Source organism: Colossoma macropomum, unplaced genomic scaffold, assembly GCF_904425465.1.
Source record: "Colossoma macropomum unplaced genomic scaffold, Colossoma_macropomum, whole genome shotgun sequence".
Lineage (NCBI taxonomy): Eukaryota > Metazoa > Chordata > Actinopteri > Characiformes > Serrasalmidae > Colossoma > Colossoma macropomum.
In genome coordinates this window covers 13,265,294-13,385,942 of record NW_023494788.1, presented here as the reverse complement: position 1 = coordinate 13,385,942, position 120,649 = coordinate 13,265,294, and the positions used below count along the sequence as shown (strand labels likewise).

Here is a 120,649-nt window from a genome sequence, read left to right as displayed (position 1 = left end):
CTGTATTAGACTATGCAAGCTCACAGAGCAAGGCTGCCGAGTGCCGAAGCATATAGTGCATAAAAATCACCTGTTTTTATTTACACCAAAGAGAACCATGAATCATGTCTACAAAAACCTAAAGCTAAACTTAATGCATAGATTACTATAGCAACTAATGGTTGTTTAATGATCTTATCATGAAATAATACTGAGAAGATCTCTTTTTTATTCAATGATTGTAGATGGTAATTGTAAATGGTGAATTTGGCTGGGCACATAATTTGATTGGAATTCAAAAGCTGAGCTTCCACTTTCAACTCACAAAGAGCTCTTTATGCTGCCGCTGTGGAGAAGACTGAGGAGGAGGTTACAGAAGTTATGGATCTGCTCAAGTAATCTAAGATCTCAGCTGGTAACATAAAAAAGAATAATAAAAGACATTCTGTGCTTTGAAAATGGGGCCGAATGTTTCTCAAATACCTGTGTCTAAATGTATGCACATATCTGCACAAAACCTGATACTAGATAACTATTTTATTGTAACAGAAAGTGAGGGTGTGGATGTTCTGTATTTTCACAGAAAGAGGCCTAAAGGGATTCTGGTATTCTAAGACAATGACAGGTCTGAATAAGGACATTTTTTCCAAGGTTAATCAGAGAACACTACTTTTTTATTTGTCTTACAACAAATTAAGCCAGTGTAAAGTACAACAGCCTGACCTCTGACAGTTTTCTGTACACTGTACATTCCTGATTTATTCAAAGGCAACTGTTTCCTCTGCACAGACCTTGCAAGTAATGAAGAAGTAACACATCTGTGGCAACTATGACGTTTACCTCTTGACACTGACCTTACCATATGACAGCATTTACCAGATATCGTGGGCAACTTTCTCTGCTGAGAATTAACAGCTGAGAAAAACTCCCCTCATAGCTTTAATGCGTAATCCGACATCTGCTTCCTCTCTTCAAAACGGAACAATTATGACTAGGGCACTCTGGATATAAGTTTACTGTATGAAGAGTTTTTAAAATCAGTGGCAGTTTGATGCTGGATTAATATACAATATGTGAAACTATACATATCATTTTAATCTATACATTTATTACATGGTTCAACATTTAGGATACCTGTATTCTCATTGCACCTGGAAACCTACATCTGGATTTTAGCTCAATAATCAGGTTATCCAGTGCAATCCAGTGTCTGTGCATTCACAGAAACATGACTATAAGAATTATCAGTAAAGCAGTAGATATAGATACTTAATTCAACATATAACTATGAAATGGCAAAAAAAAGCATTATCTACAATTTGAAATCATAAACCTCAGCCATGTGAGAGGCTGTATGCAACTGTGATTTCATAATACATAGGAAGTGTTCTTAGGCACCACATGAAGCAGAGTTTCACAATTTTACAAAATAATTTAAGTTCTAATTAATAATAATCGCTATAAACAATTCTTCCACTAAGTAATGTAGTTAATTTAGAGTATGCCATGCATCCAATGCCAGCTGAACTAGGACAAAAACTTTCAGTCGCTCATTATATATTGCAGTCGTTTCAATAACGTTTACATTTTTTGACATATAATTAAAATATCACAATACTGCAGCAATTAATCCAGAAGCCTTCACCTTATAAGTACTTCTTAATACCAAAATACTACCAGAACAATATTGCTAATGTGTGCTAGCACCTATTTTTTTCCTGAGCTGTGTTAGCATCAAGCTAACGGAGCCATAGGTCCGTTTCTCACACACTACTAAAGACAGATGAGAATTAACAGCTGAGAAAAATTTGGTAACTCCCCTCATAGCTTTAATGCGTAATCCGACATCTGCTTCCTCTCTTCAAAACGGAAGAATTATGACTAGGGCACTCTGGATATAAGTTTACTGTATGAAGAGTTTTTAAAATCAGTGGCAGTTTGCAGCTGTATTAATATACAATATGTGAAACTATACATATCATTTTAATCTATACATTTATTACATGGTTCAACATTTAGGATACCTGTATTCTCATTGCACCTGGAAACCTACTATTTTACTGCACTCAGTTCAGCTGGGCAAGACTGAATTAAATGAGTCAAACTTCTTATTGCAATTTACCTCTCCTTGTGTAGCTGTCCACAGTTGATGCGTGACCCTGTCACCCACGTCATTTGAGCCTCTTCACTGCTATTTTCTCATTAGAGGCATCAAGACCTGCAGCAAGAGGTTACATTCTTGTCTTATTTGCCCACTAATGCAAAGATCATTTTAAAAGCATTCCACAGCAGGCCTTTATTCTCACTTTCTCAGACTTGTCAGAACTTCAGAACTTCTATTAAGCCATTTTTGTAAAGTTAAAATTCCAGTAATAGTAACTGATGTGCCAAGACAGTGATTTAACATCATTTACTCTCTTTTATCTTTCAAAGCCTAAATCACTTGTCAACACGACAGAAATAACAAACTTGTTTTTCAGCAGATTGAGTTGTTGAAGTAGACCTACTGCCTAGGCCACCACAATTACACATAGCTTATACACTGACACAAACCGATCTTTAGTGATCACAAGCTACACATTTCTTGTCAAATGGCCTCAAAAGACAGTTATTCAGGCATGACAAACAGGCAACAGGTGTGCCTCTGAGAAACATGTGCTTAACATCATGACAGCATACAACCAGCCATTTATCAACCACATGTTTGATGCTGGATTCTTCAGCTAAGTGAGGTACAACAACTAAATAATACATTCATCCTGTCTTTCATAATAGAAAACAACCTAGTCTGCTTCAAAACACTAGTTGGGTGTCTTTTTTTCATAATAAAAAATAAAGCATTTTAACTCATTCATTTTTAAGTCATTCATACCTAAATTGAGCTTAACCGATTAGCTGGATAGCTGGCATTCAAATGAGAACAGAATAGAACAGAAAAATAGTCCCATACTAGCTATGCATGCTGTTCTTTATCACATCTTGCAATAAATGTAAATAATAACACAATCTGCAGAATATGCCATCACATTAGCCTTATATTAGTTTTTATAAAAAATGTGTGTGTTTACATGCACACTAATAATAAGACCATTTTCTGATTTCAACAGTTACCCAATTATACAAATGATCACAGTTTATCATGTTGGATCTATCATCAGATTTCAAGAAATTCAATTAAGACATCTGGATTTTAGCTCAATAATCAGGTTATCCAGTGCAATCCAGTGAAAAAAAAAGCATTATCTACAATTTGAAATCATAAACCTCAGCCATGTGAGAGGCTGTATGCAACTGTGATTTCATAATACATAGGAAGTGTTCTTAGGCACCACATGAAGCAGAGTTTCACAATTTTACAAAATAATTTAAGTTCTAATTAATAATAATCGCTATAAACAATTCTTCCACTAAGTAATGTAGTTAATTTAGAGTATGCCATGCATCCAATGCCAGCTGAACTAGGACAAAAACTTTCAGTCGCTCATTATATATTGCAGTCGTTTCAATAACGTTTACATTTTTTGACATATAATTAAAATATCACAATATTGCAGCAATTAATCCAGAAGCCTTCACCTTATAAGTACTTCTTAATACCAAAATACTACCAGAACGATATTGCTAATGTGTGCTAGCACCTATTTTTTTTCCTGAGCTGTGTTAGCATCAAGCTAACGGAGCCATAGGTCCGTTTCCCACACACTACTAAAGACAGATCTCCCAGAAACACTCATTACTTTTTATTTTTATTAGTCATACAGTAAATACATCAGTAAATACTTTAAATCAAAGCCTAACAATAAATAATGGAGGAGCAGTTTAGCCTGTTAAGATTGCTATGTTTTAGCCAAGTTGTTAAAAAAAATAGGTTGGCAGCCCCTCATTTTAAACAAAACTGCTTACCAGTATGCTTAGTGGTCCACATCAGTCAGTTCACAGCACTATATACAAAATGCATTTATTGTGAGACAGCCATAGATGTGCCTATATGGAGTCTTTTACAACGCAGTTCAGCCAATCAGGTTTTAGGATCGGACACTGCCAGTAAACAATTTCATGCCAAAAGAAAACTGCAGCAAGAAGTTTGAATTTCACATCACATACTTCTTTTTCAGTGAGTTTTTGGTACGATGCAAAGCTACAGTCGATTTTTATACATTTGTTATTTAGTTTCTCCATTATTAGATTCCTTAAGTGCTTAAAAACGTTTTGAATTATTGCCAGAATCAGATATTCCACAGTTAGCAGATTACTCTGCACATGTAAATGTAGACCTACAATAATTTTGCTTTTCACACACGTAAACATATTCAAATATGCCTTTTTATTCTGTGCACAGTAGAAGAATCGTTTTTATATCTTATCTGTTAATTCAAACAAGTATATTAAAATATATATTAATAAAAAAAACTCTAAAAAACGGGAAACACTCATAACGTCTCAAATGACCGTTGATCCAGGCCCCGCCCACCTCGCAGGGGTTTTGGCGGTATTTATCGCCGCTCCAGCAGCGCGAGCTCCCGGAGCAGTGGAGGAGCGCTGAGGGAAGCGGAGAAATGAAGCCTCTGACTCTACAGGCGTTAGCGGTCACTCTGATCGCCACAGTGATTGCGGCGAAGTCCCCTTATCAGTCAGTCCTTCAGCACAGCAGGATAAGAGGAAGACAACATGGGTAAGGACGCCGCCGTAGACGGTGTTAAGCTGGAAATATCGTTATGTGTACTTTATTTTTGGGTCTGTGTTGCACAGATAACTGCAGTGTAAGTCTTTGTTTGTCGCGGTTACAGACTGGACTGTCAGGGTTTTTGTGCTCGCGAAATCAAAGTTTTAGATTTACCAGACGTCGTCCAGATGTTAAGGTCATTCAGAGGCTCATGTGTCTGGTTCTGCAGGGACACTGCTAAAAGTTTTATTTTCCTTTTTATGCTGGTGTGAACAGGTTCAAAGCAAACCCAGTGTACTGACCACTTTTAACGCTTTGTCGATTACAGCCCCAACGTTTGTGCTATGCAGAAGATCCAGGGAACAGATAAGAAGTACTTCACTAACTGCAAGCAGTGGTACCACCGCAAAATCTGCGGAAAACCAACGTGAGTCAACACAAACATCACTTTGTGCGAAGTCAGTATCCGTTTGAAGAGACCTACATCGTTTTACACTGCTAAAGAAGAATTTGGATTGCACTGTTAACCACTTAATGTCCATATCTGAAGCTAAAAGAAAACTTAGTTTGGTCCATAGGGTCTTGCCTGAGCACAAATATAAAGGGTTTTTATGCTGAACTGATCAAACCATATAGCAAAAATAAGTTTTTATCACTTAATTGATCATTACATTAAATCTTTTGGTTGCACAGGACAGTAGCCAATCAGTAGAAACAGTAGAAAATCCAAATATGATTGTAAAAAAGTAAGAAAGTTACAAATTGGCACTGTTAGATGTTTATCCACTGTTAGATGTTATTACTTTACCAGTTATAACAAGTTCTATAGTATTTGTCTTTTTTCAGAATGAGTGGGTTAAACAATCACAGCTAAACCTGTCTGGCCTTTCATTATGCTTAGGACTTGCTCCATTAGAACCCACCAATATTCAGTCTATTCAATTTATTGGTTGTCTACAGACGTGTGTCTCATATAGGAGATATTATGTCATTGACTGGAATAAGTGTGGAATTTCGTAGTTCAGTAAAATGTACTTTACAAGTGTTCAGGCAAAAAAGTCTCCTGTTTGTCTATTTGGAAAATTTTTGGTCTTTCTGCCACATATTTTACTGTACTGGAAAGAAGTATTGTTGGTCAAATTAAAGGCTGTGAGTCTGAACTGCAAGACATGAAGTTTAAAAAGTGCATTAGTTTTTACCAAAGTCTGCCCCAAGTAGTTTAGTGGCTGAAGAGGTCTTAACTTAAATTTGCTCACCTTGGAAAAAAACAAAAGGGGTCTGTCCCAGTAGGTCTGTTCTCTTTTAGGTGACTTTTTACTTCAGTCGTAATCAGTAGTTTAGTAAACTGCAGAGGAGGAAAGGTCATTAAAGTGAGTTATCATTACGCGATGGGAGACACATTCCTTGGTCATGCAGGAGCACCATGTACATCACTGCTTAGCTATTTACCCTTGATCACAACAGCGCAATTATACTGTAAAAGTGTTTTTATATAGACTAATGCTAGACTGCTTGAAAGAAGCCCTGCTTACTTGCATTATTTGCAAAGTGAGTATTAATTCATGAACACTTGCAAACAAATGCAAGCATTGCACATTTAACTTGTGAAATTTATTACATAGTCACTGTAATTACAGACCCTTTGTACACTTTTTAAAGACTATTTAAAAAATCTCTCTTCATCTCAAAAATACAGCACATCTTATTGAAATTCCCTGCTGCAGTTTGAAACAGGTCACCACATGCTATGCTGATTTCCCACATCAGTTAGTTACCGCCCACAGAACAATAGTGATAATAGTTAGCAGATGAGCTGTTTGAAAGCCATAGCCTCAGGAGGAGAAAGTTTCTATCACCGCTTAAGTCCAAGCATTATGTGTTCCTGGAGGACAGAGACTTCTTTAGGGAACCATAAGTAAATGTAAATAAGTCTTTGCTTCAGTTTAATATTTCGTTGACTGCCTTTTTGGGCGGTACTCAATCATATTCCTTGGAGATATCCGCACTATATTTTTATGTTTTTAAGCTACCTTACTGCACCTAATTTAACACATGATAATTGAGCTAGCATCATTTTCAGCACCCCTACTTAACACTGCAGACTGAGACACACTTAAAGTGCATGAAAAAGTTATTTTTCATACTTTTGACTTTGTTTGACTAACCCATTAGACACATAATGAGGTGCACTTTTGTGAAAATTCAGTAAAATGTAAATGTAAACCATCTTAGATAAGCTGTTGAATCAATATTAATTATGCAGCTTCAGTATCTGTGATGGATATGAGAAGTAGGCATAGGTTTGTTATTTTTTTAAGTGTTACCCAACTTGTTCAGCCACTGGACTCTTCTCATTTAAAGGTTTTAATTTTTATTACTTAAAGCCACCAGTTTAATGGAAGCTGACTGAATTTGTGACGGCGAGTTGAGCTTAACCTATGCCCGTAATGGCTTCCATGTGTGTCCTAACGGTGACTTTCAGTCTTAGTGGGGTTAAATCGTTGACAAATCTGATTGCTCCTCTGTGTCTACACTGCGCCGCAGGCCTAGAGACAGGCTGAGTGCCCCTACAGAAGCTCTCTTTGATTGACGTCCATTTTAATGTCCCCACAGGGGGAAAGGTGTTATTGGTTACTGGCCTGAACATTCCATGGACATGTATATCGGGGCAGAAGGGGAACCACATGTGCAGAGTGTTACATGCGCACAGCAGTTTTATAACGGCACTGCATCTTTCTTGAAGTGTAAGTCTACTGCTTGCAACTAGGAGTTAAAGACCGTTTGATGGCAGAGCAAGACTTGTTTTATTCATCTTCTCCGATCTAAACAGTGTTTCTTTCATAGCAAATCTCATGAAAGCAAGAGAGGAAGTGAGACTTGCTGTGGGCTCTAGGATGTTTTTAGGAAATGACTGCTTTAGCAAGTTATGTCGAGGGTCTAATATCCCCCAAACACACACAAATCATTCACAAGTAACTGAGGAGTTTTCCACCTCTAGTCTCACGACTATGTGAAGTCTGTAGAGAGTGGCTGTGAAAGGACACAACCTGGCTTGTGAAAACAGGAATTTAGGCTATCAGCTTGAATGCAACTTGATTTACAGAAACCCCTTTTGGGGTTTAGAAGTTTGGGGGGTTGTGGGCATTTTGTAGGAACAATCACTGCCTTTGTATGGGCGGGTGTTTCCAGGTCACTTGAGGAGAGACCATAAGGTTTCTCTACATAGGAGCCTCCTAATACCCTCTGCTGATCCACACTTTGGCTTTGGACTTTGTTCTTAAGAAAACCATTGCTGTTATTCTGCATCAGGGCATTGTTTAGGACTACAGATGCAGATCTACTGGATCTCTGTGTATATGTCCTGGAAGCATAAATCTTTGAAGCTTTTGAATATTTTCTTTCCTATTAGAGTCCTTAATATTATTTATTAGGCTTTTAAACCAAACACTGAGTAAACACAGTCCTTTATTTAGTCTTGTTTAAGGAACTGTTGAATCACTGCAAAATGTTGCCATGGGAAGTGCTACTGGTTTTCACAACAATTCCATTATAGGAACTGATACTTTTTATTAAGAACTAGACACAATGTGCTGAATACAGTAAAGATTTCAACATCACCCTACATCTCCGGAACCCTTTGCAATTTTGCACTTCTGGTGGACAGCTTGCCACACAACTTGGAAATTCAATGTATACAGTGCTTGAATTATGCTGCCTTGCTGTTTATTTTGTCAGAAATCCATGGCTACCATCTTTGTTTATGCTGGCGGAGAACAAATAAGAGTTGAGTTACCATCTGTTTTGATAATCAGTTCAGTCTGCTTTTCAGTTCTCTGTGTTTTACAAGTGTAACCCATTCCTGAATATCAGGATTATCCTCTTTGTTTGACTTGGCTCTTTTCACTTTCTATACTGGGGATTACTTACATCAATATTGGGGTTTTTCTTTGAAAATGTTGCATTATGTAAGAATTGGAATTAAAATAAAAATGTTCAATAAAGAAAAAAATGAAAACGTGTCTAACAATATACATAATAAATGAGAATTATTCACATAAATATTGTGATTGAAATAATAGATTTTAGGTTTATCTTAGCTGTGGAGACTTCCAAATGCATTTAGTGTTTGAAATAGCCACTCCAAGCTAAGGAATCACACAAAAATTATCAATAAATTGGAACACGTAAGTCTTACACATGATTTTCCATTCTGCTCCTTTAATACTAGATTTATGTATTGAACACCAGGACAGTTTCCCTAAAGAAGATATCAAACTGCTGAGTAACTTCAGTGAGTTTAATTCATGGTTTAGGTCCATCCAGTGTACGTGCTACAGCATCATAAAATGTTCTTTACGTTTTGACATCACATCATATTTCACAGTTTTATCACACAGTGTACACATTAACTATTCGTCCATAGCCTGTCTTTATCATACCTGTGATGTGTTGTTGTTCATAATAGAAAGACCTAATCAGATGAAATGTCATGACAAAAAGTCATTCTTCTATTTTCTCTTTTTATTGGCATTCAATTATATTTATCATGCTTATAAACCTACTGTATTGCAGGGTTATAATGATATTTTTCTGTAAAAATAAGCAAACCCAATGGTCCATAACAATATCCAGTAGCCCTGTGCTTGCACCTTTGCTTGGTCGTTTCTAAGAATGTCTCTTTTGTTTGTACTGGCCGGAGTTGTTATTTCAGTATAGGTCCCTAAGCACCTTCTCTGGAGTTTCCTCTGGCCAGTGATGTGTCTCTGGATTCTTTTTAAGGAAATGAGATTTTATAACCTTCAAAGGCCAACTCAAGCCCAGAGCAGATTTATTATGGAAATGCATGTATCTAGAAGGAAACAAAATGCAGTGGTATGCTTTGCCTTGAGTTGCAGCTGGTCTGGCACTGTGGCTTCAAATAGGCCTAATTGTGATAGGCCTATGTCCAAAGAACCCTTCCTTTATTAATAAAAGAATATAGTCCAATTTCCTTCAGAACCAAAAAACCACAGCAGAAACCTTAGAAGAGTTATTAATTCATTCATTTTTTAATTCACCTTCTTAAACAGCATTCACTATGTGGAATTGAATACTAGGGCTACATTGCTTTGATCAATTTGTTTTAAGGAAATTATTCATTAGCTAGCCAGCATGTGATGCGCTCCAGTCTGTGAGAAAAGTATGATTCCTCAGGATATAAAATGTATATAATACTTCAAATTTATCAGTGCAATTTGAATTGATTCATTAGTTTGTTCAGTTGATGAGTATTTACAACTAAATGCTTGGTTGTGTTGATGTACTTAATGATCTCATTGAAGAATCCAAAAGTCACAAATGCACTTAATATATGATTAGTCCCAAATTAAAATTTGTTTTGCAATTTGTTTTGCTTTACAGCGTGATCACCTACGAATGCTGTCCAGGTTATGAAAAGGTGGTTGGAGAGAAGGGCTGTCCTGCAGGTATGAATAACACATTCACCAATGTTTTGCTTGAGGTTGCTTGCCATACTCGTATTAAATTTTCTCTTGGTCTCTTTTAGCTCTTCCTTTAGTGAACATCTACAACACCCTTGGTGTGGTTGGAGCCACTACTACTAAGATGTACTCTGAGAGAGCTAGTCTGCAGGGGGAGATCGAGGGCCCTGGCAGTTTCACATTTTTTTCCCCCAGCAATCAAGCCTGGGCTGCCCTTCCAACTGTAAGCACTACACACACCTAAAACACTTTATATTGTTTATGAATGGGCAGTACTATAAACGCACAATCAGTTCCATTCTGATTTTATACATTATATACATTTTAGATTTCTGTTTCTGGTATCATTGTCCATTAAAATGTTTACTGTAATTTAGAAAAACATGATAAAATGCTGTCATGTCATTCATTTAGGAAATTCTGGATGCCTTGGTGAGCAACGTTAACATTGAGCTCCTCAATGTATTGCACTACCACATGGTCAATAAACGTTTGACTTCAGAAGACCTCAAGCATGGTTCCTCGTTCCCCTCCATGTACCAGGACTTTGACGTTCATATCCAACATTATCCCAATGGAGTAAGTGATTTCTGGTTTTGGACATCCCACAGCTATGAATAACAACAGAGAGCCCCAGCAGACATGTTTATAGTGGCTTCTCTGGAGCTATGCTGTTTATTTTATCTCTGTTCAGCCTGAACTAATTCACATTGTCCTGTCGAGTCTGTCTGTGTCAAGCTACCAAGCCTTAAACTGTTTTCTCCCTTAGTATTTATGCGTCAATGCTTTTGAAAAGTGAAATCTCAGTACAAATCTCAGCAAATTCTCAGAAACATCGCTGGTATTCATTTAACACTTGTTGTGAAACTTTTTTGCAGATTGTGACAGTGAACTGTGCAAGACTGGTGAAGACAGACCAGCATGCCACTAATGGAATCGTGCACATTGTTGACAGAGTGATCACAGCTATCACTAATAATGTTAACTCTTTCCTCGATACTGATGAAGAGTTGGAATCACTACAGGTCGGGCAAGAACTTTTCAAGTTTCATTTCACAGATAACTGAGCTAGCAAAAATAAGTCCAAATAAGTAACATTTAGTTCATCAACTTATGAAAAAAGTCAGCAGTGTGAAACATATTCATTAAAAATATGCCATATTTATTTATTTTCCTTGTTTGTGTTTACTGCCTTTCTTTCCTTATCTTTTGTTTTAGACTGCTATTGCAGCTGCTGGTCTTTCTACTATGTTGGAGAGTGAGGGTTCCTATACAATCTTTGCTCCAACCAATGAGGCCTTTAAGAAGATTCCCCAAGAAATGCTAGACAGAATCTTGGGAGACCCTGTAGCTCTTAAAGGTAACTCTAAATATAATTTAAAAAATGCTCATAAAGAAAAGGGGAAAAAAAAGTAATTTAGTACAACACTTAACACATCATTTGGAAACGTTTTTTTTTGTATTAAATTAAAATATCCACTTTAAAAAGCAGTGCTAAAGTGCTCTTTGCTAATCAGGTCATGGCCTTATTACATCTGTCCTCCACAGATTTGCTGAATTACCACATACTCAAGAACTTGCACTGCTCTGAGTCCATTGTGTCAGGAACACCTCTGGAAACTCTCCAGGGCACAGTGCTGGAAGTGGGCTGTGATGGAGAAGGGTTGACCCTCAATGGCAAAACCATTGTTACAGAAAAGGACAAGCTTGGCACAAATGGTGTTGTCCATTACATTAATGAACTTCTCATCCCTGACTCAGGTGACTCACCACTTCAAGGACACATTTTCATTCTCATGCTCTCAGTTATGTTGTAATAAGTAAAATGTTTTTTTTTCTTATAGTTAAGACCCTTAAGGAACTTGCTGAGGGAACTCCTCAGGTTTCCACAGCTACAAAGCTTTTCCAAGATGCTGGTCTAGGTCCTCATCTTACTGGTTCAGAGGCAGTGACTCTGATAGCACCACAAAATGATGCTTTCAAAGGTTGGAGAACAGAATTGTCTTTGCTTTCCTTTCTCAGATACACTGATAATATCTCAAAAAGGCTCAGTTTTGCTCATTATGAAACTTCTACACAGGCAGTTTGACTATAACTCCTGAGTTGAGAAAAGTGATGAGGAACCACATTTTGAAGAGCAAGTTCTCCTCAAAGAGTCTGTACCATGGACAGGAGCTGGAAACACTTGGGGGAAATAAACTCAGAGTGTTTGTGTTCAGAAACGTAAGTTATCTTCTTACTACCTAGAGAAACAGAGGATGGATTATACAGAAGAGATAAGTCAAATCAATACTGGTCAAAGGTCAAAAAAGAAATCTGTATTTAAGATAATTCTTATATTTTATAGTTAAAATATAGTTTTAAGAGTTAAAAGCAAGTGAAAGACTTGAAAAACAGCTGTCCCCACCTACATTTAATGTTTATCCTCTCGGTACTATATTTCATAATGAAAAATTATTATGAGACATTATTGAATGCATTAGAAAAAAGTCTCTGGCATTGTGGCTAGACTTCTTATTTTTAGAGGTATGTAGTTTTTGATCATTTTTTATTTTTTACGACAGGTCTACAGTACGTAAGGGAATTTTCCTCTATCGCTCTAGGTCTGAGGATGAGAGGAGAAGCAGCCCAGACTACCTATAATTATTGTGCTGGTTATGTGTCTTTAATTTCCACTCATGTTCATGATAGTGGTGATGTATCTAATGCTTTTGAACTCTCACATTTCTACTGCGTAATGGAATTCACAGACCACCGGAAACCTCTCCTTTGGATCACCCTAACGTTTTCCACAGCCCACTTGCTCACAATCCATCTTCCAAGAAACACACAGTCCTGAATCAGCATCCCTGATGGCAATAGCAAACCACCCTGAACTTATCACTGCCATGTGCTTTGCAGAACCTTTGCATCGAGAATGCTTGCATCGCTGCCCATGACAAAAACGGCCGTTATGCCACCATGTTCATCGTGGATCAGGTCCTAGCTCCTCCCATGGGCACCATCATGGATGTTCTGAAGGCAGATAGTCGTTTCAGGTGAATAGCTGATAATCTATTGCTAATGAATATCCTCACAGTCAACACATGAACGCGGCCTGAGATACCATGTCCATTTATATACTGAAGGTATGATACTAGAAATGAACTCCATCACCTCATAGGTGCTGCCAGAATTTGAGTTGATAATTTGCATTCAGCAACTGTCTTTGAAGCCTAAAAACTCCATAAATACCCACGGGGGAAAATTCCCTGAAAAGGGTGTAATGGTTTTACCAGCTTAGTAAGGCTGAAAGAGAATATGCAGCTGTTCTCCTTCCCACCCACATTCAAAGCCCTAAGTGTCAGTCCTCTTAACACTGTTTCATAGTGATCACTAACAAGCTCCAACATGAAGCTGAGAGTTCCATACAAATATGATGAAATAGGTGGAGACTGGCCTGTCAATGTAGCTGACTCTTTAATATGTTCACTTCTTAATGCAGGCATGTTTTTTCTCGTCTAATGCTTTGAATTCAATTCCTGAAAGCCTTACTTATTAGCTCATGTGTTGAATCAGGTGTGTTTAATGAGGCAGAACACTGTAGTCTGCAGATGCCTTTGCCTGCATGTACAGGAGTCTGACACGTGTCTTAATGTCTTTTAACCATTCTTCTTCCTCACAGCACATTAGTTGACAATATTCAGAAAGCAGGCTTGACTGAGCTGTTGAACAAAAAAGGGACCTACACCATCTTTGCTCCTACCAACGACGCATTCCGTGCCATGCCCCCAGCTGACCTCAACAAACTTACAAGTATGATTTTTCCCTCAGTCTTCAGTGTTGCATACAAAAAAGTATTGTATTGTAAACATTGTAACGTATTTGATATGTTCTGCCATAGGTTTGTTCTGTAATACTTGTTGTAATGCCTGCCCTTGCCATGCTTTATCCAGGAGACCCCAAGGAACTGACCAAACTTCTGAAGTACCACATAGGCGATGAGTTTCTCATTAGTGGTGCAGTGACATCTCATACTAGAGTGAAGCCCCTCTCAGGAGATAAACTGGAGCTAGGCATGGTGAGAACCCACAGTTAATAACACTACATGTTGTCACAGCTATCATTAGAGAGCCAGAATGTCCTTTTTATATTTCTGTAAAAATAATTATGCATCCCATATTACATTAAAACAAAATATGCTTATGCATGCTTTCATGAAAAGAAGATTTAATGTGTATGTAAAAGTTTACATGCAAAAAAGGTAAAATGAATCAGTTGGTTGTTGTTGTGTGTAATTCTGTAGTTATCTGTACAGTGTAGTTATCAACATGCTCTCTTGAGAGCAGGCCTGACATGTTACTATATTTACTATAGTATAAGAGATTTATTTATATGTATTTATTTTAGGTCATGCCATCAAGTAACTTGTTTTCTCTTTTTAGCGAAACTCCACTATGTACGTCAACAGGGTGCCAGTTGTTGATGGTGACATGATGGCAACTAATGGAGTTGTGCATGCTGTTGGTTCAATCATAAAGCCACTGCGTAAGATCACACCTTTCTTACAGTTTACTTCCTCTCTAAAAATCTTAAAAGGCAATGCCTATTTCAGCAGTTTGCTACAACCTGTGTGACTTTTTTTCTTTAGCTCCTAAAACTGTGAGTGACCAGGCAGGTGGCTCTTCAACAAGGCGTACCTCTGCTGTCAGGGTGAGTTTTATTAGTAGTAAATTTTACTTATAATATTTATAATATTTTGGGAATTTAGTATATTGTCGGAGGCATGAGCTTGAACTGTTAAAATGAATTTTATATTCCTAAAAAACAACTGGTGTTCTGTTTTTTTTCATAGGCTGGCCCACAAGTCATGAAAAATGGTAAAAACATGTTTTAATCTCCTCTAAGGTTATTGTGGGATGCATGCATTATTAATAAAATATTGTTAAAAAATCTGCACTTATTAATTACTTGTTTTGCATATTTATATTTGATACATGACATTTTTAAGTTGAAATTTGAAAGTTGAAAGGGCATTTTGGTAATGCCTTGATCTCTTATCATATTTCAGATGATCTCTTCCAGAAGGTCGTGAACAGTCGGTCCAGCAGAACAATGTCTCCAGTTCAGTAAACTCAGGGGTTTTGTGAAAAACTGAATTAATTCCAATCTCCACCTCTTTAGGAAGACTGAAGTGCACAATAAATCATCTTCTTATAAGCAGTGAGGAGGTAACTAACTGATTTGTAGGAAACCCAAGTCAAGTTCAACAAACCAGGTAAACTTGGAGAGGTTATACGTTTCAGCATTTCTTTCTTTTTTGAATGGCCAAGACCTTCACTGGGGTAAAAGCAATCTTTTAAAGAACTGCAAACTGAAGACGGTAATTAGCCATGTAGCTTAATGAGTTTTGAATATTTGTTAATTTGACTTTTTTGTTCATTTGAATATTTGTTAGTTTAAGTCTGAATAGTACTCCAAGTCAGATTTTGCAGAATGTTATTTGTTTTTGTTTGTTTTCCACTTTTTTGTTTGATTTGTTGTTTGATATAAATGTAGCATGTTTGCATGGTTTAAGCTGGAACAAAAATGCTATTTGGGCACCTACCAGTGCAGGTCAGGTTTACATCTTCAAAGTTTCTATTTTCTCATGGTGTAGAAGCTCAACATATGCAAAACACACAATTTGTTTGTAACTTACTGTACTGATGTTCGTTTGTACTTTGAGTTTGACGGAAGTCTCATTTCCCTCATGGAGGCTCCTGCTCATCCACCCAGCAGACATTTCAGCCATGTTTAGTCACACTGAACAAAATAAAACGAGGAAGGAAATTTCTGACAATACAGTCTTCTTGAGGCAGTGTGGAAAATATGTTCACCATACTTTGTAATACAAAACTGGTATTTTTGCACAAGTTCAAAGTTATAAACATAAGGGAAGGTTACAGCTAAATGTCATTATTATGGTTAGGCATTTTTCCTGCTATAATGTGTGGATGAATGGGGGCTTTCTGGGTGGTTAGAAGACATCCGCTAAACTTAAGGAGCAGATGCTGAGCACTGTACTGAAGATATTTTGCGTGGAACCAAAGAACAATATTTACACATTTCACAATAAAAATGATGATTTTTAACCACAGAGAAATGGTTTAGATCACTACTTATTAAAGCCGATGATTACAATCAGCTGCTATAATACAGAAAGCTTGTTTGAAGACAAGAATTTTATGAAATAAACTCGCCTGGAATGTATTGTTAATAGCAGGCATTCTTTAAAGGAATGGATTGGTGGTCCCAGCAGTGGCCTTTTAGTACGTGTGCTGAAGTAGTTTTTTTTAACGGAGCTAAGTTTTTACTCTAATAAGCACCTCCTAACATTAAAGAACAAACTACATAAAGCCTGCATGACGTTTGGTACTTCACTTAAATATGTTTTAGCACCATAATTCTGGGTCTGGGTCTTACAGTAGCCCAAGGGTTGGTGTGTCTAATGAAGACAGGGAGGAAAACATATGTGCACGGTAGCTCGCTCTCAGCTGGCAGCCTAGCCACAGGTCTGACTGAAACATTCCAGCAGGATTTTACTCTCAGGGCCAGACACTGGCAGGCTGTTGAAGCTGTAGGAGACCAGCGGGCTAACACAGCCAGCTGCGAGGCTGCCGAGAGCCTGCCAGACACACTTACTGAAAACCTAAACAGTATAAGATACATTGCACAGCAACTAAAGGTCACTGTGTGGAAAGGAGTGCAAGGGACATCTTGTTTCATGTGGTTTCCTTGCTTCTAATTTAGGCAGTTTGAATAAAGAGAATGTCTTTTTCTGGGTCATTTCCATATTGCTATTAAAATCCACTTCACTCTAGCTAAACGTCATGTGGAGCTTTGCAAAAAATCTGAATCTTAGTTATTTTGATTAACAAACTTGGATCCGTTAGGAATACTATATGGCCAAAAGTATGTGGACAACTATACATCACATCCATGTGAGCTTCTTGGATATTTAATTCCAAAACCATTGGGATTAATTTGGAGTTGAGCCCCCCTCCTTTGCGGCTATAAGACCCTCCACTATTCTGGGAAGGCTTTCCGCAACATTTTGGAGTGTGTCTGTGGGAGTTTATGCCCATTTAGTCAAAAGAACATTTGTGAAGTCAGGCACTGATGTTGGTCGAGAAGGCCTGACTCACTCACAATCGATGTTCCAATTCATCCCAAAGTTGTTCAGTGGCGTTGAGGTCAGGGCTCTGTGAAGGTCACTGGCGTTCCTCCACGCCAAACCCATGAAACCATGTCTTTGTGGAGTTACTTCGTGCACAGGGACATAGTCATGCTGGAAACTGTTGCCACAAAGTTGGAAGCATATAATTGTCTAAAATGCCTTTGCATGCTGTGGCATTAACTTTACCCTTCACTGGAACTTAAGGGCTGAGCCCAAACTCTGAAAATCAGCCCCAGACCATTATCCCTCCTCCACCAAACTTTACTCTTGGCACTATGCATTCTGATAGGTAGCATTTTCTTGGCATGTCTGGCTTGTCTGTAGCTGCACGGCTATGGTAACCCATTCCCTTAAGCACCCGATGTGCAGTTCTTTTGCTGATGTGGCTTCAAGAGTCAGTTTGGAACTCTGAGGTGAGTGATTCAACAGAGGATAGGAGCTGTGCTCTTCGTACTCAGCAGCCCCGCTCTGTGAGTTTGTGTGGTCTACTGCTTTGTGGCTAATATTGCTCCTAAACATTTCCATTTCACAATAATAGCACTTACAGTTACCCAGGGCAGACCTAACAGCACAGAAATTTCACAAACTGTCTTGTGGCATCCTATGACAGTGGCATGTTTGAAGTCACTGAGCTCTTCAATATGACACATTCTAGAGCCAATGCTTGTCTATCAAGATTGCATGGCTATGTGCTTAATTGTATCCAGCTGTTAGCAATGGGTGTGGCTGAAACACCTGAACTCAATAATTAGGAGGGGTGTCCACATACGTTTGGCTATATAGCGTACAATACATTTTTAAGTTTAATTTTTTAATTTAAAAAATACACTCTGTTGAAAGATAGCACTGGACAAGAGTCAGAGACCACCTTTCCTTTAGTCAAAATTACCATTAACTAGAAGTTATTTCTTTAGGAGATATTTTTGAGTATATATATATATATATATATATATATATATATATATATATATATATATATATATATATATATATAAAAATTATTATTATTATTATTATTATTATTATTATGAAATGATATAGAAAATGGCTCCTGAGTGACACAACTGTCTAAGCCAGTGGTTCCCAAAACTGTTTTACAGTTCATTAAAACTCCTGTTGCCCCCCCACCATTCCTTTCCCCCTCTCACTCCTTGCACTACTGCACATATTGTCATGAACATCAAACATGTTTATGACACGATGACACTTTACACCAGATATACTGAATAAATACTGTTGTTTACAAGTGCACAGTGGTCTACATGAGGGCACATTCTTCCAACACAGCCTTTTACAAAAATAAGAGGAAAATATACACAGATTTGTCATGTGCTGAATGGTTTTAGATTAAACTCAGTGTTCAAAGATTGACTCGTAGCTGTTTCAGTGAGGTTCTGTTGTTCAGCTGTTGGTGAGTGGAGTGCAGAGCTGTTTATGTCTGTATCTGGGAAGGGCCTGTGTAATTGTGTGGCCAGCTGATGGAATGAAATCACATTATGTTACGTGTAAACGTCAACATTTTTTGGCATACCCCCTGGGGTACACGTACCACAGTTTGGGAACCACTGATCTAAGTGTTGGTCATATCATCAGGAGACCACAAGTTTGATCCATGGTGATGCTACAATCATCCGTGGCCAGGAGTCCAAGAGAGCCCAATTGGCCTTGCTCTCTCTGGGTGGGTAAGACGGCCCTTCCTCTCCCCTCATTGCTCAGCACAATGCTAGCCAGCACAGTAGTCCATTAGCTGATGTAACAGAACTCACGATTTTTCTTCTCCAAGTGCATTCAGCTGTCCAATGACATTGCGTTAGTGACAGGCTTCACATGACTGGAAGGAAGCTTGTGTTTGCTTTTGCTCTCCTAGCTACTGGGTGAGACTGGATAAGACTAAATTGGGGAGAAAAATGGTGAAAAATGCAGAGAAAACAGGACTCGTAATAACCATGCAAGACCTGGTAGATCAAAACTGTCACCATCAGTCTAACAGCACTTAAAGCTTTCATAGGAGAAAATCAAGCTTCACTCCTGCTTCAGATTGGAAAAAATTCTGTCCATTCTTCCACTGTGAGAAGACAACTCAACGCTATGGGTCTCAAAGGACATGTATCAAGAAGATGTTACTGGGAAAAGGAAATAGACAACAAAAAAGAAAATTTACAAATCAAATAAGGACTGCTGGTGTTCTTAGAACAATGGACTGGCCACCCCAGAGCCCAGACCTCAACATCATTAAATGTTTTTGGGATTAGTTGCAATGTGAGAAACAGACACTGCAACCAACTTCTAAGACTGAACTTTGGTGGAAAAATATCTCTTTGGATTTCTTTGAAAAACTCTCTCAAAAACAGAAGCCATAATAAAGGAAAAAGGTGGACACACTAAATATCAAAAAAAAAAGTTGACTTTTGCTCAGTTCTGTATGCTTGAACCTCCGTCTTCAAGTCTAAGAAAATAGAGGGCTGCTAACTCACAGTGTTAGCTGTATTTGTGTGTTGGAGGGAGTGTCTTCTTTTGGACCTTGTTGACATAGAGATGACTTATGGAATCTAGCTCAGTGTGTGAAGCTGTCTGTAATGTGAAACATATGCGGAGTTATTAACACTCGCTATAATGTGGTGTTGGACTCTCCATATGCCAACTCCACAGTGCTGTTCAAGGAGGATAAAGGAACAAAAAGCCATAAGAAACATTAGTTACAGTCTCAGCAGAATGGAGGTTACAGTAGAAATGTAAGAAATGTTTCCTAAATAAAAGACAGTAAGAGGCAAGACCACAAAAAGCTTGAAACTGAACCCAACCAATGCTTCATTAGAAGCAGAATTTCATAACAATTTCATGCACGTCATAGATTTCCTATTAACTCTCCTTTTCAAATGCTGTTGAGCTGTTCTTCTTAGCCAATCGTGACCTCACTGAAGAAAGAAACAGTTTACAATAACAACACCAGGCTGTGTTTGGTTTTCCTGCTAGGAAACCTACATAAAAAAGGTGATAAACTGATGAGAACCGCCGAGCATCAAAGAATAGGCCTCTCCTTTGTGATTACAATACAGGGGCACCCCTGTTACATGCAGAGGCAGATGTTTTGGTTAAGGACTCAAATTTTCTTCAACATACGTGACCTGTGCTACAGCTGCTGCCCTCTGCCCTGGCCTTTTACTGTGTGGGCTTCACTCACAATAGCTCCCTTATGCTGCAGGCTGGACACCCAGTGAGAGCAGACTGGAGTTTCAGGGCACCAGGGACTGCAAAACTCACGGGATGAAACTATCATCACAGTCTATATGCTTTTATGGAATGAAGAAAGATGCTATAATGATAATAGTCCCACAGTGATGACTTCAATTAAGTGGCATCTGTTTGAGTGAATGAAAATTTCTTTAATGAAAAATAACTTTACCAAAATGGGATTGCTGAACCCAGTTTGTTCACATAATACATAAACACATTATAATAGTCCTTTAAGTTCACTTTTATTTCTTTTTTTTATTAGTGAATGCTTATATTGTGTATATTATACAGTGCAGGAGGTAAAACATCCATGGGCATGTAAATCTTCTCTCAGTCTATCCAAAAAGTCTGAGAAGCAGACCAGATGCAAGGTTTTCCCATCTCTATCTTGCTGTGTTGCTCCCTATGGAGATAAATTCAGTGCTTTTTGATGCTCAAACCACTCTTCCATGAAAGCAGAATAAAGGTAATGGCTCATTTACAGAGGCCTGACAGATCCACATGTAATAAGTGTGTAAGACTATAATACTTGAATAAGACACAGTTGTAGTCTGCATTGATTCATGGTGAGAATAGTAGTAATATAAAAATACAACACAGCAAACAATTTAAGAGTTCAGAAGCATCTGTGCTCCAGTAGGCCCTAAACTACGAGGCCCAGGTCCTCCTTCAGGAATGACTTTACTAGACAAAGACTGCCACCTGCTGGACACTCGTGGAACATTAAAACATTCACAATTACCTTTTATCATCACAGATTTTGAATTTATATTGTAAATTGCTCTATCGTACAATTTTTTACTGATTTGATTCAACAAATTACATTCTGTACCAAATGGGCTATATGTGCCCATGTTGTGTAACCACCAGCTTTGGTCTCACTGTATAACACTATAGATCTACAGCTGAATGTAGATGCTGTAAAAATGATGCAGGTCTGAATGTGACTGATGTAAAAGTCATTGTGTTACAATGCCATGCCAGCAAACGTTGCTTTTTTATATACAAACAGGCCTTAAAAGGGGAAATCCACCACTTTTTCAAACTGTCTGCATAATTGAATCATTAAGATGTAAATTAAGTCATTCAGAGTGGTTTGATGTGGAATTCTCTGTTCTAGAGAAACTTGCCGAATCAGAATTCTTCACAGTGGTTGTGATAGGATCCAGACGTCTGATGTGTTTAATGCCTCTGAAAGATATATATATATATATATATATATATATATATATATATATATATATATATATATATTACAAGATATATTTAGGTTCACTGGTGGTTTTGGTAGTAAAAAAGGCCTGTATTTGTATTGTAGACATCAAGAACACTGGCTCCTATCATCACCACTGTAAAGAAATCCAAGTCGGTACGTTTCTTCACAATGCATCACTTTAAAGTGGTCATCTCAGTGATTAAATTATGCAGAATGTGATAGATGTGATAGAAGCGGATTTAATTGTACTGCTGTGACATTTTGCACCAAATGTCAGTCCATGTTGTGCAACCCCCAGGTTTCACTATTATATGCCTAAATTAAGCAGATGTTAATATAACAACCTATAACGAGGTTGTATTTTTTTCTTTACCTGCAAACTGGGTAAATTCCACATATAAAACATCGGAAATCACTGGAAATCTGACGGACAGATACGTAGACAGGAAAACGCGTAAAATAATCTCCAAATTGGTCAAATAAATCAATTAAAAAGAATAATGACCTTGTGCGTCTGCGCAGCCTCGCGCCTCCTGATTGGTCGCCCATCTTGTGAAGTTTTCAAAGCCAGACAGAGTGGAGCCAAAGTACGTGACGTCACGCAGCTGCAGAACAGCCAGGACAGTCCATTGGAAAGAAGTGCAGACTGAAGGTGTCCTTCCGCCAAAACGCCGCTACTCACACACGATTGCTGTAACTTGGCACTGTGGAGTAATAAGAGCAATCAATCAAATACACTTATTCTCAAATATTTATAAATGACCACAACTGATATACGTGGACTGCTTATTCAGAAATAGAATGACATTTTACACTCAAGACACTGTATATACAGTGACGAATCAACAATGCCAGCGCAGACAGGCCTCTGTGCATCCTTAATTTAGAAATATCACACAATCACAGTGAGGAAGAGTAACCAATTAAATTAATAATACCTTTTAAAAATCTAAAATCTAAACCATAGCAGCATCTGCATTAAAGCAAAAGTGTTTGACCACCTACTTAATTCAATGTACTCATCTCTTCCATTCCTTTAATTAGGCCCCTCCGTAATTCACTCTTTGAAGACTAAAACGTACAGGTTAATTAATTAGTTTACATAGCTAGTTTACAAAAATGTCTTCTAAGTTTTGCTTTCATCACTGTGTACCAGCAGGTGGGGTAAAATAGTATTGACCAATGATATCACATTTTGCCTCCCTCTCCCACCACCTCCAGCTGTCATCAAGAGCGAACACTCAGGGACCCTCCACGATGGCATGTTGCACTCAGAAATACATCATGGTTTGGAAGAAGAATGCATTATGATTTCAGATTCATGTTCAATTGACTGAACTGTTCTTTTCTGTAAGCCAAGCTAGGTTGGCTTGACAGGCCAATCTTTCAATATCATCCATTTGCATTCAAGCAAGACTTGTTTTACAAACAGATTCAGAGCAGTAAGTCATGATATTTGTCTGTGAAGTTCATCTAGATGGGAATGGGCGGATTGATACTTGCAATCCTGTGTTTCTTTTTGAGGATCGATCCTCACATGGAAATATTGATATGAAGGGTTTCTTTGAGCAGTAAACTGACTGGGATAAAACACTAAGAATCTGTCTTTTTATTAAACTTAATGTGTCTTTGAAAATATAAATGTGCAGGATAGGAACTACTTTTCCTACCACCTTCTGCTTCACATAAACACACATGGGCACAGAGATATTCCACTCAATGGTCAATTTATTTGGTAGTTTATTTAATACTAATGTAAAGGCATATATATATATATATACATATATATATATACATATATTGATGAACGCTATTTTTTTTGCTGGATAAACAGAAATATTTATACACAGGTCTTTGGATCATAAAGATAGTTTGTGGTATTGCTCATCCCTATCAGTGGTGAGTAGAGTAGCCTAAACCTATACTCAAGTAAAAGTTTTGTTACTTTGGTGAAATACAACTCGAGTAAAAGTATCTTTCAGCTTTCAACTTAGAGATTGTAGATGTACAACAGGATCAGGTCAAAAAACTACTGAGCAACCTTTAGAACTGCAGTGGAATGTCGTAGTGCATCTCTCATTTCTCAGCATGAGAACTGAAGGTGCTATTCTTCTCTTTTGGATCCTTGTGATCTAAAAGAAAATGGTAGTACTCCAAAATCAGAGGTGTGACCAATCGAAAAGCAGTAAAGATGCTAAAATCCAACAGTGTAAAAGAGTAGATTCCTTTCTTCATAAACATACATGATTACAAGCAAAGGTATTTGCAGTTTAAAAAACTCAGAAAAGCCAAATCCACCAAATTCTTACTTGATTACATGCAGCTAGTTTCTACCCACCTCTGATCTCTACCTACACCAACTAGCAAATAAGACTGAGAACCAGCAGAGAGAGTGACTGTCAAATGGGCGGATGGATATGGGCTGAAGTTCTCCGGCTCCAGTCTCTTTGACGCCAGGGCAGGAGAGACGAGGAGCGGGGGAAAGACGGATAGAAAAAAAGGAAAAAAAAATCCTCCTTCATGTTGGTGTTAGTAAAACAGAGGAAAGGTCGAGGAGCGGTACGACATTTATCAAAGGTATGCAATCTTTTGATAATCCACCAGCAGACAAACAAGTTTCGATGGCTCTTAAACCACTTTATTTGACTCGGGATAGTTAGTTAGCTGGGCTGTTTTCCGCAGGGGGGGTGGGGTGTCGAGAAGTGATTGAAAAAGTTTTCCCTGGCTAGCTTGCTAATTCTTTTTGTGCTAATGTAACGCTGGGCTGATGTGAAATAAGATATGCGACCCAGAAAGCTCTTTTTTACGGAACAGGTTGTGTAGATGTTTTTATCATACTTTAGCTTGTTGTTTATTTGACTCTGTAAACTGTGGCCCGCAAAGTTTTCACGTTCACTGAGGAGCTAACCTATCTTGCTAGCTAACAGCTAGCCAGCACTAACTTTCTGAACAACGAACTCTGTTAGTTAGCTTACTAGCCAGCTTGTTCGTAGCTAGCCTGGCTATGCTAACTATAGAACACCGTCTTGTCCGGTTAGAGAGTGAGTTTGGAGCGGAAGGATAAAACGCTGAACTCCGTTTAACAGCCTCGTCGGCTTCGGCTGTTTGTGTGAAGTAACGTTACAGTGCCGATGATGTGAGGCGGCAGCCCGAGTACAAGCTGAGCTGCAGATGCGTGTCGTGGCGTGTCTTCTTGGCCGCTACTGTTTGATAGCCAGTAAACTTAGTCATAGATGGTTTTATTAAGTTGGAAGAGTTATATCTACCTCCTGTTATCAATACTCAAACCGGTTTGGCACATCTAACTTAAACCCGAGCGCTACAAGCACATCTGTGCTGTGCACATACAGTCGTGTTTACGCTTGAGCATCATGAGGAAAATAAAGATGCCTTTTATAACAACAAACCGCAGCGATATCAGCCTCACTGCTGAAATGGGTGATATGGATATTATTTAATAAAACCTCTGACCAGTACCCAACTTAAAAATAACGTCCTTAGAAGCGTTTGTGTTAGGGTTATGTGCTCTTTTGTCCGTATTAAACTCTACAGTCTGTGATTCATTTGTGTTTTTGGGCGAGTGTCGTTGGTCGTTTTATATTTGGCAAGTACTTTTTTTCTTCATTACCCTGAAAAGAATAACCATCGTTTTAAAAATGGTTCACATCTGTAGCATCAGTGGTTTCCTCTGATACTGATAAAATGTGTGTAGATGCACTATTAATGGCAATAGCTTGCTTTCCTGACCTTACCACTTTCCAGATAGCTTATCTCTGTGCTGTACACATACAGCCCCAGCTAGGAGTTCATCAGTTTAAATATTGCCTAATCTTACTACTTGCTGTCTGATGCGTGTTACACTTACAGACCCAGGCTTCTCCAACACACACAGGCTGTTTTGCATTAAAAGGCTCAGAAGGGATACTGACAGGCCAAATGAGAGAGTGATCCAAAATCAGACTGGTTATGGCACACCCAGCCAGTGTTTGGGTTTGTTGGTCTTGGTTGGAAAGTGTTGGGATGGGGTGAGCTCAGTACATCCCAAGGCATGGTCAACATATTCAGGATTTAAAGACAGTTATAGGTAGTAGTGGGCGATATGAAAAAAATTTTATCGTTATTGTGATAAGTTATGAGCTCATTGTGGATCCTGTCACTACTTAAAGAACAGTTTCCAACTGCAATGAGAGCATAATTTGTTTTTTTACTGGACAGTTAACTGGTGCAGTTTTATTTTTTTTTAAAAATGGCATTACTCAGGGTTTTTTTTCTGGTCCAACTTATCAAACCTCAGATTTTGCCATATCACCCTCCCTAGTTGTAGGGGTGGGTTTTGTAACAATATTTTATAAGTATTGTGGTAATTTACATTACAATATGGGTTTTTTTTAAAAAAATGGGTCATGGGTATCACTATTTAAAGAACCCTGTCCAACTGGCTGTTTCTGTGTAATCAGTCATGTCTTATTGAATTTAGTGCAGCGCAATATGTGAAACATCAAATAACAATCACTGTGCTCATGGCTTTTGATAGTTTTTGACTATCAAGCCACTGCTGCGAACATCATTTCAGTGCAGTGTTTCCTGCCATGTCTTCAGTGCAGATGCACTAAAGAGCAGGTGTGTGGGGATCTTTTGGAGAAATAATTCATCAGGGTTGTTTTAAGCATGCTGAACTGTTGTGTGAAATAGATTTGCTGTTTAAAGGTTTAAAGAAGACAAGACAAAGTTCTGTTGTAAGAAATAAAGGGAGAAACCTAAACACATTAATTTATAATGTGCTGTCAGTGCTTTAAGCTGAAGTACATTGTGGTGGTTTAGTTACTGATTTGAGCTGATCCTACTCTTTAACCTGGCACAAGCAGTCTGGGTTTCAAGGGATGTATGCATATAGCAATGCACTTGAAGTTTAGCTCTGAATAATAAAGAACCTAAACGAATATCAATTTCAGTGTCAAGGTCAATGTTACACGCTTTGTGAGTAGAACTGGGGTTTCATGATGGATATAGTTGCTGAAGCATATGCCGTGTATAAGGACTGTACTAATCGACAGTTTTTGGGCTCTGAGGATAAATGTTTGACTTTTGGTGTGTTATATAATACAATGTCTTTATTCTATAGAGCACTAGTTATATTGTACACAGATTAACACAAATTTTATTTCCTAACAAATCATAGCATGTCATTTCACGAATGAACTGTAAACGAAACAGAATCTGAACTGGCTCATCTATTTTCAACTTCCTCTCACCCCCTCCATAATTAAATTTCAACAAAACAGAAATATCAGTGTCAGAAAAGCACAATTAAAATGTGCATCTGATACTTAACATAAACTGCATCAGTAACTTTGTTTTTTTAATGTATTATGGATTTTACAAAAATCTTCAAAGATGCTCAAAGAAGCGTTTGGCAGAACTGTAGTATAAATTTCAGTGCACTGTTTCGAATATTCAGTTGTTGTTATAGTTTTTGTTTGTTTATTTCAATGTATTTTAATTTTTGTCCATTTCTTGTTACTCTACTGAACTGATACTTTAACTAGACATTGCAAATGACAAGGTGTTTACAGCAGATGTGATCATTTTCTGCTGTTGAAATTGTTTTAGATGATAGTTAGACAGGACAGTTCACTCACTTTGTGTTTTAATGAATGCGTTAATATAATGTCTTAATTTAAGGCATAAACGAAACATAATGACTTTTTTTCTCCAAACCATCGGTGGGTTAATGTGCTGTTATTGCTTTCCTTACGTAATCAACTGATTTTTTTTTCTCCAGTGAACGCCTCTGGGTACCTGAAATAACATCTGATTTTTAGTAAAGTGTGTTTAATAAATGTCCTTTTCACATTTCTTTTATTAATTTAGACTTTCATCATCCCTGTTGCATGGATGTAGAAAGGTGTATGTTAAAGGGCTTGGGTCCTGATGCAGAAAATTCATGAGTAAACTTATAAGGTGATCATCCAGAATAGGCTCTTTTGGAAGATACTGTTCTGCATTCAGTCCCAAAAGAGTAGTAGAACAGTAAACATTGCTGTATTGCGAAAAAAGGGGCTGTCCCATTTGTGTGGATGATGTAAGTCTCCAGAGACAGGGGGCTGTATGGTGTCAAGACAAATAAAACAAAGCCCAGTAAAGCCCACTGCACCTCAGCTGTATATGGGTGTGACATCTCCCCACTATTTTTATTTTTTGGGAAACCAATTACGAAGATCTTTTTGTTCAGGGATAGATCCCATAGCACAAATGTTTGCTCGTGCCAGGGCTTTATATGTGTTTTGTCTGGGCCATGCTTGGCCTACACTGAGTCAGTTATGTTCATTTTTTATGTAGTGATGGTAGGGCTGCATTTACAGCTGCGAGCCATATTTTTTCCAACATCATTAAGGTTTCTGTAAGGCCTGCTCCGGTAGATGAGCTTTAGTGCAGTGGGAGGCTGTCCATGAAGACTGGAAAGATCAATAGAGGTAAATGCCTTTGATTGGTTTTCAATTAGGCGATGTAAGAAGCAGACAACTATTGTAGGCTGGATCTAGTGTGTTTGTTCTAGACTATAGGGAATGGATTTGTGTGTAGGGCTTTGGTATTTGTATATCTAGAAACCATGTCCTCTGCTTCCTGTAGTAAAGGTTATTGTATTGTCATCAGACACACACGATTAAAGCTTCGGTGTGGTTGGAACAAGCATCTAGATCAGTGAAGTGTTCACTGTTGCTGATAGGGAAGGCTTTGTTTATGAAGTGCCTTGAATTCTTCAAAAACTTTAGGTGACTAAGACTTCCACTATTGCATAGTTAAATTTTCAAAACAAAAATCAATCTTTGAACAACAAACATGTCTTATCCAATTTACTATATTTGAGGTAAAAGGAAAATTGTGTAAATTCACATTTTCGCTGAACCATTGCTTTAATGATTTTAATGCCTGACCTCTCTGATTGCTTCTGCTACCCCTGCAGTGGTCTGCTTGCCAGTGCCCATGCAGGGGCTGGACAACAGAGGGACAGCCCTGGGTTCTGAGGGGGCTGAGGCAGAAGTGAGAAGAGATGACCTACTTTAGGCAGCTAGAGTACAGAGAGGAGCTGTATCATCCCTGGCTGGACTCTGCCGTCTACTGTCCAATCACTCAAAAATGTTCCCAAATGATTAATAGTGTTGTTCGTAAATGTTAGCTACTGCTACCATGTCTTCATGGACCTGGGTGTCCTCTGAATAGTAACCGTTTCTCCTGATGGGTTGGGGCTGATGTTTGGCAGCTGAAGAAGAGGTCAAGGGGAAGGGATGTGGCTACAGGAAGTGGCTCACAGTGGCCTGATATCCTTTTTGTCCTGCTTTGCTCACAACGTTTCCAGCAGCTGGGCTCTGCTCTGCCGTGCTGTTCTCTGTCTGTCCTGCTGACTCGCTCTGAGAGTTCCCTGGGTGGGGCATGGAGAGCCTTTTGCTTACAGATGCAACACAATAGTGCTCTGTTATAGCGCACCACAACACATGGTAAACGGGTACTTCCCAGGCAGCACTTGTCAAAATGAGTGCTTTTTTTCCTTTTGAAAGACTGAAAAGGACAATCTCTTGTACACAGCCTAACCAAGATTATTCTGCGAATCTTTTTAGGTGAAGGTATTGCAAGGAATGGCATAGATTTTGTAGTCTGTCATAGATTAAGTAAATTAATGGCTCCAGAATCTCTGGCATCTTTTTTTGTGTCACAATTTCTTAGTAAAGTACTTTTGTGTAAATGAGTGAAATTTTTGGGCAGTTACGTTGTACATGTTACATTGTTGTATCCTTGCTTAACAATGGCTGGCTAGTGGTTGTAGTTTGAGCAAATAGACCCCAAAATGGAAAAGAAGAATAGTAAATGTTGATGAAGGATCTATTGACTCAAATGTGCCATTGATTTGAGTGCTTGCACTTTTGATTCAATCAAAATGTGATTTATGACACTCAGTTTAATGAGCATGCAGTATCTTATTGTAAATTACTATATATCTGGGGCTGAATGTTTTGTATTTCTCAACTTGCAGTAGCATAATGGTGGAGTTCTGTGTTCAATGTGGTCCTGTGATTTAGTACATCTGTGTGAAAATTGCAGATGATTGTGCTTATAATCAAGAGCAGTGTTTTGGGCAAGTGTTTTAAGAGTTGAATTCAAAAACTGTTATGGTGTACGGAAAAGTTCTGAGCAGAAGATTGTGTTTGTGGTTTTAATGCATCTTTTCACTGTTTTGCAGGTGCTGTTCCATAAATTTGCCCTTTCCCTGTGCATATCCTGTGTTTAGCATGGATTAGCCCAGCTGCTCGCCCCGCGATCTGCAGTTAACCATCAGTTTAAGAGCAGTTGCAAGCATCAGTTCATTCCCTGCTTTGCCCCTTACACCAGTTCTCGAGTGGTTGTGACCCGGTAACACCCCCATCCCCCATCCCGCCCCCCTTCACCGCAGGCCTTCCTGAGCACCAGCAGCTGCGTCCTGCCTCCGTTTCCTGTCCTTGGCTGCGCAAGGCTAAAGCCCCTCCACTCCCTAAATACCCCCTATCACATACACACAAACACAGCCATCCTCCTGGCCCAGTGCAGCCTGTCTAGCGGTTCAGCTCCCTCTTCCTGGTGCGATGACCTCTATGTCCAGCCTGTTCTCCTTCACCAGCCCAGCGGTGAAACGCCTGCTGGGCTGGAAACAGGGTGATGAAGAAGAGAAATGGGCTGAGAAGGCTGTGGATGCGCTGGTAAAGAAACTAAAGAAGAAGAAGGGTGCCATGGAGGACCTGGAGAAGGCCTTGAGCAGCCCTGGGCAGCCCAGCAAGTGTGTGACCATCCCACGCTCTCTGGATGGTCGGCTGCAGGTGTCCCACAGGAAGGGCCTCCCCCACGTCATCTACTGCCGTGTGTGGCGCTGGCCTGACCTGCAGTCCCACCACGAACTTAAGCCCCTGGAGGTGTGTGAATACCCGTTTGGCTCTAAACAGAAAGAAGTATGCATCAACCCCTACCACTACAAGAGGGTGGAAAGTCCTGGTAAGCCCTGACAACGTAGTATCACACAGAGTAAAGCATTTCATGAACAGGTGTTATCGACAGAATAAAAGTGTTTCTCATGATGAATTTCCATTTGCAGAGTGTTGGGACTATCAAATTCCTCATGCCTCTGAAAGGCCTCCTGATTAGTGTAACCTGTGCTGCACTCTGAAAAAGCTGTGGATAGGGAGTACTGTATTAAACTTTTCAAGGACAGATATCACATGACACGTAGGAGAGAGAAAACACAGAAACGAAGCTGTTTTGCTTTCACTATTACCTTGAAACCAGAGCTTGCTCGTTGCAATGTATCAGTTTTCATACATACATGTAGTTGTGTAGAAAAGTTGAGATGCGCCTTGCTAAAATTACGTTTTGTTGATTTTCTAAGTGAAAGTAAGTTAACAAGCCCTCAGCAGTAAACAAAAGCCAATTTTCTGCACTTTTTAGAGCATATATTTGGACATATTGGGACACATGCTGTTTATAAAGAGTACATGTGTTAGTTTAATACATTTAAATATTAATATTTAATAAACCTTTAATATATTAATGAGTATATAGTGCATTTCTTACTAAAACGGTTCTCCAACTCTAGTCAAAAATGTAGTATATATTAATTTGTAGGGAGAGGAGGCTTAAAATGAACAGCTGACATATTACGCACTTTATCAACAAAGGCACATTTTTATTTCTTTAATAAAGGTGGAATTACAATGTAGCATTAAAATTTCCTGTATGTGTAAAGCCCTCTCCCAGCAATGTGTATCATGGAAAAATGAAATCCATGAAATGCATTTTGGGATGAAACCCTTCACATTTTTTTCCTCTCCTCCATCAGTACTTCCTCCTGTGTTGGTGCCCAGACACAGCGAGTTCAACCCCCAGCACAGCCTTCTGGTGCAGTTCCGCAACTTGAGTCACAATGAGCCACATATGCCTCTGAACGCCACCTTCCCAGAGTCCTTCCAGCAGCACAGTGGAGGGGGCTCCTTCCCCATCTCTCCAAATTCACCTTACCCACCTTCTCCTGCCAGTAGCGGCACATACCCAAACTCCCCTGCCAGCTCAGGGCCATCCAGCCCCTTCCAGCTCCCAGGTATTCACATTTGCAATTCTGCATGCTCTTAGCTATACTACTCTGTACAGCTGGATGTGAACTGTGTTAAAGCAAAACTTTACATCTTCACAAGGAATTTGTCATCAAAGTTCCTTTTAGTAGTATTGCAGGCATTGCAGTGGTATGTAAATATTAACTGAAGCTAAAATGGCATGTATAGAGTGCAATAGGGTTTTTGGTTTGTAAATATAACACTGGCAAACAGAACTGATGAGATGGGTAAGTTTAATGATTTTGATTTCTGTGGTACAAAAAGCTGATGAGTTATGATGGTCAGCTGTACAGTGCAGGGCCCTGTCATGAACAATTGAAATGCCAGCTAAGCAGCACAGTAAAGCCCAATGAGATGAATGTGGTGTTGGTGAGTGCCCATCGCTGGGCACAAGCCTGTCCGCTCCCCATTCTGGATCTGTGGGATTTGCTGATGCCTGCATCCGCAGGCTGGGTGCTGTCAGGCGTAAGGAACGCTAATGTTTTATAACGGTCGGAGAGAGAGACTAAAGCTGCTTTTTATTCATCTCAGTTCATCATTGTATCAGCTTTGCCCTTGCAACCTCATTGCTTGTGTGAGACAAGTTTCCTGAGCTTCATGGAGAGTGATGCCAGGGGGTGTGATGAGGGATTATGTAGAACTAGTGGCTATTTGTGTTTGACTGTATTGATTGTATCATTATGCAGTGCAATCATTTAGCATAGTGATACAACACAGACTTACTTTCAAATAAAGGTAATCTATCTGTTTGTTTGTATGTTTGTACACATACCTCATCACGTCCAGTGATTTATAATTAACTTTGCGTGGATGAAAATGGTGATAAGTTGAAAGGATGGATGACTTTTTGTAGGCCCTATATGAGTTATAGTTATAGCATCTGTTTGTCATGATAAATCGTTCCTCCTTCCTCGATCAAACTACTTTTTTTTCATTTTGCTCTACATGAACTCTTGATGGAACCAGATCTCCTTGTGGGAAGTGCGATGGGTGATGGGGTGGTTTAGAATGGCCGTTTGATGTCAGAGACTTGTGAAATGAGACACTAAAAGCTTTCCATAATATGTGGGAGGGTTTCCGGTAAAGATCCATTGAAACATTCACTCCAGGGTATTGATGTGGATGAGCCATTTGTTGGCAGTGGTGTCTACTTCTAACTGCTTTCTTTGTGGTGTCCTTTTTCCAGCTGATACCCCTCCCCCTGCCTATATGCCTCCGGAAGAGCAGATGGGGCAGGATGGCTCTCAGTCCATGGACACTGGCAGTAGCATGGTGCCTCAGAACATGCCCAGAGGAGGTAAGGGTGGCACAGCCTCCACTTTGGATGTGCTGTGATCAACAAACTAGCATCCTATTTCTCACAAAACTGTGTGATATGGGCTGGATTATAATGGTTGTTTGGGTGCTTTTATGATGATGCTTTGTAGTCAATGTAAAGTTGCTTTTGTTTGTTTAGATAGTTTGCTTTGTCTGGTATGTCAACAATAACAGTACACAATACATCACAGTGTGCAAAAGTGTGAAGCAGTGTGTGGCAGCGTGCATTGTGGAGTTGGGCATCATCAGCTTCATTCTATTAATTATGCCATCTAAAGTCAGTTGAACATCAAAGGTCGCAACCCACCAGCAACATTTGTCACTTGTCACACTCACTCCTGCATCCCAGCTCTAGTCTTACTAGTATGATGTTGAAGACGTGTGTATATATTCATTACTGATCTTTTTTGGCTTTCAAATTGTGGTCAAAATATTGTGAGCATATCAAATTGTAAATCAGCATCATGAATTAAATTGAATTGGGAGCTGAGTGTACACTAATGGTGGGCAGTATGAAGATATTTATTGCTAGTGTGATAATGTCACAATAAGCTATTTTGACCATCTGATGGATATCACTGACTAACTGTGTTTTATTACAAGGAGAGAATAACTGGTCCAGTTTATTTGGATTAAGTGCAGTATATTGCTGCTGTCAGAACAAAACATTTTTCAGTTTTTTGAAAACACCTGTTGCCCTAGATTGTATTTAAATCTTAGATGAATGGACCAAAAGAAATGGCCCAAAATTACTTGGAAAATGTCTAGTTACGTTGATTTACTTTACTTTTAAAGTATGTGTTTTCTATCTCCTGTAAAGTTGTCTTTTTGGAGATTTAAGGTTTTGTTCTGACAGCAGCGATATGAAACATTGAATACAATGTATTGTACTCAGTTTTTTTTAATGTGGCACCACTGGTACAGTTTTTTTTTTTTGTCTGTTTCAACTTATCAAGCTCCAGAAAAACTAAATATCATGATGCATATTGTACACAGAGAGAATTTCTTCAAGGATCATGGTTTATATTTTTGCCATATCACCTACTCCTGTTTTGCACCCTTGTTAGTTTATGTTGCAAATCATTAATATATACAATATACAAAATTTCACACTGTCCTAAACCGCACTTTCTGTCCTCCCATCAGATGTGCAGCCTGTCGAGTACGAGGAGCCCAGTCACTGGTGCTCCATTGTGTACTATGAGCTGAATAATCGCGTGGGTGAGGCTTACCATGCCTCCTCTACCAGCGTGCTGGTGGATGGCTTCACTGACCCATCCAATAACAAGAACCGCTTCTGCCTGGGCCTGCTCTCCAACGTCAACCGCAACTCCACCATTGAAAACACCCGCCGCCATATTGGCAAAGGTATGCGCAAAGTTCAGGATATTCTCCAGCAAGGGCGTTGTTCTTTTTTCGTTTTCTACGCTAAGGCAGAGTTGAAAAACTTACTGGTTCTATGTTTTTTTTGTTTTTTGTTTTTTTTCATTCAAGTGTCTATATATATATATATATATATATATATATATATATATATATATATATATATATATTAGTATGTGGTGATTCTACTCTCAGCTACTCATTGTAAATTAACTCATTTCATAATCACTGCAGATTAAAACATTTTCTTGGTTCCTATTTGATGTCTAAAAAATTGAGGTTGTGTTTCCTTTTTACCTTTGTCAATTTGTAGGAGTCCATCTGTATTATGTTGGAGGGGAGGTGTATGCTGAGTGTTTGAGCGATACCAGCATTTTCGTTCAGAGCAGGAACTGCAACTACCACCATGGTTTCCACCCCACCACTGTCTGCAAGATCCCCAGTGGCTGCAGCCTCAAGATCTTCAACAACCAGGAGTTTGCCCAGCTCCTCGCCCAGTCTGTTAATCATGGCTTTGAGGCTGTCTATGAACTAACCAAGATGTGCACCATTCGCATGAGCTTTGTAAAGGTATTTTTCCAGTTAATATAGCACTTAAGGAATGTAAACAATTCTTAATTTTTAAACCCCTATTTTTTCCCCACAAGTTTACGGCTTGTCATCTATATTTGGTATTCTCTCTCATCAGGGTTGGGGGGCTGAGTACCACCGACAAGATGTGACCAGCACTCCCTGCTGGATAGAAGTTCATCTGCATGGTCCCCTCCAATGGCTGGACAAAGTACTGACTCAAATGGGCTCTCCTGTGAACCCCATCTCTTCAGTTTCCTAATGATGGGCCCTTCGTGGGATGGGAGGATCTTATGTGGATTTTTTTTAATTGCTTTTTTTTTTTTCTCCAGTTTTGAAAGAAAAGGAGGTCTTAAGGGCTGAACTGTTTACACTACCTGCAGAAGGGCCGTGGAACCCTGAAGCAGTCAGAACGATGAGAAAAAAACTGAGGCTACAAGCACATTTAGCAGAAGAAATTTCTAGGCGGTGACATACAATGGACTAACTACTGCTTTAGCAATTGCCTTCATGTTTGTTTTATAATTATGCTTGTATGAGTGATTTTTTTCTCTATCTGTAGGTAATCTTGTAGTTGAATGAATCTGAAATAATTTCATGTATCTTTACTTCACCTTACATCAGTCAAAATGGCAATCTTCTGATTCTATAAGAATCTTTTTACTTGCTATGTTGTCTAATCCCATTTATTCTCAAGTAAGACATAGTCTCTCTTATGTTTACTATTAGACTCGGCTCACTACAGTTGTTTCCTTTTTATAGCTTTTATTGCCTTTAGGCAAAACACAAAGTTACTGCTTTTAAATAAAGTCTCTTTATCTGATAAAATTCAGGTGCATTTTTTAGCTGAGTTGCTACTTTTTTGCTGAGGAGTTTGTAGCTTATGTATTAATCAGCTGAGAAACAAGAATTTACCTTTCACTTTATACTGTAATCTTCATGGGTAACTAGAAGATAAATAGTACTATTTTTATTCTACTTCACTGAATATTGTATTCATTGAATTTGAGTTCAGTTCAGATTAAACCAGCTGTAAAATGAAGCCATGACTCTCCTGTGTGCTTGTTACAAGTATAAACCTGGAGACTCACACCAAAGTGGACACCCTTGACTGTCATTTGGTGCCCTCCACTGGTCAAAAGCAGCAGTGGAGAGGTTGGTGATCATTATAGGGTCCTGCTGTGTAAGTTGATATCTGCACTCATTAGCCACTTTATTAGGTACACATACATTGTATTGGCGCTCATTGTCTATTTTTTGTGGTCTGTTTACCATATGTACACATACAATTACGGATTGTAGCCCATCTGTTTGTCTGCATAATTTGCTAACTATCCATTTACCCTGTTCACCAATGGCCAGGACCACTAAGCAGGTATTATTTGGGTGGCGGGTCATTCTCAGTACTGCCCTGGATCACAAGCCAACAGCATCCTCTGGCCTACTGATGAAGGACTAGAGGCTGACTAGCACAAACTGCAGCAACAGATGAGCTGTTGTCTTTGACTACATCTACAAGGTGTGCCAACTAGGTAGGTGTGTTTAATAGAGTGGACAGTGAGTGGACACAGTGTTTAAACTCCAATAACACTGCTGTGTCTGATCTACTCATCATAACACATGCTAACACTCCACTACGTCCATGTCACTGCAGTGCTGAGAATGATCCACCACGCAAAAAACACCTGCTCTGTGGTCTTGTGTATCCATTTTTTCTGTTTTTTTCTTTTGACCATTTAAAGAACAGGGCAAAGGTGGGTAAACAAATGATGCAGAGAAACAGATGGACTACAATCTGTAATTGTAGAACTACAAGGTTCTTTTATATGGTACATGGACCTGATGAAACACAATGAGTGCAGATACAAGTGGCCAGTGAGTGTATATGTACTTGCATACAAACAAAAGTCCACGTTAAGTGGCATTGAAGCAGACCATATTGCTTCAACTTGACACTTTGTCTTGGGAAAATATACCTCATACACTATTTTTGTGACTGCTGTCAATTCTTGCAGATCATCGCTGTTAAAATAAATGTATCCATTTTTTCTGTTTTTTCGTTTTCAGGTATCATTTGAACACCGCAGCTGTTCTTTACATGGTACCAAAATTTTATGATGAATGGACTGGCGGAATTGGCCCAAAATTGCTCTCCTCTAAAACAAATGACGTAAATAACATTAAATAAGTAAATAACATTTTTGCCTTCTCCTGTAAACTTAACATGTTGGAGATACTTGTGGTGGTGTTTTTTTTTTTTTTTTCCCAGAACAGCAAGCAGGTAAAATACTGGATTTTGTAGCGTCGGCCAGCTAAAGACAACAATATCAAATCAAGATTATTTTTTACAATTCTTTACTAGCCATGGTTTCTAACAATGCCAGTGTAGCGACAAAACTAAAGAAAAAGCTGCAAGAAAGCTACTTGGCTTTTAAAGTGGTTTGCATGGACACCTATAGCAATCTTGGATATGAAGAGTTTTTGAAAAGAATAACAAGAATAACATCTGGTGTACAATGGAAAACATTTTTATTTCCCTAATAAAAGTGGTATTAATCAGAATACAGCACTGATATGTCTCATGTTTAAAGCCCCTGCCCAACAACGTATATCATAAAAAATGTTAGGAAGGAATTCGCATCACATCTTACACATCCCATTATTGAAGAGATAGGTGCTAAAACTATTATTACCCGTAACTACAGCAACTTGGCAATAGTCAATTCAAAACTGCCACCAAAAACATAAAACTGTCCTTACAAGTAACAAAATGCATTGCATGCAGTATTGAATGAGATGGCTCTAACTCCTCTACTTTTTTTGTGCAATAAGGTTGTATGTGCAAGAGATAAAGAGAAAGAGCACTCCTATATAACATCACTATCAGACCAAAACCTTGCATCTCCATTTTTGTATTTTTTCTTTTACTAGCTGTCTTTTACATTGTTTGAAATTTCATGATGAATGGGCAAATAGAAACTGTCCAAAATTACTTGGAATACATTAACTTCCATTAAAAGTTAAGAATTTCAAAAACTACATGCTACACGGTCAAATAATTTTGTCAGAACAAATTGTAGGTCATATATAACTCACATATACAGTATGTAATACATTTAAAATGTAATAAACATTTTTGTCAAAAAATCAACATTTACTTGTAAATAAAATTAAGAACATTACAAGTAATCAATGAATAAATAAAAAATAAATAAATTAGACTGTTATTGAAGGTGTAACTATACAAAATGTCAACACTAAGCAGAAGAAAATTATGTGACATTTTCCATCATAAATTCTGCATTTTTGACTTCATAGCCACAGTTTAATTTTAAATACTATATGCTGGAGAACTGAGACAAAACAACACAGATCTGCATAGCTATAGTTTTTCAAACACAATCAGATTGTACTTTGAGAATTGAAAAAAATACTATATTATTGTTCATTTAGTCAATTAAGTGAAAAACCCATGGAAATGTTGGAGACATGTTTATTGTCAAGAATAAAGGACATTCATAATTGTGGTAAAAGTGTTGGTACATGTCTGTAAGTTAATAACTAAATATCCTACTTTTATTTTTACTTGGGGGGCCGCTCTCTTTTATGCCTTAGAATTTGACAGGCTGTTTTTGTTACTGTGACTTTAAGGCTGAGATATGCAAATAACCTTTCTTCTGATTGGTTTTCCCTGTAGTGTGCCTCATTCAAAAAGCAGTTCTGCTCCTTTCCTGTAACTTCAGCATTAATGGGCAGGGCTAAACCACTGTAAACTAAAAAGGTGGAGGTATGTAAATATGTTGGTTTTCATGATATCTCTAAAACAACTCGGGCTGTTTTAGCAGCTTAGTTTGCACTGTCTGGGGAGAAATAGGATATTTTTAAATTTTAACAATATAGAGTTATTATGAGTAATTTATTATGGATGTACTTACAAAGTTTGGATAACGCATATTATTGAGTCTCTTTAAACCATGTGGTTCAATTCCTGCTCAATAATCAATGATAGGTAGGCCCTATTACAACTACTGGAAAACTGGTATTTGGATTTTTTATTATTTATTTTAAAAACAGAACACGATACCAAACAGCACAGTGGTTACACTGAAGAGATACATTTAAACGTCACCACTTTAACATCCCAGTTTTACACCTGAATGTTTGACGAATGATAAAATGTGTCCAATTTTTTGTGCAAGCTTACCGGCCATGTCCAAATGACTGAGACCAGAGGGAGTAAAATTCAAGCCATCACCAACAAGTAAGGTGGAAGCAAGGCCTAGAGCACTGCAGAGTACTTTGGGTGGATCATGGATAAAAACAATCCAAAATATATATGTATTTTAGTTTGCGAGTGTAAAAAAAGGGCTGGGGCTGCTCCAACTTGGTCTTTACTGGCCCAAAAAGACACAAATGCCGAGAACAAAAGTACCTAGACTAAGATAAGTTCAAGACCACTGAAATTAAATACATTAAAATTTAGGCCAAGATTGGTCTTAAAGGGGAATTCCACCGGTTTTTCAAAATGTCAAGATTTGTCAAATTATTCACTGTAGAGAAAAGTGCCAACTTTGATTTCTTTACCGTGGTGGTGGGGATCGGAACCAGGGGTCACGTTGTCTACAGTGCAAAAACTGCTGTTTTATTTACTATCTAAAACGACCAGTGGACGTACATGGGTCTTCTCATTTTCTTATATGTGATGTTGACCATGGCAAAATAGTGGTAAAACTGAAAATAAAAAAAATATTCTTTGGAGACTAATTTGCCTTACAATGCCCATGTACCTCTTCACCGTGAATGGCTTTTAAAAATATATGTTTTTAGGCCAAATCCTTACCTCAAAACTTCAGTAAAACAATGTCTCAGACATCAGGCGGCATATTTATAACCATATAATGTAGTAACTTTCTGTGAGGGAGCTTTTAGGTGTTTTAAATTCTGACTTGGTAAGTTTCTCTAGAACAGATCATTTCAAATCACACTAAATGACTTTATTTACCATTTAATTATGTACTCATTGAAAAAAAACAAAAACAAACAAAAAAAAAAAACAGTGGAATTTCCCTTTAAACAGCCTGAAACTCAAACTTAGCTCAAGGCTCTTTTTCAGGATTATCTAGTGGATATGGCTTATATAGTGGAACAAACTATGTGTATTTATTCACAGATTTACAAGCCTTTGTAATGAATTTATTAATACAAAGGCCAAATTCCAACTGGATAATCAGCCTCTGAAAAAGTGGCCCATGGCTCACAAACATGGTTGTGAGCAGCCTAGTTTCTTACTATATGTGTTACAAAATTGATAATAATACTGAACTCTTGGTAGAAGCAAATTTAGAACCAGTTCGGTATACAAATGAATGTCTGAGCGGCTTTATACCGAACTGTAAAACAAAAGGTGGGCCGTTAAATCGAATGTATTTATATTCATTTATTAAAATTTTTACACTAAATTATTGACACCAAGTGTTTTCTTTAAGCAATTTTATTAAACTGAATGTGTCTTTGATGGGGAATGGAAGAAGAAGACGAGTGGTATCGCCCACCCCTCTCTAAAACCATCCCGTGACCTTGTCCTTCTTAAGCTTAACTAAATAAAATTGTGGCTGAATCCCAAATCAGTCCTAGTGGATTTTTAGAGGACTTTTAATTTGGCTGTAGAAGTCACTATTTCATGACTATGTATAGCACTATGTAGGGAGTGAGGAGCTGTTTGAGATTCGGTCTGAGAAAGCTTTTAATTTGAAAGAAAGGGAAACACGTCGTCTCTGCTGTGGAGATGTTGATTGGTCAGACCACCAGCTGTCGACACCCAGGAGTGGCAACGCCGGAAATGAGGTGGCCTTTTGTAGAACAAGCGAAAAATAAACACGTAATCGAGAAGTAGCTGCGCCGAGCCTTTAGTTTTACATATTTGGGGGTCGAAAAATCATTTTGTTGGATGGAAGGACAGACGCAGGTGTGATTCTGCCTTGTTACAGGTGCAGCTCGTCGCTGTTCGCCCTTCATCTTCGGTCGGTTCGGTTACAGAGCGCTCAGCGGCGGCTGCGTTACATTGGCTGCCCTGTGGTGGAGAAGCGGTCGGGTAAGCTGTCTGAGTCTGTCTGACTGCAATGCAAGAGCTAAAGCCAGCAAGAAATGTCGCTGCAGGGCATTGCGTTTGGTAGCAGGCTAGCTAGCTGCTTGGCTAATTCAGTCTGAAGTTAAAATACCACTGCATGCAGGTTGGAGTTTAGAAAGAGTGACATTAATGTCAGTGCGAGGCTTTATCATATTGCCTAACGTTAGCTAAGTTATTTATTAGCATTTAAACAGCACTCTAACAGACCAATCCTACAGCAGCAGCTCTGCCTCACAGCATTCAGCTCGTTAGCCTTAGCTAACATGTTCAGACACCAGCTGGAACTTAGCAGTCTGAAGCTAGCGGGCTGTCATTTTAGGCAGTGTAACTGTTTATCGTTGTTTTTGCGGTCCGTACAAAAAGCATTAAAGTAACACGTAACCGTAGGCTTAGTTTTAATGGCGAATTACAGATTCACCACTTACTTGGGCAAAGTGGGCGTGGAAAGTTCTTCAGGCAGGCCTCTAAACTCTGAACAGCTGTTAAGTAAATGACTAACGGTATTTTGTGTTTGATCCAGTGCTGAAAGACGAGTCGTTTTGATATCAAAATCGCAAGAGCTGCGTTTTTTACAGTTATAGGCTACATTGTCAACAAAGTTGTTGTCTTAGGTTTAACCTAGTTAATTAAACAGAGCCTCTGAACTTGCTGGCTGTCTGGCAAACTACACTGAGGGGTCAAGCCTCAAGCTAGAAAAGGGTGGATATTCTAGTCTTCCTGGCAAAAAAAAAATAAATAATAATAATAAATAAAAATACAGGTCTGAACCTGTATTTATAGAAAACACAAGTCACAATGTTAGTCAGAAAAATTGTAATTAATATTTTTCCTGTATTGTTCAAACCTAGCTTGATCTTTATTGAGTCTTGATCAAAATTGACTATTTACAGTTCACATCTTTTGAAACAAGAAGTCAGGATATGCTGCTCTAAGCTTGCCACTGAGTTACACGTTCAGCATGCACACCATTCTAAACCCTGCAAATAATTTATAAATAAATATATAATAATGATCAGCAAATCAACCCATTTCATAGTTCTACACATCATTGCCCCCGTGACTGTTTGTGCGTTGATGGATTCACTGTGATAATACTTACTTGTATGTGTGCTGTTTATCTTGTATTTCTTCTTTAACGCAGTGCAGAAATGGTGCGAGCAGCTCTGGTAACGGCTACCAGCCTGGCACTGACCGGTGCGGTGGTCGCCCATGCCTATTTCCTTAAGCACCAGTTTTACCCTACAGTGGTATACCTTACCAAAAGCAGCCCTAGTATGGCAGTAAGTCCATTTTATTGTTCATTAGCCTGTATTTTATGACATACTTTATAGTAGAAATGCAGGGATTTTTGCTTGCTTGGAATGTCAAGACTGATACAGCACCAAAACTGAAAGCATGAAAGAACCAGCCTCTCCTTGGCATGTATAATTTTACTTTTGCTTTTAGCCTGACAGGTTAGTGAGTATTACTTAGCAGCTTTGTGAATCTAGTTAAAGCTGGAGAATAGCTTAAAATAATGTATTTCATTTGAATCTACTTTTAAGTGAGCAGTAATTAGAATCAGTGGAACTCCTAAATACCAAGAGGATGTATGGGTTTGACTGAAGAACAGCAATTTACTTCTGTTGGTGGCTGTTTATGTATCTCAATTTTGATGTCAGAAAAACAGACAAGTAAAGCGAAATGGTGTAAAAATGGTCTGTAATTTTGTGTATTACCTACATTGCTCTGCATGTATTGGTAACGTACACTGTTTGGTCTTTTTGTCAGGTTTTATATATCCAGGCATTTGTGTTGGTTTTTCTGCTGGGAAAGTTTATGCGAAAGGTCTTTTTTGGACAGTTGAGAGCTGCAGAGATGGAGGTATGTGTGTTGTGTAAAGTGGGTTCTGTCTGGAGGTTTAAGGATGTTCTAAACATCTGTGCTCTGGGCTTTTTTTTCTGTAAAGCTGCTTTGTGACCATGCCTGTTGTAAAAAGTGCTATATAAATAAACTTTGATTTGACTAGCTTTGTATTTCTCATTGCTCCTATATTGCATGTCTTTATATCCCTTAGCACCTGATTGAGCGTTCTTGGTACGCAGTGACGGAGACCTGCTTAGCCTTTACAGTGTTCAGGGATGACTTTTCCCCTCGTTTTGTGGCCCTCTTCACTTTGCTGCTCTTCCTTAAGTGCTTCCATTGGCTGGCTGAAGACAGAGTGGACTTTGTGAGTAAATACAATGTTGTCACTTTTTAAAACACTGATTTAAAATTGCTTGTATCTTGATATGGTCTTTTTATTTTTTTAAGATGGAAAGGAGTCCAGATATCTCATGGGTCTTTCATTTTAGAGTTGTCTGTAAGTATAGATTGTGTCTGTAACAGTTTAAATCATATAGTTTGCTCTTTCTGATGACTTTGAACAGTAGTCTGCTTACAGATGCTTGTATTGATCCATCAGATGCAGTTGTAACTGTTTCAGATGACAGTAACTTTCGTACTTACACAACATGAAACAACAATGAACTGTGCCCCAAGAGCACGGGCTTTGCATTATCTATTTTGAACATATGCAAATTTTGAGGCTGCACCTGCTCTTAGAGTTGTAGGCAATGCTTTACGACCTTATATGGAAAGCATGTCTTAATATTGCATCATGTTTTGCAGTTTTTTTTTGTGCTGACATTACCTCTTTCCCCCCCCGTACAGCCTTAATGGTTTTGCTGGGAGTACTAGATTTCTTATTTGTCAATCACGCCTGCCATAGCATTATTACAAGAGGAGCCTCAGTGCAGCTGGTCTTTGGATTCGAGGTGATCATTGCTTGTGTTTACCAAGGGCTGCGTCTTGACTTGAGTCTTTGATAAGCGTATTGTGTACATCTGAAGATAAACAGTAATATTTCATAGATCTATGCAACAACAATTTAGAGAATTAAAAATGTTTTAGAATATTGTCAGAACATCACTGACAATCCTAATATATCACTGTAAAATCTATACCAGAAAGTTATTATTCACTCATTATTTCACACTTGCTTTTTCTTGCTTTTTTTTTTCTCACTTTCTCGTACTCTCTGACACCTTTCTCTTTCAGTATGCAATTCTTATGACCATGGTTCTCACCACCTTCATTAAGTACACCTTGCATACAATCGACCTACAGAGTGAGAACCCATGGGAAAATAAAGCCGTCTATATGCTCTATACGGAGCTCTTCACAGGTAGGATTAATTCTCCCTTGAATATAATTGCATGTAAAAACAGCACTTCTCTCACACATTGGTCTCATTTCTAAACTTCAGGTTTCATCAAAGTGCTGTTGTACATGGCGTTCATGACAATAATGATCAAAGTGCACACCTTCCCCCTGTTTGCCATTCGGCCTATGTATCTTGCAATGAGGTGAGAGAATAAGGCTTTACTGTTATGCTGATATACTGTTGGACATCTTTTTCCTGATTCATTCAGAAAATTCTTTTTTTCCCCCTCCTTCAGGCAATTTAAGAAGGCTGTGACGGATGCAATAATGTCTCGACGAGCCATTCGCAACATGAACACTCTGTGAGTGATTATCTTAAAATGCTTCATGAGTCTGTGTTAATTACACACAACATCTGTTTGTGTCTGAAATCAACTTACTCAGCCACTCATAGCTTGGTAATTTTTGCAGCTATCCAGATGCCACTCCTGAGGACTTGCAAGCCTCTGACAATGTATGCATCATCTGTCGAGAGGAGATGGTTACTGGAGCCAAGAAACTGCCCTGCAACCACATCTTTCACTCAAGGTTCCAGTCTGTTTTTTTTTTTTATTTAATTTTTGTACCTACAGCATATGGTTCTTACATACATTACCTCATTTGGCCAGATATGAACATCTATGGATAACCAGGAGTAATTTTGGGCTAATTTGGGTGGGAACTTAGAGTTATTTGGAATGGAAATAAATAAATAGAATTCTAAACCAAGCCAATGCCTTGTAAAAGTGGAGCCCAATGTACTGGGTGACAGTGTGCACATAAACACTGTCTGACAGACAACAAGCCTGTTGTTAGTCTATGGACATAAGATAGCATGAATGAAAATAAAGTCCCCAAAAAAAACTGTTGCAAGGGGGAGAAAAAACAGTTCCGTAAAGCCAGACTATACTTTATACTTGAGCATCTTGCACACCTCTTACAAAACTAAATCAGCGTTCTTGAAACATTCATTTTGAAGAATAAACGTTGTTTTGCTTTTGTTATCGCTTGTATTCCATACGATAAAAGATCACGGAATAGAAAATTTTGGGGTGGGTTTCAGAGGTGGTGTACTCTTGTTAACAAGTTGTCCCCAGACCTGTATTTATTTCTATTCTGAGATCACATTTGGCTCTCTGAGACTAGTCCATTACTATTATAACTATTATAATCCATGACTCATTTGTCTGTGTTGCAGTTGCCTTCGCTCTTGGTTCCAGAGGCAGCAGACATGTCCAACCTGTCGTATGGATGTTCTGCGAGCATCACAGCCCAATCCAACTCCTACTCCAGCTGCTCCAGCAGCTCCTGCAGCCCCTGCAGCCCCAGCTAATGCTCCTGCACCCCAAGCTGCTAATGGTAAACACCTGCCATCCACAGCAAACCTTACAAGTGTCATTGACATAACATTTTGGTTTAATACTGTTCAGCAGTATATTCTCTTCTGACTTTTGAGTCTGTTCCCTTCAGTTGCGCCAGGTATGATGCCACACTTCCCCCCAGGTCTCTTCCCTTTTTGGGGTCCCTTCCCTGGTGCTGCACCCCCTGCTGGTCCGCCAGGTGCTCAAGCTGCTAACAGCACTCCACAGACCAGTGCAGATGCAACCCAGACTCCAGGGGCAGGTGAGCATTATCTCTTGATAATAAGGTTTAATCCAATCCAAGCCTGTGTTCTCATATTTGGCTTACTGATGAAACCTGCAAGCTTGGTTAAACACTTTTTAATGAGCAATTTATGTTATCGTTAAACTTTCTAATATTTAAAATATGCTAGTTTGTACAAGCAAACATAAATTATAAATATGTTCCATTTATCATTAGAGTGCTCATGTGTTAGTCAGACTAAGCTTATTTTAGAGTTATTAAGCTAATTCCATTAGCTGTAAGGAACAGGGCTAACATCTTTAGAGTGAACTAAGCGTTACACTCATGCATGACAGATTATAATTGTAGTCTCAAACTATATAATTGTAGTTATCAGCTGACCAGTCTGAGTCATTCAGGGCATTCAAGGCTCCAGCACAGAACAAATATGATTATTATTATTATTTTTTTCTAAACAAATTATTACATTATCTAAAAGTTATTACTTCATTAGATCTTGGTTCTCTCCCTGAGTGCGAAGCAGGAAAAGATAAATGTTTTTTTTTTCTTTTACCCACTTCACTGTAATCGAATACTTTCATTTCATTCTGCAGATGCAGGAGCTAGTAGCTCAAGTCAGCCCAGTACAGATGATGCCACCACTGCTCCTGCAGCTGCAGTGCCTGGATTCCCCTTTTCCATGCCCCCACCTTTCCCGTCTGCACCATGGCTGCCCATGCCTCCACCTCCACCCTTTAGTGAGTATGACAGCATCCAGCTTCAGCAATACATCATTACCTACCTTACTCTGGTCACAAAACAAATTCTGGCAGTTGTGACAACCTGTTTTTTACCTTGTGGGGACAAGCTTTTTACCATATTTGCTATTTGAATATCCACATTTTCAAATGAATCGTATTCAAATATCACAACAAGAAAAAGTATAAGGAATAAGATGCCATATGGTAGCCATTTTTAGCTTATTTAAATACCAAATAGTATAGGACTGTAATATGTATTGAAAAATGGAATTTGAAAAATTTTAAATCGCCAGTATGCCCCACTGTGTTTTTCAGGGTCTCTCATGCATAATTTTTCATGGACGCTACTGTCAATGAGGCATGTTGATGCATCCTATTAGAGTAAAGTGGAGGGCTTTTGTTGTGCGCACTCAAATGATTCTAGGGGATGTGATTTTATGTTTGTATATTTTCTTAGAGGATGGCATGGCAGGCACTGAAAATGTTCTGTCGGAGAACTCATTTACAGTCCTATGCAAACATTTTGGCACCGCTGATCAAATTACATGTTTTGTTGATTTGATCTAGGTGAAAATAAGTACAATTAGCACAACTAATAATTGTATTTTCTGACTTCAGTGTAGTGGAAAAAATAATGTAATGTGGCCTGTGAAAAATATATAAAAAACATTTTATATATTTGTGCATCTCCGGCCCCTAGTGCACGTGCATGTAAGCTGTGCAAACATTAACATATTAACACAAGACACACATTCAGGCACTTTTTTCTGATTGGTGACACAGCCAAAATAGTAAAGAAACGCTAAGTTTGGATATCCATATATCCATTGATCCTTGCAGTATGCACCCGTCCCTGCTTGAGAAATGGGTAAATTATCTGAAGTAACATGTTTATTTTCATAGATTTTATGCTTAATTGTGCTTGTCTTGGCTGTTAGTGTCGTCCATGCCTCCTCCTCCGGCGTCTCTATCGACAATGTCTGAGGAAGAGCTGAGGGAACTGGAGCAGGAGGGCCGGCGAGGTCTGGAGGCTAGGCTACAGTGCCTTCATAATATTCACACACTGCTGGACGCTGCCATGCTCAACATCCACCACTACCTCACCACTGTTGCCACGCTCAGGTAAACTATCTCTGACAATGGGGAATTCACACTTGTTGCTGGTAGTTCCCATTGACCTTTTTGCTGGAATTTAAATTATGTCCATTGCTGCAATGCTACACACTAACTCACTCACTAATCAAGTATTTCCTCATGTTCTTTCATTTCCCCTTCTACTCTCTAGCCCTCCTCGGTCAGAAAGCAGCCCTGGCGAGGTCAGCGGATCAGGGAGAACTGAGTCATCTGCCTCAGCAGGCGATACTGAGGCCTCTAGCCAGGAGAGTGGTGCACAAACTAGTGAGTGACAACAAAATAGTTGGATCTTATATTTCAGTAGTGCTGATCTATAAGGGTGGTACGGTGGCGCAGTGGGTAGCTCCGGTTTCCTGGAGATGTTAAATTGCCCCTCGGTGTGAAAGTGTGTGTATGTCTGTGTCTCTGCCCTGTGATGGACTGGCGGACTCTCCATGGTGTTTCCTGCCTTCCCCGCCAGTGACTGCTGGGATAGGCTCCAGCGACCTAGGAGGATAAGCGGCTTTGTGTGTGTGTGTGTGTGTGTGTGTGTGTGTGTGTGTGTGTGTGTGTGTGTGTGTGAGAGAGGGGGAGAGAGAGGGGGAGAGAGAGAGAGGGAGAGAGAGGGGGAGAGAGAGAGAGGGAGAGAGAGGGGGAGAGAGAGAGAGGGAGAGAGAGGGGGAGAGAGAGAGAGGGAGAGAGAGGGGGAGAGAGAGGGGGAGAGAGAGGGGGAGAGAGAGAGGGAGAGAGAGGGGGAGAGAGAGGGGAGAGAGAGAGAGAGGGAGAGAGAGGGGGAGAGAGAGGGGGAGAGAGAGAGGGGGGAGAGAGAGAGGGGGAGAGAGAGAGGGGGAGAGAGAGAGGGGGAGAGAGAGGGGGAGAGAGGAAGAGAGGGAGAGAAGGAGAGAGACATACAGAGAGAGACAGACAGACAGACAGAGAGAGAGAGAGAGAGAGAGATCTATAATGATAAATCTTTGGATGTGAGTTTAAGTTGTCTTTTTTCCTCTCTGTAGTTGGTCCTGTGAATGGAGCAACAGGCTTTTCTCAGCCAAACTCAACCACAGCTGCTGAGAAGGAAGAGAAGAAGGAGGAAGAGGGAGGAGAGGATGACGGAGAGCCCAACGCTGCAGAGCTAAGACGAAGACGTCTGCGCAAGCTAGAGACCACGCCGCCTCCTGACCACTGATTATTCATCCAGTGAACCAAGCATGGCGCTTCAGAAAGGACTTCTTATACTAGAAACACATCTCATACACCCTTCCTTTGGCACTTTGGGTGTATGAGATCAGATTGTTTCCTGAGGGGCTCTTATGTGTTATTTAAGATATCGAGTCAGCATGTTGAGTAAGTTTCAAAGATAATTTGAATAAAGTGTAAGGGAGATTCTCAGATAGAAGACCAGCTCCTGAGTACAGTGCAGAATCAGTAATCTAAGACATACCAGAGGTCAATTCATTCATTAAACTACATAGTTCATTTGTTTTTCCTCACTTAAGACTCTGAATATGGTCTTTTTCCTTGAAACCCATCACAGAGAATGAGTATTGAAATAGGAGGATGATTTTTGGATTTGCCATCTGTCCTTACAGGTGGATATTTTTTTTCATTCTTTGTGCTTTTGATCATTTCTAGCTCTTATTTTCTTTAGATCTGAATTTTGCTATGAGAGGGGAAATCATACATAACATGGCAGAGTAAATTAACGTATGTGTACATACTGTATAAAGTGTTTTAATAGGAGAATCTGTACATACTGCAGAATAAACTGTTCATGTCAGTGTTTTTTTTCCTTTGCGCTTTACTTTTCTACAATGTAGGAAAAATACAATCTAAAGTCTTTTGTGGAATCCATTATAATGCAAACAATGCAGTTAAATTATTAATAAAATATACAGAAAAATAAGTGGATCATAGTCCCTTACACTTCCCTTTAAGAACATTTAAATTTAACAAATATTCATTGATTCACATTTGTCAGTTTTCTGAAACCAAGAGAAAGACATATTAGTTGATAAAGTAGGAGTCAGTTCCACTAATGCTCCATTATTTTAACCAATATCAAAAGTTTATATAAGTGAAAAAATAGCAATGTATTGGTCCTTATTTATGTAAACAGGGTAGAGCCTGCAAATCCCCTTAAACGGTACATGTATTAAGTCACAAGGATTTCTTTTAGTTCTGTTAACAGTTAAAAAAAAATACAATGTGCAAGCCTGAGTACAAAGCGTCAGTGCAAATAATACCTATTGGTCTCCACAGGACGAGGTACTGACGCAGTACTGCCTGAGAATAATCAGAGTCAAATCCCTAAAATCCCTTGTGAAGAGCTCAGTTCTGTGGAGTCGAGTAGAGGGAGTGATGCTGGCTGGTCTGCTCTGTCCTATTGAAGAGGAGTGGAGTTGTCTCAGTGGAGCCAAACCAGCTGTTAGAAATAGAAAGAGTTGGTTCTAATCATGTTTGCCTTCAATGAAGTTCATAACCAAAACGTTAAGATAGTGGAAAAAAAAACTTTCAAGTTGCTATGTATCCTTAGAGGTGGAAACATTTCACCCATAATCATGTCAAAACTTAAAGGTACAAAGTTTCTTCTATTTGAGGAAGTACTCAAAGACAGCCTTTGAAGCTTTTTTGGACCGAGCGTTTTTTTTATGAAAATAAATATCCACCAACTGTTGAGATACCTGTTATTAGGACGCAGGCTGTGTGACCATGTAGCACCAGTGTCGCCATCCATCCCCCGTGGGTCATCAAAGAAATAAGAACGTGGGCCCCTTGTGTTAATAGCTGGACTGCAGCTCTGGAACAACATAAGGGAAAAAAACCCATCACTAAACATCAAACAAAAAGCAATGTGCCAAGATACAGTTTCTTTTAACAGACAAAAAGCTAACCGCTTCTTGGGGAGGACGTGGTACTCTGAATATCAGAATGAGGAGGCTGGTAGGTAGAAGCTCCCATATGAAAAGTATAGCCCCAAACACGATATAGCCTGTGTCTCCAAGTTCACTACGAAGATCAGCCTTCAGAGAAACAGGATTACACATTAACTTTATATACTGATATATGCATTAGAGTACATTTCCATCATCTCTGATATCTTAGATCTCTGTCAAGCTTCATACCTGATCTGAGATGTTGTACCAGTCAAAGCCAAAGGATGCTACCTTGTGATTTTGGGACAGGATGAGCACAGTAAGGTTATAGCATGCTCTACTCAAGAAAAGCAAGATTACACCAGCTCCCAACACTGCAGTCCGGCAAACAGTGGTCCCCTGTAACAAAAGAGAAAACAGATGTCTACAGATAATGTATATACAATTGTAAGTGAAAATGTGGACATCCCTGGTCAAATTACACATAAGTGGAAGTAAGTTAACAACCCATCTGCATTAAACAACCTTAAACTAACATGACATATTTCTGAACATTTTAATGGACAATTCCTATTGAATCGCTACATTTAACACACTGGAAAAAATAATATATAAAATGTGGTATAAGTCCGAATATCCTTTCAGTTGCTCTACTACTACATTTTTAAGGTCTTTTTTAAGGTAATTTTTGAGAGTTTATTTGGCTCATTAGGAATTAATCCAAGTAAGGTGCAGACAGTTCCAGAGTTTATTAAATTATTTGACACTTTTAAACTTCTGAAGGTATTGTACTTATACTCAACATTCACAGGCTCATCAAGCACTTCACTGAGGATCTGAAACTAAAGATAATTGGCTTATACAAACCAAGAGAAGACTATAAAAAGATGTCTAACTTCCTGCTTACAGTTTTCACTGTCTAAATTGTCACTAAGAAATGAAAGTTAAAGAGAACTCTTAAAGACAAGATCTAGAAGGCCAAGAAAAATCTCTGATAGAAGTGTTCATAGACTAGTCATGTATGCAAAGCAAAACTCCCAAATCACTGCCAAGGACCTACAAGAAGATTCTGCTGACACAGGCAGTGATGCACTGTCCAGTGCTGTTGGACGAACATCATCTACATAGGAGGGTCATCAAAGGAAACCTTAACTTAAAATCAATGTCTGAAGAAAGCAAAACAACCCCTAGACTAGATAAGCCAGAGGCTATCTGGCTTAAATGATCAAGTTATGTGGTCTGATGTAACAAAAATTGATCTCTTTAGCTACAATCACTGATGTTATGTTTGGAGATAAAAAGGAAAAACATTTCAAGAAAATAACACCTGCTGACTGTTAAACTTGGTGGTGGATCTATTACACTTGCGTGGGAGCCAGTGGCACAGCAAATGTTGTGGCACAGCAAATCATAGACGTTTTTGTTCTACAGTCAGTAAAGAAACTGAAGAAAAGGGGTTGAACATTTCAAGATCATGATCCACATTCATCAAAATTAATCTTAACTACTTAAAGTTTTTAGTGCTCCAGTAGGTATTTTGAAAATTAATAACAAAAGTTCTGTAAAAAAACGTACAGTATGTGTACACTGGCCATGCTCTCCGTTACTAAACTTAGAATTAATATTGGGGCATTTCTCACTATGCACTTTCACTAGTTAGAAATTCATTCTAGGCTTCTAAATACATTAGAAACTTAGTTCCTGACTAAGTTTAAGCTTCACAAAACCTATCAAATGCAACCAGTTAACTCGTTTTATGGCAGCAGTTAACAACTTTTTCTGTTAATTAAGGTTTAGATGGAGTTATAACACAGTGAATTAACAGCTGCTATATACTGTTGATATCTATCTATCTATCTATCTATATATCTATATCTATATATCTATATCTATATATCTATATATATATATATATATATATATATATATATATATACAGAATTAATAATTAATAAAATTTGTAAATTGTTAAACCAGGAATCTAGCTTTGTGAGGCATGCCTGCTCAACCTTTTCACTAGTACAGCAATTCCTGGCTGGGCCTTGAACATAACATTTTACATGCATGATATGATGATGATGATTAATTCAGATTTGCAGGATACCTTGCTGTGTAGATAAGGGCTGGTGGACGGAGAGAATCGGGTCAGGAGAAGGAGGGAAGTGGCCAGACACACGGCCTCTGCAATGAAAAGCAAGTCGTTCACCAGCACTCGGATCAGAACCAGCCTCCAGGTTTTGTTTCCAACTCCACCTGTGCCTCCTCGCTCCCCAAGGCTGGCGCAAACCACATTGACGCATAAGAAGACAGCACTCATGGCTGCGTACACACAACGAGCCACCCACCTGAGAAAAAAGACAAATGTTTTTAACAGATCCCTTAAACATCTGTAACATTTGGTCTCGACATTTAATAACTCAACATCAAAATAAGAACAAAATTACTCACAATCCTTTACTGCGTTCCATCTTGAATAATCCTCTAACTTTGAGCAAAACCTGTTGGAATAAGACAAAATAAAGAGCATAAGGTAAAAGAACTGAAAACTGACCATGTACTGGCCTAAATCTAGCTCTCAGATACCTTACCTGGGTAAAGTACAGATTGATGAGGCTCAAAGTGAAGAACTGCAGGCACACAGGACAACAGTAGAGGAGCCAGTAGATTGGAGTGGGAAGGTGGTTGGCCGCAAGAGCATTACCAAAGTAAAAGGAAAAAAGTGTAGTACGAAGGGCCGCCCAGAACAGGCAGAGGAAAAGAAAAGCACTCTGGTAGGACCACCTTTTATGGCGGTACAGAAATAACAGCCAAAGCTGAACATACACTATCAAGAACAAACTTCCGTAGAGACATGTATAAACTATGGTGACGCCGAGTTGTACAGATGGAGCCATAGCTGGACTTATTGGGAAAGGTGGTGGTGGCAAGGAAGAGTTGGGGTTAGAAGGCGTAACCTCCATGATTGTGATATGTCAGAGAAGATTATATGTAAATGATTTAAAAAATGGTGCCGTATGTTAGGGAGTTAAAATACAATAAGAAAAAATAAACTGGAATAGTGGAAGAGAACAAAAGTGCATAAAACGACACTCAGCAAAGCACATTAAATATTTGGGTTAGCTCATTGTGCTCATCTGTCTCTCAATGCCTTATCTCTACCTTTGGCAAACCTGAGCCGTTAGAGAGAGAGAGAGAGAGAGAGAGAGAGAGAGAGAGAGAGAGAGAGAGAGAGAGAGAGAGAGAGAGAGAGAGAGAGAGGGAGACCTTGCTAGACGTGCAGTTATGCAAGTTTGCCTTAGACAATCAGGGAATGCTGAAGATACAGACTAATCAGGTGAGGATTTCTAGAATGGAGAATACCTAGTAAATGTGAAACCCTAAATCGCTGGTGTTCCTCCAACGCTTCTGGCCAATCATCTGTTTCTGACAGTGAGTAAGTCATCGTCTACGGTCTACGATTTAATGAGTGTAAAAACAGAGCCAGGCACACATTGTCATAATATAAAACTGCCACTACAAACAGCTAACATAAAGAGTCGAGCTGTCAGTATCAAGAACGCCAAGCTGCCTTCACAGCCCAAACCTGGAACGAAAATGAGAACACAACGAGACTTCCGTTACTATTCAACAGCATTACGACGGATTAAAATAATCTCAGCTAACGTCTTTTACAGCAGCGTATATGTGCGCAATCTGCACTATTTCAGTCACGGTAACCAGTGGAACAAGCAAGTAACGTTAGGACTGGTTTTATACTACGAACATCTCAGGCATAGATTATATCTGTGGTGTAACCTTCCGTAGTTACAACAACAACAACAAAAGTAAACATAGCTAACCTAGCTAACTTGCTAAAACTACTAAGCTTGTAGCTAAGCTACCAAAGTGACATGCTAACGTAAAACTGTACTTACACATTTAAAAAGACAGCTAAGGACAAACCACTGGCTGCAGTATTAGACAGGTTCTGCATGTGTAATGTGAAAAGACACACCGTACCTCCTTTAGGTTGTAAATTTAATAACGCCCAGCTGTCACTCCGTCCAGTTCCTTTATGACTCTGCAGCGAACCGAGAGCGAAAGCGGAATATTAATACGTTTCTGAGCAGTTATGATATGACGCCATCTAGCGGCACAGTCGGGTTTATGTCATTTTTTAGTATTATTGTATTTCGTATTTGATCAAATATATTTAACACAATGGGGTTTTAAATTCTAGACTAATTCAGATATTGTATAGGTAGGAATGCAACGTCATGACTACATAAATATATTTTATTTATATCTTTGTTTTTGTGACAACAACAACAACAACGATGATAATAATGATACTAATAATTTCAGTTTTATCTTGTTTTGCTGTATGTCATTGTCATTAGATTGGGGCCACTATAATATAATATAATATAATATAATATAATGTGTATTTAAATCATAGATTAATACAGATATTATATAAGTAAGAACATAATCATGACTACATGCATATATTTAATTTATGTATTTGTTTTTGTAACTACAACAACAATAATAATAACATTATTATTATTATTATTGTTGTTGTTGTTGTTGTTATAACATTTATTTATATACCACCTTTTAACACATGTTCAATGTGCTTTTAAGGGAGACAAAATAATAATATAATTAACACAGTGAATCTTATCTGAAAACATTGAAAAAATAAAACAGAGAAAATACATAATTTGGAGAAGCGAATAAATTAACAAACGAAATAAATTAAATTAAATTTTCTGCCCATTGCAAACTCTTTTCCTGCCCTCGTTAGAGATTTCTTTGTTCATGTTTTAAAGTGTGTGGTAAATCACTCTCCGTTTTCTCTGCAGATGCGGCTCCGCTGCCAGACCGCCAATTGTGATTGAGGACCGGAAACCGCGGCTAGTTCAATTTGAATCATAAACTGTTGACATTTGTTCGGTCATCCGATTTTTTGTTCCATAACACGCGTATAAATCAAAACACATCATCTTAGACAGCAAATTGTTACACGAGTCGGTGTAATAGTTGATTTACATCGTCTCACTCTCGATGAACATCAGTTGATTTAATTTAAATTTAGAGTTTAGTTCATCTTCTGTGTTTCATTATGGGACGGAGGCGGTCAACTCGCTCAGAGACACCACTGAGACGGTCAGCACGACTAAGAAATATTGGCCGTTATGCAGAGGTGGGTATTTAGCTGGAGCTGGTGAAGTAGGCGAGGTTTTCCTCCTGACTCTGTACAGACCCACAGCCACGTAGCAAAGCGAGAGAGTAACTTGCGCTCGGAGCAAGCCTTGTCTCCTAATATAGCTAGTCAGCTAACAACGTTAGCTGTGAGGGGCTTAGATACACGGCAACAGCTAATCATCAGACGTTAGCTAGCCAGTTCGGGGCAGTTAGGGACTCTGCAGTGGAAACAGAAAAGGAGTTAGAAGCAAAAAATAGTTAATATTGTTATAAACAGAAAACTTCTCACTTAGTTAGCTAGACAGCATCTTTGATTGTACCCGTAGCAGTGCCAGTCATGGTAAGTTTGCGTTATTTTTGTGTTTTGAAATATAGTTATGTAGCTAGATGGCTAACCTAATTAGCTGTTTTAGCTTAAGGACGTTCACTTCCTAGATATGTGGTTCTGTTTGAGAACCGGTAACTTACCTAACCAGATATCTGTTATCTTTATTGAAACGTCAGCTATGTAGTGTATTGTGTCGGGCGTTGGTTTAATGTTTGAGTCGTGGGCGGTAAAGCATTAAAGGTTGAAAATGTGGTCTGTTGCACACTTTGTTCGTTGGTGTCTGCACCAAGCAGACGAGCGGTAACGGTAAGGTACACTTTATCACTTAGCTAAGGTTTACAGTCTGTCTGTGCCACCCTTCCATTTGCTGGCTCCAACTAAATAGTCCCATCATCTGCTATAAAAAAGTCTTTACATGATCTTTTTTAGGCAACTGAAAATGATGATGTGCATCAGATTATGAGAGAGGATGAAGATAAGGGAGCAACTGAAAAGAGGATGGAGGGGGATGAATCACGTAAATCTGGGAGACCCACCTCTCGCATCCCCACTTTCCAGAGCTCGCTGGCTCGCAAGCGAACCACCACCCCAACTGCAGAGTCATCGTTGCCAGCAAAGACAGAGGGCTCCAGTCGAGAAGGCCAAATGAAAGAGAGAGGAGAGCCTTTGAGAACAAAATTGCCAGTATTAGGGGACAAAGAAACAACCTTGCCTATTTTGTCCACAAACATACACTCACGCAGCACTGATGATCTCTCTCTTGCTGACTTCTCAGATCCCATCTCTGATACTTCAGAGGCCACGCCACTGGCATTCAACCAAAAACACTCGCTTGAACCAAATACATATGCAGGCTCTGAGGGGCTTGAAGGATTACTTCAGCGACCCAGTCTCAGGGCTGAGACAGAGTCGCATCTGACAGGTTCGCTGTCAGAGCCTCAGTCTTTTAGTATAGAGAGTTCCTCTAAAGATAATGATGAAGAATCAGTTTCAGATCTTCAGGATAAGGTTACAGAAGGTCTCAGCTCCAGCACTTCTCCTGAGGAGCATCTGCCTGAAACCTCTGACCCATCAGAGGTACAAAACCTTTGTGAAGACATACAGAGTCTTGGAGAAGACTCTGATAAGGCATGTGTAAAAGAAACACCATGCTTACCACACTGTGGTAAAGAATCAGTCACAGATGATTCTGGCAAGCAGTGTCTTGTAGGAGACACAGTAAAGCTGAAGAAGATTGAGAAATGTCCACCAGAAGTGTCCTCTGAAACACCACTAAAACAGAACGCTCCAGATGTCAGTGCTAAGAGTAAAACAGTAGATCCCTCACATGTAGAACACGGTAAAAGCACATCCTCAGGGGTAAGTTGTACTTTGTTTACTATATATTTTTGTATTTTATTCCTTTTTATAGTGTAACATCACACTGAACAGTACAACAGCTCTCATTGGGTGTACACAAGACAGCAAGAAATCAAAAGTGAAGTAGAAACTTTTTGCTAAAGTGTTATGGATGTGTGACTTTTTTAATGTGTGACCTTTTCATTAGGAGAAAAGCTTGAAAATAAAAGGCCTCCTTGTGTACTTTATTTTGCTTTTGGCAGTCTAGAGGAAAGAGCTTTGCTCTCTTCTGTCTCCTCCCAACTGTTCTGCTGCTTCTGGGTGGATTTGGTCAACACATTTGGCTCTATGGGGTCCCTAAATCTGTCTCTCACCTAATGGTGCAACTGGAACTGCATTGGTTTGAAAGTTTTTGGTTGCCGCAAGAGCAATGTAGCACTGACTGTAGGTGAGAAAGCAGTTTTTGTCACACCTCAGTATTTTTTATTGTGGAAGAACATATAATACAAGATAATTAAACATGGTTTAAAACTTGCCCATCAGGCTCACCCTTGTTGAGAGTCTCCCTGAGGGAGTGCACTTCCCCCATAGCTCTCTACACCTGCAGAGCATTTCACATACCTGGACCAACCTACTCAACCGAGCTAACAGCTCTGTCAACATTGCTGCTTTCTACCTCACGCTCAGAGACTCAGATATGGGCCTCACTGAGCCCAGTGCTATACAGGTACAGTTAAGCCTTTGTTATTATCTTGGTATTTGTATTATCTACAGTGCTACATAAAACATTCTCAGGGCTCAGAAAGGCATTTGCATTCTTGATAGCTGCATAGCTGCTTTTAACAATAGCAAATATAATGATTAAATAGAGTAAATTATATATATTTTTTCACAGCTGTGTACTTTGACATAATTCTAATTATATATATGTATTATATAACATAATTTTCATATAGTTCATGTATAATTGTATTAATATATATATATATATATATATATATATATATATATATGTATATATATATATATATATATATATATATATACTTTTTTTTTTCATAGCTGTGTATTTTGACATAATTCTGTTTAAATTGTGACGCATTCCAGGGCAAAGAACTGTTCAGCAGATTGAAGCAGCTTGAATCTAGAGGAGTGAACCTGAAAATTGCAGTTAATGCCCCGCAGACTTCCACTGCAGACACGGATGAGTTAGCAGGAACAGGTAGATTTGGATGCATGTTCTCGTGTCTTGAGCATTGCTTTTTCAGCAGCAGAGTTGTTTAGACTTTGCCCTATTTACTGTCTCTGTTTAGGTGCAGAGATCAGAGAAGTTGACCTTCAGAGTGTCACTGGGGGTATTGTTCACACTAAGCTGTGGGTTGTGGACAACAAGCATATGTATGTAGGGAGTGCAAACATGGACTGGCGCTCTCTAACCCAGGTATCAACATGTGGCATTCTCAGGTGGTTTCTCTGTTTATTTTAGAACTCTAAATGATGAAATTAGGCTGGTGATGTTCAGCCACTAATGAATATCCCTATTAAGCCGTTATCCTTTTCTTCGGTAGGTAAAAGAGGTTGGGGTTTCCGTGGAGGACTGCAGCTGTTTGGCACAGGATGCGTCAAGGATATTTGGAGTCTACTGGGAAATTGGTGGTCAGAAAAATGGTTCCCTCCCACCCTACTGGCCCGGCAGATTCTCTGCTCTCTCCAGCTCTAAGTACCCATTAGCTGTTAAATTCAACGGTGTCCCTGCACGTGTCTATCTGTCTGTGAGTTCCATTGCCTTGCTCTCACAAGTGCATCAAATGGATGCCAGGCACTCTACACAATGTCTTTGTGTCTGTTGGTTGAAGTTATGTGTACTAGAGCTGCACAATTTTGTGATGTTATTTCAACATATTGTGGTTGTAGTATGTCCTGTCCTATTCTGAAAACACGGCTCTTGATGTGTCATAATTAATGATTGGTCTGCATTTTGCAGTATTTGACCAGATTTGGTTACACATGAATCATGTGAATGCCTTGATTTATCAAAACACCCACAGAAAAGCTTATCTAGAACATCTGAAATTGGTCAGGGCAATAAAAAATGATACATTTGCTAGGGGGCTTCTTACATAATACATCCTTTTGTTGTATCAGTATTGCAATGGCCGGTATTGTGAAAAATAACTAACAAAAGATAAATTGTGCAGTCCTAGCATGCATGGTTGTAGGTCTTGAGCAACTTCTTTATTTCAGAATACCATTGCCACACCATCTGTTCTCAAATTCATTCCCCAGCCTCTAGTCTGCACTGACTGCTTTTATATGAATTTCACAATATGTGGTGTTTTAAGAAACTTTCTGGTTGGTTGTTTGTCCCAAAAAGGCATCCAGCTGCTTCAAAGAATTACCTTTGAAGCAAGTGTAGTGCATGAACATGTGACTCTTTTGTAAACCTTTCCTCTGGTTTCAGAGAAGTGCCTTCATTGTCTTGGCAGAAAGATATTCTGAATGTTTTATGTTTATCTAAAATGATCAACTGCATTGTTAATCAGCTTTTTTTATTTTTATTTTTTAATATAAAAAGAGTGCCCCACCTCAGCTATCCGCATACGGACGGTCAGATGATCTCTCGGCTATCCTGTCCGTCATTGATGATGCCAAGGAATTCGTCTATGTGTCTGTCATGGACTATCTTCCTATGTCCCAGTTCACTCAACCAATAAGGTAACATTTATTGTCCCAGAGTCCAGTGATTCAGCATGGGTTTCTTTAAGCAAATAAAGAATAAGAATATTACACTGGATAGTTTAAGAGTGTAAGGTTATGGTCTGCTTTTGACCTAACAAGATCTTCTGTGAATTCTGTGTCCATTACATTGTATGTACTAGGTTCTGGCCTGCCATTGACTCAGCACTTAGGGAGGCTGCATGTGCCAGAGGAGTGGAGGTGAAGCTGCTGGTCAGTTGTTGGAGCCACTCTCCTGGAGCCATGTTTGTCTTCATGCAGTCTTTATCAGTGCTCAACAAGACTCCCCTCAGATGCAACATTCATGTTGTATGTTAAAGATTTTTCTAGCTGTGTGTTAATGATTTCCTAGCAGACTATTGACCACAATCTTATAGTCCTTTACTGACTTAATCCTTTTTGTGTATTTCACAGAAAGTGTTTGAGGTACCTTCTACACCTGAGCAGCTTTCTATCCCTTTTGCCCGTGTCAACCATGCCAAGTACATGGTGACTGATCGAGTTGCCTACATTGGTACGTTGTCTTATTTTGCTGTAGCAGCAGTTGTGGCTGTCTTTTTAGAACTTGGAGTTCTTTTCACAGTCATTCCAAAGTATGTGTCCACTCTAATTTGCCTAAAGTGAGATTTGGCTAACAATTATATTGTGTTGATAGGAACTTCCAACTGGTCTGAAAATTATTTCAGCCAGACTGCTGGAGTTGGGCTTGTGGTGAATCAGACAGGCTCTGTGGCGGAAAAGGGGCAGCAAACTGTGCAGAATCAACTGCAGAAGATTTTCCAGAGGGACTGGAATTCAGACTATTCCCAAGCTCTCACTGATGAACATGCAGAATATTGCAGTAGGAAGAAAAATCTATGATTTATTGTAAATCTTTTACAATATGTGCATGGTGTAGTAAACTTGTACATGCATCGTTTACATGTGACTTGGTGACTTGCCATAACCTGGAAATATATCCAAACAGGCCTTTACTCTGGGCAACATACAGTTGTAACAGTAATGCATCTATATTGTATATATTTTTTTAGCCTGCTGTACATTTTATGACATTTTTCATTTGTGTATTTATTGTATTTTTTCTTTTTTTTAATTTTACAAAACACTTCCTGAAGGATACATAATAAACCATCCGTGCTTTAGTCTTAAAATGGGCAGAAACTTGAGCATGTATATTATCAGAATGTTTTGAATGGCTTCCTAAATTGTTGGGGAAAAAATGGCCTTCCTAAAATATTGTAAAACAGCATCTGGGTGTTAAATAAATGTAAAGTTTTCAGTCACTTTTGAGCAGTGTCATTATTTCAGATGGAACAGTTCTATTCACAATACTATTTGTATTAAGTTTTTCATTTTTGCTCTTTGAGTAGGCAAACTTTATATTACATTGTATTAATGGAGGAAGCAGTTTTGTTGTCAGAGATAATTACTGTAGGACAGATATGTTACATTCTATTTTACTTGTCACATCTAAGTTACATGTCCTCAAGTAAAATTTTGATAAAATTTGAACTCCTGAGCACTTTTACTTCTACTCAGATTTATGAGGGAAGGAATCTACTTATTGTTCCTTTTACAATTTAGTTATTAACACTTAGTTACTAATTCATTTTTGTATTTAATTTTCATTACCTTGGTGGCGGGTCTGATTTCTGAGATATGTCTTCCTATTTTAGCCAAGAAGAAAAGAAAAGAACAACACCTAATTAGCCCCCTTTTACCTGGTTCTTAAATGGTCAGGACTACTACAGAGCAGTTAGTATTTGGATGGTTCATTCTCAGCACTGCAGTGACAGTGATGGTGTGGTGGCTTGTTAGTGTGTGTTGCGCTGGTATGAGTAGATCAGACATAGCAGTGCTGCTGGAGTTCATAAACACGGTGTCTACTGACTGGCCACTCTATTAGACACTTCTATCTTGTTGGTCCACGTTGTAGATGTAAAGTCAGAGACAGTAAATCATCTGTTGCTGCACAGTTTGTGTTAGTCATCCTCTAGCCCTTTATCAGTGGTCACAGGACACTGTTGGCTGGATATTTTGGTTGGTGCACTATTTTCAGGCCAGCAGTGACACAGGTGTATAAAACTCCAGCAGCATTGCTGTGTCTGATCCACTCAGACCAGCACAACACACACTAACACACCACCACATCAGTGTCACTGCAGTGCCAAGAATGATCCATCACCCAAATAATACCAGCCCTGTTGTGGTCCTGGGAGGGTCCTGATCATTGAAGAACAGGGTGAAACTGGGCCAACAAAGTATGCAGAGAAACAGATGGACTACAGTCTGTAATTGTAGAACTATAAAGTGCACCTATATAGTAAGTGGAGCTGATAAAATGGACAATGAGCGTAGAAACAAGGAGGTGGTTTTAATTTTTGGACTGATCGGTGTACTTTCATATTTAAATAGTGCACAATACGGTGAGTAGGGGAGCCGTTTAACGTTCTGTCATTGGCATAATGAGGTGGACTCTGCGGTGCGGACCGATAAATGAACAGGGGTGTGTTTCTCGTCCGGAACAGGAAGTTGCGGGTTAGGAAGAGAATAACTGAAGAAAATGGCTCCAGAGAGAAAGCGCTCAGCGTTTCTCAGTTATTCTCAAGGAGGTGTTTGCAAAATGTGTCACAAAATATTCTTGCTCTTATGGTTACTTCATTTCGCCTCAGTTAACTCAGATATAACAGACGGCAACGCTGAGCACTTAAAGCGGGAGCATTCACTCATTAAACCATATCAAGGCAAGTAGCTGGCTAGTCAAACTTCTGTGTGTTAGCTAGCTAGCTATATCCTGTAGCTCCTACTTTACACAGCTCATCACAGCTGCATCCGGAGGCTCGTTTACTTTAAGAAACGGCAGAATAAGCAGAAAAATAAGGTTTTAGTTTTAGCTGTCAGCCGTTTCACGTTAACCAGCAAAGTTAGCTAGCTAGCTTAGCTGACTTCGTTGTTCAAACAGGCAGGTTCCTGTTAGTGTTTCGAGCCAGCTAATGTTAGTTAACCCTTTCATGAATTAATCCACGGATCAGTTGCTCTAATCTACAGTTTCTTCCTCAAGAAGATACGAAAGTTTTGTAGAACTGTGTTTGTTTTCGTTGTTATTGTATTCAAAGTGCTTCAGGTCACTGTACTGTTCTTGGTGCACTGAGCTATAAACTGAGCATGTCATTTTGGTGAGTGGATTAAAGGGGAGTTCCACCGATTTTTCAAAATTAGTGCATCATTAACAGGTTAAGCTGTAAATGAAGTAATTTAGAATGATTTGATTTGAAATGCTCCGTTTTAAGGAAATTTCCAAAGTCAAAATTGCTCACAGTGGTGGTGATAGGAACCAGATGGCTGAAGCGTTTAATGCCTCTAAATGCTACTTTACAGGAGGTTATGTGGTTATGAATATGGTGCCTGATGTCTGAGACATTGTTTTGCTAGTTTCTAAAGTTTTGAGGCAAGGATTTGACCTAAAACACATAATTTTAAAAGATATTCTGGGACATAGTTGAGTTCTTTCTGATCAGACAGGTTTCTTAGCAGCATATTGTCACTGTGAGAGCAAAACCTTCTATGTTCATTTCTGTCATTGGAAAATTAAAAAAAATAACAGTTTAAAAAAGCCATTTATGTTGTGTCAAAACTTCATGAAGAACAGACCAATAGAAATGTCTAAAATGACTGCAAATAAAATGTTGTTACATTAAATAATTGTGCATATTAGCAATATATTTTCCTTCTGGTTGGGCCAGTGATGATATGTCAACACTAAAGAAAAGCTAGCCATGATACAGTGATATAATACATTGTAATGTCACACCCTTGGTTGTATTGAAAATGATTGTCACAACCACTACAGAAACAACAAAGCCAAGAAAGCAAAATCCAGGCATCAGATTATTCTCTGTGTATAACAAACACTTACCATGAGCCAATAAGCATGGCTGTTGCCCTGTCAGATGCTCCATTGTAGCAGTGTGGGGTGTTTATTGAAGTCTCATTTCCTTTAATACCACATTCATGCCATGCCAAATTGTTATGCTTGCTTTTTAAGACAACTGCTGTAATAACATAGCTTTGCTTTGTGATATCATTAAGCTGAGATTCAGTTTATCATTATGTGCATTCTGTTTTCTGTATTTTTGTATTCAGGTGTTGGAACAAGCTCTTCAAGTCAATGGGATTTTTGGGGGAGTACTCTGGTGACCAGCCAATATGTACGCTTGACGCCTGATGAACGTAGCAAGCAGGGTTCCATTTGGAATACAGTGGTGAGTAATATCAGGGTCCACGGAAGTATATAGACATTATTTTTCATCGTGTCACCAGAAATGCATTACTTGTTTCTGTTTTTCGTTGCCATCCAGTGTCTTAAATATCACAGCTTACTCTTTTCTGTGCAGCCCTGTTATTTGAAAGACTGGGAGATGCATGTGCAGTTTAAAGTTCATGGATCAGGAAAGAAGAATCTGCATGGGGATGGAATTGCAATTTGGTACACAAAAGAAAGATTACATCCTGGTAAGTCTGCACACATTCTGGCAGTGAGATTTACTGAAGCACATGACTATAGTGTGAAGATGGTATTCCAAACCAAAACTTGATCGGAGTTAAAAAAAAAAACGTCCATGTACAGTTCAGGCCAGGAAACATACATGAAATCCTTTTTTTCTTCTTTTTTGTTTATGTTAATAATGTATATTTTGTAGTATTTATTTGATATTATACGGTAAGATTTGCATGTAGGGCAACATATTATCTGCGGATGATCTTTTGTTTGAAGCTTTTTGCTCCAGTTGATTGTTTCTTGTCCTACTTCTACCTTCATTTAGGGCCAGTCTTTGGAAACCAAGACCATTTTGTAGGCCTGGCTATTTTTGTGGATACTTTCCGCAATGACCCCCACGGCATGGATGTAAGTGTGCTTTACTTACAGGTGATTTTTTCCCAGCAGGCCCTGGCAGCAATGGCAACTTCCATGGCTTGGCCATATTTATAGACACATACCCAAACGATGAAGCCTCTGATGTGAGTTAAGATAACTACAGTATATGTGTTGCTTAATACTTAATGTTTTGCTCTTTTTCGCCAGACCATTTGCACGTTCATTGTTAGTGAAAATATACATCCATTTCATTTTTTAAAAAAACAATCCTATGCGTTCTCGCAGAATGTTTATTTATTAAATGGATAGTTTGGGTGTCTGTAGTTTTTCTGTTTAGGATAAGCAACATTACTTATTTGCACAACTTGCATTACTTGTATTATTTAGCAGTTTTAATTTCATGCAGTTAATAAATATCAACCAAACTACATCCCTGCATAGGCTGAAACACAATCTTCTACTATAACTCCATTTTCAGGGGACAGGATGTGGCTTCGTTTGTGGGGGGGAAAAAAACCTACATCAAAATTGACTTTGTGTTTACAAATCACACTTTACATAACTGTGACTACATAGTGCATTACAGTTGCTTTATTTGCTGTGAGAAATGTGAAAAAACATCATGTATGCAGCAGCTTGAGTACCTCTAAGAAAGTCCATTTGTAGCTGTATTGTTGAAGTAAATACATGCTTTAAATCCTGAACTGTCCCTTTAATGTTGCTTTATTATGAGTTGTGTTTTTGACTAACTGTAAGAGCTAAATGTGCTTTATGTATGTATGTTTATGGAAACACGTTGCAGTGATTAGTTGCAATGTAATTTTTGTCAGCATGTTTCGCATGTTTTTTCTGTAGGCTGTGTGGTGTGGTACACCAACACACATTTGTACAAATGTTACAAATGTTTAAGATTGAATGTATCACCAAGGTTACTTTCACTGATTTTCATTTGATTGTGTCTTTTTGAACATTTGTATTATCTTTAGAAATTTTTACATCCACTTCACAATTTCATATGTTTTACAACTTGTTTTCCTTCTCAGACAGCAGCCTGTGAAAGCGGAGCTTTTGTTTTTGTTTGTGATGAATGAGCTCTGAATCACGCTGCAGATTGTTTATTATTTCTGAATATGCATGCAGTACCATCGGATTTGGCGGCATCACAAACTGGCTTTGCATTCATAATGTGTATAAAATGGATCGATTGTGCTAATCACTTTCCTTGTATCTCGGTCTCCTAGCGTTCTTTTCCCTACATTTCTGCAATGGTGAGTAATGGTTCTTTGGCATATGATCATGGAAAAGATGGGCGCTCTACAGAGCTGGGGGGATGCTCAGCTGAAATCAGAAACAAAGACCACGACACATATCTTGCCATTCGGTACTCCAAAGGCAGACTCACAGTAAGAACCACATTATTTTCTCCTAAATATTCTTTTTAGAATTAATAAAGACAAGCATAAAAACACACTAGTATAGAAAGAGGCATACATTCCTAATATAAAATGTATAACAAACAATTCCAGCTTTATTTTACATTTTTTATAATTATTTTTATTTTATTATTAATATGTTTTTTAATGCTGAAGTTGACATTGTACTTAATTATAAAGTGCTACAAAGTACAACTTTATGTTATACTGAAGAAGCTTATTATATGACAGGGCTAGTTTTAAGTGCACGAAAGTAGTTTGAATGCTAGATTACGAAGAGGGTTTCAAACATCTCCAAAGCTATATAACTGATATATCATTTCAAACATTTCAATCAAACGTTACATGCAGCGCACACCAAGCCGATGTTTAAGAACTAGTGGGAAATACATCTGATGATTGCCTTCCATCTGCTCACCATCGGCTCTCGTCTCCTGTGTCAATTTGCACTCAAACACACCTCAGAGACTACGCCCGATGGCCGACACGTACATACTTAACATGCCTGCACGAAAGGGACCAACTCTCTATAGCAGGAGTTGACCATGGTCTAAAACTGTTAACTGCAGCATACAAAGTAAAGAATACATTGTTTGAATGTCTTGTAAGCTCCAAATGTCTTTAAGCTAAACCTAGTGTGTGAAAAGAGGCTTAAAAGTGAATGTTTGTAAACTAAACAGTGAATTCAAATATTCGGTCACATGTTTATAATTATATGATTTTAATTCTAAAAAGTAAAAAAGGTTCATGAAAAGACGGTGAGTATGTCATGCTATATTTTATGTTACTGTATTATCATAGCACATTTAGAGCTCTCATGCATCTCTGTTCATTCATAACAATATTAACGTTCTCCTTGTTGGAAATATGATAATCACATATCATTCATCTAAATATTTGGATGTTCAAATAGCAAAAATAGTTAAAATGCCCATTCCTAGTTCTAGAACTTGGCTACATACTGGCATTGAAAAATTACTTTGTTCTTTCTGTGATATTCCAAATTACAGATAAACAACTACATTTTCAGAAGTAGTTCTGGATCAGGACCAGGCTGTTAGTATGCAGGAAACGGAGATGTAAAGAGTGACCTAGGAACGTAAAAATGTGAACTGAATTAAATTTAATACTGAATTTAACATACAAAGGAAAGGTTTCTGTACAATACCAAAACGTTTCAAATTCAGGTTTTGGTGCTATGTAGAGCATTTTTTAAAGGTTCTTTAAAGAACCATTTACATTAACAATGCAAAGAGCCATTTAAGCATTCAAGTGGCTCTTAGCTATCATGGCTCTATGTATAACTATTGCCTTTACAAAAGAACGCTTGAAGAACCCCCCGTTTAAGGATATATGATTGTTTGGAAAACATTCCCCTCGTCAGATTAAACCAGTGCCTGATTTAGTTTGTCCCTCATACAGGCGAGTCAGTGTTGTTGTTTATGTTCAGAGAGTTAATGAACACAGTGGAATGCTTTAGGATTTAGATAATTATTGCTTTATCGACTCCTTATCTTTGTAGATTATGGTTGACGTTGATGACAGAAATGAGTGGAAAGAATGTATTGATATTGGAGGAGTCCGTCTCCCTACAGGCTACTATTTTGGAGCCTCTGCCGCAACTGGAGATCTTTCTGGTAAGCCTTGTTTATGTATATAGAGACAACTCTTTTAATTATTCTTTATACTCCTGATGCCTGAAGCCTGTTTGTGCTGTGTTTTTGTGCAGACAACCATGACATCATCTCTATGAAAATGTACCAACTGATGGTAGAACACACTCCTGAGGAGGACAGCCAGGACTGGACTAAGATTGAGCCCAGTGTCAGCCTGCTCAAGTCTCCAAAAGGTAGCACATTTGATTTTGATAAATTTAAAGGGAAGTTTCACAGTTTTCTCAAAAGTGGTATGATGTGAAATAGTGCATGTAGAGAAACTTAGTCACTCAGATTTTTAATACTGGTGGTGATAGGAATCAGTTATCTACAGCTTACATATAGCCATTTTAGTACATATCCAAAATGACCAGTGAATTTGCGTATGTTTTGAGTGTAATGTAATGTTTATAAAGGTAAAGTAATGGTAAATACAAAAAAATCGCCGTACAGCGCCCTGCATGTAGCACTTTGCCAGCGTATTTAAAAAAAATGCTGTAGGCCTTATCCCAAAATCTATCATAAAACTAAACTAAACTTTCAGGCATCAGGGAACATATTTGTAATCATTTCATGTAATAACTCAGTGAGGGAGGTTTGAGAGGAATTAAACTCTTCAGACATCTGGTTCCTATCACCACCACTGTGAATAATTCAGTTTCGCTAGAAAAAAGCATTTCACACAAACCACTCTGAGTCACCAATTGAATTAGGCAGAAATGTTGAAAAATCTGTTTTTAATTCCCCTGAAAATGTATGGCCTACAGTCAAAACTGTTTTCTTTTGTTCGATATTGTAAAAATTCTTTGTTTTGTTTTGTGTCTTGGTATAGGTATATACATTCTATACATTATTGACACTTTAATATCAACTAGTTGACCGTTAAGTCATGTAGTAATGGTTATTTCTGTATACACTTTTCTGCTTGTTTTTACGGCTGCATTTTTTTTTGTTTTCTCACAATACAGACAACATTGATGATCCTACTGGTAGGAGCTGTGGTCTTTCAGAAATGACAAGAGAGGAACAAGAGATTTTACTAGACACAAACCTGAACAGGACAATTTCAAAGAACTCTATGGGTTGGAGACAAATGTGAAATTTTAGCAGTGGTGAAAATGCGTAGTACTGAAGTGAACAATTGGAAGAATCATCTAAGGTGTGTTTTGTATGCTGGGAAAATGGGGGGTGAAGGGTGACTTCAATGACAAACATGGATTTTTTTTTCTGTTTTGTTTGTGGTTTCAGTAACAATTATTTGGCAGGTCGCACCAGTGTATACAGCAAAATACATGCGATCACACATTTTGAACAGTTGAAGTAAAAAGAAAAATACAAAAACAATTGGAGGTCTTTTTGGTTCAAGTAGGCCCACATGCTGTATGACAAGTGAATTCTCTGTTTATCTCTGTCTGTCTGTGCATACACAGACAGACAGATGTTTTCAGTAGTATAATTTTATTTTGATTTTATTTTGATGTAAATCAAAAAACATTCATTGCTTTTTTTAAATCTGCACTTATTTTCTTTCAGGTTATGTTTCATTAACGTCTGTTGGTTGTGAGGGGGATTGTAGTACACTTCTCTTGAGAAAGAAAAGTGGTGATCTGAGAAAAAGGTCTGAAAAAGAGGATTCAAGTGGATAAGGGATTGATCCCGGATAAAAGCTACTGCCATTTTGACTTTGAGTAAACAGCATGTTTACTCAACATTTACAGCATGTTTCTCCAGGATGATAGTTCAGCTGGTTAATGCAGATTGCTTTTAGCAAAAGTGTTAGCTAAATGAGTATAAAATAAGATTATATTGTTATCTTAAAAATTAAATCCAGTCTTTCACTTTCACAGTTTTGGTCCAGTTTTCCAGCTTTACAGTGTTAAAGGAGAATTTTCCAAAGATCCACCAGTATTACTTTCTCCTGGTGAATGCACATCCTACGAGTTGTTTATAAAATGATGGTCTGTATTCACTTGAACTTTAGTGGCTGTATACTAGGGACCCCACACCGTTTGGAAAGTGCTGCAGAATAATGATCAACAGTCTTATGCAAAAGTTTGAACACCCCTATCAAATTACATATTTCATTGGTTTTCTAAGTGAAAATAAGTTAACGTGCTTTATAAGGAAAAAAAAACTAAATATGACACTTTTGCTCATTTTAGTGCACAATTTCTATTTATTTGCTGAGTTTAACATATTGTAAAAAAATTATTGTAAAATATGAAATGTCATAACTTTTGCACAGGCTATATTTTACTTTATTCAAGATGTTAAATTCAGTAAATGAACAGTAATTGTGCAGAGAATGTGTTAACTTATTTTCACTTAGAAAATCAACAAAACATAGAACTTCATCAGTGGTGCCCAAACTTTGAGACGACCGTATATTGTTTTTGATCAAAACTATCTTAATTCATTTGGTAAACACATTGTTCTGCTTTTTAATTCAAAGTTGACTATCAACTGTAAGGAAGCATACAGCTACATAGTTTTCGAAATGGATCTTTGTGGATCAAGGACTGATTAAAATGCACTGATGTACATTTTTGCTGGCATTCCATACACAAGTCTTACTCTCTGTGACACAGAATGGGCAAAGGTTGTACAGGAAAACTGCAGTGAATGGATTGTAAATAAAGCAGTTCCTCCAGTAGTGGCTGAAATTTGTTACATTGACTTTCCACAGCACTACAGTCAGCCTTCAGGTTGAGGCATGTTTTGCAAAGATAACGTGGAACTACCTTTCTGTAAACATTAGGGCTAATTCAGTTATTGTTATTTAATAACAAATCCAAAGAACAAGTGATTACAAAATATTTGGCAAGACTGCAGCCTTGTCATTTTAGAACAGGAATTTTTATCCAATCACACTGACCCGTCATATTGTTATTGGGTGCATCTGAATCATTTAGTCATATTTACTACAGAAACAAATAATATTAGTTGTCATTAGCTGACAAATGTAGTAGAGCACAGCAACACTGAGCCTAATTGTCCCACTTTACCTCTGGGGGGAAAAGGTGGTGGCAGGGTTCCTCAATTTTACCAGAAAACCTAAGCCAAAGTCAAATGTCTAACAACACGTAGACAATACATAGAGAGCTGTTTTTAATAAACAATTTTTGATATCATTCACATTAAGTAGGTAAAAAACTATAGTGAAAAGTAAAACTTAAAATTTGACATTAGTAGATGTATTTTACCATATAGGATTTCAGTTCACGCAGAGTAAGAACTCACAGCTTTTCCCAATTTATTTTAATAGATGGAGAAATTTTTATTAGCATGAATTCACTTTAAAAGTATTAATTGTAAAAGTAAAAATAGAATTGTGACATTTTAAAATCCTAAATATTATGTTTGGATAGTATTTTTACAATGAAGAACATAATTCAAAGCATGATTTCAAGATCAAGAAGTCTTACATGATAAAATGTAATTATTACTATTAAAATAAATTAATAGCAATTAAAAAAAAAGGTTGAATTAGGAGCTGAAACAGCTCGCCATAGAAATACCCCACTGATGTCCAGGGCCCATATCATGGTAGTATGTAAACATAGTCAAAGTTTGAAAACATACTGTTCTGTACTCAGACCATACCTATCTACTTATATAAACCAAGCTGCAAAAACAGGCCGTTTTGAATTCCCTGTTTTTGAGGTGCCACCCAAACCATAACGTTTACATAATCAATCTATTCTGCCTACAGCAGTTTAGCTCCGCCCACTCCCACTGAAGCTATAAGGAGTGTTTCAGCCGAGACGGCTTTTGAATGACAACACACGCCAAGTAAACATTATTTATGAACGTGTTGGTACATTAAATCACATAAACATTAAAAGTGGACCTCGAGGGAAAAATTACAAGAATATTAGTTATTAGAATAAGGATATTAGAAGGAAATAATAAAAAGGAAATTAGTAGGAAATAATAAAAAAGGCCATTGGCCATTACATTTAACTCACTTTCTACAAAAACTACAATAACCGTTGGAGCAGTCGGGTTGATATACAGGAAATAAACTCGATTGGACCAGACAAGCTTTAGTGAGTCGTCTCTGATTGGATGGCGGAAGGCGATAGGTTACGTGGCACTGGTGTCCTCACGCAGCCTCAGTGCTCACCGGCAGTGGCAAGATGGTGGTGTTCAGAATGCAGTTGACGTTATGCACGGTTTTGGTTTTGAATCTTTGCTACAGCCTCGTCTCGGCACTGTACTTTCACATCGGCGAGACGGAAAAGAAATGCTTCATAGAAGAAATCCCGGATGAAACTATGATAATTGGTCAGTAGGTCAAGTGAAAGTTTTCCCAAAGTTGAGCTGTGTTAGCAGCCCGTCCTCCGGAGAGCTACATGCTAAGTAGTTAGCAACTAGCTAGCATAGTTAGATAGCTGACTTGCATGCGTTAAGATCCAAGATCCAATAGGTTTTCCGAATTACATCGTATTTGGTGCGGTGTCGCCGTTTAAAGCGTGGGTATTTCGATAGCTAAATGACAAGCGTTAACTAGCTAACTCCGCTAACAGCCGGCTAGCTCTCTGAAGCGATTGTCAGCCTCTCATAGGGCCGTAGTTGGCCAGAGAGTTGGTATGTTTGTCTTTTTGCTACCGTAATACATGGCTTTTTCATTTCAGTCCTCGGGGACCTACAACCATGTTCTTTTTCTAGTCTGTGCTGGCGCCTCACACACCTGAAGCAGGTAATGAAAGGATGGAACATGATTACCTGTTTCAGGTGTGTTAGGAAGTGGAACACGACCAGAAAGTGGAGCTGAGTAGGAGTGTCTCTGAGGACTGGGCTCAAACTCTCAGGGTGGTTGGATTGGGCAACCCTGATGTAGAGAGTACTGAACAAATCTATTCTAGTACTGCTTTTATTTCAGGAGTAAATGAGGTACAATTGGGCCAAATACTGATATCATCGAATTTAAAAATAAGTGCCGATATTGTACAAATTAAAATTCTTTCAACATCACCAAACTACACACAAACATGTTAAAACATTTGAATAGATAATAAAATGGATGAGCTTATACACTAGCTGTTAAGTGTTACATTGTCTGTGCAGAATACAGTTATTATTGTAAGTGATGAAGTAAAGCAAGCCAAGTTGGATAATTATACAGCAATTATATTATCATAAGTAAAAAATGTTAACTATAGGGTATAGCTTTGTAATGCTTACTTATGATCACGATAAAATCATTTATTACAATATTTCTGCAGGCAATAATTGTTTGTCTAAATTTGCATTATCGTCCAGGCTTGTACAGGGCTCTAGAAAGGTTTAATATTATAACATATTAGTAATTCCCAAGATATTTCAGCTGTAAAAGCGGTCTGACACAATGTGGGGGATGGTTGGGCAGGGCCTGTTTCAACCAAAGTTGTATGTCATTTCTTAGATGCTGGCATTTATTTCAGGTTTGCCTCTTGGAAGCAACTTGTAACCAAAGCTAGTAAGCTTAACGATGTATCTGGCTAACCGTGGCTAGAGATTATTTAGACTTTACCTTTTTTCTACATCTAGGTAGTTTATATTTGGAGAAACCCAAAGAAACCGTTATCTTGCACTGTTCCCAGCTGTTAAATATGATGATTTGTCTGGTTTTCTTGAAGAGAATGTTTGTTTTCCATTAGAAATTGTTTAGAATGTGCATTAGATTATACATCAGACTGAAGCTTTTCTGAAAACCAGGCCAGCCTTATCACTTATATTCTTGTACTGTGTGGTGTTATTGTATTTTTGTGTTGTGCCCAATATATAACTCTGATGTGATTATGTATGTATTGATACATCTCAGTGGAGTAGTATTGATACATCACTTTAATGCCTAGGGAAAATACTCAAATACACTAATCAGAAACTTTGTGATTTTGCAGCCTTTCTCAGAATTTTTGATGAAAAAAAAAATACTTAAAGAGCAAAATACAGTTCTTCCAAATATCTGACCTATATCAGGGTGAGATGAGCCACCGGTGATTGTCCTTGTTCATTGTTTGGCTCTGCACAGTTTCTCTACTGTACTTTCTCCCTGTTAAACCACATCCTGTTGTTGCAAATGTCTTTATGTAGCTTGAAGCTGCATCACAATTCATATAAGTGTAAGGTTCAGATCATGGCTTGTAGTCCACATTTCTTCAGTTGCTTCCTGCCTTCTTTATATTTTGCAGATGCTCTTACCTAGAGCGAATTACAAAACAGTGGAAGCTAAACCAATACAAAGTGCCCAGCACTTGTATTTGAGGATTACATGAAAGACAAAACACTATCATAGCTTGATGTGGTTAAATAAAAAGTTTTTCTGTTTTGAAGAAGCTTGTGAGTGATGGTGAATTCTAATAATGTCAAAACTCAGTTTTTCTCATTTTATAACAATCATGTATATGTGTATTTTCACCAGGAAACTATCGGACACAGCTCTATGACAAACAAAGAGAAGAGTACTTGCCTGCCACACAAGGACTTGGAATGTTTGTGGAAGTTAAAGATCCCGATGAGAAGGTCGGTTGTCTAAGAATAGGCTGTTTGTCAATAATGTAAAACTGTGTTAGTGCTGAAGTTCAGCACATTCAACTTTTTGATTTGTTTTAGGTGATCCTGTCTCGTCAGTATGGGTCGGAAGGGAGGTTCACCTTCACCTCCCACGCACCTGGAGAACATCAGATCTGTTTGCATTCCAACTCTTCCAAGTTCTCTCTGTTTGCTGGTGGAATGCTTGTGAGTTAAACCATATGTTTATGGTCTATATTATGAAACCTGACATTTGAATCCTGAATTTTGATACCAGCAGTTTTTTATCATTCTCCTCCATAGCGAGTTCATCTGGACATCCAAGTGGGAGAGCACACAAATAACTATGCAGAGATCGCTGCCAAAGACAAACTGACGAAGCTGCAGCTCAGGGTGCGCCAGCTGGTGGAGCAGGTCGATCAGATTCAGAAGGAGCAAAACTATCAGAGAGTAAGGGTCCCATTGTTTACATGCTGGTTATAACTGGGATGTAGATTATATTCCACATGTAAAAAGCAAAGAACACTTGTGTCCTTGGTTGTTTTTGTATTTGTGTGTATATGTTTATATGACTGCTTTTACAGTTCTGTACTCTCTTTTTTTCAGTACCGTGAAGAACGCTTCAGACAGACCAGTGAGAGCACCAATCAAAGAGTGCTGTGGTGGTCCATTGTTCAGACACTGATTCTGGTGGCGATTGGTTTCTGGCAGATGAGACATCTCAAGAGTTTCTTTGAGGCCAAGAAATTAGTGTAGGGTGTGCATCGCAATGTTCTCTTTTTTCAGTTAATGCAGTACACCGGAGTTTGAGAATGATGTGCTCCAAAAGTTTCAAGTCTAGACTGCTGAAATGAATCTCTCAGTTCAAGCCCCCTCTCAATTTTCTCAATTTTGCCTTGAGATTTATTTCGCAATTCATATTTCTGTGCCACATCCCCATGAGGTGTGTTACAGTTTGCTCTGAACGGAGAATGTTCTTTCTCAATAGTATCAGTAATATATGTTTTTTGGTAATAATATATGGTTTTTGCCATTTAAATTTGCTCATATTAAGGTGCAAAACCACTTTTTGTATTTTGGCTTTTTTTCTACCACAGGTGAAAATACAGACCAGAGATATATATTTGCTTTTTTTCACAAGTTTGAATAATTTGACCCCCTGAACTTTATTTAGAATAACAAATTTCCAGTTTTATCAAAATTTAATTATTTGTATCTGGAGCTTTGTGTGTGGAATGTTCCTACACTGTAGATGCAAGTTTATCCTAGACAAAACAATCAACTCGCTGATTCTGTAATGTGTAAAACATTCTTTGTAACTTAGCAATTAGTGAACTATTTAAAGTTTTCCAGAGTGAATGTATGTTCATATGTTTATTTAATGTCCATTTGTTAAAATCAGCATGAACTGTTTTCCAGCATAAATGCCTAGCCAAATTTGTATCACAGTGTCGTTTACAGCTCTCGTACCCTTTCTACAGACAGGAGTACAGAGACTTGATCTGTACTGAATTTTTTTCTGCATTAGGTATACATTAACAGACTGCTTTAAGAAAAAATGTCCTTCAGTAACAGTATACAGTTCGGTATTGTTTGGACATTAAATCTGTTGAATTTTTAAGGACAGAATTTAAACACGTTCACTTAGTATTATTAACTGCTTAGTTTCTGGGGGGATTTTTTGTTCATTTTAGGTAAGGGGCAAGTTTTAAATAAACTACACTCTTAAAGGACTAAATGTTCCATGCTACATTTAGCTGCATTTGTATTCAAATTTCATGGCCATTGTTTCCTGTGTGTTTAGATACTCAGGTATTTCTTGAAATTGTTACATTCAATCATACTTTTTTGGGTCATGAAGATCTGCCCTGTTAACACTGAAATGTGCACCCTCATCCTCATAGGCCTAAAATGCTGATATTTGAGTTGTTTTCCTTCGGTGATGGCCGTTTTTAATACTTGAAAGAAAGAGTAAAGTATATTTCCTTGTCCCACATTATTTTTTTTTCCCCTGTTGATATTGGCTTTATTTTCCCCCATTTTTGAGTTTTAGAATGTGAATATATAATTTTAGGGGTAATTGGAAGACATCTGGGTACGCAAATATTGCTGGCTGAGGGTGAAAGCTTTTTAAATAAGGACATAGGAGGGAAAGATTGTGTCTGATATATTCCTGATTGCACTCAGAAATAAAGATTTGGCTTCCCTCCAGTTGACTGATCACGTCCTTGTTGATTTGTCTGAATCATCTTATGCTGTTCAGCAGCATTGTTTACTCCTGATCATGTTATGTACTGCACTGTGCCGTTTTATGTTCACTGTGCTCAGATATACCTGCCTGAAGGTCTGTCATTACCCGATCAGGTATGTTAGAGTACTGAACAACACTAAACAAGTATGTCCCCAGGGCTGTAACTGTGGACTGCTGCAATTAATCAGTTCTATTTACAGCAGTGACAGACACATTTGTATAATGTATGGTACATACAGTTCCGCTGGACCAGGACCAGCACTTGGCAAGTGAATTTAAAAAGGAATGGTGCATTGAAAAATCAATTTTATGTAATTATCCCTTTACAACAAATGTAGTTGAGCACCCAAGACATGTTTGGTGTCCAGAGTTTGCTTTTTTAGTAGTTTAGTAATGGTGTTGGTAAAGACTTTTGAGAGTACCTTGGACAGGAAAGAAAACAATTGGATTGTTGACCAATTCAAGCTTCTCGCTTGAAGCCCAGATTACAAGGTTTATGAGAGTTATGGGAATTCATTTACTATTAAGTTTGAAACAACTGAAGGTAAAAGAGGCCAGCTACCAGATGGACGGGATACAATCAGATATCATGAACAAAGCATTAAGCTGCCTGAAGATCCAAACAAAATACAGGACGTTTTGGAGAAACACTATCCACAGTTAGCAGAAGTCGGAGCATTCGCCCATCAACTACGTTTGGGTTAAGGAGAAAGCTGTGTGAGTTTAATTTTTTCCTTAACCATCCATTTAACCTCGTTTGTTGTGAAACTGTAATACTGATTACTGTAAAACAAACGCCTGTGATCCTAAGGTAAAAATAGGAACGTTGTTGCAGCTCGCGTCGTTTCCGTCGGGACGCTTCAGTGAACGGACGGAATGAAAATAGCCAGCGTGTGATTTTTTTTATGCCGCACTCTTTGAATATTTTACTGTAAAGGACTGACATATGAAACAGACATCGCTGTTATCTTTTTAACGTCCTGGCTTAGGTAACCGGTACTGTAAGCGGCACTGTCTCTGATAACTGACCGTATGCGGGGCGCTACTTCAGCAGAGTCGCAGCGTCGTTATGATTAGCTTAGCTCACTACGTGTCGTAACGCCATCGGCTCACCGGCGGAGAAACACGGGCAGGCAGGACAGAACAGATCCTCCTGTTTCAGATTAGATAAACAACGTTACACTGAATTTACACCGAAACCAATCAGTCCTTTCTCAGCCGGATCATGTAAGAGCAGAGTCATCAGACCTCTTCAGGGAGATCAGAGGGAAAGAAAAACGGAGAGGTTAAGTTTATGATGGAGCCACTTAGCTGAAGACCGTGATTATTAACATTGTTTAACAAAAATAGGCCGGTATATGTATCTGTGTGCTGTAGTTAACGTTAAGTTAGTCTGTTAGGTAGCTTTTATAGACGCACCAGAGCACAAAGATGATGTACTCTTCACGGAGAAAACCGGTGCTTTATTTCAAAGAGGACAGAAGGTAAGTTCTTTTATTACCAATAGTCTTTACTGTTTAATCTACTTTTATTTTTTGCCTCTATTTTCTTAAAATTATCTGACATAGTCGAAAAAACGCCGAGCTAAAGTCAGCTTCTTCTTCGCCGGCTTCTTGTTCGAGTTTTCCCGTTCCACTTTAAATGGTGCAGCAGTTACATTCTGGAGCCTGAGGCATTAGAATGTAACTGCTGCATCATTTAAGGTGGAACGGGAAAACTCGAACAAGAAACTGGCAAATAGGAAGGCTACTTCAGCCTCATAACAAAACCTGAGACGCTCTTACTTACAGTGAGCTAAGAAGTAGCTATTGTGTGTGTTGTATACTTTTGGGTAACCTCCTCCAAGAAGCGAAAACCAAAAGGTTCACCATCATGGAGATGTACTGTGAGTAGCTGCTGGTAGATTGTGTGGTTGCTTGTTTGAGGGTTGAGCGAGTGGATTCTTTTGTTGCATGGGATGTTTTGCCTGTTTTCAGTACACAGCCTTGTGTGGAGTGGTGGCATTTATTCAGTTAGACTCCAAACTGTTTTGTTCATGCACAGTTACTCTATCAATGTTGGCCTGTCGTTTAACGTTCATACAAATCATTTGTGGCATTTGTGGGATATAGAAGTAATTCATTTAACAAGCCCACGTGATACTTTGTTCCTCCACGTATGGCATTTTGTGTTATTTTATGTACCAAAAAGTCATAATTATTTTTTACTTTACTATTTCCGTCCTCTCTTTATCTCTTATGATTAAATTGTCTGTTTTTGTGTCTGTGCCTTTAAAATTTATATATTAAAGATCTCTGTCCTAATTGGCTCATTTAAAAAGCAGTCAGGGCTGAAACACTCCTTGTAACTTCGATGTCGCTGGGTAGTGTTAAACTGCTGTAGGCTGAAAAAGTGGATATATGTAAATGCACAGGTTTTTGTGACCTCACAAAAACAACAAATTCAAAACAAGCTGTTTTTGCAGCATAATTTCAGTATATGGACTGAGGATTGAGTGATACCTTTTGAAACTTTAATATTGTCTTACTGCTTGAAACATTTATTTAAGAAAAGGGGAAAAAATGTGTTTTTTTTTATTCATTATATGGACCCTTTAGTATAGCAGTATGTGATAATTAAGCCTAACGAAATCTATGATTGCAAGTTCTTGTTTATTACCACTATTTTTTTCTTGAGTTTGCTTGAAGGCTGTTCAAGAAATTACTAGCCAGCTGTGTTTCTGCTTTGCTGTGTTTCTTATTCGCTGAACTTTGAAGATCTTTGTTTCGATTTCCGTTTCACACCTTGACTTTGACCTTTTGCTGCAGATTTTTGTCAAGGAAATGCACGGTCCTGAAGCTGTTTGGCCTCTGCATGGTGCTTGTCCTGGGCTCCCTTCTTTGGCTGCAGTTGAGCTGTTCTGGAGACTTGAGCCAAACCGTACGTGATGGACCCCCTCCTCACCAGCCCTGTCCTGGGGAGAGACAGACCCCTACTGTCGACGACCCCTCTTGGGGACCACATAAAATGGCTGTCATCATTCCTTTCAGAGAGCGTTTTGAAGAACTTCTTGTTTTTGTGCCATACATGCACGCTTTCCTCAACAAAAAGAAAATTCGACACAAGATTCTTGTCGTTAACCAGGTGGATCATTTTCGGTAAGTGTCCTCTTTTGTTCTTCAGAATCAGATGGATTAAAGAACTTCCACATGGTTAAAGGAAATACAGTTTACTTCACTGAATACATTTTACCATGGACCTTTTTAGCGATGCAGATTACAAAACATTCTGTTCCAGTTATGTCACGTCACGTGATTCTGATGATGCAAAATCCAGATGGAGGACAGGAAGTGAAAAACAGAGGCAAGCCTGGACTGTGCTAGTTAAGACAATATTACCAGAGAAAGGTATAAATACAAAAGCATAACATATGTTGGATGTGATCCTAATGTCATGATGAGGAGAGATTTTTCAACCAGACTAAAAGATCTGCATGCTGTCGAGGCCCCTTAGACATCCTTCTACTTAAGAAAACAAATGAAAGCATACAAAAGTATGGAGGGATACAACTTTACGAGGCTGAAGTCTTCATATTCTCCAGCTTCCTATTAGAATGTTCCCATTCCACCTTAAATGGTGCAGCAGTTGTTATATTGCACCATTTAAGGTGGAACGGGAAAATTTGAACAAGAAGCTGGCATGGTAGGGAAGTTATTTACGTTTGGCTGTCTTTTATGTAACTGTTAATCCCAATTCAAGTGGAAGTGGTGTTGCTATTGTTTTAAATCTATCATCAGTGCACACCCATAAATGAACTGTTCAAAATACAATACTCCTCTTGATGGCAGGCAAAGGTTCTTGCTGTTTTGTTTTTTTTGTTTTTTTTTCTTCTCAATTTCTTGCATTTTTCTCCCTTATGAGCAACAACTTTTGGTACTCAATAAAATCTCTTCATGGTTTCTAGGTTAGATTGATTGGAGCAACTGTAAATGATTCAAACCATAGGTATTTTGAGAGCTTATGACCGTGCTTCCTGTGTTAAAAGTCCCTTTCTGCCCTCCATCTGCAGTTCGTGCCACAGCAGCGCAGTGACATGATATCTAATGCAAACAGGCTATTGTTATTACTTTGTTGCTACTGAAGAACTAAAGGAAATTTTCTAAGAAATTACTATACATAATAAGAGTTTAACAGTTTCAATACGATATAAAAAATTGAAAAAATGAACATATAAAATAGTTTAAAAAGTTTTGGACAGTATTGCCAGTATTGGTCTTTCTGGGGTCTCTCATTTGCCGCCTTTTATGGAAACCACTGGCAGTTATTAAAACCAAGTAGATGCATCCTATCAGACTAAAGCGGGTGGGGAGAAGGGGAGAAGCTTATCATATACACACGCCAAAACTCAAATAGCTGAATTTTTTTTCTTAGGGATTGTAATTTTAGGAGCTGATTTATTTCAAACTCAGTGCTGCAGACGAGATTTTATTTGATAACTTTTATCTCAGCTGTTTTTAACAAACAATACATTAAATCTAATTCCACCTGGAAATATGTATCAATACACCCCTAGTACATAAAGGCAGACTGCGTCAATGCCTGTGATTCATCAGATCAGTAAGAGACTGATGATGTGATTATAATTTGTATGTTGTATATTGTGCATCCCTGCCTTACTGAGTGTAAAATTGCTCCTAAATGTAGACAGTTGAACTGTAATTTCACATTTTCTCTGTCTTGCAGGTTTAACAGAGCCTCTCTTATTAATGTCGGCTACATGGAGAGCGGTAATGATACAGACTACATAGCAATGCATGATGTGGACCTGCTGCCTCAGAATGAAGCTCTGGATTATGGTTTTCCTGAGGAAGGACCTTTTCATGTAGCCTCACCAGAGCTTCATCCCCTGTATCACTATAAGACTTATGTGGGAGGGATTCTGCTACTTACGAAGAAACACTATCAAATGGTAAGAAAAATCAATATATCTGGCTAATTGTTTACATTACAGAACAGTATCCCTAATTTAGTTTGGTTGTAATTCTACTCACAGTGCAATGGAATGTCCAATCGGTTCTGGGGTTGGGGACGAGAAGATGATGAGTTCTTCAGAAGACTGAGAACAGCTGAACTGCAGGTACATGAGAGCTAAATAGTGCAGGCCTTCACCTGGATATAAAAGCAGAGATAATGTTGCCATGGATTTCCATAGTGCCAGTGATGATGTGGTGTTAAAATACTCTGAACTCTTTGTAGCTTTTTAGGCCAAAGGGAATAAACACAGGGTACAAAACATTCAGGCACATTCACGACCCTGCGTGGAGGAAGAGAGACCAGAAGAGGATAGCTGCACAAAAGCAGGTACACAATAACAATGTAAAAAATCTAAATCTGAAAAAAAAGTTATTTATCAGCTGTTTTGTTGTACAGAACAGGTTCAACTTAGATTTTACTTCTTCAGTAACAATGCTGCACAGCATCTTTCTGAACATTGAATAATATTCAATAACTTTCCATTGCTCTGAGTTACTACATGAGTTACACGTTACTACTACTATTACTGTACCCCAGTAGAGGGCAGTGGATACGTGGCCTTGTATTTTAAATATTAAGCCAGGCAACACAACATGATTTTTAGCCTGATTTTACCCCTGATTTGCCCCGTCTGTCAAAGTTTTGCATTCTGAAGCAGTTTTTCTGGTCGGGATATTGATCAGAAGCAGCTGATGGTGTGGATAGTCTGGTTGTTTGAATGGAGGAACAAGTCAGTTTTTATTCGGAGGTCTTGTGATATTTTCAAACGTGATTTTTTTATGATTCAATGCGTTCAGTCCTGTAGTATGAGACTGTCAGCGATTTAACTAAACAAGTGATTCAAGCTGCTTAAATGCTGGGATTTTATAAGGGTTTTTATAACTTTGCTGCTTTAGTAACAGAAATTCAGAGCCTTCACTTTATAATTTCAGATTAACTTGTCAGTTTTTAATGAAATGCTTATCCAGTTTTTGTTGCTAAAGGGGGTGATTTCTGCGTCCCAACCACAAATTCACCAACAGTCTTCATTTCTGCTGTTTCTTATTCGTAGCCGAAACCGTTAGATGTTGCAGTACTCTGTCTTGATGCCTGATTGTCTAGCATGCATGCTCTCATGAGAAAAAGAAATTTTGTTAACGACTGAAGTGTGAGATGTTCTCCATTTTCGCGACCTGTTAGGATTTTTTAAATTGTATTGTTTATGCCTCTAAAAGTCGTGAGTCGTTGTCATTTTGTGATGACAGTACGACTTTGTTTAAATGTTTCGGTTTCAAAAAATGTCAAAATACAGCAACAATGTAAAGGATGTTTTCTTAAGTTTTCATCAAATTCAGGTAATAATAAAATATCTCCTCCTCTACTTATGGACATGCTTGAAGGTTTAGAATTTGTACTCTTGACTGAGTATCTCTGTTTCAGTGAGCTATGATTATGAAGTAATTAAAGCGTATTTTGCTTCCTTAACGTGGTGTACTTCAGAGTGAAGCAGAACATAATTGTGGGTGAGACATGATTATTCTTCATGATTTGATTGGAGCATGAAAACTTAGAGTCTGACTCTAAAGTTTAGCAGAATCTGTCTGTCTTGCAGAAAAGCCAAAGATAAAAAATAAAAATAAACAGACTTTGTCAAAAATTGCAGAGCCCCAGAAGGGACATGGTGTATGTTTTTTTTGGTCAGAGGGCAGTCAGCTGATGATGAAGCAACATGCACCCACACAGTCCAGTTCCTGCACACACATGTTGGGTACGGTGAAAATGTATGCAAAGCGAAAGCAACGCGGACGCTAAAAGGCTAAGGTGCTTACTGTCGTTTTGCCTTGTCTAAAAACGATGCATATTAAAATCAAGCTTTCAACAAATGATGAATCATGATTCAGACACTTCAGAAAATACGTCAAAATTGTTTTCATGTTTTAGATAAAAACCTGGAACACACCAGATACTATTAGGTGCACACCGTATGCTATCAGGTGAGCACCACATACTGTGGTGAGTGCTAGATACTATGAGGTGTGCACCAGATACTATTAGATGCACACCATATTCAATGAGATGAGCACCGCATTCTATGTAGTGAGCGCTAGATACAATCAGCTGTGCACCAGATACTGTCAGGTGTGCACCAGATCCTATGTGGTGAGCACCTGATGCACGTAATAGTATCTGGCACACACCTGATAGCATTTGGTGCTCATCATATAAAATACACCACATTCCTTCATGGGCTCTGTAAAGAATTAATCACTTTGGCATTTTTACATGTATTTGTTGAAAGCTTGATTTTAATTATTATTATTTTTTGTTTAGATGAAGCCAAACGATGCTTTTGCTTTTCTTACGTTTTCACCGTACGAGTGTAACTACAGGAGCTGGTGTGTGTGTGTGTGTGTGTGTGTGTGTACGTTGCTTCATCATCAGCTGACCAGCCTCTGACCAGCAGAAAACGTTGGAAAACAGTGCAAATCCTACTTTGCTCATGTTAAGATGAACATGAAATGCAGTGACTGATAAGTGATTGTTTTTACATCTGTTCCAAAACTGAAAGTGAAAATGAGCGAGTAAATAACGTGATGAGAAGATGAGGTCGTCTGCAGACTAACCAATTGGAGTCGCATGTATGTGCAGCTGGGAGTTGAGGTGATAACGTGTGTTCTCACTCTGTGATTAGTCAGGGTGGTGGGAGGGGAGGGAAAACATGCTAAAATATTATTGGTTTGTATAATTTTTTCCCTGCCGCTGAAACATGGTGACACAACCAAACGTCAGAAGGTGTGTAGAGGTGGGCAAAAGTCATTACACTTCAAACAATGATTACAGAGAAGCAAGAATTTTGTAATTTGATAGAGATGATACAATTGATTGTGCTTACAATGACCAAGGATATGAACCAACAGTGACCAACTTTGATTTCAGACTGACTTTGATATCATAACTTTTGTTATTGCATTGTAACTGCACCTTCTAATGGTTAATGATTTCTGTGTCACTTTGACAGGAACAGTTCAAGATCGACCCTGAGGGTGGTCTGACCAACCTACGCTACAAAGTGGAGTCCAGGCAGGAGCTGACCATCAGTGGTGCCCCTTGTACTATCATCAGCACCTCCCTGGAATGTGACCTCAGCCAGACTCCCTGGTGCCAGTTCAGCTAACATGCCTGAGCCCTGCATGTAATGCCAGGATGATGCCGATTCTCTTGCTGTACTGGGACATTGCTGGAGCCAGTTTTGCTTGAATCTAACCAGAAAGGGCTGGAGTACTGTATGAGGAGGAACCGAGCATGACCTAAACTGACTTCCTCTCTGAGGTTTTATTTATACTGGACAGTATTACTTCGTTAAGACAGAGCGTAATTGTCTGAACTGTTTCAGGTACTGCACTGAGATCGCATCAGTGATGTTACTAATATGAGGTTTCAAATTTACATTTTTTTTAAAGGTCAGTTTCAAAATGGTGTAGGTGTAGCAATGGCCTTTGTTTTGGACTGTCTCTCCTGGTGCAGTAATGAACATTTTGTTATCCTAACTCTTGACTGAATTATGTTTCTTAATGCTGAATTCAAAATGAATGTGTCAATGAGGACATTACTGTCTTGTGTGTAAGATGGTTTAAGGTACTTTGAGTACATTTGCACACCATTCATATTTATATAAAATGCTCAAGACCACTCTGCTTGTTTTTTTTATACTACTTGTATTCACTGCTTGTTCTTTGGTCTTGGTATGTCATTACTGACATTTAAACCATTACTGCAGCATAGCTATAGTGTTGCTAGAGATCGACATGCCAACGTTGTTCTTACCAAAGAAGTTTTGAACGTCTCTAATTCTCTTGAACTCTTTAAGATAATAATGACAGGATTTTGAACCTGTTTAGCAAGTTGGTTAAGGGCCTTGCATATTTGGCGATGCACATAACACCAAAGCTGTCTCTGCTCTGATCTGCTGTTTTGCTAGTTTACTTTTTTTCAGAGAAAGTTGATCTCATAAAAAACAACCATCCTCTCAGAATTCTAAGAGGGTTGCTTTCTATACTAATCACTGCAATGACCCTAAATATGTAAAGGAACTAAATGAAGCTGTGTCTAATTTTATAGGTAAACAGAAAAGTAAAACTAAACACAGAAACAAAGAGATAGGTGTGTTTATCAATATCAGCAATACAGGCTGGAATACTTGAGGACTTGGCTCATAACCTCCAGCCTCCATCTGAGTTGAAATAGAAACTGAGACATGAAAAACCAATGTACTTGTCAACCTTTTGGATCAGAAAGTATCTGTTCATCTGAGATAAAATAATGTCACTTTATCTATACCACTTAACCTGGATGACAATAGTGTATTGCTAGCGTGTGCTAGAACCACAATTGTACGCTGGCACCAAACTAGCAAAATACACAGGGTTCCCACACAAAGTTTGGTAGTGCTTATGAAAGCTGAAGCTTAAACACGGACATTAACTACATGGACCAGATGGCTAACAGGCGGCTCCACCAGTAAAAAGAGTTGGGCACAAGGGTTTACAGTAGCTAAAACTGCACCATACAAAGTGAAAAATAAATTTCTTCAACATCTTTTGCAAGCCTTACAAAAGTGTAATTCACAAATGTCCATGTTTAAGCTAGAGCTGTAATAAGTACTATTAAACTTTGTGTGGAGAAGTGATTGTACACTGCAGCTAGTTTAACATAACATTGCAAATACCATAGCAGTGCCTACTAGCAGAAAGCAGCATTACTATAGCAGTGGTCAAAATGTCTGAAGCAGAGAATCAAGAACCATCATTTGATTGTTGAATTACTGGGAAAATAATATTGCTCTGAAATGCTTACAAGACCTCTCGTTTAATACACCTTTCACTGCTCATTAAAAACAGACACTGCTAGAATATCCTCTGTATCGGTGCTATCAGAGTAAAACGTTGTCTCTCTTTTTGTCTTTTTATATTGTGTTAAAATTTCACGATGAATGAACCAATAGAATGGCCCAAAGTTACTTGAAAATAGTTCCATTAACTTCCATTCAAATGTTGTTTATTCTCCTGAAAAAGTACTGTTTTGGAGATACATGAGTCTGGGTCGCATGCCACCCATTTGATGATCCCAGCCCTATAGTCTTCATCTTGTAAAATAGAAATTGTTGAAAGTACAATTAAAAGAAAGGAGCAGGACAGTTATTACCTAATACTACACTAACAGTCACAAAGAATTGCTCACATGCACAAATATCATATGTTGAGCAACTGTTTTTAATGTGTTTATCCTGTCACTGTGAGGGGGGGGGAGAAGAAAAGTCTGGTAACTATGGGTGATCTGTGGACAGCAGTGAAAATCATTTTTTAAAAGTTTGTGTGGTTTTCTTCAAGATTAGAGGACCTACGTGATACTTGCAAAAAATTGTAGTATGTATTTTTTTATCTTGCCTGCATTTTTTGGTAAGACAGTCATCGCTAGAAAAAATAATCAGCCTTTGAACAGTTCTCTTTGACAGTGTGGTGTTTATCAGCATTTTGTACACCGCTGTGCAAAACTCAGAGACCATCAATTGTTTGTTTAATTTAAGGTGAGAAAGGTAATTAAGTACAAGTTATTAATTTTTCAATTAATTTTTCTTGCTTTGAGTTTTGAAAGAAATCTGCAAAGATATTTTTGCACACCTCCAAAGGTCAGTCTTAGAAGTTGGCTGGATATTCTGGTTCTCACGATCCAAGCAATCCCACACACAGTGATAGATAGATAGATAGATAGATAGATAGATAGATAGATAGATAGAAAGAACTTTATTGATCCCGATACTATGCAGAAAATGAAAATAGAGATAAGAATAGACATAAGTTAAAGTATAAGACAGTCGAAATAAAAGTATATCTATTTGCATATTTACATGGCGGCAGGCACTAAGTGGTATGAGGTAGTCTAAAAGTACAATAAGTATAGACATAACTAGGAGCAAATATTACAGTGTAAAGTGCACAGTGGAAGTGTCATTTACAGTAGCACAATATATTTTGCACAGTGTGTATTAACAGGAGAGGTGATACAGTGATGTGGTTCAGCACAGTTCAGACAGCAGGAGATCAGTATCGTCTCTGCTGTAAGGAGACTCGTTGTAGAGCCTTATAGCAGTGGGTAAGAAAGATCTCACGCGGCGCTCTTTAACACAGCGCAGCTGTAACAGTCTGCCACTAAATGTGCTTCTCTGTTTCTTCTGATGTTCTCTGATGTTGAGGACACCAGCAGCCTCTTTATTTAATATGCAAAGTTTTTACTTTTTTGTCTTTACTCAGGAAGAGCTTCTTGACAGCTACACATCCTTTCAGACTCAGTGTTGAGTTGTCTTCTCACAGCGGAAGGATGAACAGAAACACCTGTGGATTTTTTCAGATCTGAAGTAGAGCTTGAAGTAGAGTGGAGCTTGATTTTTTTCCTCTCTCTCAAAGATGAAAGCTCAATGGTGCTGTTTATCCGATGGGGACAGTTTTGGTGGTCTACCAGGACTTGCAAGGTTGTTAGTAGTCACATTTTATATACATCTTTTAAATCATGTTTAATTTTCACTTTTTTCCCATTAATTGTCCTTTGATGTTCACTTTCTTTGCACAAGGGGCTGATCTTGTATTTAATCTACTCAAAACTGTCTGCTGAAAAACAATAATCGTACTGAATGGCCTTTTTGACCGGATACGAAATAAATAGGGTGGTCTCTGACTTTTGCCCAGTATTGTAGGTCATGTGAGAAGTGTTGGGTCAAACACCAGCTCTTTGTTGTTCCGGTGGTCCTGGCTCTGTGGACTCGCACCGTGTTCATCGCTGATCAGCTGCTGGTGCTAATAAAGTGCTACTGTCCTTGGCTCTGCGCCTAACTGAACCACAGGTGAAGCTCAGAAACAGTAGAGGAAAAAACAGGCGACCGAGTAAAGACGTTCGTGAGGAGCTGAACCTGCGGCGCATGCGCGTCCCCGAGGATTACGAACTCAATTACAGCTACTGCACTGATGAAGAAGACATTAAGGAACGCGTCATTAGCACCATGTGACGTGCTGGTGGCGTCTCAGCCTGACCCATCACCTAAAACCATCAGTGCAAAAACCAGGCCGTTACGCCAACTTCTCTGTTGTGGAGGATAGCATGTGCTCCTCTATGACCACCAGCCGCAGATGACTGTGGCGCTGATAGCATGTGAACTCATGATCTCCTGATTCAGGTGGGGCAAATGCTGAGCCTATTGCACCACTCAGATTCTGTATGTGAGCCTGTTTTTCCAAAATAAGGCTACATGTCCAAACTGTTACTACACTGTGAAAAAGATTTGTTTTAATTTAAAGTCCCGTGATTCACTTCAAGTTTAAGTTAATTAAACATCAGATAAGTTTTATTGCTCTATTAACTTAAGATTTGATGTTCAATAAACACACCATTTTAAGCAGCCACAAATCATTTTAAACTAAATCTGAATTTAACTGCAAACTAGGATATGTAGTAGTGTAGTCGTGCGAGATTCTGTTGGACTAACTAGAGTTAACGACTTAATCTAACACTATTCTTTTTTCAAATAACAAACAAAATGTTTTTTACACTGAGCAATGTCACATATGGCCGAGCTCTGAATTTGATTTAAACTATATGCGCCCCCACAGTCCTGTTAATCTCTGTTTAAAACTTAAATGATTGTCGCGTAGCTCATGTCAGCACTGGCAGTCTTTGCCAGAAGTGGCCCAGATCTGTTTTGAGGCATGTGGGCCAAATACGCTTTTTTAATGTGGTCCACTTTGGGCTCATGTGCAGTTTGCCAGTGCCGACCAGGTCAGCAGTGCCGTATCTTTGCCAGAAGTGACCCGCATTCTCATGCTATCTGGGAAGTGTCTAATGACGTAATGACTTCAATGACACGTTTCAGTTGAGATCAAGAGTGAAGTTTAGGTCAGTATGCACTGACTGATCAAATGTTTCAAATAAAGACCTCATTTAAAATCTTTAAAAGTTTTGCTATTGTTATTATTATTTTTTATTATAATGAGCTCAGTGTTAAATATGGATGTAGATATGAGAGGACTGCAAGGCTGGAAGGTTAGTTAAATGAACAGCCTCATGTTTTATCACAAATAAATAAATAACATATTGCGAACTACTTGTTTCTAAAGTCAAATATGGTGCACAATATAACCTCCAGGGCACCGAATGAGACAGCCAAATTACTTTTAGAAACTATGATATACTCGTGCAGTGACATGTTTTCTAACAGGTGTTCTATTATTTCCCTCATACAGTAAAATCGGATAACGATCAGAGAGCGTGTAGTCTAAAGTTATAAATCACAATGGGACTATTTAACTGCTGCGCAGTTGTTTGAATGTTGTGGTTAGTGATGCGTTTCTATACGTCATCACTCTCCATTTCCCGCCCTCAGGCGCAGGAACACAGGTAACTAAACCCAGAACATTAACCAAAAGCTAACCAGCTTATTGGTATCGGCTAAATAACGATTTTATTCCAGCAGTTTTGATAAATAAGCTACTCATAATTAAATTCTAGTTGAACTATTTCAGTGCAGGTCTCTGCCTTAGGGGGTCGTTGTTAAAGAAATACGTAACTAGCTCGTCTATTTAAAAGATGTGTAGCCTATGGTCGTAAACCGTTGTGGAGGTTTAGCTAACAAATCTACAGTTAGGCTTTATTATATAATTAAGAGTGTAGCTAATTTCTGTTTTCCGAGGTTTTGTCATATTAGTTAGATCATACATAAGACAGTGATGACCACAGGCCTAACACTGAGCAGATTAAAGAAGGAGCAGAGGCTCCTGTAGCTCTTCTGCCGGTGAAACTCTAGAGGGCGCTGTTAATTAAGGCAGAAACAAGTCAGTCGTGAGAATGAAAAACTTTCAGACAACAGCCGCTTTTCCAAATCAGCTCAGAGCTCAAAACACGTTAACAGCTCATCACAGGGCGGCTTTAGACAGATTCATACTCTGTAAAACCACCAGTTACAGAACAGCGCATAAAACAGCTCGTTGAAATCAGATTAACACAATCCTCTGACATGCGCTTCATCTCAAAATCTGTTAGCATTAGTATTATTAGTATTAGCAGTAGTATTAGTATTGTTATTGGTATTATCGTGCGTATTGTTTTATTTATTCATTTTGTAGGCGATTTTCAAAACATGCCCAAATATCATTAGCAAACAAAATGTCAGAAAAAACAATATTTACATTACAAATCTGTTTCTTTTTTCTTATCGATTCCAGAACTGGCTGTCGTGTTAAGACCAAAGAGCAACACGCATCTTCTTTTGTCCTGCACTGATTTGTTATATTAAGTTATAACTCCGTCGGCTTTTTAACCTACAGTACTTCTAATCGATTTCCGAAAAGAGGCCTTTAATTAATATTTTATTTCTATTGAGCGGATTAGAAGAAATCAAATATCTATATCTATATGTACTCGTTGAATTTTGATATTGAATATAAATTAAATTAAATGTAAAAAATATATATTAAACACTATAAGCGACATTAAGGCCTGTGTGATTACAGAATGTTGTCTTTGTATTTCAGTAACGCCGGAATTTCATCTTCTCCGGAGAAACATTGTTTTCATTGTTTCATTTGGAGGTCCGGTCCGTTTCTGATTGAGCAATTCAGTCTTGCTGATGTATCCAAGTCTTCTATTTCTCCGAGTTTTAAATGCGTCTCTTTTTTCCGTTTTAATGGATCAATGGCGGTTCTTTCACTCTTAAGTCGACTATAGCGCTAAAATAGCCAACCCGGCTTCACATTTATCAAAGAAAGCTTAACTTCACTTAGTTCCAGGCGGGGAACAATAATCACATTTTAACTCGCCTTCACACCCAGAGAGCTTACAAAAACTCCAACTGCTCTGGCCTTTCAGCCGAGCCCAATCTGGAATCAACTGCCAGAGGCAAAATTAATAGATGTTAATGACCATTTGAATCCGAGGCAAAGGGCCCAAAATTGGCCAGAGAAAGCTATTAATTATATGCGGAGGGAGTGAGCGGGGCAGGGACAAGAGGGCTGGAGCCAGTGCTGCTGTCGGGGCTCTGAGGGGTCTGTGGCCCGAGGAGGGGGGCTTTAGAGGGGCTACTAGGCTCGAGGAGGGGGGCTTTAGAGGGGCTACTAGGGCCTGAAGAGAGGGGCTTTTGTGTGCTTCCTAAGACACGATTGTTCGCGCTGAAAGGAGTGACATCTGTCCGGGGTTTCCGAGACTCTGATCTTCCCCATTAGCCCGCGATCTCCCTCAGAGACTCGGACGACTGTAGGTGAGAAATGAGAGCAGAGGAGGCGCTCAGACTCCATCACCCTGCGGCCCGAACACCTTCACAAACCCCTCACCACACCTGACCTCTGACTGCTGACTGTGCTCGGACAGACTGTCTGAGGAAACGCGCGCTGTGCAGGTATTCAGTTCATCAAGGTATAAACAATGTAAATGTTCCCCTTAAAGATACAACAACTGTGTACTTATTAGTTTTAAAGGTGCTATACGTTCACCTTCCAAGTGAAAAGGAGCACATATACCCTTTCATAGGTTTTAAAAAAAGAAAAAAAGAAAAAGAAAATAAAAGCCTGTATCCAATACAGAAAATATAATTGCAGTCCAATTACGTTCCTTTAATTATGGTACTGAAGACCACCACAGTCACTGTTCAGCACCTTTTTCTGAGAGTGCAGGAGTGAACTAAGTACAAGATTCTAGCAAAAGTCCTTTATCTACATTTGTGCTTTTAAAAATTAACTAGTTTTTAATATAGTTGATGTAAAAGGTGTTCTATTAAAGAAGACCTTAATGCAGAGCTCTGCAGCCACACAGCTCTCCTTAGTACAAATCATTCGCCAAAATAATAGAATAACTATAATATCACAATATTTTATATTTATTTTATATTTATTATATTTTTGATACTTTAGTGCATTTTTTAAAAAGGCAAAGTAACGATAGAGGACTTCTTATTTTGCTGTTTTTATTTTCTGGAGTGTTTCTCCTGTCACTCAAACACAGTGTATTTTGTGAGGTATATTTTGTCCGCCTCTACTGATAGGGGTCCAGGGTGGTCCAAAAGGTGTTCAGGAACAGGAGGTCAGGTCTAATTTACAGGCAGATCAGATTCAGCCATGTTAAATCACAGGCTTAAAAACGAAATTCATTAAAACAATCACTAAATCTAGATTTGTAGAACATGCTCTAATATCAGAGACATTTATTTTTATATTTTTCCTTTGTATAAGACAGCATGATATTTGTATATTATTATTATTATTATTATTATTATTATTATCATTAATACTGCTACTACTAACAACAACAACAACAACAACAATAATAATAATAATAATAATAATTTATTATTATTATCCTAACATTAATAATAGCAGTACTGTGTACACTCTAAGCAAAAACTGTTTTTTTGACTCTTGGAACCCTTTCTGATGCAATATAGAATTGTTTTTAAAGGGTTCATTTAAGAACCATATAACTTTTTAGACGAACTATTTGACGATGCAAAGAACTGCTTAAGCATTCAAGGCAGTGTTCTACCACCGCCTGTAATAAAGAACCCTTAAAGAACCATTTTAAGAGCAGCAGTGTCGGCATCCAGTTTTCTTCACATATGTAGTTCACATTAATTGTGAGTAAACGCTCTGAGTCAATTTTAATTATTATTTATGTAGATAACACTGCCTCACAGCAGAAGACCAACCGAGCAGAGAATAAACATTAGTAAACTCAAACTACTGCTTTTGCTATTTTGTAAATCTTTTCTATTACGATTTTCTCTTTTTTATGGAATAGAAAAAAAAGATGTCGAACGTAATTCCAACCTGAAGTCTACAGCTTCAACTGCCTGTGATGAAAAAATAATAATGAAAAGCTTGTTTTTCTCTGAGTAGGACTATTTAACCATTTATTAGACTTGTAAGCTGAATTTGTCAGAAAATTCAGTTTCTGTCCTCCAATCAGAAGCAGCCTCAGAAGAGCTCTGCTAAGCGGAGTTAGTTTAACCCTTAACTCTCCACGTGCAGTCCTGTATTTTAACCTCGTTAACTACTTTTATTGTCAGCAGAGAGGGGACAGATAAAAAATGTGAACACTTGTTTGTTGTATCGCCGCTGAGACGTGATTCAAAATGGCTGTGAGAAGCCGGAGCGTCGTCGCGGCATCTGCGCATGCGCCTCACACCACACCTCAGTCAGCGCAGGTAGTGATAGAGAGAGTGAGTGTGTGTGTGTGTGTGTGAGAGAGAGAGAGAGAGAGAGAAAGAGAAAGAGGCTCGCGCTGAGAGTACTGATTGATTACCGATACTCAGAGTGAAAGGAGAGGTGGAGAGCAGGTCCGAGAAGAGCTAAGTCAGCTGGCTGTGATGGCGGTCTCACTTTGTTAAGCCGAGTTTGGACCCGGTTTAATCCTAGTTGCTCTCTGTTAGCATCCTACTAATATTAGCTGTTTGTATCCCAGCCTGAGTCTGCCCTCAGAGAAGACCAAGTGCACCTGCGCTCGCGCGCTCGGACCACTCAACTCTAGACGCGCTCGTCTACAGCGGGCACTTGGAGAAGAAGCAGAGCGGCGCGCGGCGCGTTATGGATTGCCGTCAGAGTTCGGTCACTTTGAAGAAGCGCCGCGTGGATTTCTGAAGAGAAAGAGGCGGATTTTCTTCCTGGCACATGTAGGCTGGGCTGTCAGGAGGGAACTCGCTTGTTTTTTTGAAACTGTGTGTGTGTGTGACTCGGCTGACAGCCATGTTTCAGCACAAGAAGTGCTTCACCATCGAATCGCTCGTGGGGAAAGACTCGAGCCCCCCGGCCGCCGGAGACGAGCCCATCCGGCCCACTGCGCTGCGCTACTCGGAGCCGGTGGCCTCACCGTTCGGCTGCGCGCAGGGCTCCGGACGCGCGCTGTATGGAGGAGCTGAGCTGGTGTTCGCCGAGCACAGCGCGCACCCGGCCAACCCCGCGCTGGCACTGCGCCACCTCCACATGCCCTCTCAGCCCTTCTTCAGCCCGCAGCAGAGGGACAGCTTCAGCTTTTACCCCTGGGTGCTGCGCAACCGCTATCTGGGACACAGATTTCAGGGTGAGTAACTGCACTGAGCACCAATCTTCCCTCCATCCTCTAAGCAAACAAGTAATGTGTGCTCAGTTTGGCAAAAAGAGGATTAAGGAATTCATTCAAACCAAATACATACTTGGAATAAAACTAAGGAAAGCAAATTTACAAGATTTGCAAATTAATAATGTTTGATAATTGCCCTGTTCCATATTTTCTTAAAAAAAACATATATGTATATATATATATATATATATATATATATATATATATATATATATTTATATATATATATATATATATATTATATATATTATATATATATATATATATATATATATATATATATATATATATATATTTACACACTCTTAAAACAGATGTGCTAAAAATTCTCTCTCTCTCTCTCTCTCTCTCTCTCTCTCTCTCTCTCTCTCTCTCTATATATATATATATATATATATATCTTAGTCAGATTAGTTAGAAACTATTCAGTTAGAGGTGACATATTTTGGGTTACTTTTAACACAGGATATGACAGAGAAAGTGACACAAGTTAGTGTGCTGTTATTAAACACTTTACTTTTTAGAGTGTAAATATACGCCCCTATGTAGGCCTATTTATATTCTATATAAGTAGGCTTATGTATAATAAATATGGTGCTGTATGATTGTGTGTGCTTGTGAACATGTAAACGGAGGACCTGATGATGTAACTCTGAAATTCCTGTAGTACAAACACTTTTTCCCTTTTTTCTGCAGAGTTTGAGAATTTATTCAGTCTGTTATTTTCTATTTTAGACTGAATCAGAACACATATTGCAGACACACACTGTGTACTGTGAAATCAAGCGCTGTTTCTGAATCAGTTCTCCTTCAGTGTTTTGTGATTGAGAAACACATTAGCCTGCTCGCGCCAACAGCCTTATCAATTAATTATGCCTGATGTGATCCGTATTTTTAAACGCGCTTTTTTCTTTGGCGTCGTTTGTATAAAACACGTGAATTAATAGCGGCAGTAAAAGTTTGTGCGGCTTCGACCACGTGCACACACACACACACACACACACGCGCGCGAAGAAGTAGGCTGTTCACTGTGTGTGAGTGTGAAGGATTGCAGAGTGCTAAATATCTGTGTGAAAAGTCACTGTTTCATGAATTCCTTTTTCTGCTAAAGAGTCATAAATATGTATTTATCTGATCAGGATTCAGCAGCGTTCACATTCACCTACACATGTTTTTTAGAAAAAGAATATGAAAATAATTCGGTCTGTTTTTATTAAAATGATAAATACACACATACAGATAATAGGCATAAATTTAACATTAATATTTGAAAGTCTTTGAATGCATTTAGGTTTATTTTACACTTTATTTTATATTTCCGAAACATGCATACAATAAATTCACGCACACATTTCCTAAACATATATATATATATATATATATATATATATATATATAATATATATATATATATATATATATGATTTCCATATTTGGTTCATTTTTATTTCTGCATTAAATTCAGTATGCGCATCCATACAATAAAAATAATAGAATTATAAAAATAATCATTGACAAATGGAGCTAAGTAAACACGCAAATCAAATAAAGTATCTAGATTACGCAATAAATTGACTGAAAAAGCGCTAAAGAGAAAAATGTCTATTCACTGATTATAGTGGCGATCATTATAATTGTTTAGTAATTAAAACATGATTATTTGTCCAATCAGCGATTTTGTTACCTTCACATATTTGACCTCTCTGAAGAAAAAGATTCAATTTCTGTAAGGGAATGCAGAATAAACTATGGATATTAAACATATTATTTAAAAAAAATATATTACCGTCACTGGTTAAGTTTGATAACCAAGCTGAATACAAGCAATTTGAAATGTTTGCATGTGTTTAAGCATTAAACGCAAATATTACTCTAAAACATGCAGTTCTTTAACAAATTTATGAGAACTTGAACACATTAATGTAAAACCCTTTAATTTGTATATATATCTGTCTATAAATAATATATTTTAATTTTTCTGAGCTTTAGCATCTCCAAAGTCTAACTGATTGTGGGTGGTCCTGTTTACCAGGCAATTTGTTAAAGCAACAGGCTCACTAACTCTGAACATGGCTGTCCTTGTTGACTTGGTGGAAGGGAGCTCAGCCACCTCAGGTGTGCAGGCTGACGCACTGGGCTTAGCCACTGCCCTCGGGGCCATCTAACTCGGGTAATTGGTGGAAGTCAGAGGCTGTTGTCGCTCTTACTCAGATCCGGGGGGCTCAGATAGAGTCCCTTTGTTTACGGACAGAGCTGATCCACTCACTGATGGTGTCCAGTAACCTAGAAAACCACTGTTTAGACAAGACTAAATACAGCCAAGGGGACTGAGTGGGAAAGGATTACCTATCAAAGTGTCACTTTTTTGTTGGTGCTAATGTGTATACAGGTTTTTAACTCAGTGACTTCCTGAACGAGCAAAAGGATGTGTCTGTGTGTGTGTTCAGATCTGTCATGCAGGACGACGTAAACAGGATCCCAGACTGGCCTGCTGTAGTACAAGTGCGGGCTTTTGTGTGATGGGCGCGTTTAGCAGATTGTTGCACTGTTATCAGTAGCAGAGAGGTCAGACAGTGCTCTCTAATTGCAGCTCTGTTATTATAGCGACTCTCTTTTCTGAGACTGAGACTTCTTGTGGTGTCAAATCGCCTTAAGATCCCGGCACAGCGACAATCAGCATTTGTCCAGTTTGTACTTTTGAGAAAGCATCACTCGACCGAAGTACATTGCCCGCATAACTGACCATTAAAGGGGATTTTTATTACTTTTGTACAGAAATTAAATATGGAGAGATAAACAAAGTTGTTAAGAGTTGTTCGAGATGAAGTGCTCTGTTCTAGAGAAATGTACAGAGTCAAAATAGTTCAGAGCGGTGGTGATAGGAACCGGACGTCTGAAGAGTTTAATGCCTCTAAAAGCTCCCATACAGAAAGTTATAAGTGGTTATAAATATGCAGCCTGATGTCTGATACATTGTTTTATGATAGGTTTTAGCCTAAAATGCATTTTTACAATGTATTCATGGTGGAAAGGTACATCTAAGGCAAAATAGTATCCAAAATATTTTTTCATACTTGCCACTATTTTGCCATTGTCAGCAGTGCATATCAAAGCTCAAAGGACACTTTTAGGTTCACTGCTCATTTTGGATAGTAGATAAAATGGCAATATTTGCATTGTAGACATTGTGATGCCTGGTTCCTATCACCGCCACTATAAAGAAATCAGAGTTTGTAAGTTTCTTTACAGTTAATCGTTTCACGTCAGACCACTCTGAATTAATGTATTTACATTTGAATGATTAAATGGTGCAGATATTTTGAAACTTCAGTGCAATTCCTCTTTAAGATGTGTAATATTTTTTAATACAAAACAAAATTCCTTATGCTGAATAAATAATTAAAGGTTTATTTTTAATAACTTTACAAGATTTAATTATGCTAAAGTACTAATTTTCTAAAAAATATATATATATATATATATATATATATATATATATATATATATATATATATATATATATATATATATATAGCAGTTGCTTACAAGATTTTTATATACATTTTCTATTTAAGCTTAATCATTATTACATGGGACTTTATTTAAAATAGTTAAATGAAATTTATAAAAATCATGTTCAGATTTGAGGGACGGCCGAATTGGCAGCTTTCGTTCTGTGGTTGGAGACCAAATGATCCAGTGTCTCTTTATTTCCCACTGTATGCCACCCTTCTCCCAGCTTTTAATGAGAGCAGTACTGACAAGACCAAGCTTGTTTGTGCCAAGGGAATGCTAGTAAAGCTGATCTGGATGCCATCTGGTTCGCTTTTCCTCATGGCGGGGGCATCCTCGCCACGGATAGGCCAGTGAGTGTTTGAGCCCAAACCCCGGAGGGGCTGCCGGCTCTTCAGGAGGCCCGAGTCTCCGTCGCTGCTTGCTAGTATGTTCCACCAGCTCCCTCAAGGGAGACCTCGAGGTGATGCCACACATGATGACGATGCCAGTCAGAGTACTGCACAGGACAACCATAGCCAATTTGTAACTAATAGCTGCGTTTGGGGACAGTTTACGGATTTGGTAGCTTGCATTTGTTTCTGCTCCATACCTTGACATTTAAGTCACATCTCTTTGGTGTTCAGTGCACCTTGAGGAAGGTTTAAGGATGACTTTTCAACACCTTCAGACCTCTGTTTACATTCTTCCTCTCTGCCAGGCCTTGGCTACTTGTATTTTAGCTCGGAGCTGCCTCTATTGTTTTGGCCTCTGATGTTCAAAGGATTTTCAGCACGCCAGCTGAAAACGGCCGTCAATGACAGTCCTGTGACAGAAAATATGCACCCCTTCAGTGAACGTGGGTAAAGTGCATACCTTATTAGGACCTCAGACTGCAAGAGTCTGTTTTTGCAGGCGTTCTAGCTGCTATGAGGCATTTACAAGGGCACTCCTTATATGAACTAGTAAAACTGTGCATGAACCAGCCCTTAAACCTGTTTTCGACAAGGGCCGAGGACGTATCATGAGGCTAGTTGAGGGAAATTACCAAAAAAAAACTCTTTGAAATGAAGTTGTTGCTCTCTGATGGCTTTAATGCATGCCTGAAAAGACTCCATTCGATTCAATTGTCTTCACAAAAAGGGTCGGCTTCTGCGACTTAAAAGAAATCCCGGTCTGAGCAGCCTCATGTTAATCCTCTTTGCATCCACTGCTGATGCCATTAGTGATCTTTTGTGTGGAGAATTGGTACATCTTTGGACTTCCTTTGATGACTAAAGGTCAAGAGACTTCTTTAAACTGAGCTGCTGTACGCTGGCTATGCACACAGTGGAATGACCTATTCGGTTAGATTCAACTCACTATGAGCTCATTTAATACTGGCTTTCAGATTTGAGTGGATCTGAGGTTGTGCTGGTATTATGTTATTCCTGGATATCAGTCTTTCCCAGAATTGAACAAATCAGTTCAATATGTAAATGGCATGAAAGTGAATGGGTGAAGTTTTGAATATGTACTAGATGTATATGTATACTTACTGAATTTCTCAGTGCTATAGTTGGAGTTCTCTTGAGAAAACATGTAGTCAGATGGCATGTATGTTAATGATAGATATTCGTTGCTGCACACCTGCTCTCTCATACATTCTGGTTTGTTTTTTATTAACAATAGATCTTGGCCTCCAACCTCCATGGCCAGTCCAGGCCTTAACCGCCTAAGTGGGACAAACTTTGTTTGCGCGTGACTGCGGTCATGTTATTGCTGAATAATCTTTTCAAGAGCAGCACATCCCATCTCTGAATTACAGATCCATTTGTTTATGAAAAATGCTTTGCCTCTTCTGTGTGTTTTTTACTGAACGGCACATGGACGCAGCCTACCAGATGCTGCCTGCGGTGGAACGAAGGTCACGCGCCCTGTGGAAGTGATAATGACTGCATTTTACTACTGACATACGTTGAATGAAATCAGACAAAATGCTGGGGTTTCACATTTGTTTAACTGCCTATCTCAATATATTTATCACAATTGTTTTTGCATCTTCTTGGCCTAAGATATTTACACAGGATTCCACATCGAGGCATTACTGCTCAAAGGCCTTGCATCTGTATGAAAATCAGGGTTATGATGCATGGTGAAAAATAAAGGTGAATGACATTGCTTTCAGTCTGGCAGAATAACTTGAGCATGGAAGTGAAGTAGAACTTCACCCGGATGAATGCGTCTAGTACTGACTGTGGAACCAAGCTGGAATTATGCAGAGGTCGTCATAAAACTTTCGCAACTCTGCTTTCATGCTAGATAGATAAAATGTACTATAACATGATAATAACAGTTTTATTAAAATTACGCATTGTCATACAGAGATTTCTTATATTAACAGATTTTGTATTTGCTTTATTACAGGTAGTAAGAGCTTTAATATTGAAAAAAAGTCAAGAAGTAATTTGATATTGTTGATTATATAAAGTATTTGAATCCTTTAAATTGCAAACTTATTGTACAGTTATTAACCACTTACATTTCCATGGTTATTACATCCGAAGATGTATTGTTCAATCATTACATGCAAAACAATCCAAAGCTAAAAATTCTTAAGCTGAAGGTGTAAATAATGGAAGAGTAGCCCCCCCCAGCGTCAGACTCATTATTTAGTAAATGCTTTGAATTATTAGGTAAATGCTATGAATACTGCATACGTGCCTTTGCAGTTTAAGAAAATGAATTGCGTATTTTTACAGTATAAGCCGTAATTACATATTGCTACATGAATCATATTAAAACCTATCAGACTATTATTACAGACTAGCTATTAACCCCTTATAATCCCAGGCCTATTACATAATAAGGCTTATTATTCAGTAACTACAGGGACTTCAATGCAAACTGCCTGAGCTATTCTTAGATTATAGAAGTGTGTAATAAAAGTTCTTTGGGTCTGCTGGTGGGCCCTGGCCTTTTAAAGGGTTAAACATGCAAGATAAGCACATTTGACACATTTGCACCTCCTCTTATCTCGTCTATCTCTGCTCTCCCACAGGTGAGGACAGCAGCCCGGAAAACCTGCTGCTGCACGGGCCGTTCTCCCGCAAGCCCAAGCGCATCCGCACGGCCTTCTCTCCGTCTCAGCTGCTGCGGCTGGAGCGCGCCTTTGAGAAGAACCACTACGTGGTGGGTGCCGAGCGCAAGCAGCTGGCCAATGGCCTGTGCCTGACCGAGACCCAGGTGAGAGAGCAGGGCCACACACTCACAGAACACAAACTGCCACATTCCAGTGTGCTGAGCCAGCGGGATGTGAACACACACTTTCTCATCCCCACGCTTGCTCTAGGTCTACACAGTTTCATTACAGGACGGAAGTCAGTCGTCCTTCACCACCTTGGGATGGGCCAGAAGAATGCCAAGACATGTATTCAACATGCATTTATAGTTGGATTTCACAATCAGTGATAGACACACATGCTTGTTGACGCATGTGCTACAGTTTATAGGTAGCTGCTTAGCATTTTCAGTTGAGTCATCCTAGTTTTAGAGCTACTTCAGTGTGTAATAGACCGTATGAATATTTTCCTTTAACAATCCATTTGATTTTATGAATGTGAATGGAACATAGTTCCCTTAATGGACAAGTACATGAAATGATGTAAAAACTCATGTACATCACACAGTATTAGTGTGTTCTAATAAAGGGCTCAGAACTGTTTCTTACTTTTTTAAGATTAAAGAGTTTGGTGTACTATGTAAACATTATTAAAGTTTCAAAACACACTGCTCACTCCCCAGTCCATACAGTCCCTATATGAAAACCAAGCTGGAAAAAGCCAGTTTTGAGTTTATTGTTTTTGTGATGTCACAAAAATCAACACAATTAAATATATCAACCTATTCAGCCTAAAGCAGCTTAGTCTTGCTCACCAGCATTTAGGTTATAAAGAGTGTTTCAGTCTTGGACTGCTTTTTGAACAAGGCACAGTACAGGGTAGCCAATCAGAACAGAGCTCATTTACTTATTTCAGTCAAGGTGCAGTAACAACAAAAAGCCTGACTAATTCTAGGTTTTAAAAGGATAAAGAGGTTGGAAAACGGTCTTGTAAAAATGTATTATGACTGTTTTTGTTTCATAAAATATCCCAACGTTATAATTGGACTCATAGGTGGAAAATTTAAAATGCAAGAAAAATATAGCACATGGGCCCTTTAATTTTTCTTTTAGATCATTTTTCTTCAGTGGTGCACAGATATCAAAGCTCATTTAAAACAAAAAGAAAAAGCCATAATCACAAAAAAAAATTTCAAGACATTTTTAGGGACATGTATTGTTGGGAATTTTGGAGATTGTCTTTAACCCCTTAAATTATCAGGCTTACTACAACCTAAGGCTTATTATTCAGTAATTACATGGAAATGACATGGAATTACATGCTGACTTATCCTGATTATTTAAAGAGTTAATATAATTATTTTCTTTAGTTTATTGATGGCTTGGTTTTAAAGTCTTTTTTTTTCTTTCTCTTCCTCTGTTGAAGGTGAAGGTGTGGTTCCAGAACCGGAGGACCAAGCACAAGCGGCAGAAGCTGGAAGAAGAGTCGCCCGAGTCGCAGCAGAAGAGAAAAGGAAGCCAGCATGTGAACCGCTGGAGAGCAGCCACTCAGCAGGGCAGCTCAGAGGACATAGACGTCATCTCTGAGGACTGACGTTACGTGCTGACGACAGCTTGAGCAATAACTCTACACAATACCATGCACAGATTCGGGAACTCTGCCATGGCAGATAAAGAAACAAAAATAGAGAGAGAACTAAATAAACAACAACAATAAAAAAAAACAAAATAAATGACATTCGAGTTATTCGAAGTTCAAGTTGATTCTTGTTCTAGGCCGTGAACGAACACGGCTGTGAAAACTAAAGAATAGAATTTGTGCAGTCGTCTGAAAATGACCTGCAGTCGTGCACGGCAAGGACGACTCAGGCTGAACTGCTCCAGAAAGACTTGCCAAGACTTCTGTATGCAATACACATAGACCTCTACAATGTGGGACTCCAATCACAGAGCGCCGAGGACCGTCTTTTTCAGTGTCCACTCGTTCCTCTGCCGTCTACCTGAACATTTCTCTCACAATGTATTACATTCACTCTGGTTAAGAAAACACTTTGATGGGTAGGTTGTTTGTTTTGTTGAATGTGTCACACCGTTCAGCCGCACGGTCGAATTCACTACAGCTGAAGTTGAAATATCAGCCATAGATGTACCTTGTGGATTTTCTGTGTTTTGCAATGTTTTGTTGTTTTATACTCAGCACAGTCAGCAGAAGGATTGAATGAATATCCAGCAGCATTCAGGATTCAGTACAGATCTCAGAAAAAAAGGCTGAAAAAGAGAAAAACTTGGAATTTTGGTCAGTCTTGTAGTACATTAATGAGGCCACATTTAAAATGTTTTTATCCATTGAGAACGAGCAAACTTTTCTATGCATTTGATTGCCAAGTTTGAAAAATGAAACCTGTTGTTAAATGTCTCATTGTGTGAAATGATTTTGGGATATTTTTGCTTTTCACCGAATTGAATATAAATTAACTAAATTAAAAAAAAGAAAAAAAAAAGAATGAAAGGCTAAAAAATTCCAGAACTAAAGCAGAAAAGGCCCACACACTTCACACTCAAAGGGAAAGCCTTAGTAGTGTAACTTTTAAGGTCCAGAAACAGTTTGTAGCACTTCATACCAGGTTTTTGGGGGGAGTTTGAATGAAGAGGAGAGGATGAAAAGATTGCACTGTAGCCACCACTTCATTTTTTTTATCTGTTGTCTTGAAATTCTTTGTTTTGTTATTTGTTTCTTGTTTCCTGCAGATCATTAGATAATAAAATCATTGAGCAAACTGAGGAATTTAAATGATTTATTTTAAACTTTATCACCATGCACCAGTATTAGAATGACTTCTGTTGATTATTTGCTTTATTCTCTTGATTATTTCTCAAATTCTTATGCAGACCAGTGAATTTTCTGAAAACCTTTCATGTTCATTTGAAAGAGCAGCTTGTTCACTTCTAAGTGGGTTTAAATACAGTTCAGCATTATAAAACCAGAGAACTAGGAGCAGTCTCTTAAACCAAATCCTAAAGTTTATATTTGAAACTATTAACTATTCAATGATGAGTATATGTTCCATTATTTATTTTCTCCAGATTTTCTTCTAATCATTCATCTGTATTGACACCACAGCGATTCTTCCGCCTAGTCATTAGTGCTGTCCTCATTAAAGCTTTCCTAGTAATTATTTTTCATCTGCTGTTGTGATTCTCACCTCCAGTCCATCTTTTTCCACGTCAGGGCGTGTTTGCTAGGTTCGAAACGGATGAGATCCAGCTCTAAGGAGTTAAAAGGCTCCAGGCTTCAAATTTAACCAGCTGAAAGATTAATCCATGTCACCTTTATGCATTGTGATTTACACCTGATAATTCTTCATGCCCGGAGCAATGGAGATGTGTGAGATCGGCATCTTTTTCATCACCTTTACACAATAGAGAGCCTCATTATCCTCAGATATGCATATAAACTGTGAAGGAAAATGGAAGAACAAATTATTCATATTCTCCATAATTGGAGTTAATATAGCACTTCAGATCTGTTGCATGAACTCGGTGCTCATCTGAGAGCAAAGAACATGTTATCTAAGGCTAATTCCTGGTAATGGCATAAAACAAAGGGATATGTATAAATGGCATGTAGACAAAAGAGATACTTAATTTTGGATACAACAGTTCCTGAATAAAATACTTCCACAGTTGCCACAATAACAGACACTGGAACACTCCTCAGATAAGTGTCTCTGTTTTCAGTGTTCACAGAGTAACGTATTCCAGAGTAATCATTTTGCAGTAAGTTATTAATTATAAATCAGTGTTCAGTCATTTTGCCATAGCACTGTAGGCCAACTATTTCCCACTCCTACCTGCCTCCTTTGGTCGCCATGGAAACATTGAGGTGTAAACAAAGGAACAGATGGTAGGAAATCTTGGAGGTGTACAGAGCAGCCTGTCTTCTTTCCCCGGCTACGATAAGTGAAGTAGTTCCGCTAAATCACACTCATTTGCTCCACTGTTGGAGGATTGATTCATCCTCTCGCTTTAACTGGCAAACAATAACTGCCAATGTCAGTTTTTTTTATTGTGTGGTATGCACATTAAAACATCAGTCATGAATATGTTTATTTTAATGTCATGCATAACATAAAATCTATGTTCCTACCAAACGTATAATAATATTTTATAAGTATGAAAACATGAAAACATTACAGCAGAGTCAAAGACATTAACTTAATTTATTTCAATACAGTCAATCAATATTTTCAGTGACTTTAAGTGTTTTTTGACATTGCAGTGAGGTCTGTTGCAAATACAATAATGCTGTATTAATCTGTTTTTAATCTATGCATATAGTACTGTGCAAACGTTTTAGGCACCTGAGAAAAATAGATTTGAAAAGCTATTTTCTGGGTAGTAAGCATTTATTTCCTCAGAAAACAAAATATTGGAATAAATACAAATAAAATCAATACAATAAGTAGCAATTTTATGTACCTAAATGTGTTCATTTAACCATTTCCAAACCTCCAGGCATTAATTGTAGCCCAATCCAATACCTGCTTTGGATAACGTGTGCATCATTTAGTTAAATCAGGCGTGCTGGTGGTGTAATTTAACAAAAATATGCGATAGCTAGAGGCATCATGGTGAAGTTTAGAACAAACCATATCAACTACTGCATAAATAGTTGTTTGCGTTTATTCTAATTAAGTTTTTTAATTCCGTAAAAATGTTGAGGTGTGTATTTACAGTACTGTGCAAAAGTCAGAGAGTACCCTCCATTCATTTAATTTCCAGTCAAAGCAGCCATTAAGCACAAGCTACTCATTTTTTTCAGGTGATCTTTCTGAGGAGATTAAATATGACTTAGTCCACTCGCAAAATGTCAAAATCTGTGGAAAAAATAAGTCTCCAAACCTGCAGTTAAAAAAATATTCAAAAATGCAGAGAAAACCGAACTCCTAACAACCGTGCAAGACCAGGTAGCCCACCAAAACTGTCCCCATCAGATAAACAATACCTGAAACTTTTATCTTTGAGAGAGAGGAGAAAATCAAGCTCCACTCTTGCTTCAGATCTGAAGGAAATCCACAGGCATTTCTGTCCATCCTTCCACTGTTAAATTTGCAAATCAAACAAAGAAGCAGCTGAAGTTCTCAGAACAGTGGACCTCAAAATCATTGAATGTATTTGGGATTTCTAGGATGGTAAGAAGCAGAAAATGCAACCAGCTTCTATGACTGGACTTTGGAGGTTTCCCAGCAGTTTTCTGTTGGAAGATATAATAGAGATAAAGGATGGACACATTAAATACTGAAAATTGTGATACTACAATAGCTGTTGAGGCTTCTGTGTCATTTTCTGTTTAACATATTTTTCTGCTTGTTTGCTGGTGCTGAAAAATGAATGACTTAATAGCCGTTTTGACTGCATATATAAATACTACAAAACTGCAAGAACCAAACTACACAAGAAGGTTTTCATATTTGTGTTAACTGCACTCAACTGATTCTGCAAAAAACTTAAAAAAATAACAGCACATCCTGATGGAAAGTCATAAATATACTTACTGGAAAATAAGTGTTTTAATGAGACAGAGTAATTGATATAATTACCCGAATAATTGTTCCAATCATGGGGCAACAAGCCGCTACCAGCAGATCCTTTATGAACTCCTGTAACCCGTGCCCACAAAAAGTCAATAGAGCACTGGTATTTATAATTTATCAGGTACATATGAGTTAATTGCCATAACATGTTAGCTGATGCATGATGAGAATAAGTGAAATACCTGTCCTGCATATAAAACGTGACTATTTTATGATACTATAAATTCAGAAAAAAAAGAATCAAATATTCTTTCAAGAAGTGCTGCAGTCTCTACATCTTTTCAATGTAGCTGAAGGCGAAAATAAGCCAGTCTGGTTATGACTGACAGTTGCCATCATAAAAGCTGAGCACGCTGTTGCTGACATGAATGCAGTAGCTGAGGGGAGAATGTGGAGCTCTCTGTCTCAGGGCAGTGGGTGGGTGCACAGGAATTGGGGGGTGTCAGGGCTTGAGGAAGGGAAAGTCCAGACTAGTTACATTTCACCTGCTTGTGTAACATTCATAGACAAGGCATGCTTCTTTGGACAGTAACTCACACACAGAACTGATTTACAGGCTGCTTTAATCCTATTGTATAAAATTTAATAGCATTTTTTTAATGGATGTTATTCACAACAGTGTGGCTGTAATCGATGTTAAGGTATAATGAAAAATGCATAAAGCGGCTGATCCCAGCATGTATTAGGACTTTTTTTCGTGCATGAGGACCTCACAAAACGTGGCATCCATCCTGCACATACACACTCTCTCTCTCTCTCTCTCTCTCTCTCTCTCTCTCCTTTTTTTTTCTGATGAATTGTCTATGTGGATTTGCAGCATGAAATTGCCGTACGTCTGATGATACCATGACAAGAGGCAGTGTGATTTACAACACAAATGATATGATAATTACAGCCTGGCAAGTTTCAGGAGCTAGTTAGCCAGTTTTATGGACTGGAAGAGCTTGTTTCCTCTGCTGCCACCTGTTTGGTCTGTACGGATTGGCTGTGGGCTACTTGAGAAAAGGAAAGCAGCCGCCCAATTATAGGGTGCTGCCAGTCAAGTCTAGAAGTGTAATTGATTGGTTTTTGTGAATCAGCATAGAGGTTCTAATTAATGCGCTATGAGAGTTACCAATTAGAGAAATGTCTGTGAGATCCACAAAAGAAAAGAAAAGAAAAGCACATTCCTTGGTTCCTTGGTTGCACCAACCTCTTCAAAGTAGCTTCTCATTTGTTGCACTCATCGCTCGTTGCTCATCGCTCATCAGATGCTGGCTAAAACCACTTGTGTACTCAAAATAATCAGTGAGCGCTTTTGTGTTTCGCGTACAAATATTCAAATATCATGATCTGCTTCCCGATAGTCGAAGATGTGTTTGTAAAACACACAGACACTGTGATTATAAATGCCTCTGTAAGACAACCAATTAGCAGCTTGTGGCGGCTGAAAATACGGCATGAAGGGAGCTTTCAAAGTGAATGGTCATTTGCAACTGCGTCACGACACTTACCTGAAAAAACACATCTGCCTTTTCATGGTGCTCACATGCAGGTTAGCACCAACATGTATCTGCTGCCCCAACAAAGAAAAACACAAAGACGTTTGCTAATCAAATTATGGCAATAAAGGCACTTTACTTTGCGGTCTAAAACTATTTGTCAACATCTAAAAATGTCAGATGTTGTAGGAGTGATATGAGTGGTAACTGATATCACCGATAACTGACATGAGTGGCTTTCATTGCTTATTGCTTTCCACACCCTCTTCCTTCTGAATGAAGAGTGTTTCTGAAGAACCTTTTTTCACCAAGTGTTTGTGTGCATATGCGAAGAGCTGCAGCTCTGTGTGTGTGTATGTGTGTGTGTAGCTGCAGCTCTGTGTGTGTGTTTCATGGGACGGCTGTATTTTTTCATGTAGATGCTTCATTAACTTCAGACATCCTACAATACAAATACAAAATAATCCATACAGTATGATGGGCAAAAATTAGAGACCACCGTTCGTTTTTTCATTTCAAGTCAAAATGGCTACTCAATTTGTTAGTGGCAAAAAGCAGAATAATTGAACAAAAAAGCCTTTCACATAGAAGCCTCAACAACTAAACATACCTTTACATTTACTGCAGCTTCCATTCTTTTTTTGGAGATGTTCTTTAAAGAAATGTACAGATATATTTTCCACACCTGTTCAGTCTTAGAAGTTGGTTGAATTTTCAGCTTCTCCCAAACAGATACAATGATGTTGAGGTCTGGCCTCTGGGGAGGTTAGTCCATTAACACCAGTAGCTTCTTTAAGTATTCTTTTTTTGTTGATTTTGGTTTTCTCAGCTGTTTCTTGACAGCTACACGTCCTCTCTTCTTCGTCTTTTCACAGTAGAGGGATGGACATAAACACCTGTGAGTTTTTTCAGATCTAAAGTATGAGTGGAGCTTGGTTTTCTCCTCTCTCTCAAAGATAAAAGGTTTAAATGCTGTTTATCAGAAGCTGACAGTTTTGGTGGCCTACCAGGTCTTATTCAGTTGCTAAGAGTTCCATTTTCTCTGTATCTTTTAATAGCCAGATTAAGAAACTACTGTTTTTTTCTCTTATTTTCCTTTGACTTCTAGTTTCCTTACGCAAGTGGATTATCTTATATCTTACCTCTTCGGAAATCTCCCTGAAAAATAAATAACTTGTACATATTTGACTAGAAAAAAAGAAACAAAACAAATGGTGGTCTCTGACTTTTGTGTAACATTGTATATATCTATGCAATTCTTGCGAAAGAATTGTGTTGATATATTGAATGTATGTGGTAATACATATTTATATCATGTGAATTTGATGTACTGCTTTTTTTCAGTGATGGGACAGTAATAACAGAGACATAAAGCAGACCTCCATCAGACATGACTAAGTCTGACAGTTGATCGAGTGATAATTGTGCCTTTCTGTTTATACCAGAAACACTTCTGCATGGCTTTTAATCAGACCTGTGACTAATTAAGTCAATTCCTCTTGTAGCCAAAGCCACTCCGTGCTTGTTCGGAGAGTGTAAAAATACCACAGCTATTACAGTATCATATCGCGGCGATGATGAATAAACACTGATGAGAGGCTTTCTTTTCCCTGCCAACGCCTCTCCTCCAGGCTCGCCTGCAAAACTGACGCGCGTCGCCATTGGCAGTTGCCAGACAAATCAACACTCGACAGCAGCTTTTCTCTGATGCGATCACACATCCGCCGTGTGTGTTCCAGAGCATTACTATTTAAAGGGGCCTAGTTTGGTCCTGGGTTAAAGGCCTGAGCCATTAGGCTATAGGGTTCAAATTAATGCTAACGAGTGGAATTCCATTCTGCATAGTTCAGTCAGTGAGATGTAAAGTCATTCTGGTTTGATGTGAGAACATGCCTAGTTTTCATCATAGTGGCAGTGATAGAAACCAGGGGTCACCAAGGCTGTGGTTCTTCTATTGTTACAAGCTTGACACTGTCTCTTTTTGGTGCAATGAAGAACCTCTTTTCAAAAAGGTTCTGTAAAGAACCACATACAACACATTCTGCATCAATCTGAAGAACACTTTCATCATACAAAGAACCCTTTAAGCATGCAAATGGCTCTTTGAGTTTTAATGGCTCTATATAAAACCACTGACTTTACTAATGAACCCTTGAAGAACCATTGTTTTAAGAGTGTAGTATCCAAAAGGACCAATGAAGTTTTTACAAGTACACAAAAGATGATACTTGGGTTTTTTAGGAAAAAAATGGTTTATATGGAACCACGCTTAAAGAACCCTGTGCATGATTAAAGGGTTCTTTGCATGGAAAGCGTTCTTCAGATTGAAGGAGAATGTGCTGTAGCTGGTTCTCTATAGAACCTTTTGGAAAAGGGTTCTATATAGCACCAAAAAGGGTTCTGTTATTGTTACTGACTTGACATTGTCACAATAGCAGATCCCTTTTGGTGCTATACAGAACTGTTTTTAAAGTGGTTCTATATAGAACCATCTACAGCAGTTCTCGATCTGCAATCTGAAGAATCCTTTCACGATGCAAAGAACACTTTAATCTTGCAAAGGGTTCTTTGAGAATTTATGCTTCCTATAGAACCATTGTCTTTACAAAAGAACTCTTATAGGACCCGCTTTTTAAAGAGTGTATATAATGCTGGCAAAATTAAAATAGTGGTAAAGTAAAACTTTTCATTAAACCTCTTCAGTTTGAATTATTGTACTTTTGTTCTTCGTTATTCTTTATTTGGATCCCCATTAGCTTCCACAAAGTGGTTGCCAGTCTTCCGGGGTTCCATACAAAAGCAATTACAATAAAAATAAAATAAACATCTTTAAAATCATCCCGTATCACAAACAAGACTTGCAATCTGTGTACTAGGGTGTGTCTGCAATAAAAAATCTCTCCAGTACGCTCACATTCAGATGGCAGTAAAATTACAGCAGGGAGAGTGAGCTTGTAGTGGTTTGTATTTTCTATGAACCCAGATCATACTTTCATGATTGACTTTATTGCCTTTCTACTAGTTTAGTTATGATGGAGGAGAAGTTTTACCACATCCAGAGAGATTCTTTAAAAGCGTCTATCGTTTCACAATTTGGGAAATATTTCATATGGATACATTTTAGGCCAATAATAATATCATAAACTATCAGGGATCAGGGAGCATATTCATATCCACTTCATGTAATACTTTCAAATTAAACAGCTTTTAGAGGCATTAAAAGCTTCAGACATCTGATTCCTATCACCACCATTGTGAACAACTCTGACTCTGCAAATAGAATGGCATGTTTACATCAAACTACTCTGAAGGTCTTTGTTTACACTGCGGTGCTTGAATGTTGCACAGTTAAAGACACACCATGTAACTAATGGCAGTGACAGCTGAGGCCGGCTTTGGTGTGCAGTGCACTTAAGAGCTTGACAAAGAGTCAAATTAAACTTTCAATTCGATGTTACACCCAGCTGTTTCAGAGAAAAAAAGACTCATTTGCCCGAGGAAGACTGACTGCTGGACTGTCTCAGTGAGAAAAAGGGCGGTTCTCCATCAATCTGTGTCAAAGACACACCACACAGGATGCTACCGTGCCTTTTGGCTTTAGGCAAACGCTTTAGCATGACGATCCAGTCTAGTAATCTTCTGAATAGTGAGAAGAACTAGTGAATGTGTGGTCCTTCCAGACGGAAAGGACATGACGCTTGATATGAAAAGCATTTTTGAAGATAAGAAGCAGTGGATATTCAAAGTGTTTAAACTCTGCTATGGTATGAGACACGTTTTAGTAGATAACACTTGTTTCACAATGCTCCTTAATTAGTGCTCTAAAGCAGCACATGTGAACAGTATAATGCAAGGCCTCAGGTGAAGGGCGCATTCCACTTTCAGCAGAACAGATTCCGGGTTTTCCCCTTTTTCTTATCCGCAGCTTGATTGTTGCTGTATAATTTTATATCGTGTTCTTTAATAAGCTGCTGTTAGTGAATTCCTGTCTGCTGGAAATAAGGCTTAAACATGGTAATTCCAAAGTCGAGGTGCGGCTGAAGTCAATTTAGCCTCAAATAGAGGCTAAATTCACACAACCAAAGAAGATGATCCAGTGTTAGTGAGTATAAATGATGTGGCCTAGCCTAAGCAGAATGCGACTACCTACTTAGACATTGTGCCATTTCAGTGCTACAGTTATTGTTCCCAGGAGGGGCAAAATTTGTGTAATATTAATAGCACAATGATTAGAAGATGATTAACAAACTTAAATAACAGGCTCAAATTGGGGTATCCATAAGCTTGTAACAACTGCAATGGAAGAGAAATTTACATCATGGCATAATTTCAGGCCTTTCCTGTACAGAGGTGTCATCATTTATTCCAGTGTCGTTAATTAATTTTCCCCTAAACAAGCCTGTTTTATTCAAATGAGCCACTTTCTTCATTAGCACACCTGTGCTCTGCTGTCTCATTAAAATTGGAATCCTGTAAATTTTTACATCCGCAGACAGTGGCTCTGTAACCAAATATTGAGCAAGGTAGCGCTGTGTTAATTAATGTTATAACGAGTCGGTGAGTCAACGAGGACTGATTTGCATAACCTGTGCAAAAACACTAAACGCCAATGAGTATTCATTGTCTCTTGCTTGAGAAAGGTCTCTCAGTGGTGAAGGCTGTGTTGTGTTGTTTTCTCCCCTCTGGGCCTCTAACACCAATACTGGCACCCCATCGAGGAGCTTACAGAAGAAGCTATCAAGGAAACAATAGCTAATTAAAATGCAATATAAATTATATACAATGCAAGAAGTTTAAAATTACTTGAAGTATAAAGTTGATAAGCTTGAGCGCTCTTGTGTTCTTTTCTCTTTTCAATCAGTTTGCATGCTTTTGAGTGAGATATACTTACCACAAACTATAGGCTTTCATTAATGGGAGCTCTCTGATGATGTGATTCATGCAATCAAGCAGGCTACCGGTAAGCCAGACCTGATGGAAGACATGTTGAAGCATATAAATTGTGGCAGCACCACAAAATATACCTTTTCAACGCTTACAGTCAACTGCAGCCAGTCAGTGCATCTTTGATAGGAGTGAGCATTATATCATTATGCTACCATCTTATTGGTGGAGAAACTGTAAAGCTGTTCTTGGTCTCTGTGGGGTAGTCCTCCTAAATTACACTGAGAACCCAACAAAGGCTGAGAAACACATTCAAAATATATACATACTGATTCGACAAGATGCTGAGAAATTACTTCATGCTTTCATAACTTCTAGCTTGTCTCTCTACATCAGCTCTAACTAGTTCAGAATACAACTGTTTACCAGGAAAAGAAAATCTGAGAATATTACTTGTTTCAATATTATTGGCTACCTGTTTAGCTGCACATTGAATGAATTACCTACAGGGACAATGTTGCAGCAGATTTGGAAATGTTTCTTTCCATTTAAAATACTAAAAATAGCTTCTCTGAGCTAGCATTTAAAGTCAGATGTCCAATAGCAGTCTGGATAGCTTGAAATGTAGGTATATAGAACTATTATTAAATTTACATGAACTCACTGGCTCCATGATCCAAGCTTCCATTTGCAGACATACCCACTGCTTTGCCAAAAATAAACAAACAAGTGAACACAATAACAAAATAAACGCGATTAGTAGACTGACAGAAATGCTATGTTTAGTCAACTAGACTACTGGTAGAGGAAATGGTCATGTCTTGAATATATGAAATGTTTTAAAAGAGGGTACTATTAATGCTTTCCAGTTTAAATATTTGCTATCAATCCAGTTTACAAGAGTTAAGTGTTGTATTTAAGCTTGTCAACTACTGAAATTAAAATTAATATTTTTTCTCTGGCCTTATAAGTTACAAGGGTCCCATTTATACTCCTTTCCTGATCTTTATTTTGTGTTTTTTTTCTTAAATATATCTCATAAAGCTTGTGTTTGTTGTAAAAGAGAAATTAATCTTTCATTTTATTAGATGATATGTCACTAAAATGAAAAAAAAAAGAAAAAAAAAACTTAGATATAGCTGGATTTAGGTGGGCTTATTAGAGTCATTTTCCCTTACCCCCTGTTAACAATAGCCATAAAATACACATTCAGACTGTTTTGAAGGTCCTTTAGTTCAGCCTTGAGCTGTAATATTTTTTATTAAATTAGAATTTTTCTAATACTGAAATAAAAATTGTATTATTTTTTGAATAGAACTATTGTGTTTGTTTTTTTTAAAGGAAATATCCAATTAGTTAATTTCTATTCTGCTGGCAGAGAGGCCTATAGGAGCCATGCAGAAAGAGGGTTTATTTATTATTATTATTATTATTATTATTATTATTAACAGTAATAGTAGTAGTATAAGTATTAGTATTATTATTATTAGACATGGTGATGATTACGCCATCGTCTTGATACATAGACCCTACAAGAAAACACAGACCCTATGACCCCTAACAAACCAACTCCAGTGACTGTGATTTTGTGATATGATGTAATGGTGATTGTTCAGTAGTTACTGCTAATTCATAGATCCTGTCCCCTTAACTTTGAAACCAGGAACAATTGGTTTGTGGTGAGCACTGTCTAAATTAGCCATTTGGACATGGGCTATTTAGGGGCTATTTGTTTAAAATTGACTGTGGGCAAGGACCAGGCTTCTTCCTTCCCCTAAATTGTCTCTTGTGCAAAGTCCCCTGGGCCTCATCTGCGCTCATGCATGTTAAGTAGGAGGTGGAGCCCACATCCTGCAAATTAGCAGGCCAATTTCCATCCAAAAGTTTATACAGCAGCAGGCTGAGCGGAACACCGAGGCCTAAAGAGGACGGCCGTGCTGGCTGTGGCCAAACCAATAGCTCCTCTCCCAATTCAAAACAGCTGACTGAGTTATTACAGCCAGGGATTACCCAAATCATTTTACCATGCTCTGTTAAGTTTGGCTCATGAGACTTCAACTGAGGATGGGCTTGTTTATTTAACGCCTGCATTGTGCACGGGTTTAGGCAGTGTTATCTAAGAGACCCTGGAAACTGGAGCAGAAGATACCAGAAGAATTTCACTACAGAAAACTACTTAAATCTGCAGCATCATTCTGATGTTGTTGCATCAAGAAAGAGAAAACAAACAGGCATCGACTTACACACAGTACAGTGGAGTTCAAAGGATTTATGGGGTTAAAAAAAGAATGACTCATTAAACATTTTCGCTAATGAGAAAAAAATAACTCTATGAGGCTCTTTGCCCAATAGGCTGGTTTGCGTAGAACCTTGGCACGAAAGCACCAGTGTGTGATAGAGTTAAACAAATGCATTTAAAGTTGTAATCATAAGCATATGCACCACAGTCTGTTGTGTTATTTTGAAGCAAGCTAATCACCGAGAAAAGCAAACTTAGTTGTCCTGCCTGTTAAAATTCTGGAAAGACTTCACAGTTAATAATTCATAAGCACTTGCTAATCTCACTGTAGGAGTCTAATTAACGCATCATTAAAAGCATAATTCTGATAATTATAATTTCTCACTTTTTAAATGGGAGCGCCACGGAGCTGTGCAGAGAGAGGAAGGGTGTCTGTGCAGCCAATTTACTGAGTGAACCAGATTCTACAAACAGGAGTCGGGGGCTGCAGGAGAGAGCAGTGTTAAAAGCGGCGAAGCTTGAGTGTACCCCCCATCCCCCTCCTCCTCCACCATCATCAACCTCCAAAATCTGTGTATTTCACTTCGTGATAATGGATCCGATTCAAATGTTGATTCATGGAGGCGTACAGGTTAAATCGTGTTTTATGATAAGATAATTTAACTTTAATCATGGGAAGTAAAAACACTTCATGTATTTAGATTTGCGCCCTACAGCCCGAATCAAAGATTTAATAAAGAATGACTTGGGAATATAATGATATTACAGATTTAGACAGAGTTTTGAGGCCTTTTTTCTTACAGAACAGTAGTACAGCCATGCAACAAGGGAAGAGAGAGAGATATGAGAGAAAACTGAACTGCGAAAATGCTTCAAATATGCCTCGAAACAGACATACAACATATTATACACAGCACTGTGCAAAAGTCAGAGACCACACTTTCATTTATTTCATTTTCAGTGAAAATGGCCATTAGGCACAAGCTATTACTTGTTCAGCATCAGGAAACGAAGCAGGGAACATATACAGTCAAAAGTTTGGGTACCCTTGGCCATATTTTGCTGATTTAAATAAAAATAAGTTAACACGCCCTCTACAGACAACACACAACTGTGCACAGTTTAATGCACAATTACTGTTCATTTGTTGAATTTTACATATTGGGGAAAAAAATAAAATGTAAAATGTGGCATGTGCAAATGTTATGGCACATTTTATATTTTATGTGTTATTTTTTCTCAGTTTGTTAACCTCAGCAAATAATGAGGAAATTCAACAAATTACTATAAAATATAAATATAAAATATTTTTTATACAGAATACAGTGTGTCCACTCTTTGCCTTTATTACAGCTTCCATTCTTTTCAGGAGACTCGCTTTAAGTTTTCAGAAGGAATCTGCAGGGGTGTTTCTCCACACCTCCAAAGTTCAGTCTCAGTAGTTGGTTGTATTTGATGATTTTCACAATCTAAGTAACCCTAATTATTTACTCCAAATTCCAGATGTCCAGTTTTCATGTTCTAGTGAAAATTTCCTTTTCTATCCTGTTTCCTTTTCTCAGTAAGGGCTTCTTGACAGCTACACACGCTTTTAGACACACAGCACTCTCACAGTGGAAGGATGGTGACAACCATGGTCTTGCATGGTTGTTAGGTGTCACATCTGCTCTGTAGCTTTTATTTTTTAAACTCCATTTTTGGAAACCCCTGTTGTTTTGTAGTTTCCTTTGACTTTCTCCTTCCTTATTCACATGGATTTTCTTATATCTAATCTCCTCAGAAAAATCTGGTTTAGTAATTTTAGAGGTGCATGAGAAAGACATTTATGAGGCAGCTGAAGTTCGAAAAGTGAAAGTTTTAAAGTGAACAAAACTGGGTTTAAAACAAAGAAAACGTAAAATAATTATTACAAACGGAGGCTAGAAATGCTGTGTAGTTTGTGCTGAGGATCAGATATGATAAATGAGGAACAAAAAGCAACGTTCTTATCACATGGCAGTAGCAGTTTTCTAATTTGTCCTGGAAGTGCATGTATTTATGGGATGCTACTGGTGTAAATGATGGCCTTTCACTTCTTCATTCATTTATTATGTCATGAGAAGGTGAGCTGGTCTAAGCAGTGAGCACAGATGTTCCCGACATGGCAGCCATCCAAATCAATTATTCCACTCTCAGCACGAATTCAATTCTCCTGCTCTCATCAGAGGTGTGAATAGGTAAACATCACCCTCTCCTGCTTCTCCCCCATGATGGAGCGCTGCATAAAATGAGACACAGGCCTGGTAAGTGAGAGGAGAGTTGTCTGATCGCGAGGCTGGTGTTGCTGCCCTCCCAACAGGCAAAATGGGGTTAAATACAGCGCAGGTTTCCCTGGTGGAATCGTAAGTGTTCGCAACACAAATCACAGATGCGTCCCCTCGTTGGCTCTTTCTGAAGCTGAACAGTTATGTTATTCTTGCCGCTGTTTGAAGGAGTGTCTAGGCATAAATAGAAGGAATTATTGGAGCGTCTGATGTGCAGACGGATGTTTGCTGAACCCGAGCACCTGTGGAGGGGTGCAGTACTGACAAGGCCTCACGTGATGCAGACCTGGAAGACTCTTTCAGAATAAAGGCCTATTGTTTTTGCTTTCACACCTGCTTGTGTTCTGGAGGTGAGAGCTTTATCACCTCAGGTGTGGAGAGGATGTTGCCGTTCTTTTGCATGTGTATGTGTGTGTGAGGGTGCGCGCGCGTGTTTGTGTCACTTTACTTTTCCTTTTGACTCAATCCAAGTGTTTTACATCAGACTATGAAAGAAAACTTGAGAAGACAAAGAAACCATCCAAGTGCTTGATGTTTTTCTTCTTCTCAAAAATTTTAAGCCTTGATGGAGACACAGCATCATTCCCCACCTAAGCAAGAACCAAGCCAGGCCTTGGAACTCCTGGGGCTGTTTTAACAGGCCAGTCAGGCTGGTTTATTGAACTCCAGAAGCAAACTGTTGGATGGTGAGAGTACAAGAAGGAGCCCAGAAAATGCAGAGGAACCGACAGACTGTTTTTCTCCTCTTACTGATCTTAGGGCCCACCTATAATGCAGGTGCCAATATTTGAAATCGCTCCTGCCCCCACCCCCCAGAAAAATAAAGAGTTCCTATGGTAACACCAGCAGACATGGTAAGGCGAAACTCCTGGTCAAGGGAGTCATCCAGGCTATCCCACTTTGGCTCACGTAATGATGTCCCCAAGCCACCATGAGCTAAGAACAAAGATGAGTTTTAGTACTATGCAGTCATATTCAAAAGTGTGAAAACACCTGGTTTAATTACATGTTTTGTTTTCTAAGTGAAAATAAATGAACACATTCTCCTCAGTGAACAAACATAAAACATTGTTATGCTGATTTTTGTGCATCATTTCTATTTACTTGGTGAGTGTAACATATTGCAAAAAAACACATAAAAATGTGCCACATTTAATTTTTTCCCCCATTGTTAAATTCAGCAAATATGTAGTAATTGTGCATTAAAACATGCAGAAGTATGTCCTCTGTAGAGGATGCATCAACTTGTTTTAGAAAATCGGTAAACCATGTAATTTGACCAGGGGTGCCCAAACTTTTTTGACTGTTAATTGCATTATTGATTTTGTGGTTCCCAACACAGAAGCTGAATACAAACTAACTAACAAATAACATCACAACAAATTGATGAAAAATAAAAAAATCTGTTTTTAGCTGTTTTTAAGTATGCTACATACTTTTGTTCATTTATATAGATAACAGTATGTCATACAGTGTTAGCAAGTCCATTTGAGATCACATAGCAGCTCAGCATAGTTTGAGGCAAGATATGTGATTTAAGAAGCTATAGCTATAGTGCAAAACTAAAGAAGCAAACTTTAGCAAATATTTAGGTACAGTGACTACATTAAGGGTAATGGGGGAAATTCTGTGTGTTTGTTTTTAAAGCAATAAACTATACTAACTATATGACTGTCTTAGCAGCCGTTAACTAATAATTCAATTTCCAGTCTGGCTATTGCAATAAAAATTAATATTTTGCAGGTATATGCTTCTGATTGAAATGTTATCAACAACTGACCTCACTTCCCCCCACTACCACCCACAAAAATGTCCACACAGCTTTCTGAAGCAGCAAGGCTGACTACCAGGGCTGCTGCTGACGCAGTGTGGGCTGGCTGCGGGCTCGTCCGCGGCCGCCGCTACAGATGGCAGGCACTCGCTCAGCCCTGGATCCGCAGTACAAGATGGCTGGATTGGCTCACATCTCCTCACCACCGTCTGCACACATTAAAGACAGCCAGCCACTCAGCACATCACAATGTGCACAAAAACAAATGGAATCATTATAAAGGCACTAGATTACCAAGCAAACAGATTTGCCAACACAGATTAAGCCTAGTTTTCGGCTAAATAACACGGTTGACGAGGATTCTCTATTGAAAATCCTTTCTTTAGTCCTGTACTGGCTTGATCTGTATTCACAGAGCCATTCTTAGACCTTCCGCGACTTGAAAACAGAGCTCAGATTTAACAGTGGAGCTGG

At 38.5% G+C, this 120,649-nt stretch overlaps 9 protein-coding genes across 15 annotated transcripts; 8 read left to right on the top strand and 1 right to left on the bottom strand.

Annotated features, from left to right (window-relative positions):
• Positions 1-4,449: 4,449 nt before the first annotated feature.
• On the top strand, positions 4,450-16,242 carry tgfbi (transforming growth factor, beta-induced). The gene is made up of 17 exons (XM_036568539.1): positions 4,450-4,651; positions 4,971-5,069; positions 10,043-10,107; positions 10,188-10,345; positions 10,537-10,701; positions 11,001-11,147; positions 11,341-11,482; positions 11,671-11,883; positions 11,967-12,107; positions 12,203-12,345; positions 13,024-13,160; positions 13,787-13,917; positions 14,058-14,182; positions 14,547-14,649; positions 14,753-14,814; positions 14,957-14,981; positions 15,173-16,242. Exons 1-17 carry the CDS (start codon positions 4,536-4,538, stop codon positions 15,232-15,234), a joined length of 2,034 nt encoding a protein of 677 aa, XP_036424432.1. The 5' UTR covers positions 4,450-4,535; the 3' UTR covers positions 15,235-16,242.
• Positions 16,243-24,206: 7,964 nt separating this feature from the next.
• smad5 (SMAD family member 5) lies at positions 24,207-36,212 on the top strand. Its single transcript, XM_036568538.1, has 7 exons — positions 24,207-24,347; positions 30,007-30,788; positions 31,630-31,887; positions 33,087-33,197; positions 34,364-34,585; positions 34,914-35,170; positions 35,289-36,212. Exons 2-7 carry the CDS (start codon positions 30,386-30,388, stop codon positions 35,430-35,432), a joined length of 1,395 nt encoding a protein of 464 aa, XP_036424431.1. The 5' UTR covers positions 24,207-24,347; positions 30,007-30,385; the 3' UTR covers positions 35,433-36,212.
• A 4,758-nt stretch (positions 36,213-40,970) lies between these two features.
• On the top strand, positions 40,971-49,756 carry syvn1 (synovial apoptosis inhibitor 1, synoviolin). 2 transcript variants are annotated; one of them, XM_036568535.1, is made up of 16 exons: positions 40,971-41,261; positions 42,444-42,577; positions 43,068-43,160; positions 43,354-43,506; positions 43,590-43,638; positions 43,989-44,092; positions 44,376-44,502; positions 44,584-44,683; positions 44,777-44,842; positions 44,952-45,068; positions 45,718-45,878; positions 45,990-46,142; positions 46,718-46,861; positions 47,803-47,986; positions 48,150-48,262; positions 48,991-49,756. In XM_036568535.1, exons 2-16 carry the CDS (start codon positions 42,446-42,448, stop codon positions 49,161-49,163), a joined length of 1,869 nt encoding a protein of 622 aa, XP_036424428.1. In that variant the 5' UTR covers positions 40,971-41,261; positions 42,444-42,445; the 3' UTR covers positions 49,164-49,756. The 2 variants fall into 2 exon arrangements, with proteins under 2 accessions (XP_036424428.1, XP_036424427.1); XM_036568534.1 differs by having other exon boundaries at positions 42,439-42,577.
• On the bottom strand, positions 49,693-54,928 carry gpr137 (G protein-coupled receptor 137). 2 transcript variants are annotated; one of them, XM_036568536.1, is made up of 8 exons: positions 54,850-54,928; positions 53,439-54,433; positions 53,299-53,348; positions 52,955-53,195; positions 51,100-51,249; positions 50,869-50,997; positions 50,659-50,774; positions 49,693-50,399 (listed from the first exon to the last, which is right to left on the bottom strand). In XM_036568536.1, exons 2-8 carry the CDS (start codon positions 53,808-53,810, stop codon positions 50,306-50,308), a joined length of 1,152 nt encoding a protein of 383 aa, XP_036424429.1. In that variant the 5' UTR covers positions 53,811-54,433; positions 54,850-54,928; the 3' UTR covers positions 49,693-50,305. The 2 variants fall into 2 exon arrangements, with proteins under 2 accessions (XP_036424429.1, XP_036424430.1); XM_036568537.1 differs by having other exon boundaries at positions 54,765-54,881.
• Positions 54,929-55,619: 691 nt separating this feature from the next.
• pld7 (phospholipase D family, member 7) lies at positions 55,620-61,737 on the top strand. 3 transcript variants are annotated; one of them, XM_036568530.1, is made up of 11 exons: positions 55,620-56,038; positions 56,798-57,727; positions 57,970-58,154; positions 58,250-58,433; positions 58,814-58,928; positions 59,020-59,147; positions 59,275-59,478; positions 60,282-60,421; positions 60,586-60,751; positions 60,857-60,956; positions 61,098-61,737. In XM_036568530.1, exons 1-11 carry the CDS (start codon positions 55,958-55,960, stop codon positions 61,301-61,303), a joined length of 2,439 nt encoding a protein of 812 aa, XP_036424423.1. In that variant the 5' UTR covers positions 55,620-55,957; the 3' UTR covers positions 61,304-61,737. The 3 variants fall into 3 exon arrangements, with proteins under 3 accessions (XP_036424423.1, XP_036424424.1, XP_036424425.1); XM_036568531.1 differs by lacking the exon at positions 55,620-56,038 and adding an exon at positions 56,045-56,380 and having other exon boundaries at positions 61,098-61,733; XM_036568532.1 differs by lacking the exon at positions 55,620-56,038 and adding an exon at positions 56,414-56,674 and having other exon boundaries at positions 61,098-61,736.
• Positions 61,738-62,962: 1,225 nt separating this feature from the next.
• lman2 (lectin, mannose-binding 2) lies at positions 62,963-70,250 on the top strand. The gene is made up of 8 exons (XM_036568529.1): positions 62,963-63,186; positions 64,586-64,704; positions 64,837-64,954; positions 65,266-65,348; positions 66,560-66,721; positions 68,274-68,388; positions 68,481-68,600; positions 69,375-70,250. The coding sequence occupies exons 1-8, from the start codon at positions 63,006-63,008 to the stop codon at positions 69,503-69,505; spliced, it is 1,029 nt and encodes a 342-aa protein (XP_036424422.1). The 5' UTR covers positions 62,963-63,005; the 3' UTR covers positions 69,506-70,250.
• A 2,264-nt stretch (positions 70,251-72,514) lies between these two features.
• tmed9 (transmembrane p24 trafficking protein 9) lies at positions 72,515-77,108 on the top strand. The gene is made up of 5 exons (XM_036568528.1): positions 72,515-72,693; positions 74,813-74,913; positions 75,004-75,129; positions 75,226-75,372; positions 75,529-77,108. The coding sequence occupies exons 1-5, from the start codon at positions 72,546-72,548 to the stop codon at positions 75,676-75,678; spliced, it is 672 nt and encodes a 223-aa protein (XP_036424421.1). The 5' UTR covers positions 72,515-72,545; the 3' UTR covers positions 75,679-77,108.
• Positions 77,109-78,013: 905 nt separating this feature from the next.
• Positions 78,014-85,860, top strand: b4galt7 (xylosylprotein beta 1,4-galactosyltransferase, polypeptide 7 (galactosyltransferase I)). Of its 2 annotated transcripts, XM_036568526.1 has the most exons (7): positions 78,014-78,657; positions 79,020-79,058; positions 79,981-80,310; positions 81,896-82,121; positions 82,206-82,289; positions 82,409-82,513; positions 85,185-85,860. In XM_036568526.1, the coding sequence occupies exons 1-7, from the start codon at positions 78,605-78,607 to the stop codon at positions 85,338-85,340; spliced, it is 993 nt and encodes a 330-aa protein (XP_036424419.1). In that variant the 5' UTR covers positions 78,014-78,604; the 3' UTR covers positions 85,341-85,860. The 2 variants fall into 2 exon arrangements, with proteins under 2 accessions (XP_036424419.1, XP_036424420.1); XM_036568527.1 differs by lacking the exon at positions 79,020-79,058 and having other exon boundaries at positions 78,015-78,657.
• An 8,551-nt stretch (positions 85,861-94,411) lies between these two features.
• emx3 (empty spiracles homeobox 3) lies at positions 94,412-104,802 on the top strand. Of its 2 annotated transcripts, XM_036568524.1 has the most exons (3): positions 94,412-95,272; positions 101,844-102,028; positions 103,330-104,802. In XM_036568524.1, exons 1-3 carry the CDS (start codon positions 94,939-94,941, stop codon positions 103,495-103,497), a joined length of 687 nt encoding a protein of 228 aa, XP_036424417.1. In that variant the 5' UTR covers positions 94,412-94,938; the 3' UTR covers positions 103,498-104,802. The 2 variants fall into 2 exon arrangements, with proteins under 2 accessions (XP_036424417.1, XP_036424418.1); XM_036568525.1 differs by lacking the exon at positions 101,844-102,028.
• Positions 104,803-120,649: the final 15,847 nt, after the last annotated feature.

Excerpts from the sequence above, each read along its gene's own strand:
- tgfbi (XM_036568539.1), top strand. The coding sequence starts at position 4,536 with ATGAAGCCTCTGACTCTACAGGCGTTAGCGGTCACTCTGATCGCCACA. Across the intron at positions 14,183-14,546 it reads ATAAACTGGAGCTAGGCATG|CGAAACTCCACTATGTACGT; the intron begins GTGAGAACCCAC and ends TTCTCTTTTTAG. Across the intron at positions 14,982-15,172 it reads CCCACAAGTCATGAAAAATG|ATGATCTCTTCCAGAAGGTC; the intron begins GTAAAAACATGT and ends ATCATATTTCAG.
- smad5 (XM_036568538.1), top strand. The coding sequence starts at position 30,386 with ATGACCTCTATGTCCAGCCTGTTCTCCTTCACCAGCCCAGCGGTGAAA. Across the intron at positions 31,888-33,086 it reads CAGCCCCTTCCAGCTCCCAG|CTGATACCCCTCCCCCTGCC; the intron begins GTATTCACATTT and ends TCCTTTTTCCAG. Across the intron at positions 34,586-34,913 it reads CCGCCGCCATATTGGCAAAG|GAGTCCATCTGTATTATGTT; the intron begins GTATGCGCAAAG and ends GTCAATTTGTAG.
- syvn1 (XM_036568535.1), top strand. The coding sequence starts at position 42,446 with ATGGTGCGAGCAGCTCTGGTAACGGCTACCAGCCTGGCACTGACCGGT. Across the intron at positions 44,093-44,375 it reads AGCTGGTCTTTGGATTCGAG|TATGCAATTCTTATGACCAT; the intron begins GTGATCATTGCT and ends TTTCTCTTTCAG. Across the intron at positions 46,862-47,802 it reads GCCTCCACCTCCACCCTTTA|TGTCGTCCATGCCTCCTCCT; the intron begins GTGAGTATGACA and ends CTTGGCTGTTAG.
- gpr137 (XM_036568536.1), bottom strand. The coding sequence starts at position 53,810 with ATGGAGGTTACGCCTTCTAACCCCAACTCTTCCTTGCCACCACCACCT. Across the intron at positions 53,349-53,438 it reads TCAATCTGTACTTTACCCAG|GTTTTGCTCAAAGTTAGAGG; the intron begins GTAAGGTATCTG and ends TTATTCCAACAG. Across the intron at positions 51,250-52,954 it reads GCCCTTATCTACACAGCAAG|GGGACCACTGTTTGCCGGAC; the intron begins GTATCCTGCAAA and ends CTTTTGTTACAG.
- pld7 (XM_036568530.1), top strand. The coding sequence starts at position 55,958 with ATGGGACGGAGGCGGTCAACTCGCTCAGAGACACCACTGAGACGGTCA. Across the intron at positions 56,039-56,797 it reads ATATTGGCCGTTATGCAGAG|GCAACTGAAAATGATGATGT; the intron begins GTGGGTATTTAG and ends GATCTTTTTTAG. Across the intron at positions 59,479-60,281 it reads CTGCACGTGTCTATCTGTCT|AGTGCCCCACCTCAGCTATC; the intron begins GTGAGTTCCATT and ends TAATATAAAAAG.
- lman2 (XM_036568529.1), top strand. The coding sequence starts at position 63,006 with ATGGCTCCAGAGAGAAAGCGCTCAGCGTTTCTCAGTTATTCTCAAGGA. Across the intron at positions 64,955-65,265 it reads AAAAGAAAGATTACATCCTG|GGCCAGTCTTTGGAAACCAA; the intron begins GTAAGTCTGCAC and ends ACCTTCATTTAG. Across the intron at positions 68,601-69,374 it reads CCTGCTCAAGTCTCCAAAAG|ACAACATTGATGATCCTACT; the intron begins GTAGCACATTTG and ends CTCACAATACAG.
- tmed9 (XM_036568528.1), top strand. The coding sequence starts at position 72,546 with ATGGTGGTGTTCAGAATGCAGTTGACGTTATGCACGGTTTTGGTTTTG. Across the intron at positions 74,914-75,003 it reads TTAAAGATCCCGATGAGAAG|GTGATCCTGTCTCGTCAGTA; the intron begins GTCGGTTGTCTA and ends GATTTGTTTTAG. Across the intron at positions 75,130-75,225 it reads TGTTTGCTGGTGGAATGCTT|CGAGTTCATCTGGACATCCA; the intron begins GTGAGTTAAACC and ends TCTCCTCCATAG.
- b4galt7 (XM_036568526.1), top strand. The coding sequence starts at position 78,605 with ATGATGTACTCTTCACGGAGAAAACCGGTGCTTTATTTCAAAGAGGAC. Across the intron at positions 80,311-81,895 it reads AACCAGGTGGATCATTTTCG|GTTTAACAGAGCCTCTCTTA; the intron begins GTAAGTGTCCTC and ends TCTGTCTTGCAG. Across the intron at positions 82,290-82,408 it reads TGAGAACAGCTGAACTGCAG|CTTTTTAGGCCAAAGGGAAT; the intron begins GTACATGAGAGC and ends AACTCTTTGTAG.
- emx3 (XM_036568524.1), top strand. The coding sequence starts at position 94,939 with ATGTTTCAGCACAAGAAGTGCTTCACCATCGAATCGCTCGTGGGGAAA. Across the intron at positions 95,273-101,843 it reads TCTGGGACACAGATTTCAGG|GTGAGGACAGCAGCCCGGAA; the intron begins GTGAGTAACTGC and ends GCTCTCCCACAG. Across the intron at positions 102,029-103,329 it reads TGTGCCTGACCGAGACCCAG|GTGAAGGTGTGGTTCCAGAA; the intron begins GTGAGAGAGCAG and ends CCTCTGTTGAAG.